At 43.9% G+C, this 121,896-nt stretch overlaps 5 protein-coding genes across 10 annotated transcripts in view; 3 read left to right on the plus strand and 2 right to left on the minus strand.

Moving 5' to 3' along the window:
• Positions 1–14,504, plus strand: part of mark1 (MAP/microtubule affinity-regulating kinase 1) — a 95,973-nt gene extending 81,469 nt beyond the window's left edge. For 2 of the 5 annotated variants that reach the window (XM_079512979.1, XM_079512982.1), the window contains exons 13-18: positions 1,091–1,284; positions 2,872–2,966; positions 3,191–3,331; positions 5,032–5,283; positions 9,631–9,675; positions 11,025–14,504. In XM_079512979.1, coding sequence (XP_079369105.1) covers positions 1,091–1,284; positions 2,872–2,966; positions 3,191–3,331; positions 5,032–5,283; positions 9,631–9,675; positions 11,025–11,373 — 1,076 coding nt within the window. In that variant the 3' untranslated portion in view covers positions 11,374–14,504. The remainder of the gene's footprint in view (positions 1–1,090; positions 1,285–2,871; positions 2,967–3,190; positions 3,332–5,031; positions 5,284–9,630; positions 9,676–11,024) is intronic. The other 3 variants (XM_079512980.1, XM_079512983.1, XM_079512981.1) reach the window with 2 other exon arrangements.
• A 3,550-nt stretch (positions 14,505–18,054) lies between these two features.
• On the minus strand, positions 18,055–36,354 carry LOC306930773 (leucine-rich glioma-inactivated protein 1-like; the record flags this gene model as incomplete). The annotated part of the gene is made up of 11 exons (XM_079511869.1): positions 18,055–18,228; positions 19,231–19,484; positions 20,882–21,050; positions 21,416–21,636; positions 22,082–22,246; positions 26,010–26,179; positions 31,997–32,068; positions 34,293–34,364; positions 34,932–35,003; positions 35,781–35,852; positions 36,152–36,354. 11 exons carry the CDS (start codon positions 36,352–36,354, stop codon positions 18,055–18,057), a joined length of 1,644 nt encoding a protein of 547 aa, XP_079367995.1.
• A 5,792-nt stretch (positions 36,355–42,146) lies between these two features.
• On the minus strand, positions 42,147–46,943 carry cox20 (cytochrome c oxidase assembly factor COX20). Of its 2 annotated transcripts, none has more exons than XM_079512193.1 (4): positions 46,784–46,943; positions 44,737–44,920; positions 43,546–43,609; positions 42,147–42,641 (listed from the first exon to the last, which is right to left on the minus strand). In XM_079512193.1, exons 1-4 carry the CDS (start codon positions 46,799–46,801, stop codon positions 42,497–42,499), a joined length of 411 nt encoding a protein of 136 aa, XP_079368319.1. In that variant the 5' UTR covers positions 46,802–46,943; the 3' UTR covers positions 42,147–42,496. The 2 variants fall into 2 exon arrangements, with proteins under 2 accessions (XP_079368319.1, XP_079368320.1); XM_079512194.1 differs by having other exon boundaries at positions 44,803–44,920; positions 46,784–46,942.
• A 2,600-nt stretch (positions 46,944–49,543) lies between these two features.
• LOC306930774 (myoferlin-like) lies at positions 49,544–109,967 on the plus strand. Its single transcript, XM_079511870.1, has 54 exons — positions 49,544–49,679; positions 50,121–50,176; positions 50,581–50,672; positions 56,291–56,399; positions 59,199–59,298; positions 59,501–59,676; positions 60,327–60,455; positions 60,961–61,023; positions 62,549–62,599; positions 62,739–62,769; positions 63,824–63,939; positions 64,104–64,239; positions 64,329–64,432; positions 64,548–64,616; positions 64,802–64,845; positions 64,947–65,029; positions 65,755–65,793; positions 66,990–67,114; positions 68,066–68,179; positions 69,401–69,578; positions 71,684–71,808; positions 71,901–72,010; positions 72,600–72,792; positions 73,600–73,755; positions 73,873–74,004; positions 74,149–74,312; positions 75,220–75,334; positions 76,892–76,994; positions 78,009–78,148; positions 78,758–78,922; positions 80,583–80,670; positions 81,778–81,855; positions 82,480–82,661; positions 83,158–83,316; positions 83,740–83,841; positions 84,760–84,921; positions 85,609–85,777; positions 86,550–86,620; positions 87,210–87,224; positions 87,319–87,420; positions 88,112–88,240; positions 89,584–89,739; positions 90,308–90,399; positions 91,405–91,575; positions 99,478–99,626; positions 100,094–100,233; positions 100,824–100,912; positions 101,010–101,105; positions 101,543–101,684; positions 106,184–106,283; positions 106,690–106,877; positions 107,475–107,584; positions 107,717–107,864; positions 108,810–109,967. The coding sequence occupies exons 1-54, from the start codon at positions 49,592–49,594 to the stop codon at positions 108,846–108,848; spliced, it is 6,183 nt and encodes a 2,060-aa protein (XP_079367996.1). The 5' UTR covers positions 49,544–49,591; the 3' UTR covers positions 108,849–109,967.
• A 417-nt stretch (positions 109,968–110,384) lies between these two features.
• Positions 110,385–121,071, plus strand: LOC306930548 (uncharacterized protein). The gene is made up of 9 exons (XM_079511569.1): positions 110,385–110,540; positions 111,677–111,856; positions 112,235–112,420; positions 114,467–114,517; positions 114,834–114,981; positions 115,353–115,482; positions 116,787–117,489; positions 118,913–119,038; positions 119,131–121,071. Exons 2-9 carry the CDS (start codon positions 111,767–111,769, stop codon positions 119,347–119,349), a joined length of 1,653 nt encoding a protein of 550 aa, XP_079367695.1. The 5' UTR covers positions 110,385–110,540; positions 111,677–111,766; the 3' UTR covers positions 119,350–121,071.
• The last annotated feature ends 825 nt before the right edge of the window (positions 121,072–121,896 follow it).

Consider the following 121,896-nt stretch of genomic DNA (forward strand, 5'->3'; position numbering starts at 1 on the left):
AATTCCATGCTGTAGGCCTATTGATGTGGTACCATAGGAGACACAACAGGCAAACACTGATGAAAAATAACAAATCTAATACATTCTCTAATCGTGAAGACTTCTTTTAAATTAAGTAATGCAGTAAACATCTGCATTACTTAATTTAAAATAAGTAATGTGGAACCCCCTCAAGGACCACTGGTTGAGAACCACTGCTCTACCCCTTTAGGAGTGTTTGTCAAACTCCTGCTGCAGTGTCTCTAACGTTCAGTTTAGAGTTTAGACATAATATATAGTGACTTGTGAAATCTGTCTTGGACTGGAGTGGCTTGGCATGATGCATTTGTTTTATCAGGCTTACCAGGGACACTGTTAATGGTGCTGTAGTGTAAGGGATACATCTTTTTAGGTTACAATGAGTGTGACACAGCTCTATCGTCTGATAGTAATCATTGCTATATAGTGGTTGTTCCGTAACGGGGATCTCTCCATGTCTCCCCAGAGCTTTTTAAATAAACAGGGGTTCTCTCTCCTGATTAGTTGAAACTGGTGGGTTGCTGTGTAATAAAGAGCTGGAGAGACAGAGAGATCCCTGTTACTGAACAAAATGGCAAATGGTGCATTTATATTATATAGCGCCTTTATCCAAGGTGCTTTACAGAGATTGTGCATTACATTCAACCCATTCACACACACACATTCATACACTGATGACAGAGGAAACCATGCAAGGCACCAACCTGCACATCGGGAGCAATTAGGGGTTCAGTGTCTTGCCCAAGGACCTTGTGGTTCCCATCCGGGCCACGCTACCCCTGAGCCCACCGCCGCCCTGAACAAACAGTAGAGACACAGGGAGACCCCTGTTACTGAACAAACACTTGAGAGACAAAACAAACACAAGTAACGTTTTAACAAAACACATTGTTTTAACCAAAAGAGAATATCCCATACACCTTAGCACCTTTAATTCCTCTGCAGTTTGTGTTCTTATCTCTCTCTCTCTCTCTACTGGGAACCCTGTAGTGTTATTGTTGACATGAACGGTTACAGCATGTTATTCAGTTTTGTAACGCCCCATAACGTCTTGTGTTCGTTCCCCTGCCAGTGGGTCCGTCCGTGCCGGCGGCGCCCACGACAGCATCCTACTCCAAGCGCGGCCAGGCCCTGAGCGTGGAGAGCGACCACCGCGAGGAGTGGGAAGGAGCGCGCAGGCTGGAGCTCAACACCTCCAAGGGAGACGTCCCCGCCTCGCCAATAGGGGGCGTGCAGGAGAGGAAGAAGACCGCCAGCACTGTGGGGGTGAGGAGGAGGAGGAGGTGCACTCGGTTGCACGTTTTGATTTCTGGTTTTAGTGGTAGTCTATTGAATAGAATTCAATTTGGTAGGTACTAAGTAGGCCACTCAAAGTGACTACTGGGTTTGGCTGCTGATTGCAAAGCTGGCAGACATAGTTGAGGGGTGATATACTGTATGTCCCCCGTGCTTAAAAAGCAGGCTGGCATTTCATTAACTTAATGGCAAGATGGCCGGCGTGTGAACATAGTCTTATTGCCAGCTGTGTAGGGGCAGAGTCATTAGCATCATGCCACTCTGCTTCCTGGAGGTATACAAGCCTCCTAATCCACTCCTAGCTCATAAGAGACCTGGCATGACCGTCAAAATGGCTGGCCCGGTCCGACTTTAACGGTTCAAGCGAGGACAGAGGACTGAGGGGATATCAGAGCCAGAGATCTGGGAGGCAGGCAGGCAGGCAGCGGAAACCATGCCTACGAGGAGGAGAGAGGAAACGAGGCGATCTGTGTCGTCCTTTTCCTCTGAAGTGACATGTGATTGAAGAGATCATGTCTGTTTCTCATTATGGACGTACAGCCGGACATGTTGCTGCTGCCTCGTATTCACAAGGACACAAATCTTAAAGGAGAATTCCATACTAGAAGGCTTACTTACCTTTATTTGTAGTTGTTACGTCCCCACCAAAGAGGTCCAGGTGTTATTTTGTGCAAAAGTGCATTATTGGCTAATTCCCTCAATGGGGGTTGGGTTTTTGTGCTAATTCGCTTATTTCCATCCCACTTGGGATACTATTTACATTATGAAGAGAGGATATATACAAAAAAAAGAGATTTTTGAGCGATGGAAATAAGCGAATTAGCATTCCCCATTCAATTCAATGCAATTCATTGAGGGCGTATGGTAGGGGAAATAGCCAATAATGCGCTTTTGCACAAAATAACACCTGGACCTCTTTGGTGGGGACATAACAACTACAAATAAATGTAAGAAAGCCTTCTAGTATGGAATTCTCCTTTAACGCCCCCCTTTTTTCATAAAACCTCACATGTCGTAAACGGGAACTTAACCTTTCGGGATTTTTTTTTTTTTTTAACGGCCAAAGTAGCAGATCCACAAGCTTGTGGATCTGCTACTTTTGCTGCTTTTGTTTGACGTTGGAGCTTTAGTGATCAACTAACGGCGTTAATTTACGAATAAACATACAACGTTAGAATATGGAGATGAGATGTTTCTGCCCGTCGGGCAACGATGTCAAAAAGCATGAAATAATCAGTGGTGTAAAGTAACTAAGTACATTTACTTGTTTCAAGTTTCAAGTTTATTTGAAAAACATCATTGCATAACAATATGAATTATGATGTTTCTTACACTTTGAGACAAGAGGATGGCTCTATTAAAAAAATAAAAAATAAAATAAAATCAACTATCAAACAACGCTAAAAAAAAGTTTATATTACTTCTGGTAAAGCTTGTATGCTCTCGGGAGGAAGGACATCTGGTGGCTTTTTGTGTGACTCAGGTTGTGTGAGTCACACAACTTGTGTACTTGAGTACTGTACTTAATGTGTGCTCTCTCCATCTCCATCTCTCAAGCAGACGAATGGATCGATGACTCGTCGGAACACGTATGTGTGTGAGCGAACCTCCACCGAACGCTACTCTGCTATTCCCAATGGCAAGGACAGCAGGTATACATGCACACGTCCTTCACACATCTACCGGTGCACTTTAATCTCATAGATAGGTAGGTAGTTAAAGGTGGGGTGGGTGATTTTTCTTTGGTTAAAATATGTGTTAAATAGCTAGTCTATATCCTGATTGTACTATATTGATTGGGATTGTGTGAGGGCTATCTATTCATGTTCACCTGCTTTGTCCTTCCCTGTGTGTGTGTGCGTGCGCGTCTGCCCAGTTTAACGGAGGTGTCTGGTAGTACTCCAGCCACTACGCTGACGGCTGCACGCCCTCGCCACACCAAGTCCATGTCGGCGTCGGGGCATCCCTCCAAGAGCACCCTGCCCCCCATAGAGGACAACACGGAACTCAAGGCCAGGTAACACCACCCACCCACCACCTAGCGGTAGAGGTTTTCAACCAGCCGGCTGCGGCTCAGGAGGTAGAGCAGATCGTCCAATGATCCCTGGGTCCCCGCGATTCGAACCTGGGCGGTTCGAATCGCGGCTCCTCCTGTCCACATGTCGGAAGTGTCCTTGGGCAAGACACTGAACCCTACGTTGCCTCCAATGAGTCGGTCGGTGTGAGCTCGCCCACCATTGGTGTGTGAATGTGGGAAGTGAGGACGCTGGCGTCGACTGTTTGACGCTTCACCTCCCGAATGTATGAATGAATGAACCATTGTAAAGCGCTTTGAGCACTTGGAAAAGCGCTATAAAAATGCAATTCATTAACCCTTTTCACATCAAGCAACGGAAAACACGGTTTGTTGGTCGTGTCTGTAAACGGTCAAATTGTCACCAAATGGAAGCATAGGATTAGGAGACACACACTCTCTCCGCTCTAATTCCGCTGAGTTCTCGTCTGAAAAGCAGGGCTGGACTGGGTCAAAGGGCTAACATTTGGCCCAAAAACATATTAAAGCCCATTCCTTGGGCGGCCCATTGCCCACTGGACATAACGTCAGTCCAGGCCTGATAATCACAGACGAGTTTGCAAAGCAGTGCTTCGAACGCTGATGTCATGTTGTCCTGTTTAACTTCCAATGTGATATATCCATGCCGATCGTGTTTACGTTTACAACTCAATGTGCCGGCGGAAGTGTTGTCCTCTTTCAAGAGCGGTCGAGCAGAGGAGGAAAGGCCTTCTTGCTCTCTGCTGCCTCCAGGTGGGCAGGGTGTCCTCGACGCAAGGTACGCAACGCAACGCAAGCAATATGGTTGCGTAGGCTCGGGATCAGATCTCAACCCGACGGAACGAGACGGATCACGTAACTGACGCAACGCAAAGGAGAAATTTCTCTCACCCTCCGTTGCGTATGTACTCTTGCGTCGATTACGTTCGACTCTGCAAGGCACTTAAGGCTATCCAACGTTGAAGATGCCACTACCTACTGGCAAAATGTGGAATTGCAGCACTTTCATGGAGGTGGACGGACGTTTATGACCTCACGTGCGTAAGCCCGGACCTCACAATTGAGGTCCGGGGCTAGGCTAGGCTAAACTTCTGCTCGCTCGAGCCATTGAGTTATAATTATACTTCCGGAATGAATAGCGGGGGGGCGGGGCTAACGCTCCGGTTCGGTCTCTATCCTTTATAGCTCTATGAGTTGCCCACCCCTGGTATATGTTACCTTGAAAAGGGCTCTGAAGCAACAAATAGCCGGGCAAGGTCTATTTACTGGTTCCAACTGACACTGGGCAATGGTAGTGTTAATGTTACTATCCCCTAGGGTAGGTACCCTCACAAAAAACATGCAGTAATCCTGGTCTCTAAACTACCTCCCCCTGGCCAGCCGGGGCGCCTGATGGAGGGGAAAGGAACTGGTCAGAATAAAGTGTTCTTTCCACGTGCTACGTTCGGCCGGGGAAACTCGCCCCAGTCAGGTGAAAAGACGCAGCTTGGACTCCTCATACATAGAAAGAAGCATGAGGTGTCCCCCCCCCCCAGGTTGGCAGAGGAAGTGTAGCGCCCAGGATTACATTAGATAATTGACACTGGGTGAAAAATGGGTTGCAAAATCGTGGGATAAAAATTATATATATTAAAAAGAAACCACTGCCCCCTGTCGTCTCTCAGCTCGTCTCCGCGGGGTCCGTCGGCGTCCCCGTCGGCCCACAGCATCAGCACGCCGGAGAAGAACCGCTTCCCCCGCGGGACCACCAGCCGGAGCACCTTCCACGGGGCGCAGCTCCGAGACCGCCGCAGTGCCACGTACAACGGCCCCCCGGCCTCGCCCACGCTGTCCCACGACACGGGGGCTCTGGCCCAGCAGCGCAGGGGCACCTCCACCGGCATCATCAGCAAGATCACCTCCAAGTTCGTACGCAGGTGGGTGGAGCTCATGGATGGATGGATGGATGGATGGATGGATTTTATTTTGTCATTGATTGAACACAAGTGGCTGTGCACAATGAAATTAATCTGTTCATCAATCCAATGCAATACAAAAAAAAACAATCATAATTGTTTTTTTTGTTTCTTTTAGCGTAGGTCCTGTCCTGACCCACTGTACTTTCTGTACTTAGTATTTCCAATTTCCAGTACTTTTACTTCTACTCCACTACATCTCAGAGGCGAATATTGTACTTTTACTCCACTACATTTTTTCGAAAACTTTAGTTACTTTGTAGAGTTTGATTATTATTATAAAAGCTACATTATCCACATCAGCCCTACGTATATACATTTTGGACATTTGTAAATAGCAGGTCTATAAGCTCACAATGCGATGTGACGCATTGTCCCTATACACACCTGGTCTATTCTAGTGTTTCCCGTGCACTCTGCGCGCACACACACACACACACACACACACACACACACACACACACACACACACACACACACACACACACACACACACACACACTAATGTTCTCTACAATAGTGTCAATGTGACAAAGCCATGGCCTACAGTAGACCCATGGACTACACTACAGCCTCTGCCACCAGAAGGCCACCAGGGGGCAACGGCCTCCAGAACTGCTGAGAACTAAGCTATTGCAGTGAATTCTGGGTATTGTAGGTCAGTCAGTCAAGCACCATAATTCAGCAATGGGGGGGGGGGGGGGGGGGAAGAAAGTGTGCGTTTAAGGAATGAACTAGTGATGTTAGAGCCAACGGTATTGTTATTGTTTAGATTAGGAGAGCTGCTCAACAGACGCACACTGTAAATTATTCAATCACCTGCTTTGTGGATGATGATGAGTCACTTATTGTTCTGGGACTGTTCAGGTGATGGATTCAGCCATTTTTATGGTGCCATTTCTTGTATCGAACTAAGCCAGTAGTTCTCAACGTGGGGTGGGGTCCGTGAACCCCCAGGGGTCCTTGAGGGAGTTCCAGTTAAATGAGACTTTGGTACTGGCTCTGTAACTCAGAGAGTGTCCGGGTCCATTTGGTTCCATTTGTACACTCTGAGTTTAATTAACATCCCAGAGATAGAAATGCCATTAAATGGGGGTCCGGTCCGTAGCCTAATGCATGCCAAACTGGGGGTCCTTGAAATGAAAATGGTTGAGAATCACTGCTGGAGGCCATAAACATCTTTTCTCATCTGGGTCCATGGCATATCTTTTCAAATGGGGGTCCGCGGGCTAATAATAAGTGTCAATTTGGTGGTCCTTGACATGAAAAAAGATTGAGAACCACTGAACTAAGCAATGTAAAGTCATTGTGAGGGCAACATTACTGTCCCTCCCACTCTGTCTCTGTCTGTCTGTCTGCAGAACATTCTGCACTGGCTCTGTTGTTTCCACTGACTCACATTAAACCCATTTAGACCCGAGGACGATTCTACAAATGTCAGTTTTCTGAAAAACTGTCAGAAGCAAAGATCGAGTTAAAAACGTTCGCTGTAATTTTCACAATTAAAAGAAAATAGCAGATCTACTAGCTCGTAGCGCAGCACTCGGTGACACGCTATGAGCTTGTAGATCTGCTATTTTTCAAGAGCTAAAGTATAGAAAAAAGAATCCCTCACACTGTCTTCACTTGAGTTAAATTTATTGAGCAACGTTCCGGTCGTCAACATCAGTCATCAACATCTACTTCTCAGTTCCAGTTATCTGACACACCTGTCCTTTGTAGGTGTGCAGAAGGACTTTTTTTCTTAATAGCTAAAGTATAACACAGTGCTTACAACACCAAAAGGGGTTCCCGTCCTGAATGGGTTAGCGCTTCAAGCTCGCTTCAAGCTCTTCCCAGCAGCAGTGGATAAAGACTTCTTTGTGTCACACTGATCATGCCCTCCGGTTGTAGGACAGACACTTGGGTTCTCTCAAGTATTTTCATGTCGAGGAGGACCCTGGACCCCCGAATCCAATCCATCATGTATTTTGCCGCGGACCCCCATCTGAAAATCGTTGCTGTCGGGCCAACTTTTTGTGGGGTACACGATTCTGCATTGATGCAGCAACGTGACATAATCAATAATAAATATAATTCTATATCTACGGTATCTAACTATAAATGCAGTGCGTGCGTGCGTACTGTTGTAATCCACGTAACTCGAGAACCGACTTCAAATTCGACACGCGCGTTCCACCCCACCACAGGAAGTGCAGCGCCCGGTGTTGAGTCGGTCGGACCGACGGTTGTCCAGAACCGCCCCCAAAAAGGCCTCTGGACAGGGCCCCTGCCCAGGGTCCATAGATGGAGCTGGCCTGTTCTGACATCATTCTGACGTCTGCCATATTTGGGCATGCCTGACAAAGAACTCCGGGCATAAAAGGGACACAGACATAATGTCTGGGTTGGGCATGCATTTCCAACTTGCATCGTTCCAAGTAGGCCAGCGCCCAACGGGCTCCAAAGGGCACCGTTCTAGTAATATCAAATTATTATACTGTATATCTATCTATATCTATAAATGCACCAAGTCTCTGTGTCTACCATACGTGTGTACATCTGTGATCCTCGTAACTTGAAAACCGTTCGCCCCACCGACTTCAAATTCGACACACGCGTTCCACACCCCCACAGGGAGTGCGGTGGCCGGTGTCGTGTCCGTCGGATAGCCGGTTGGGGCATGGATCTCCAACTTCCATCACTAGCGACTAATCCTGTGGAGTAATATAGAAAAGTGTGATGATGTCGTAGAATCGAATCGTCACCTGGTGAATCGTAATCGAACTGAATCGTGAAGGCAGTGCCAATGCACACCTCTGGCGTTAAAGGGTAAGACCACTTTTGTAGAGGATTGGTTTGTGTGGTAACCTTGCCATGATGTAACTCCTAATGTGGACAGAGAAATAAACTAAAAATGATCCAGTCCACAATGAGGGGGCGTAGAACAGAGTGTTCAAGCTGACCACTCTGTCCTGATGAACCACTGCGATTAGAAGCTGACCGCTCTCTGCCTCTGCTTCTCTCCCTCCCTGCATAGAGCTGTGTCTTTCAGGTCTACTCAGAGGTAGGACATCACAACGCTTGCTGCACCTGACTGACCCCGTCCGTCCCGTCCTGTCCCCCATGTCCCAGAACTCTCACCAGTGACTGACCCCGTCCGTCCCGTCCTGTCCCCCATGTCCCAGAACTCTCACCAGTGACTGACCCCGTCCGTCCCGTCCTGTCCCCCATGTCCCAGAACTCTCACCAGTGACTGACCCCGTCCGTCCCGTCCTGTCCCCCATGTCCCAGAACTCTCACCAGTGACTGACCCCGTCCGTCCCGTCCTGTCCCCCATGTCCCAGAACTCTCACCAGTGTCCTGTCCTGTCCCCCATGTCCCAGAACTCTCACCAGTGTCCTGTCCTGTCCCCCATGTCCCAGAACTCTCACCAGTGCCCACCGTGATGTGGCCCCAAGTCTTGGCCCTTAACCCCCCTTATGTACTCGCCCCATTTTACCCCCCCCCCCCCCCCCCCCCTGTCTACTGACACCCTGGGATGTGCAGTCTGCCCCCCCCCCCCCCCCCCCCCTCAAGCCATACCAGAGTACAATTTAGGCATTTAGCAGATGCTCTTAATTCAGAGGCGACTTACAGTAAGCAAGAACAACACATGGTAATACATAGAAATTAGTCATCAAGAATCATACAGAAGCTATAAGAACCTAGCATCCATCTGTCTAACAGTAGAATATCTGTACAGTGAATAATATACGTGAGTGAGTACAACTCACTGTACATAGTGCTATGTCTACATAAAATGCTATCTAATTTACAATTAACAAGTTTAGCCTTTGCAGCCATACGTAAGTAGTCGAGGCTAGTGCAAGTGCTACGGGCACTTGTAGAGTAGGAACCCCCACCACCACCACCACCAAACTGCTCTCACCAATCTTGTCCTGTTCTCGCCACTAAGCCAGGTTGTTGTCCTTCCTCTCCTTCCTCCCCTCTTCCTCCTCCTCCTCTCTCACCCTCAGTGCGTCTGAAGGGATCGAGCAAAGTTCGGGGAGCTCTTGTGTAACATTTGATATATAACACACACACACACCCCCCATCCTTCCGTTCCTCTTCAGACCAGTGGGGGATTAAGGAAAGGGGGGGATTCCCTCCCTTGACACCCCAAGGAGTGTGGCTTCTTCCCTGGCATGATGCCTGTTTGACCAAACCCCCTCCCTCGTTGTGTCCGGTCATGATGATGAAGGGGGGGTGGCGTTGGCGGGGGGTTGGGGGCGGTGGAGATCATATTTTGGTTTTGTGTGTGTAACGGTGTTCCTGCTTTTATTGCAGGGTGCCTAGTGAGGGAGAAGCCAGTGCCAGGACAGACACTCCAAGGTGAGAACTTTTCAACCTGGATGAGCAGAAATGGTTATCTTGATTGTGCAACATTGTTTTCTCCCTCAACAGTAAACAAACCAACATACAACATGAGTGTATGCACTATGCAGGGTATCTCCACATACAACATGAGTGTATTGTATGCACTATGCAGGGTATCTCCACCATACAACATGAGTGTATGCACTATGCAGGGTATCTCCACATACAACATGAGTGTATTGTATGCACTATGCAGGGTATCTCCACCATACAACATGAGTGTATTGTATGCGCTATGCAGGGTATCTCCACCATACAACATGAGTGTATTGTATGCACTATGCAGGGTATCTCCACCATACAACATGAGTGTATTGTATGCACTATGCAGGGTATCTCCACCATACAACATGAGTGTATTGTATGCACTATGCAGGGTATCTCCACCATACAACATGAGTGTATTGTATGCACTATGCAGGGTATCTCCACCATACAACATGAGTGTATGCACTATGCAGGGTATCTCCACCATACAACATGAGTGTATGCACTATGCAGGGTATCTCCACATTTCTAAAGTGACAATTTAACTACTTTTAAGACCTTTTTTAAAATTGGCCAAATTGTAAAATAATACTACGTAAGAAAAGGGCAAGCATTGTGAAACACAACGCCTCGCAGTGCGAAGCTTGTAGATCTGCTATTTTCACAATGTTTACCTGTGGAACCCGTGTCAAACTAAATGTAATGCCTATAGTACCCAGGTGCTTGTCAGTTATTATTATTTTGGGGGATCGCAGCCTGAAAAGTTTGGGAACCCTTGCTGTAACCCAGGGGTTCTCAACCCGTGGGTCGCTAACCCTCGGGGGGTCGCCAAATTATTTTGGAGGGTCCCCAAATTATTTTGTTTTTGCAACTGAATGGCTGGGAAATGGAAATGAAGAGTTTACATACACATAGTGCATGCATACACCTTCCCTAATGATTATATCTGGTTTCAGTATTTATTTATGGTGTATTGTCTCTATTATTACGGTTATTGTAGCAGTCAATTTATATTGGGGGTCGGGAGGGGGCGGGGCGGGGGTCCCGAGACATTGCCAAAGCGACCAAAAACGTTGAGAACCCCTGCTGTAACCAACTGCTCTCCACATCTGTCTTTCCCCTCTTTCTCTCCACCTATCCTCTCTCTCTGTGTCTCTATCTATCTTTTTCCTCTCTCTCTCTTTCTTCCTCCCTTTACCCCTGGCCTCTCCCCCCCCCCCCCCCTTCTCTCTCTCTCTCTCTCTCCCCCCTCTATCTCTCTCCTCTTTCTCTCTACCCCCCTCCCCTCGCCCTCTCTCTCTCTCCAACCATTCCAGGAGCGCGTCGGGCGACGCCAAGGACGACGGCAGTGGGCGCGACTCCAAGCCGCGCTCGCTGCGCTTCACGTGGAGCATGAAGACCACGTCGTCCATGGAGCCGTCGGAGATGATGCGCGAGATCCGCAAGGTGCTGGACGCCAACAGCTGCGACTACGAGCAGCGCGAGCGCTTCCTGCTGTTCTGCGTGCACGGCGACGCGCGCCAGGACAACCTGGTGCAGTGGGAGATGGAGGTGTGCAAGCTGCCACGCCTCTCGCTCAACGGCGTGCGCTTCAAGAGGATATCGGGCACGTCCATCGCCTTTAAGAATATTGCCTGCAAAATTGCCAATGAGCTCAAACTGTGACGGACGGACGGACGGACGGACGGACGAGCTCTGGTCTCGGGGTTTGGGCCATGGACCGGGTTTTAGGCAGGGAGATTCAGCGCCGGAAGGACCTTCACCGAGCAGAGTCGAGGCCTATTCGTACTCGTACGTTTCAGGTGAGGAGTTGACAACCGAAACGGTGGTCCACCTCATCACCTGAAACTGGAGTAGGACTAGGCCTTCAGGGTTGGAACTGTGGCTGGTATAGCGTGCAATACTGGCCATGAATGTACTGTACTGTACTGTACTGTACCGGGACAGGGTTAGTGTAGACCGCCCGACCGCCCGGAGGGATAGTTACTTTACTGCTAGGTTTAAAACCTCAAAAACGGCGGAGAGAGATAGCAAAAACAACTTGACCCCATCTTCTCTTTATCTTCCGTCCAAACCCTCTTCTCTCTCTCTCTCTTTCTCTCTCTCTCTCTCTCTCTCTCTCTCTCTCTCTCTAACTCTAGCCCTGTTTATGCGTCTTTGTGTGGTGGCGTCGCGGACTGAATATAGCGCCGATGTATGAGCTTACAACGCGTCACGGATGCGGCGCGATGTGAGCTCGTAGATCGTCTTATCTTAGGTCAGGCGCTGTCGCACATCGGAGCATAAATCTCTCTCTCTCTCTATTGCCCCGTCGATCCCCCCTAGTGTTGATTTTGTCAACTAGTGTTGATTGTCAACTATTATGAAAAATGTTCGTCGACAACCTTTTTTTCACTGACTGAAACTAAATAAAAACTAAGCTATGATGACTAAAACTAAAACTAAATATATTGACAATTTTGTCAACAAATAAAAACTAGTATGCTGGGTTCCAGCCGGAATCGCTGTGTTCCGTGAATCTGTTGTCACTCGCTGACAAAACAGATTCACGGAACGCAATGATCCCAATGAACCCAGGCTAAAAAACTAGACTAAAATGTTAGGGAGGGACTAGTGGAAGAGATCCAGTAGAACTAAAATAATTAATTTCATGTTGGGCTGAGCTCGGGAGTTGCGCTCTGAACATAGCAGATGTACAAGCTTGCAACAAGCTTGTAGATTGGCTATTGTCGCCGTGCAACCAAGTGTAAAATCAGCCTTTATGACACCATCAAGGCCCGCCCAAATACACTTTAGTCTAACTAAAACAAACATTTCCGGTGACTAAAATGTGACTAAAACTAAATGGAAATGTATTCAAAAGACTATGACTAAACACTAAACTAAAATCTACATTTGCTGTCAAAATCAACCCCCCCCCCCCCCTCTCTCTCTTTCTCTCTCTCTCATTAAGCGCTGCATCGTCAGCATAGACTCATTCATGTAACACAACGCAGTATGCAAACTGGAAAGACCATCAAAAATCCCGGCAATAATAATAATGTTTTTGCATCTCTTTTTAATACCAGACCTACTCTCTCCTCCTCGCTGAATTATCTCATTAAAGAAATAACTGAAAGCTAAACTAAAAAAAAATAATAATAGAGCCCGCTTTTCCACCTGTTGTTAAGTCCATATATAGATCAGGCTGGATCTCATAACTAGAGCTATGTAAAAAAGAAAAGATGAAAAAAGAAATCCAACAAAAAAAAGAAAGAATTGTACTGTACGCATTAACACCCGCAGGTACTGTATTGTATATTGGTTTTGAGTTGTGTACAGAATTTTATTGTCAATACTGTGTCTTTATTTTTTCTTCAGATTCAAGTTTTTTTTTTTTTTTTTTTTCCTAATATAATTGATGTCTCTTAGAACATTATCCATTTGCTCTGTGAGTTTTCTTTCTTTTTTTTATTCCTTTTTTTTTAAGAGTCACCGTTATGAAAATAGTGTTTTACATTTTTATTTAAGGAGCACTAAATTATTTCGTGGAACATCGAGGGATGCGTTCAAACGTCCCTTTTTTTTTGCCTTTTTTTCTTTCTCGTCATATTGCTCTCGTTTAATTATTATTTTTTTGCCTAAAGAAAAGAAAGAAGATTTTCAAAAAAGAAAAAACCCACACTAAGTTGCACCGTGTAGACTTGAGTAGTACGTTCAGTTAAAACTGAAAAATATGTTCACTTTATTTTTTATTATTTTCTTTCCTTACAGCAGCGAGGGGAGGGGGGGGGGGGGGGGGGCGATATGGAGACCCTGGGGGGGCGATATGGAGACCCTGCTGCCGTTGCACAAAGTTTCCAGGGCGATGTGTATGAACATGAGAGCGTGCGCACACACACACACACACTCTTTCTTGTTAGTTACAAAGGTTCGAATTGACATTAAAAGCAGGGTTTGAAGATATCTGACTTGTAGGTCGGCTAACTGCTGAGTGCACGACACCCCTCGTATACGCAGAAGTTAGGCTTAAAGGACCACTTTGCCCATTATAGGATGGCACCATTTCCGCCCACACTCACTCACACACTCGGTTCAGGTTCCCTTCTGAGTTCAGGAACCTTCCTACCAGTGACATCATCGGCAGGCGGTGTTTGGTTAATTTCAAGCTAGATAAAAAAAAAAAACATCACACGTGTGAAGTGAGGGGCGCTCTTATCATCACACATCATCATACATCACATTCCGTGCTCATACCGACAGAGATACACACAGACCTACGCACAGCTTTGTGTGTGTGTGTGTGTGTGTGTGTCAGTCCGTATGAGCACGGAATTGATGACTTTGATTGGCTGGATGACGATAAGAGTGCCGCTCACTTCACACAAGTGTGATTTTTGTATTGATGCAAGAGAAATCTCTTCTGTTTCTTTGCTCTTGCATTTATTTAAAAAAAGAAAGTAAACTGTTGAAATCGCGTTTGAAATAAATGACTAAACCCTGCCTACCGATGATTCTGACCCTCCGCTGAGACACAGTCTGTAAACAGAACTGGTGTCATCTTCTAATGAGCAATTATTGAGGGGGGGACGCAGCTTGTGCTTCTACAGAAAGATGGTGTGAGTGTGTGCAGGTACTTGTATATCTCCTCGCTTGTTTGTGTTCCTATTTCTTTTTCTGATTTTGTTTTTCTTTGTTTTTTTTTTCTTTTTAGCTGATTTTATTGTATTTATTCCATTACATTGTAATGTGCTGCTTTGTAGAATTGAGGCGTGCACTTTGTTGGAGAAAAATAAAAAGGATTTTATTTGTTTGTATTCATTAGATTTTCTTTCTTTTTCTTTTTCTTTTTTTTTCCTATAATGTCTGAATGCATTGTTTACCCAGTTTAAAGTTGAAAGCTGCAATCCGTGCCTTGCATGTCCTCAAAAAACCGGGGTCCCCTGCGGCTACTGTTTAGCTACTACAGAAAGCTTGTTTGGGCAGATAGTCTGGCAGCCTGGGGACGTGGAGTGGGAAATTTGGTATAGGTTTTTTTTATCGGCCTAAAATATTGTCTATATACCGTATACATACATTCATGAATCCACCTGCTGACCGGCTGTCTCCATTGAGCAATTTGTTTTATAGGGGGTTATATGTGACCTAGCTCTGGTCCATAGCTCTAATGCCATTGCATTTTGAGCTATGTTACCGATGACTTCCGGGGCTCGCATAAATGCAGACCAGCCTCTCGTCTTTAGCGTAAATAAAAAATAACGTTTTTGCGTCTCACCAATACATAGGTGGGTTGTGTCATTAGAAAGCCTACTTTCCTTAGTGGAAGCACTCTGAGCCCTCCACCACACGTATAAACGGTACTTTTTGGCCAAAAAGTGATTTGTTTTACAATGGAAAAAATATACTTTTAGTTACTCCACTGCGCCCTCTACCGATATTGCCCAGAGAAAACCCACATAGAGAATATAAATCCCTTTCTGGCCAAAAAGTACCTTTTTTATGCGTGTGGTGGGGGGCTGAGAGTACACACAACCGTACACGCACGCAGACAGAGACGTGGCGCATTTATAGTAGTATTGTTTTCTGAATCCTAGTTTTCTGTGTCAGTGGTGCTGGTGCTCAACCTTTTTCATGTCAAGACCCCCCAGAATTATCTGTATTTGGCCGCAGACCCCCATCTGAAAATATGTTGATATATGACCCCCCAGAAGCAAGGATTTGAGTTAAAAATGTTCGTTCTGAAAGAATATATATTCAAAGATTTGCACCACATTTTCAACGATTTTTCTAAAATAGCAGATCTACAAGCTCGTAGCACGGCACTTGGTGCCGCGCTATGAGCTTGTAGATCTGCTATTTTGCAATAGCTAAAGTGTAACATAATGCTTAAAACACCAAAAGGGGTTCCCGTCCAGAATGGCTTATTTGAGTATGTCTATTTGAGGCAAGATGAGAGCCATCCTAACACGATGCAATGGTGTAAGCCTTTATTCAGTCTAAATAGCATGGAATTAGTAAATCACTTTTCCCCCAAAGATGACACAATCACATTTTGCATACACATGTTAGTCAAAGTCAACGGTTGTCCTCGGTTAGTATTCCCGTTTCACTTAATTCTCTTAAGTTGTGTGAAAATATTTCCAAACATGTCCCCAAAAGTTTGTATTTTCCTTACGTTATGAAAAACAGTGTTAATTTGTAACTTTATTCAATACTTTTAAATGTTGTAAAAACCACTGACAATAGAAATGCAAGTTGCAAAGACCCTCACATTTCTGTTGGTAATTTTTTTTCCAAACTTACAAACATAATTTTAAAACCATAGCAATCGCCTTAACATATATCGAACTGGTCTGGTCCCTCTTAGACTTACAAAATCTTCATTTACAAATCATTTATTATAGCTTACAAGTGGAAAGACAGAAAAATGTAAACATTTCATTTTGGCAGATTTCCTCATCTAAACATGTTAAATAGATTAAAAAGTACCTTTTTATTTATTATCTTTCCTTGAGAAATATAATGAGACTGCAAATGTATGTAAACGGTGTTAAATCACACAAAGAAATAAACTACTGGCCAATGCTATAAATAGATTAATTAATTCAGCGGTTCTCAACCTTTTTCTGGACCAGGGCCCACTTAGAATCTTGGAAGGTACTCGCGACCCACCCATCCATCTGACCGCTTAACACGGCCGCATGTTTATTTTTAAATGATCAGTGGATTGCGTTTCTCTATGCACAGCAGCCATTTTGGAGAACCCGTGCCCCTTCCCTACTTCCTTCACAGGTCTTATCAGTTCCACTTATTGAGGCATTTATTGCAGCACAGTGGTTCTCAAATGTTTTAATTTCAATGACCCCCACGAACTCTGAGAGTACAAATTGGAAACTTTGAGACCCACTGGTGTAGCAGAGGGGGTGCATGTACAGTACGTTGGTTAGACATACGAACAGTCCGACAACAGCGTCGCTCCCGACATGCATGGCCGGTTAGAACTAACCCGTGGACCGTTAAAACTCACCCGTGGCTCCCGACATGCGTTGCAGGTTAAAAACCCGTGGCTTCCTGTGACTCATGACTGTAGGACTGTTAGTACGTCATAGCAGAGTGTTTCCAGTGAGTCGCCAGAGTCATTATTCCGTTGGTCCAACTCGCGCCATCACTAACCCTAACCCTAACCGCACGCAAAGCCACGCTGTCGACTTGTCGGACTAATGCGCCCTCGGAATTATGAGCGGATCCCTCAGTAAGCCAACATGCACAATAGCATGAACAGAGTCTTAATTAGTATCGGTAACACCTGTGAAGGATGTAGAGAAGAGGCCCGGAAGAGCTCTTTCCAATATGGCTGCTGACTGCATAGAGCCTATTATTTTGGGGGGGGGGCCCACTTGCAATATCCTCACGGGACCAGTGGCCCTCCCCCCACCCAGCCCACAGGTTGAGAGTCGCTGAACTAATGAAGGTGGACGTGTCATGTGTTGCATTCCATCAGGATGGGACGGCCTTGCCTGGAGGCCTGTATTGGTCATGCAAGTCCAACATCTGAGCGCAGAAACAGCCGGGGTCTGATCGTAACGTGAGACCCACACGTTTTGACCTGGGTTTTCACATCAATCATGCATGGATACCACTTGGGAGATGTTAGAGGAACGTATGAGAGGTCATTAATGCCTGTGGTTCTCAGGTTAGGATTCAACCCAAGTCTCTTTCAGTCCCTTTGCACAAACGGCAGCTTCTTACCGTTACGCTTTGACATCCGATTTAAAAGGAGCACCTTCACCCATTTCAAAACTCTATCTTCAGATTGGTCCTCACTATTCTCTTTATAATAACGGCACCGTTTCTGTCTACTCGCCGTGCCTCCGCGGATTTTGTGGACAGTTCCGAAATCCGCCCGCTAATGACATCATCGGAAGGCAGGGTTGGTAAATTGCAAACATTTCCAATGGCTTCTATTTCAGCACGCTATAACTTTCCAGGAATGGAAAGGTTGTCGTTTCCAATGGCTTGGAAGAATCCCCATTGATGATTATCATTGGTAGGCAGGTTCACCAATAAGACGCAGAGTGAGTGAGTAGGCTCGCAATTGTGGCGTTTCATAGCGAGCATTAGTGAGGACCAATCATATGAGGGTACGGTTGCTCCTTCAATGGGTATAACTAGTCGTGTCAAGAGGCAGCGAGAAAACGCGTAGCCCAGGCGTCTCTTCCGGGGTTTTTAAACGCCTGGGCTACGGGTTTTCTTTTGCTGCCTCTTGATGCCACTGTCTGGTTATACCCAATATTCAACAATCAATCAAAGTCTCATCAGCCACCCCGAATCTCCCCCACCGACCTATATAATCAATCAATCAACCGATCAATTGCTCAGATCGATGATGAGGTGCTCGTAGATCTGCGTCTTGCCCTTGAAGCTGGAGGCCAGCAGGAACTGCCGGTTGTCGATGGAGACGGGGGCGAAGGCGCGCGGCGCCTGGATGTTGACCTCCTGGAAGTGGACGAACAGTCCCTTCTTGGTGTCCCAGCGGTACACCTGTATGGGGCATTGGTGGGAAAAGTACTACTCACATTTTGTACTTAAGTATAAAAGTATCACTACTGCACGTGTAGAACTACTATGTCACGAGTAAAAGTCCCGGAATTCAAAAAGTACAAAAGTGTAACGAAAGAAAAACAGGTGCGCTTCCTCTGCAAACTGCCCTTGGTTGAGGCAGAAGGCTGTTTGCCGAAACGCGCCAGCGTTCTCAAACATGGGAAATTGCATCTGAGCTAGTTTTGCATCTTTTATTTTGCCGCTTTTTCCACTTAGTTGGTTATTAGTTAAAAGTACAAAAGTATTGGTATCAAACTGTACTTAAAGTGTATATGTACTAATGTACTCAAATGTATATATACAAATCTTTTTAAATCTTTTTCAAAAGATGCCTCGCAATGCATTGTGAGCTTTGTAGATCGGCTATTTTCAAATGGCCGAAATGTATATAGAGCTGAAGTGGTTACTGTATGTTTTGTTGTAATAATCAATATCTACAACAACGTAACTAGTAACTAAATTTTTCAAATAAATCTAGTGGAGTAAAAGTACAATATTTGCCTTCGAGAGTAGCAGTAAAAGTACTTGGTAATTGGAAATACTCAACTAAAGTACAAATAACCTCAATTGTACAGTAAATGTACTTAGCCCATTTTGGACGGGAACCCCTTTTGGTGTTTTTAGCATTATGCTATACTTTATCTACAAGTGCCGCTCTACGAGCTTGTAGGTCTGCTATTTTTGAAAAATCGTGAAAATGTGCCTCAAATAATTGAATATATATTATTTCAGAGTGAACGTTTTTAACTCAAATCTTTGCTTCTGGGGGGGTCCCAGAATATTTTCTGATGGGCGTCGGCGGCCAATTACATATAATTCTTGGGGTCCTTGACATGGAAAGGTTGAGGACCACTGACACAGAAACATAGGTTTTTCAGAAAACTGTCATGATTTAGAAGACATCTTTTAAATTTCCACATCTATACTTTCCAACCACTGCACCTGTGTGAAGGAGTAGTCACTCCCCAGGATGGCGTACTGCCAGCTGCCCACGGTGAACGGCTGGAAGACCATGGAGCCACGCGACGGCATGGTCTGCAGCTCGCGGAACAGCGCGCCGTCCCAGCGCATCACCTTGGAGTCGCCGATGAAGCGCGTCAGGCAGATGTACAGCTCGCCCTTGGCCTGGAAGTGCTTGACGGCGTACACGTCCTCCATCTCGGGGATGTCGGTGCGCCGGTCGAACAGCTTGGTGCCTGTTAATAATAGAGCGCCAAAGTCTGACATCAATATTGCTAGAGGGACGCTATAGCACGGGTTTGTGTATTTTTTTTAGTTATTTTTTAATTATGATGATCCCCATAGGCTAGGGGGATCTTAGATCTTAGATCGCCTCATATAAGAACTGTGTTTGAAAAATAAACAAATCATCCCAGCGGTTTCACTCATGGATATGAAGAATCAACTGACTGTGAGAAAACGCTAATGTTACTGCTGCCGAATTAGTTACATTTCCGCTAGAAACAAACTATCAAAAATTAGTAAACGATACAGAGACACCTCCCTGACAATATCACCGAGACCACAATTCTGGAATATACAATTGTTATTATGAGACGATTTTAAGATGACTCAATGTTATTCTCCATAGAGACATTACTTCCACAAACAAAACAAATAATTTTAAACAAAACGTGCTACTTGATAGAGGAATCAAAAAGGTAACCGGTAGAAAATTGACTAAAAAGTTAGTAAAAAGAAAGAAAAAAAAGAATAACGGCTAAGAACTCCCTCCTCACTGGCCTACCGGCATGTGCACTTAAGCCTCTCCAACTGATCCAAAATGCCGCAGCTCGCTTGGTCTTCAACCAGCCAAAATTCTCACACGTCTCCCCCCTTCTCCACTCCCTCCATTGGCTCCCGGTCGCTGCCCGCACAGAATACAAAACTCTGATGCTGGCATCCAAAGCAACCAAAGGTATGGCTCCCCCATATCTTGCAAGTATGATCGAACTCTACAAACCCTCCCGCACACTCAGATCAGCCAACGCAGGGAAGCTGGAAGTACCTTCACTAAAAACGCCGGGACAACGCTCCACACGTCCCAAACTCTTCTCTCTTCTGGCTCCAAAACTATGGAATGCACTTCCCATTACAATCAGAACTGCAGCCTCACTCCCAATCTTCCGTCGTAGTCTGAAAACCCACCTTTTCAGACTCCATCATGGCCCATAGCACTTACCCTAGCCCCTTATATAGAACTTTATGTAGACTTAGATAGCATTTTACACAGACTTATAGCATGTTACGTAGACAGCTCTAGAATTGCATTTTAGTCATAGCACTTTATAGTACTGTATAAGTATAGTATGTATAGTTTATATGTATAGTTTCACTAAATAGATATTCCACTGTTACGTTCTTAGCTTACGCATTTTTCATGATAACTACTTTTATGTATGTGATATATTGCCATGCTTTTTTGTTCTTGCTTATTGTAAATCGCTCTGGATTAAGAGCGTCTGCCAAATGCCTAAATTGTAAATTGTAAGAAAAGACTGGAACAGACTGGAAAAGACTGCCAGTCACTGGCAGCTGGCCAGTGACATCCATAGGTACCTTTCTGGAAGGAACGAAATGTACTGTACTGTACCTTTGTTCCACTGGTAGATGACGGGCCGCTGCGAGCTGCTGGACAGTATGAGGTGTGGTTTGGAGGAGATCTCCATGTACTCCACGTCTGTGTCGCGGTACCACGGGTGCAGCGACTGGTGCGAGTAGAACCCGTTACCGTTCCACTTGTAGATGGTGGACGAACCGGCCTTTTGGAGGTAAGCAGGGATTTAGAATGGGAATCAGTATTAATGTCACATCACAGGTTTACAGTATGTTTGTAAAGAGGTGGTTGAAGAGTATTTTATAAGGGGAGGTGAAACATGTCAAAAAGAATAAAATCGAAGATACCGTATACTGTATACACATACTGTAATATAGCATAAAAGAAAATCTTCCATAACATAAAAATGCAAACCTAGAAGGAACGATTATTTTTGATGGTACAATTATAGTGAGAGAAATAACCAGTTTGACAATTATAACGACTGATTTGTTTACTGTTGAGTGATAAAACAATGTTGCACATTGAGCTGACAGACAGACAGACAGACAGACAGAGTAGATACTGTACCTTGGAGCTGTCGGCGATGACGAAGAATGTCTCTCCGTCGATGCGGAACGTCTCCACGTCGTTGGGCTTGCGTATCTTCAGGACGTCGATGTCCTGGATCTTGATGAACTTGTTGGCGGAGATGTCGCGCTTGTAGATGTGCGAGCCGCCGAACAGCTGCGCCACGATGATGAACAGCTGGTTGTCGATGACCAGCGGCTTGCACACCACTGTCGACGTGCCTGGACAGAGACGGAGACAGTTACTACTACTCCTCGTCCCTCATTGTGTGTGTGGGTGAGAATGTGAAAACACACACACACACACACACACACACGCACACACACACACACACACGCGCGCGCACACGGTCCATAAACTGTCAAACGTGTGGTGCAATAACATTACATTGAATGATGGTGCATGGTCGCTTTTTCTGAGTGGGTATTTTCTAGTTACACCTTTTTTTTCATATGGTGAAGTCTCTGTCTGTCTGTCTGTCTGTCTGTCTGTCTGTCTGTCTGTCTGTCTGTCTGTCTGTCTGTCTGTCTGTCTGTCCCATAGTTTGTTCATGTGCGCATAACACCTTATTTTGACATGGATTATCTTAAATCCCACTCCGTCCTAACTTCCATATAACACCCTTTGCAACCTGTTGCGAATGCTGTGGAGACGACGTGTGCTTACTGTCGATATCATCGTAGTTCCGGAACACCATCTCCACGTGATCCCACTCCAGAAAACTGCACTTCCCGATGAAGGGCTGAGCGAACACCACGTACTGGTCACTGCCGAAGGTAAAGGCCTCCACCGAGATGGACTTGAAGATCAGAGACTGGTAGGAGGCAAACTCTGGTGGACAGAAAATACCAAGAGTTTGAGAGTTACTTTGGGAAAACAAAGATTAAGTCACAAAAAATAATAATGTCTTCATCGTCGAAAATAGCTAATCTACAAGCATGCAACGTGACACAACTTAACGCGGTGTGAGCTTGTAGATCGGCTTTTTTTGCATAATCTTTGGCCCACAGAATAGGGTAGGTATACCCTCACAAAAACATGCAGTAATCCTGGTCTCTAAAACTCCTCCTGGCCAGCTTGATGGAGGGGAAAGGAACTGGTTGGAATAACGTGTTCCTCCCACGTGCTACGTCCAACCGGGGAAACTTCCCCGTCAGGTGAAAATTAAGAAGCGGCTTGGACTCCTCATGCAGTGAAGGAACCATGAGGTCAGTCCGTTGCTCTCCCCAGGTGGCAGAGGGAGTGTAGCACCCAGGATTACATTAGATAATTAACACTGGGTTAATGGTGATAAAATGTATATATAAAATAAAGTGGATTAAAAAACAATATATGTGTGCATGCAGGTTTATAATTAAAGTAAGCCCTTGCCACAATGTGCCATGTTAAGTCCTTTACCCCAAATGTATCTTTTGGCTCTTGAGCTGAACAGTTTGGAAACTGTACAGTAGACTACTGTACAGTAGAGTAGCTAGGTCAATTCCTCTAGACAGGGGTTCCCAAACTGTGGTGCGCGACCCCCTTCTAGGGGGTGCGTGACATGAAAAGGCTATGGTGGTGGTAAATATATGAACATATGCCAATATATGACAAGTATAAATGCAGAATATATGCCATATTCAGGTTCATATGTGTGCTGTGCATATATGTGGATATATGCACATATGTGGATATAGGTGATATATGTCTCTATATAGCTTACTGTATGCAACATATGCAGGTTGCCAATTTCAAATAATATGTCACATATATGTTGCACACAAAAATTTATGTGTTCATATATTTCATTTCCTTGTGGGGGGTGCGTCAGCTACTGTAGGTTGGGAGGCAACGGGGGGTGCACGGCCAAAATGGTTTTGGAACCGCTGCTCTAGCACAACCACAGCAGGTGTTGCCCATTTGCAGACCGCGCACATGTTTCCATCAGAGTTTGGAAGCACTCGTTTTCAGTAAAGCAATGTCCTGCTGCCTCTTACATTATGTGCTAATTCAAAACAGGTGGCAGTTGAGTGATATCTAACGAGCACTTCCAAACTCCAGCACTTAGAAAAAGAATCACCTGCAAGGACACAAAGTAGCTCATAACATGTCTGCAGTGGATTTTCATGAAACAAACACTTTGAGGATAGAAAGAGAATAATTCAAGCTTTCCGTACAGCTGCAATGCTGAGTTTGATGTTGTTTATTATTCCTGTCGTTGTTTATTATTCCTGTTCCTGTCCACTACTCATCTGATCTTAAAACACCTTGAGGATCCCTCAGCGTATGCTAGATTAATGTTCATGGATTTTAGCTCGGCATTCAATACTATTCTTACACAGGCTGAAACAGATGGATGTCAACCCTTATATAATTAAATGGTACTGTGATTTTCTTATAGAGGCAACAGCAGGTCAAGGTCAACTCCACTCTCTCTGACCTACAGGCCATAAGTACGGGAGCCCCCCAAGGCCGTGTAAGTTCGCCATTTCTGTTCATAGTATACACAAACCAACTGAGGAATCGGCATCCAAATGATTATATCATAAAGTTTTCGGACGACACAGTAATCCTTAGCTTATTGAAAAAATCAACAACATCGACTTATATAAACAAGAGATAGCAGGGGCTGTAAGGTGGTGTGAGGAGCAAAACCTTATTTTAAATGTTACAAAAACAAAGGAGATCATCTTCGATCCAAGGTCTGTGGGGGATCATAGCCCAATCCTCATCCACGAGGAGAGTGTGGAACAGGTGACCTCATATAAGTACTTGGGTATTTATTTTGATTCTCAGTTAAACTGGGCCAACCAAGTTGACTCTGTCTGTTCCCGAATTAACCAGCGGATGCACTTTCTGAGAAGGCTCAGGGTCCATGGCGTGGCAACAAACATCATGTTACTGTTCTACAGGGCAAACATCATGTTACTGTTCTACAGGGCAATCCGTCATCCGTTATGGCATCACCACATGGTTTGGTAACCTGTCCGTCAAACTCAAATCCCAACGTCAAAACCTAGTCAAGAGGGCTGGGAAAATCATAGGTATGCAGCCCCCATGTTCTCTTCAAGAGATATTTGAGAGTACAGTGAGGAAGCAGGGCCTAAAAATCACCCGAGACCCGAACCACATCCTCCATAAGGAATATGAGTTGATGCCGTCTGGCAGACGGTACAGATTAACATACTGTAAACTCAACAGATATACATTCTCTTTTGTTCCACTGTCAATCAAAGCACTCAATAACAGATAACTAACTACTGGGGGGAACGGGGAAGACCTTATGATGGGAGAGTGCAATACTGCAATACTTGAACCTTGATATATTTGCACAGTGTGGGTAGGATAATTTCTTTTTTGTACTATGAACTGTATTTGTTGTACTATGAACGGTGTGTGTATGTACTGTATGTAATGTATAACGCTGTCTCTTGGTGCACAAGACAAATTTCTCCTCGGAGACAATAAAGGCTAATTGAATTGAATTGAATTATATTGAAACTTATATGGTAAGATGGCCGCTGTATGCATATGGAGAATAGTGCTCGATATTCTTGGTTTTGTGGTTTCATAACCTACACCACATCATCACATCTCCTACTGTAGCCTATTTATAGTCAGGGGATATTAATAAAATCTGGGAATACATTTCTTACCAAGAATGTTCTTCACCAATGTGTTTGGAAAGGTGTCTACTAACATATCCCACATTGGTTTATATTCAACCACCCTAGGGGAATTTTTGACAGCTGCTGAAAGTTGGGGTACCATACAACCATTATAAGGCAAAATGTTAACTAAATTTCATTATGCTTTAAGTAGCATGTGACGTGTCAAACTAGGGGGTTTTCATCATTCTGAATCCATTCCAATTTCCAAGCATTAGTTTTGCACGAAAAACACTCCCTGGGCTTAAAAACGCCATAGCCGTCATCACAAATGTGATGAGGTCAGCACATTTGGGCACATTGGGCACATTTGGGCAAGTGTCTATGGCCGTTTGTAGCCCAAGGAGTGTGTTTTGTGCAAAACTAATGCTTGAAATGAAATGGATTCAGAATGATGAAAACCCCCTAGTTTGACACGTCACATGCTATTTAAAGCATAATGAAATTTAGAACATTTTGCCATATATTGGCTGTTGATGGTACCCAACTTTCTGCAGCTGTAAAAAATTCCCCTAGGGTGGTTGAATATAAACCAATGTGGGATATGTTAGTAGACACCTTTACAAACACATTGGTGAAGACATTTATTCCAAGATTTGACATTATACTGATAATATTCCCTGACTATTAGGGTAGACAAGCTGTTGTTACCACCAGGCAGATGGTACTATAGGGCCTCTTTTCCACCGGGGGTTGAACTGCTTCAGTTCTTTTTTTCCAGTTTAATATTGAACGGAGCGTTTCCACTGAACATGAATTGGTTCGGAACTGGAACCAAAAGAATGGCCGCCGGTACTGTGAAAAGCACCACAGTTCTGAGAATATAGTCCAGAACCAGTCCAGTTCTAGAACCAAAGTTATTTAGGTGGAAAAGGGGCCTACAGTATATGAGTTGTCCCGAGCTCAATGCACAGTGGGGATTAGGCAGTATACATTGCGGCGGTCACCTGTGGTGATGCAGTCAAAGGACAAGGGCACCAGGTCGTTGATCTTCTTGTCCAGGTGGGAGGCCGGCCCCTTGCAGAAGATCTGGTCCACGGTGGCGTTGGTCAGGTACATCCACTCCACCAGCCACTTCAGCTTACAGTCACACATGAACTGATTGCCCCGCAGGTCGCTGACAAGACAACACAAGCTTTATTCAAAACCCACTAAGACCTGAGGACTATTCTAAAAATAAAATGTCTTCTAAATCCTAAAAGGTTTTCTGAGAAAAATGTAGACCTATGATGCTACTGTATATCAGCAGTTCTCAAACCATTTCATGACAAGCACTGCCTAAGGCTTTTATGTATACTGTATTTGGCCACTAAACATGTTTTGTTCCAGGGACCCCAGAAGCAAAAATCGCAGATCTACAAGCTCATAATGCGGCACAAAGTACACTATTAGCTTGTTTAACTGCCATTTCTGAATAGCTGAAGTGTAAAATAATGGTTAAAGTGAATTAAAATGATTGCTATATTAACTAATTTTGCTGGGGTCCCCTCCCCATACTTGAGACATACATACTGAGAACATCCCCACGTTGACTGGGTTACATGGGAATACATCACATATATAAAATGCATTTATCAAGAAACATGCGTAAGCTAAGAACGTAACTAGAACATATCTATATAATGCCACTATACATATATGCTATACTATGCTGTACATATATCCTATGAAGTGCTATGACTACATACAATGCAATTATTGTGCTGTCTACATGACATGCTATAAGTCTGTTTCAAATGCTATCTAAGTCTAAAAAGTGCTGTCTAAGGGGGTAGGGTAAGTGCTATGGGCCATGATGGAGTCTGAAAAGGTGGGTTTTCAGACTACGGCGGAAGATTGGGAGTGATGCTGCAGTTCTGATTGCAACGGAAAGTGCATTCCACAGTTTTGGGGCCAGAAGGGAGAAGAGTTTGGGACGTGTGGAGCGTCGTCCCGGCGTTTTTAGTGAGGGTACTTCCAGGTTCAAATGTATCGACGCAGGATAAAACTCCATATTGACTTTACTACAGTGAGTCAGGGGAATTTGAAAGTCTAATAAACCTAACAAAGTAAAAAAATAAATACAAAAAATAAAACGGGAACAGCTTCTAGCGAGAACTTCCGCCGTAATCTTTTTAAGAAGTCCATAGTGAAATTAAAGAAGGCTTTTTGAGTCTGGTCTGAAGGTAATTCCAAGCCCAGGGGGCCAAAATAAAATGGAGTAATACAAATAAAAGTAAATAATCTGAGCAGGCGGATCACAGTCGCGCATGTCGTGTGTAAATCCTGGCTATCCTGCACTGTATACTGTGGCTCAGTAGGTTCTCAAAGTAGTGGAGTCCGGGGGGTAGTTTAATATATGAAGTTGTCTGTTGGCCTACTTTTAAACAATAGACCTCGCCGAACAGGCCTCAGTGTCTACTGTTGTCTTGTCTCTCATCATAATATGTTGGTGTTGTGTTCCATCGTATGGTATGTGCTGTTTTCTTCATAATGTACAGTACAGTGCTGTCCAGAGTATGTGCTGTTTTCTTCATAATGTACAGTACAGTGCAGTGCTGTCCAGAGTATGTGCTGTTTTCTTCATAATGTACAGTACAGTGCAGTGCAGTGCTGTCCAGAGTATGTGCTGTTTTCTTCATAATGTACAGTACAGTGCAGTGCTGTCCAGAGTATGTGCTGTTTTCTTCATAATGTACAGTGCAGTGCTGTCCAGAGTATGTGCTGTTTTCTTCATAATGTACAGTACAGTGCAGTGCTGTCCAGAGTATGTGCTGTTTTCTTCATAATGTACAGTACAGTGCAGTGCTGTCCAGAGTATGTGCTGTTTTCCTCATAATGTACAGTACAGTGCAGTGCTGTCCAGAGGAATTTCCCCTGCCTGGGGGGAAAGTAAGGGTCTGTGTGACGTCTGTCAGGCCTCCGTGTGGTTACTATAGCATCCAGATCTGCATTCATTCATTCATTCATTCAGCCAGATTGCTTCCATTGATTTATGCCTCTCTCTCATTTATAGCAGCGTGAATAGAATTATACCTTAGTGCTCTCCATACATTTAACAAGTTGTTGCTGCCGTACGGAAACCTTGTAGGATATCTCCACATTTCAACGTTTTATGCTTTTCCTTTCTTTCCCCCTTTTTTGTAAGCATTTTTAAGCATATTTATTTAACGCCCTTTTCTCCCAATTTAGTCATTATTCCCATGAATTCCTCTCACTGCTGACGTCCCCCGTATACTCGCAGTACAACACTTGACCGTGTAGATCAGCTTCTTTTTTCCCCCCGCTATTTTTCAAACTTTAATAACTACATTGGATCCATTCCAATTCCTGAAAACGTAGCTGTTTTGGATACACAACGAGGTTTCTACAACATACAGATTTTTGACCGCAGAAATGGAGGCTTTTATTAATGGCGAGCTTGTGCTGTAGCTTGTCCAGCGTGTGTGTGGGCTGGGTTACATGTAGTGGTGTCAAAAATAATCGATTCAGCGATGCCATGCAGCAAAGCAATGCAGCGATTTGACATAATCGAAGCCTTAATATAATTATTGTTACGGACCACGGTCCGAGTATTTATTTAATGTTTGTTATGGTTAATTATTATGGTGGTAATTGGTTAAGATGGGAATAATTGTAATAGTGTGGAAATGTTGGTTTTATGTTGATGGCATGTATTATAATTTGTTTCCTTCTGTGTTTCATGTGAGGTATTGAATGGAGGTGAATGGAGTATGTTGGAGAGTGAGAGAGGCTGATGGCTGGCAGTGATAAGTGAATGATTGAATGCAGACTTTGCTGTGAGATTGACAGGTCCCTGCTCGGACCTGCCCCTCCTTCCTGATTGGGTGTCCTCGCACACACCCTAATCCCAGTTGGCTGGGCCCAGAGTGTAGAGTAGGAGAGTCGTGACACGCTTTGATCTCGCAGCAAAGCGGGTGCCTATGGGCTATAGTTCCAAACATTGCTCCTATACTATGGCTGCAGCAGAGACTTGGTTCCTCTTGTCCTCCACCCTTTGCATGTCTTTTTGTTTGCCTTTGTTTGTTTGTGCCTTTGAATTCGATTCCCTTCTGTTTCTAGTAAATTGTGCCTTAGTTGTATATTGCCTTTCGTTACTTCCCAGCCATTTTGGTTAGTTAAACTTTAGTATATCAGTTTGTTCTGCTTTAAGAATAAACCCTCAGTTTGTTATTATTCCTATATACTATTTGTACTTTTACCTAATGCGTCCTCCCTGCCACTGCCATCCTGTACGGGTGTTAGGCCCTTTTTGTTATTCCTTCACTTTATTGTAATTTTGTTAGTTAGGTTAGTTAGGGTTTAGTATTGTATTTTTGTTTCTCCTAGGTTAGGGATTGAGTTAGGGGTAGGGATGTGCCGATGAGACATTTTGGCCGATATCGATATCCGATATAATTGTCTCCACCAGGCCGAAGGCATGGGGAGAGAGTATGTTTTGCACTCCGTCCGTCCGTCCGTGTGTCCGTCCGTCCGTCCGTGTGTGTGTGTGTCCGTCCGTCTGTGAACAGCTAATCTCCGGCACCGTTAACCCGGTCGATGTCAAATTTTGCACACACACACTCCCTGGATGCCAATGTCAGTTTCAAACAAAATGCTGCAAATCATGGACACATCGTGTGATTACCTTTGCCTGGAATTTTTCACATCTGCTCTTTATAGCGCCACCAGGAGGCCGACATATGTAAAACACATTTTCTAATATTACTCCTTCAGATTTTATCCAAATTTCACGCAAATCGGTACACATGCTCTCCATAGTCATGTGATCAAGACGCGTTTGTTTGATTTCTCATAATCCATCTTCATTGACTACGATTGGCTTCTAAACCTTTCAGGAGTAGCCCACTTTGTACCCGTTTTGTACAAATTGACACAATTACTCAACGCAGCATCCTATTGCGGTGAAACTGTGCATGCATATTCCCACTAGGCTGAGGAAGAAATGCCACTTGACAGTTTTCAAATCAGCCTCATGGTGGCGCTACAACAGGCCAAGCCGCATCACACACACACACACACACACACACACACACACACACACACACACACACACACACACACACACACACACAAAACATCCTCCTGGTGGAGACCTGTGCACTTATTCTAGTTAATTGCTGTTATGGCCGATAACCGATATTACCGATGTCGATATGATCTCATTCTGTATTGAAAAATTATATTAATGTTGTCCATTCTGAAAAATACATGTAACAGGGTGTCTGCACTGCAGGCTTAGGCAAGTCGGATTTAACTTAAATACCTTTGTTTACGTCTGTAATGCACGTAACTCGAGAACCGTTCGCCCCACCGACTTCAAATTCGACACACACGTTCCACACCCCCACAGGGAGTGCAGTGCCCGGTTGTCCAGAACCGCCACAAAAGGCCTCTGCCCGGCTCTGTACAGGGCCCCTGCCCAGGGTCCATATATGGAGCTGGCCTGTTCTGACATCTCAACACTCCAAATTTGGGCATGCCTGACACAGAACTCCAAATATAGGAATAAAGGGACACGGAGAGACAGATACAGAAATCTCCATATATGGGCATAAAAGGGACACAGACAGATGAGTGGAACGGGTACTCTGACACGGGTACAACTGGTATTGCATAGCCGGGTGGGGCATGGATCTCCAACTTCCATCGTTACCGACTCGGTGCTCTACAGCCGGGCACCGGTCTAGTTATTAAAAATAAATAAACACGGGCACCTCACATGGGACACTATGAATCACCAGAAAAAAGGACGGGTGTTTTCAATGAATCAAACATGGTTAAAATGGAGTTTGAAGTTACAATGGCTTTGTATAGGAAGGGGGTGGGGCAGCTACAGTGAATATCAAATATCTAAATACTGAATCGAGCAACGTAAAAACTGTCTGAGGTGTTCGCATAAGCCCGAGTAGACGATGAAATGACCAAAAGTTTTTTGGAAAGTGAAATATCCCTTTTAACCGTGTGAGCAGCCCACCCACACATTATTCACCGTGGATGGCTGCTAGTCCATATATAGCTACACTGCTCTGCCCTATGCATACATTATGCAACACCATGGTGCACTCCATCACCATCCCACCACCGTCGCCACTGGAACATGGCCGTTAGTGCAGTGGTTCTCAGACCATTTTCATAACAAAGACCCCAAATTGATACGCATTTTGGCCCACAAATTCAGTACAAAATCAATTTGTGCAAAAGTCTAACAGCACATTTGGCTGTTTGCTGCATGTGCTGTTAAAAATGTTAATGCTCGGATGGCGTGCAGGTGTAAAGTGCCTATAGTGCCGACCACAACAAGTCTAGGTAGGGGTTCGCATCTATATGAACACAAGTGGCCCATGCTAGCCCGGGGGGAGGGAAGCCAGGACCGGAACTTCCAACGGCCGGAAGTTCCGGTTGCCGTACACCTCTTATTATTATAATAAATTATTGCCCTAGTTTAAAATGTGTTTAGTTTGGCATAATCGTTTTGTTTCTTTTGTTATAATAGTCGTTTTGGTATGTCCATCTTGTGACTAGCATGACTAGCGAGACTAAACTAATTGATTCGCAATTACATGATGATTATTTTTTCCTTTTGTCTAAACCGGATCACACGGGCCAGTTTGGAACGAGTACCTGGCTTTCCTCGGCGGTGGAAAGGCTGGCACCTCAAGGTTACTGTGGCAGTGGTAGACTAGAGGATACAACCAGAGCCGGACTTACCGTTGGGCTAGGGTGGGCTACAGCCCAGGGGCCCCCGATTAGGGGGCCTGCCTGCCTGCCTGCCTGCCTCTCTTTTTAGGGGCCTGGGTACCCCAAAATGAAAACAAAATAGGGACACGCGGCTCCGCCACGAGCCCCAAGGGGGGCCCTCAAATTTGCTCCAGCCCGGGGGCCCTCGGCAATGTAAATCCGGCTCTGGATACAACATTCATATAGTACTCACACTTTGGTCAAAGCCTCAAGACCCTTGAACACATCTTTGGGCAGAGTATCCAGATTGTTGTAGGCCAGACTCCTGCCAATGACAAGGAAACAAACATGATAATGATATACTGTATTGTAAAAACTCATAACACAAGCAGGATCGAGCGTTTACTGAGACTAGGCATCCTATTTTCGCCAGTGCCTTACCCCTTATCGCTATAAATCCCTATCCCTTTTTTTTTTACTATTTTGAAAAACATTTTTGAATAGTTCACCCGTGTTTAGTAATAAGGATTTTTTTTCCACTGGACCATTATCACATGGAATGGGTGGACCAAATGAGAAGTTCCTAGCTCCATTATTGTTTTTTTTAGGAATATTTTTTAAATAATAACCGTTTTTCACCGATTTTTCCCCCTTATGATGTTTGTGAAACGTCATGATGAAATAGAAGAAGGGTACCTCAAGTTGTCATGTACTGCTGTACTTCAATATATTTTGATGAGATGTATTTTCTATGGAATATTTTACATTGGGTAAAATATACCAGAGTTCAGTGCCCGTCACCGATAACGTTTGCATGTCTGCTAATTAGTGCTGTCACTAATTAAGTTTTCACACTCATGATGAGACTCAACATGACGAAACCATTCACAAAGTCAGTCTAATGTTTAACGACGGTGTGATCTAGTCTCAGGCGAGACGGATGAGTGTGCACACTGTAGCTCCCTTCTATTACAGTGTGGCATCCAAACAAAGTGACGTTTCCATCACACAGCTCTGCGGTGTGCCTGACATGTTATTTTGTTTGGTTGCCACCAGAAGGGAGCCTCAGTGTGCAAACTCATCTTTGATCTGTGTTCTTTTCTAATTCAGCACCTGCCTTTTTAAATGGTGTACTGTATATGTGGATTCGTATCTGTATTCGTTATTTTGCATTTTCTACTGTTTTTTTCTTTTGCATCAGTGATGTATTCTGTTGTTATTGATGTCTGACTGTTCAAAGCACTTTGTAACTTTGTTTAAAAAAGTGCTATATAAATAAAGTTGTATTATTATTATTATGTGCATGGGCTACTTTTGAATGATCCACGTGATCAGTTGTACATGTAGTAGAATAATGTACTGTCTGGAGACGTAAACAACATGCCACCATGTGTACAGTACCTAACCTTTTAAAATGAGCTACCACTTAACTGGAGTGCACGTTGTACGCACATGTCTCAAGCATCTTGGGCGCGCTCCAATACTCGGACACAAATTGTGACCATGTCACCCACACCCAGTAATACACTGCATCACCTTCATTGCTGTAGGAATACCGCTGTTCACAGAGTACACTCGTACTAATTGTACAGTTTGTCATTTAAACATCAAACATATCGGCTATTAAACATACAAAACCAGAGGAATTAAATGTGAGTGACATTTTAAACCTTTGCGCGGTTTGAAACGTGGAATGCGAGCATGGGAGTGTTTCCTTGTACGGTAAATAACAGCAGTGCCGTTCTTCTGGAGCTCGGAGCTCGTATTGTATTATTACCCTGGAGATTGGAGGCTGGAAAATTGCTTATTGCGAGTTTGAGGGAAACGGCATGGTTATTCTTAGCTCTGTGTCTACCTCAGCCATGATAACGGCTTTCTCTGCCACAGTACAGGGAAGGAACTGCAGAGTGTATGCCTGAAAAGAAAGCCATGACGCATGCATTGGCACAAGAGAAAATACGAACAATCCTCAGTGTTAATTAAACTGTGAGAGTAAAGGCATGTGTAAAAGTAGGCCTTCTCATGCATTGTGTAATTTTTTGAACATGAAATGTTATGTATGTTCCCTTCAAATATTCATACCATAAAGTTCCTAGCGGACACGGCATTTGCTCTGACAGATCGTAATGTAACTTTTACATAACACGTCGAGAACTTTTCAGTGGAATTTTTGCCTCAAGGTTTGCCTGCACAGTAAACTCGTCGGTATATCATTCAACTCTTGATGAGAGTGAACAATTGTTCCATTTGTATCCTCTCCCGAGTTAAATTAACATTCAGGATTTCACACTGCGGAGGTCCCATTTGTAAACAAAGAAAGACCAATTGCCCAGATGTCACAACTAATAACATGAAGTAAAGTTTACTGTAAGATCAATTTCAGTACTGCATGCTGGAACGTACAGTACAGAGCTCATGCATAAAAAATAAAATAACAGCATGTATACCTGACAGATACAGGTATTACCTGTATATCTATTACCATGTTTCTGCTGTTCACAAGTACAGTATCAGGCCTGTCATTTTCTAGTTAATAGACGAGTACTTACAGGTGTACTAATGTTTTCAGACCCCGGAAAGCATGTGGTGATATCGACTTGATTTGGTTGTTTTCAATGAAGCTGAAAATGACACACAATAGAAAGACAACATGGTATAATGTTATCCTTTTGCCATTATTCACTGGAACGGTAAAATTCAGGATAATCGTACAGTGGAGCAATAAGGAATAGTCATAATATGACTTCAAATCAGTATCACCATTATTTCAAACTTTCGCCTCAATTATGATTAATGAACAATTCTTAAAAATCACACCCGTGTGAAGTGAGGGGCGCTCGATCTTATCATCGTACATCATCATGACGTAAAATTGTCCATTCATTGTCAAAGGGAATTTAATGTTTGTGTAGGACAAAGTTTGGGCACACACACCAAAAGCTGGACATCGGAGCGCCCCTCAAAAAATATATTACACAACGCGGTATAATGCATGGCTTAACTGGTTAATCAGACTAACCGATTGAGTGTATTATAAAATATCAATTACAATTTTTCCACGTTGATTCGTTGATATATATATATCACAAGAAAAACATGCTTCGATCGACTAGTCGATTAACCTTCATGAGCTAAATGTATCCGTGTAAATATCAGTTTTGATAACGATATACAGTCATTTTACTCACAGATATTCCAGGTGCGGCAGACCCAGGAATGCATCCTCACTGATGGACTCAAAGGTGTTGGCTGTAAAAAGACTAAGAGAGGAACAGTGCTGGTCAGAGATTCATAAGAATTAAGAACGTGCGTAAGTGCATTATTCTAATGTATTTATAATATTGGCCATGACATCTTATGTCGTCATTTACTGTCCTATTTGCTCTAAACAAACATTACAAAACTCATAGACTTGGCCTGCCATATGATGTAAAAGCTTCAAAAGTCATGTATTGGAGGCGCTATATTATATTAGCGATTCTCAGATCAGCTGTGATTTTAATATAAATGTAGATTGGACACTGGACTCATCACATCAGTATATGAGTGAGTGTGCATGGTGTGTTTTGCTTTGAACTGAACTGAGGGAGGGACACATGCAGTGACTCAGTCCAGATGAGATAGATGTTCATGGGGGGAATTCCCTGCATGTGTGCTATGGAGGGATTCCCCCACAACAACATTGTATTAACCCGTACATGTCATAGAAACTGCCTTTTAACAGCATTATAGGCACACTGATCCTGGGGTATAGAACATTATATCAATCCTGCAAAAGAAACTGTCTTATTTTTTATTTATATATATTATATATAAGCTATTTTAAGTAGGCCTTAACTATACCCAAACATAATTCGCCAATTTTAGATTGTATCATATCATGCATGTTAGGCTATAGACATGATCAAGGTGATCTTTTCCAGCATCAATGGGAGCAGATCTTTGTCTATAACTAAACATGGCGTTGATGATGATGATGATCACCTCACACAGAACCACAGGGTCTGACACACAATGAGAGAGAGAATATTGCTCACAGAAGATGCAGAGCTGGCGTGTGGATGAAACTCTCTTTAGGGATTTCACTGAATCCAGACTTCACGAATGATCTGTGGGGGAAACACACACGTATTTACGGAAGGCAGTTATACCTAGAGAACTGTCCTGATACAAACAAACAATCATTCCATTATAGCCGATTATGTATTGTTAATATCACCAGCAAGAATTTAGAAACGCATGCAGAGTGCTGCCATACAGGCTATTCTGATCATGCTGATGCTGCCGTATCAAGGCTACGGTGTACGTTTGTAATTCCAAAACAACACAGCCCTAACTAACATGCCGTGATAATAAGACCACCACGACATAATTAAAAGCTTATTTATCATCGTCATTGTGGACTTACAGTGATATGACATCGGGAGGGAAGCTGCGGGGAATGAGCACTGCGCTCTCGCACAGCGCGTTATCTTTGGTGCACGAACACGACGAGGGACAGCGCGGCGGCCGCGGTCTCTTCCCTCCGTCCACGGTGCCATGGTGGAGCAGGACCAGCGACAACACGCATAGTATGCCGCCGGAGGACAGCAAGCCTCCGCTGGGATGCATCTTGTCGATCCGCGGGGACGTCAATCCGTGGATGAATGGATGGATGGATGGATGGAACCGCAGTGGTCACTCACGACCGCTGCGCTTCGAATGCGCCCTGCTGTGTGTGTGTGTGCGTGGTGGTCCTCCGAACCATGGACCACCAAAACCAGGGTCCCTGGTCTGCTGTGGCCGGTCCCGCGCTGTCCTGTAATGTCCTCCTGTCCTGTCCTCTCCTGGACTGGACAGTCCTGTAATGTCCTGTCCTGGACTGGAGGCCAGCAGATCTTCGTTATTATGATTCACAATGCTTGTTTATTGCCGTGCGGGTGACTAGGCTACCACTGCCTGCATGAATGCATGCATGGGGGATGATTTCATCCACTCGACTGATCACCACCAGCCCCGAGTCGACTCGACGGACGGTCCGTAGGCTATTATGTTGTTGTTATATTAGCCTGTTGCAAAGACGCTGCTAAAAGAAAAAAAAAAGCTCGGGAAAAAAAGGGAAAAATTCAAATGAAAATGTGCGCTGTAATGAAACGTCAGGAGGAAAATGCGGTCATTGCGGTGACAGACAGACAGACAGACAGACAGACAGACAGAGCAGAGAGGAGAGGAGAACGGTGTGACTGTGTTGTGAAGGCAGGTGGGGAGGTTCCCAGCGGGGGGGCAGGAGGAGAGAGGAGCTATACCGCCACCTCCATCCAAAACCACGCCTATCTATCTATGAGTCCTGAAGGATTCCTCAGTGTTCTGAATCAGCTGTAATATGTTGTTGTTGTGATGCTAGAATGGAGTCATGGATGGATGGAAGGCAGCTCATATGAGCTGCCTTCCATCCATCCAGGCAGACATTGGTATATTGGTATATTGGTAGATATTGGGGACTATAATTTTGCACAGAAGCATAAATGTCCTTTTATGCGGGTGTAGTTGGAGGGAAATCAAGTCAAATGAATTAATAATAGATAAATGAACGTCATTCGTATAAGGAAAGTATTCTGTCCTGTCTGTGTATATGGGCCCATAGGCTATATTTAAGCTATTTAGGTGCCTATTCTATGACCACATTATGTATAGCATTAATAATTATTAGCCTATAGCCTAATTATGTATTGTTGTGTGCTTATGTATTATTATATGTTAACAATAATGATGATAATACTATACTACTAATGTAATACAGATCTTTCTAATACTTTATTGCAGGTGCATTCACAATCATAATACATGTTTTCTTAAATCAAAGAAATACGGAATTGAGGTGTGCATGTGTTATATTAGATATGAGGTTTGTTTTAGTGTCTACTGTCTAGTTGCTATGGCGACGACAGAAGGATGTAAATGTGATCTTTCCAGGTCTATGATGGAGTGGGGGGAGGGTGTAGGTCATTATAACTGACAGCTGATGCTCTCTCTAAAATGAAATGGTTTCTCTCAGCCAGGACAAAGGACCTTTCAGGCCATGAATCAGAGGAGAGCATCTTTGGCACCTTTCCTCCACAATCCGACACACACACACACACACACACACACACACACACACACGCACACGCACGCACGCACGCACGCACGCACGCATGCATGCACGCACGCACGCAAGCACGCACACTATCACTACTGGTGGTGATTTCACAACATAGCCCACAAGCCTACAATATTGCCATGGTAACAACAAAAATACAGGCTGGTCCTCTCGGGCTGTTTGGGGTTTTTATGGGAATGTTGTCGGTCGCTTGCTGTGCTATGCATCTGCAGCTGAGCTCACCCCAAATCCCCTGGGAGCAAGGCAGCGGTGCAAAGTAACTGAGTACATTTACTCTATTTTAACAGTAGTGTAGTGTGTAAATTTTTCAATACTTTATACTTGTACATCTCAGAGGAAAATATCTTGCTTTTTACACCACTGCGATAATTCGTAAACTTTTTTTAGATTTAGATTATTATTACAAAACATAGACTACATTAACTACTTACTGTATAAGCCATGTTTTATGGTCTATACTTTGTCTATTCGAAAATAGCCATCAAATTATTATTTTTTAATAGATAGCTCAACGCAACGCTTTGTGATCGGCTGTTTTTTTTCTCTTTTGACAAATGAGAGTACTTTGACTTCGGTGGCATGGTAGGCTACACTTTCGAATTCAGGCCTTTTTTCCTTGTAACAGAGTATTTTTTTTAAAAATTATTATTGCCAAGTAAATAATCTGAGTATACTTCCTCCATCCCTGGCTGTGCTGTGCATTTCCAGCTGAGCTCTATAGAACAGCCCAGCCAGATTCCTCAGGGAGCACTAAAGGTCTCTCGCCCATCTCATTTGTGGAGCCTCATGGGCCCCGAGATTAATATGTTTTCTGGCAGAGCTTGGCAGGCCCGCAGTGCTTCCGACCATTCTGGGAAGAGAGAGGGACGCAAAACAAGACAAGAGCCTTTTTTAAAAGCCTTCCGGGTATACAGAAAACAGTCCACCCCCCACCCACACCGGCCCTAATGTGATTATACACTTGATATCCAGTATCTGCTCGCTGTACATGATGCAATTTAGCTTATGAAATGGATAAAACCCACAATGTCCTGCAGGTTTTTGCGAGATGGTCCCATCCCATCCATGCCTATAGATATATATTTTGGGACATGCTCTTAACGTCGAGTTCCTCAGGGCTCTATAGTATACTAGTACCTTTTCTGTTATTTTGGGCGAAAGCTTTTGCTGAAAGTATCAGATCGACAAACGTGCGTTGTGAGCTTGTTGATCTGCTATTTTGGCTTTCCCCACAATACACCGCTAGCTCTCCCACCCCCCACTTCCCCCTAATGTGATTACCGGTGCATATATACACTTGGATATCCCTGCAGTGTCTGCAATTTAGCTTATGAAATGGATAAAACCCACACTGTCCAGGTGTTTTGTGAGATATCCTATCCAGTCATGCTGTTGGTTCTATAGATGGAAGTGAGGAATGGGGAGGATGGCTGAAGTTATTATTGGTTAAAGGGACATTTCAGAGCTGGAAGAAATTGCAGTCACTGTTAATATTGTCTGTACTAGATAACAGCAGCACAATTTGAAATTTGCACTATAATGAAGTCTGTGTGTTTGACTGGATAACTGAATTTCTACAATGACTATAATACTTTGGTACACTGCCCCAAAGCAGGCTGCGTGGAGGTGTGACTTTGTAGTCCAGGAAGGAAGTGAGACCACATTTTCATGACAAATTGTGGTTATGAACATGGTGTCATGACTAAAATATCTAAAAACAACACATTACACAAATAAAAACACCATTAAATTAAGATCTGGTTGCAAAAGGGGTGAAGTGGCCCTTTAATACCAAAGGCTTTCAACCCGGCTGGCCATGCCATAAAAAGAAGAAAATAATTTCTTCCCCACAGGTGCACCCTTATATCGGCTACCAAAAATGGCTGATCTACAAGCTCAAAATGTGTCGCATTACTTGGAGACTTAAATGAATGCAAATCTTCCTTCCTTCCTTCCTTCCTTCATCTTTTCAGCTACAGGCCTGTGACCATATTCATCAATCTGGGGGTCCTAGACATGAAAATGTTGGACCACTTTTCTAGTGTCCATTTTTTAGGTGTTGTTCCTGGGTTAGTGTCAGAGGTGTTGTCCCTGGGTTAGTGTCAAAGGGCCAGATTCACAACACCGTTAACACTCACATCGTGAGTGTACGGACATTTACGAGCATTCCCACGTTACGTGTGGAATTCATCATTTTAACTTGGCGGACGTTGGTCGTAAAATCCGCTCGGAGGGTGCCATATAGTGATCAAGCCATGCGTATATGTATTTAGAATGCTTTAGTCTTCAAGCTGAATCAATTAATAGTCCCCAAACAAATATGTCCAGTTGTCCACAAGATCACAACATTGGTCAGCACATAAAACAATGATAGCCTATAGTCGAAATAGATCATGTATTGCACAGCTTGCGCTTGTATGCCTATATGCGTGCAATCTATGGTTCACAAACATGACAGTCTGACAGACAGACAGCAGACTGACAGTCACTAGAGCTAATTATATAAAAACATATTAAAACATTATTGAATGGCATCAGCATGTTTGCACTTTGCAAGTCGGCCAGTCAAAGTTTGAAGCCAGCTCACCTCTCCAGCGCTCTCCTCCAAAAATAAGATTATGCATGCTTTAATGTCGCTGCGCTGCCGGCTGCCTCGCTGAGCATGCACAGAATTGTTTCGTGGTATGGTAACTATTAATTAATTATAATGTAGCTGTAGGCATTGATCTAATCATGAACGACATCATGTCGACATGCCTCCATCGATCAGCACCAAACTTCCATTATGCCAAGTGCCAACTAACGCCAAATGTCCCGAGAATTATTTTAATATTATTGACATCATTAAATGAATTATTAACCATTCATACTATAGCCAACTTTAATATACCTCTGACGATTAAGGTTGAAATAGCTACGTTACCAGAACAAATTAATTCCCTATGATTCAGATATATATAGTAATCCAAAGGACAGTCTTCCCCCCCATTAATCAATGCAGCTCTGATAATTATGTTTTACCTCTGCAAAGGCGAGTGTGCAATTGTTCAATAGAAAGGGCTTTCATAATATAATTGCCAAGTAGCCTTGGTCCTGAGCTTGAACTTACTTAAATCAATACATTAACTAGAGTTGCGTTATGAGAGTACTTTATAACGTTCAGTCAGGTGACACTGCGAGAGACTTGCCTGACAAAATAAGCTGATCTACCAGTTCATGCAGTGCGGCGCATCCATCGCGGACCACCACGTTCACCGTTGTAAGCTCGGAGATCTGTGCATTTTGCAGGAATGTGATGACGTTTTTTACCCAAGGAAAGCTATTTCCTGTTGCCTTATATGGCGTGAAATGGGTGTGGATGTTTCAATTATACCAGGCGAATCGCTTGGGAAAGAGGCGAAATGAGCTCCAGCAGCGATCCGCACAAATGAAGCCATTACGCAACCTTTGGTGAATGACACGCGAGATTGATCGGACGGATTAATACGCTCTCATTACACACTTCATTTACACCTGGTTGTAAATTTCCTTTTTTGTGAATCTGGCCCAAGTGCCTTGAGCAACCCTTAACTTCTGCTGATGAGCAAGTTGGTGACGTGCATGTTTTCCTCTGGCATTGGTGAGTGAAATGTGTTGTGAATGGGTAAATGTAAACTACATAAAGCGCTTTGGATAAAGGTCCTATCTAAATGCACTATTTATCATTATGACCTTACTGGAAGGACAACTTCACCCATAACTCAGAATGTAAAACTGGGGGGTTTGAGGATAAGGGCTGGGGTGGAAACGGGAAGACTGGAGCTGTGCAGGGGGGGGTTGGCTTGAAACTATATAGGCTTGGACCGGAGAAGGCTATCTAGACTGCTGGGGACGGGGAGACCTTTGGGGCGGCACTGCACTTGCCCAACATTCAGGAATGGATTTTAGACCCTCCAGAAAAACGCAGGAAAAATCCTTGATTATGAGGGCTAAAATCCTTGATTATGAGGGCTAAAATCTGTGTGATGTGCAAATCATTATGCAAAGTGCGAAATATGCGGAAAAATTGCAAACTATCGACATATGCGGAAAGTTGTGAAATATGGAAAAGGTTTCAAAATATGCAGGGTTTTATGTGATTTTATGTGGTGAAATATGCGGGATGTTTGCGTGATTATGCGCCCTTTTTGAATTTTTACCCCTGCATAATCTGCGCCAAAATCTAAAATGACGATGCTTTAACAACCTGCAGAGATTCACAACAATAAAGACTGGGACGTTAATGTAATAGGTTAATACCGGTACGTCATTTATTTATTCATTTATTCAAGGCAACATCAACATAAATAAAGTTACTGTACACATTTCAAGCCATTTTATAGCGTGTCCAAAACAGTTACTTTTGAGTTGTCAAATTCAAAAACAGCAAAAGTAGCAGATATGCAAGCTTGAAACAGATCTGCTGCTTTTGTGTGACCCTGTATGGTCAAGTGGGGCGTTAAGTTTACGAAAGGAAAAAAAAACACAATTTGGAAATATGGAGATAAGAGGTTTCTGCTCCGACAGCAACGATATATTTCATGTACAAACGCTCATGAAGGAGGCGGCTGCTCTGTGGGTTTGGGGATCCTGTGCTCATGAAGGAGGCGGCTGCTCTGTGGGTTTGGGGATCCTGTGTGGGTCCAGACTGGTTCCTTCATAGATGGCCTTATTTCTCATGCCTTCCTTGACCACCCTATTTCGAAAACGCAGCTGAGCGTTGTTGTATCTGCAGTAAGACCTGGCCAGGAAACAAGAGACAACGGTGTTAAAAGCCACTTCCATTTGGACACTCTCTGCATGCGCTACACTCCAGGCCCATACGGACAGTGGTGGGAAAAGTACTCCCATGTTTTTGGAAATACTCTGTTAGTCCAGAATTCAGAATTTACTTAAAGTACCAAAAGTAGAAAGTACTCAATATGCAGAATGTCCCATTTCACAACTTTTCAGAAGTATACGCATCTTTTGAAAATATCAATATCTACAAGCTCACAATATGCGAAGCGACTCATTGTGAGCTTGTAGATCGGCTATTTTCCAATGGCCAAAATTGTCATAGGGCTGATGTGGTTAATCTGTTTTGTATTAATATTCAAAACCTACAAAGTAATTAGTAGTAACTAACGTTTTCAAATAATTGTAGTGGAGTAAAAGTACATTTGCCTCTTAGATGTAGTGGAGTAGAAGTACTGTAAAAAATGGAAATACTCCAGTAAAATAATGTTTTTTTACTTTAAATGTAATTTACATCACTGCATAAGGGTTCATCAATTTGGCCCCCTGAGTGTCCACGGTCCAACCGTTGAGAAGCAGTGGTTCAGACCATGTTAGAAAATGTACCAGGGTAGATACCCTCACAACTAAACACGCACTAATCCTGGTCTCTATACTGCCTCCCCCTAGTCAGCTGGGGCGCCATGATGGAGGGGAAAGTAACGGGTTCCACTTCCTTCCACGCTCTACGTCCAACCGGGGAAACTCCCCCGTCAGGTGGAAAGACGCGGCTTGGACTCCTCATGCATAGAAGGAAGCATGAGGTCAGTCGATTGCTCTCCCCGGGTTGGCAGAGGGAGTGTAGCACCCAGGTTTACATTAAGGGTGAAACAAATGGTGGGATATCATAAAAAAACAAAAACACGTACCATGATCCCAGACTGGTCAACAGGAAGCCGGCCATGCCCACGTCAAACGAACGCCTCACTCTGCCTGGAAGACGAAACGTCATGAAATACTATTACTTATAATGAAAACATGAACACACTGACATTGGACAATACTTCGAAAATTAATTTCACTACAGGAATGGTAATTGATCTTTTGATTTTCTTTCTTTGGTTAAAACAAAATAGGGGTCCCCAGTACATCAAAAAGTACTATTCCGTAAAATATGTTCAAAGTTCATACATTATTTTGTATGATTATGGTAAAACAATAAACATAGCTGTCAGGCAGAAACGGCTACCGGTAACTCCAATATTCAACGTTTTATTGATGTATTATAAATCAGTGTCTATTGAAAACCCTTTATGTCTGTGTGTGGGTTTTGCAAATAAACCAATGAAAAGTGTTTAAGAAGCGCATCTGACTAAACCTTCCAGAGTCCCAACTTGAATCCTCAAACTGTCTAACTGAAACTTGTGGAATTAAGTGGTTTGTCCCCTTGATTGAATAACTAAGTCGGACAACAAAAAAACTGGTCAAAAACCTCCTAAATCCACTTGAGCTGTATTTGGGTAAAGTGAAAATAATATAAGTACTGTACAGTATAAAGGACATATTCAAGTATATGACAATGTATAAAGTCACCATACATTTGATGAGATATATATATATATATATATATATATAAAAAAAAAAATCTATCTGCGAGATAGAGATAACTAGTGTTGTTGGAGGTGGTCTCCCTGCATTTCTACACCAGTAGGTGTCCTGGGTCAGGTAGGACACCTACTGGTTGACAACAGGTACTGCATCAAAGTCAAAAGGCAATTTAGCCTCTGCTCAAAACATCTGTCTGTTACAGTAGTGGTTCTCAAATGTTTTCCGTGGCCACGCACATTGGCATTGACATTATTTTTTGTTTACTGTTACTAGATTAAAACATTTTACTTGTCTTTTAATTTACTTTAAAAGACAAGAGGTTTCTGCCTGACAGCGACGATATATAAATGATATGAATATTCATGTTGTATCTCACTGGTAGCCCGGAAATGCAGCAGCACAGTAACCATGTGTATAAATGATATGAATATCCATGTATCTCGTACTGGTAGCCAGGAAGTGCAGCAGCCCAGTGACCATATAAGGTTTATGAATATTAATGTATCTCGTACTGGTAAACAGGAAGTGCAGCAGCCCAGTGACCATATAAGGTTTATGAATATTAATGTATCTCGTACTGGTAAACAGGAAGTGCAGCAGCCCAGTGACCATGTATCCTGCAGATCCATAGAGCAGAGACTCTCTGGCACACGGAGTGTTCTCAATGTCCAGGAGCCCCAGAAGCTTAAAGCCCTCCTGCAACACACGCAGAGAGAGAGAGAGAGAGAGAGAGAGAGGGGGAGGGAGAATGACACAAGAAAATGATTAGAGGTGCTCCGATCAGGTTGTTTGGGACCGATCACTGATTGTTTTTCGGCCGATACAGATACCGATATTGTGCATAAGGGGAAAAGTTTTATATTTCCAAGATTATTATGTCAAAACGCACGTCAAAACTGTTCCTGTGTGTGGGGAGGAAGGGGAGAATGTTTAGGCCTGTCACAAAGATGCAAAACGATATACTACTATACTGTATATCTGATTGACTTTTATACCACGTATAAAAGATTGGTTTCTCCAGATCGGGTAAATTGTCGATCACCAATCGAGTCATTTGGAGTGAATATATATCGGTGGGCGATCCTAGTAGGAATCTGCACCTGGTCTGACTCAGCGCCATTGATTAGAGAGTTGCGTCACCATTTGCTTCATTGGAAATAACAAAAAAGATGGTGCTTGCACAAAAAAGTATTTCACCATCTGTTTAACCTGTGATGTGACAATAAAGTTGACTCTATGAATGGATATACTGTATATGTATATGTACTGAGCAGCTGCATAAACCCTGAATATAAATTACACTAATATATGCAAGTTATCAGCAATTGCACGCTTACAGCAGACATAGGCCTATAGGGGTACTTGAGAAGTGTGCAGGCTACGTCGTGTGGATAAGATTTGGCATTTATTACAATTTATTTCCAAAATGATAACATCAATACAATAATATTGTCTCATGTGCTAAATGTGTGCGTGTGCATTTCTCCTTAACTAGCCAGCAGGTTCCACTATGAGCACCATCACTCGGCTTCTTGGTTAGAGTGGGTGACACATTATCACACGAAAAGATGGAATTACCTACCTAGGTTCCATCCTGGAGGCAAATCTTTCTGGTGATAAAATGGCCACCAACGTAATCAAAAAGGTCAACCAAAGAACAAGATTCCTATACAGGCTCTCCTCACTGGTCGACAAAAACACCTTGAAGACCCTAACAGGAGCCCTCGTACAAGGTTTCTTCGACTTTGCATGCACCTCTTGTTAGCACAGCACCTCAAAGGACCTTAAAACAAGGCTCCAGACTTACCAAAACAAACTGGTCAGGCTACTATACTGGGCTTCACCCCCCGAACCCACCTCACTCCTGCCCACTTTGACAGGCTGGAATGGCTTAGGGTTGACGACAGAGTGCAGCATCTTGCACTCTGTCCACAAGATTCCATACACCACATACATGTGAATCCCTTGACTCCTTCAAAACCGCTCTCAAAGGGCACCTATACGATTCGAAACTGGCCCCCGTAAAATCTGAATCCCCCACCCTCCCCTTCCCCCTCACTGTATATGTTTTTCCCCTTTTTTACCTCCTTTATGATGATTTCCTGTTTTTGGCTATATAGAAGTGTATATGTGTACGTCTCTAAATGTTATGATGAATTGAAAACGGTGGACCCTCTTGTAAACAAGTGTAATACTTAGTTTATGGTGTCGTCCACTCGGTTAACAGTTTTTGTATTGAGTTGTGCTTGAAATGTACTGTAATTCTGCAAACTGTTAAATACTTCAGTCAAAACCAATACATTCATAGTCAAATCTGCACTCAAACCAACCAGAAGACGTCTGGTTGGTTTTAGTTTTAACCAAACAAATCACTTACCCTACCCAGCTGAGACTGAGAGTGTACAAATCAAAGGTCATTCTCAGCATGACATATTATGGTAAACGCAACGTCACTCAACAACAGAACTGGATAAATAACGTCAAAACAACAGAACTGGATAAATAACGTCAAAGCTTTAAAAGGTTAATTTATAACCATTAAATAAAACGTAAACAAACCTTCTTCTCTTCTGACATCTCTCACATCTGGGGTTACGCGCATGCGTAGTGTGTGCAAATGTGTTCCGTTCGGTAATAACGTCCGACCTGAAACGCTGACTGCTTGGTAAGTTGGTAGGCTCAGCGCGGAAAGTTCTTATAACGGCAGTCACCATCGAAAGCCAGTTATACCCCGGCATTGATACATATCTTAATTACGTCACCATTAACAACCTCCAAACTAGGGGGTTTTCATGATTCTGAATCCATTCCAAGCATTAGTTTTGCACAAAAAACACTCCTTGGGCTAAAAACGGCCATAGCCGTCATCACAAATGTGATGAGGTCAGCACATTTGAGAACATTTGGGCAAGTGGCTATTTGAGCACATTTGGGCAAGTGGCTGTGGGCGGCCGTGTGCAAAACTAATGCTTGGAATGGATTCAGAATCATGAAAACCCCCTAGTTTGACATGTCACATGCTACCTAAAGCAGAATGTATTTTATGTCATTTTGCCTTTATTGTGCCTTAACAGGTTTTTGATGGTGGCCATATGGATTTGGGGCTCTCATGAATTTCCCCCGCATTTTTGCGAGGTACATGGGTGCTCAATTTGTTTAATAACCCTCCTAGATGACAAATCCATTGAGAATTGCACTTTTACTCAAGTAAATATTGAATTCCGGACTTTTACTTGTAACTGAATATTTCTATTGTAGCCTAGTTTTTCCACCACTGTACGACACTAGCACACATGTAATCCTCAGGTCAGGACGCAGCTGTGACCTCTGAGTGACCCCACAGCTGTGACCTCTGAGTGACCCCACAGCCGTGACCTCTGAGTGACCCCACAGCGGTGACCTCTCAGTGATCCCGAGATGACCCTGGCGTACGGTTACCATGGCAACAGACCAAATACACTATACAGAAGGTAAAAACGTCCGTAGCCACTTGTCCAAATGTGCCCAAAATATGTGCTGTCCTCATCACATGTGTGACGACGGCTATGGCTGTTTTTAGCCCAAGGAGTGTTTTTTGTGCAAAACTAATGCTTGGAATGGATTCAGAATCATGAAAGACACCAGTTTGACACGTCACATGCTGCTATGATGATTTGTTTTTCCTTATAGCCTATACTATAGTATAATATGTGACCATACAACCTATAGGCCCTATAGGTTGTATGGTCACATATTATGCTAATTATGAACATTGCCCAACATATGCAAGTTAGCATCCGGCAGTTTCTACATGATGGGGACCCGTACTTGACATTACTAACATAAAACTTTAGGGCAGTGATTCCCAAACGTTTTCATGCCAAGGACCCCCAAATTTACACTTTGACACGGAGCCCTATTTAAAAAAATACGCCAGGGATAAGAGAAGATGTTTATGGCTCTAGCAGTGATTCTCAACCCGTTTAATTTCAAGGACCCCCAGTGACATGCCCATTTAATCTCTGGGACCCCCAATTTATATTGTAAAATCAATGTTCATTTAACTGTGTACAAATGGAACCAAATGGACCCGCCATGTGTACACTCTCAGAGTTATAGACCCATAAGGGTCCATTTGGTTACAAACTATCATTTAGCTGGGGACCCCCTGGAACTCCCTCCAGGACCCCTGGGGGTCCCTGGAACCCACTTTGGGAACCACTGCTAGGGTACTCAAAATGCCCGAGTTCACATTGGGCTCTATGGGCTGGCAAGTAGCCTATACATACTAATGCATTTTCATATTTTCAAATAAATACTGTATGGCCCCGTTTGAAAATGGTTCTGACACCACTGCTGCTGTGATCACTTGAACACATTTTTCATTTTTCATTGTGATAAATAATTAACATAAAGTAGGCTATAGCCTACATTGTGGGTCAGGGCATTCCACGCTTGGGAAGGAGAATTTACCCATGTTTGTTTTAAAAGTGGGTATAAATTGTTCTTTTAATTTAATGCATACGTAATTATACACATTTAATGTACTTAGAGTCAGTGGGTTGAATGATGATGATGATAAAGGAATGAACTTCCCACTGCAGACTCACTCCCGTCTGAAAACCCACCTCTTCAGACTCCTTAGACCACTTGCGCAGGGCAATATAGGAGGCCTTTGCTATGTTTCATCAGTTTCAATTGATTGATTGATTGCTCTGAGGAAACAGTACAATGATCATCATTCATCACAAGTAATCAACTTTCTCAAACAAACAATGTATGAATAGCCTCTTTATTGCCTGAACAGGTCAGCTGAGCTACAGCATTGTCTTAAAAGCGCATCAACATTATTCACATAGCCAACTAATTAGGCTACGTACTCTTCTCTAGCCTATCTCTAGCCCTCAGCTCAAAGCTTGTATACAGAATAATTATGTATGTTTGGAGGCCTCATATTTGGTCTTGAAACGGCCCTCCAGATCGTCTCATGCATGCCTACCTTCGTAAGTGCTACAACAGCTATAATGTCCATCACCACTGGGTGGCGCCGTAATAAAGGAAAATAAATTAAACGAAGCGGTCTGACTGCCAGCCAGGTTGGTAAATTATCAGAATTTTGTCACTAGTAAGGCAACTCAGTCGCCTTTATATAGTATAATTATGCTCACTGATATGTTCATAAAACTAAACATCTTTTGACTAATCACTATTTACGGTGCCTTGTAGCCTATAAATAACAAACTCGGGCCACAGCTGCAGTGGTAGGCTATGATTTTCTGTGACTCACGGATTTGTCGGTCTGCCCCCCGTCTCTCTCTCTCTCTCTCTCTCTCTGGTGAATGAACATGCATGGTGCGATTGTGAGAATATGACAGAACTTTAGTGACGATGCTGCGTGTGGTGGTGGAGTCGGCCAGTGGCATCCCCAAAAAGAGACTGGGAAACCCTGATCCAATTGCTGCAGTTGTGTTTAAAGGTGAGATATATGTTTGAATACCTTAGTGTGTCTGTGTGTCTATACTAAGGCTAAAACACATAGGCTACTAAGCTTTACTTTTTGTTGTGATTGTAAGCTAAGTTACATTATGTCTGGTTTTGTAGACAAACCTCAGCTACTCAGCTTAAACTTCACACACCAAAAACGCATCCTTATAAGGCTTTGAATATCCCTTTTCCTTTCCTCATGCCAGAGTCTTTTCCACTGCTATCTTTCTGGCTACAGTGGCTATGTCAGATTGATTATAAATGCATAATTTATAGTCTTCTCCAATCTTGTGTCTTGGGAGACAATTTTGTTCATTTCACTGTTGAACTAGTCAGAGCCTACAGTATATAAATTATAGCCACTGTCTGAATTCTAACAATTTAAGGATTCCTAGTGAGGGCAACATTAATGCAAATTCCATTTTGCTTACAGGTGAAAAGAAGAAAACGAAGGCTATCGACAATGAATTAAATCCTGTGTGGAATGATGTAAGTGGGGGAATAGGCCTAGTTAATGGTCATGATATACTGTGCAGGTATTTACTTTAAAATGATTAACTGGGTTAACCCATTAAGACCTGAGGCCAATTCTATTCTAAATGACTTCCCAGTCAGTGGTTCTCAAGCTTTTTTGTGCCCCCATCTGAACATGTTTTGTTCCATAAGAGAAGATTTGTGTTAAATAATTCAAAATCATTCAACATTTTTCAAATATTCCCTAAAAGATGTTCAAAAAGAACAGATGTACAAGCTAGATCTGCTATTTTTGAACGCTAAAATCTAAAATGACACAGATTCTTTCCCGTTCAATGGGTTCAATTAGCAGTTATTAGAGAAGATGCTATATTATTCATACATCAACAACGTTTGTCTTTCTTTTCTTGTGAATGTAGGTTCTGGAATTTGACTTGAAAGGTCTTCCATTGGATCCTTCCTCACTCATAGATGTGATTGTGAAAGATTATGAAACCATTGGAAAAGACAAGTAAGTGTGACAAAAATAAATGATGTCCTTCCCCTCACACACACACACACACACACACACACACACACACACACACACACACACACACACACACACACACACACACACACACACACACACACACCTCACACACCCTCACACACCCTCACACACACCCTCACACAACACGCACCCATGCACGCGCGCACACACACACACACACATGCACACACACACACACACACACACATGCTAACAAGCAAAATTAGGGCTTTCTGTGAGGTATGTGAGATCAATTATGCACATGACAATTACTATTATTGTAACATCTACTCCATTACTGACAGTGATGACAGTGTAGGTGGGTACAGTAGGTGTTAAGTCATGATAATACAGATAATAACAGAGAGAAAGTTGAATCACTGAGGGTTAATTCCCCCGCTTGAGAACATTGGGATTAGATCATACTTTTAAATGGACTTGTTTGTCTTCAGACTTTGGACAAATTCGATTGTGGTTGTGAATGCAGTAGAAAACCTCAGTGTCGCTACTGAGATGTATAGTTTGCTATTGGTACATACAGACTACAGAGTATATCACATTATAATGACTACAGGCAGAAACCAAACCACAGAACCTCTCTGCCACCATGTCCAGGCATGCTGTGTTAGAGGAGGAGCTTTATCTCCCCTCAGTGAAAGTTTTGCCTTTTGTCTAAACTTCCCTTCAGGGATATCTTTGACTAGATCACCACCATCGCCAAGGCATAGAATTATATATAAAAAAAAAAAAACATGAACACCAGAAGAACCTCCAAATCTATAAATGCACTTAAATGCAGAAACATAATAGTTTTTTAGTTTCTTAGCCGAGAATGTCTTGTATGGCTTCCTCGAGTCTGAGTCACCTCAGTGATTGCATGTAATGCAGGCGGAGGGCTGCCAGCGCTGGGCTAACTTTACTCGAGTCATTTTTCCATGGTCACTGCCTAGCGTAACCTAGCAACATGTGGGGGAGAGGAAGGGAGAGCAGAGCCAGAAAGCTTGCGCTGGCTTGTCATTGGCATATGGTGATGACTAGTTGGCAGCCTAACGGTTTATTTGGTTGAAAAAGAGAGCTACATACGTATACATCGTCTTGTATATACCGGTATGCATTGTATGCACTTTCAGATTTCAGTTCAGAGAATGATTCAGTAGAGGGAGTACTGCAAACACTACACACTTGGTTGACTTAACCGAGGGTCCCCCAGGGCTCTGTTACTTGGTCCCCTCCTTTCTCCCTGTGTGTACACCAAATAATGACATGCCCAGAATAGCGACACTCGGATTCAATGTGGTTAGGTTGTGATTTCTCGTCTGTATGGTACAAATCAACAAGCTGAACTGCTCTCTATGTCAAGCCCAGTTTGAAACAAGAGGAGGAAAACCCGAACTCTAGTCTGTGATGCCAGTAAGCATGACAGTCTGTCTGAAGTGTTTCAGCTGTCTTTTCTTTATGAGAGGATATGGCTTTGTGGGCTCTGATTTGGTTTGTTTTAGGATTTACATGTGAATGCACTTATTCTCCTATTATTGTAAACTGTTTGAACTAGTCCTGCCTCACAGGTCTAAACATGTGCCCATGCATGGGACACCATGTGTTTGTTATGATCACCACTGTGTTTAAAAGGCTGGTCTGTTGTTCAGACATGAAGGAGAAAAACATGTTGTTCGACTACCGTAATTATATCACAAGATTCACAAATATTCAGATATGCTTTAATAGGGTTAGGGTTGAATCTAGACATCTTTATTATTATTATAATGTAATATGATATGAACGACCTTTTTCTTTTATTAAATGCAGACAATGCTATTAAGATAATTAATAGGGTCTGTGCATTAGTCCCACCTTTCCAGAAGGAAGTTCAGTTTCCCACAACTTAATTTGATTGGTTCAGCAGCAGATTTGAACCAGAAACACATAATGAAACTTTCACATAAACCCGGGACTACAGCTGTGCACAGAGCCTATTTCATGTGTGTGTGTGTGTGTGTGTGTGTGTGTGTGTGTGTGTGTGTGTGTGTGTGTGTGTGTGTGTGTGTGTGTGTGTGTGTGTGTGTGTGTGTGTGTGTCTGTGTGCACGCACGGGGGGGGGGGGTGTGTTGGTGGGTGGTTGTGCCTCATCAGGAATGTGACCGCTCACACTTGAGACACTGCTGTAAACACACGTCAACCCCTTTTATCAGTGGCTTCTTTCATGTGTTTTGTGTGTACACTACGGTATAAATATGTGTATATATTATATATATAATGTGTGAGCGTTATTTATTTTTAATATACTGTACGAGTATACATGTTGTGTTTCTATATGCACAGCAGTGATTCTGGTGTCTGACTGTACTGTATGTGTCCACCTCTCATGAGGGCACGTAGCGCTTAGCACATGCCTGTGGCTCACACTCATTGCTTCCATCCTTCTGCTTTTTTTTCATTCAGTCCCTTTATTACAGGCTTGCCAGTGGAACTCACTATGGTTCTAATTATCAAAGCAATGTTGACATTTATTCATTTTTACTGCTCCTGCCAAATAGCTCTACAATACATTCTACAATAATAATACCACAGTACAGTAGAGTCTGCCTCTATTGCCAAACTAAACGATGCAAAGCTATATTTGTGACAGCTTATTTTGGATAATGTACTGTACCTCTCTTGTGGGAGTTGGAGAGAATTCCTCATGCAGCTCTCCAATATGATACTAAACTCTTACTGGAATCAGTAGACCCAAAATAAACTGAAATTGTTTTGTCCTCCTCATCATTAATTATAATGCTTTGGAATCTTTGGAGTTCTTATGGAGTGGCGCCGAAGGGGGCAGCTGTCTAGAACAGGGTTTTTCTGTAGCAGTTTGTCTCCCTGTAGTCTATCTCTGTTTGTCTCCCTGTATCACTGTTGGCTTCCCTGTATCTCTGGGGGGGCATATGTTAGTCTGTTAATCACCGGTGCTTGGTTCACAAAGGTACTGTTTGCTATCTATACTGTAGCTATAGATTGCAGGTTATTTTAGATTAGATGTCTCTATATTTTGGGGAGTTGGAGAGAATTCATCATACTCACCAGTGCCACTATCATACCAAACCAACCTGAAATTGGTATGGTCCCATTGTTAATTAGTAATATGAAGATAATACTTATATTACTACTTATACTAAATATTTTGAATCCTTCGTTCCTGCTGCCGTGTGTGTGTGTACGTCTGTCATCCACTTAACTCGAGAACCGTTTGACCCACCGACTTCAAATTTGACACATGCGTTCCACATCGCACCACAGGGAGTGCAGTGCCCGGCCTTGAGTAGGTGGGATACACCGTTGCCCTGAACCTGCACTAAAGCCTCTGCCCAGGCTCTGGACAGGGCCCCTGCCCAGGTTCTGGAGTAGGGTTGGGATTCGGAACCGGGTACGTTTCAAACCCGATTCCGACATTGTGGATCCGGAACCGGTTCCATCGTTTTTTTATTAAACGGTTCTCATCAGTCGTCATTTAGCTCCGCTAAAATCCTAACGAAAATCCTAACGAATCCCAACCGTATTCTGGACAGGGCCTAAATTAGCCAATTGATCACACCTGATCACCCCTAGATCTCCACATATGGAGCTGGTCTGTTCTGACATCACAATGATGTGCTGACAGCCGCATAGACTCCATATTTGGGCATGCCTGACAAATTACTCCATATATGGGCATAAAAGGGACACAGATATATTAACTGGGTGAGGCATGCATTTCCCCCTTGCATCGTTCCAAGTAGGCCAGCGCCCAACGGGCACCGCTCTAGTATTGACAAATAAGCCGGTGCTTAACAAAATGACTAGCCTAGGATGGAAGGGGGCTACACATGGTTTCTACCCTATAGCAACGATATGTGTTGACCCAATAATAATATGTAACGTGAAGAAGTGAAACTGGGAAGTGTAAACTGTCAGAGGCCAGAAATACAATCTACACCCAATTAAGCAAACACATTTCAAAACAAAGGGGAACTACGCTAGTCTTACCACAGGAAAAGGAAAGGGTAACCACAACAACTTTACTCTACTTCAACATTTATCCAGTGGTGGAAAGTAACTAAGTACTTTAAGTACAATTTTGAGGTATTTGTACTTTACTTGAGTATTTCCAATTTCCAGTACTTTTGCTTACCACTACATCTCAGAGCCAAAATTTTTACTTTTACTCCACTACAATTATTTGAAAACTTTAGTTACTAGTTACTTTGGCGATTTACATTTTGATTAGAAAACATACATTAACCACTTTTGTACATTTACTCAAGTACATTCAATTCCGTACTTTTACTTCTAAATTGCAGTATTGGTACTTTTACTTAAGTAAAACAATTGAGTACTTTTTCCAATTGCCACCATTCAGAACATTCATCTCACTTAAGGGCAACAGTGCATTGACTAAAGGCTACGGTCACACAACTGCGTCAGAAGCGGTGTTGTGTAGCCAACGCATGCCAATGTGTCAGACTTGTCAATTTTGCACGTTGTCTGGCGGTTGTGTGCAATTTTCTAGAATGTAGTTTGTTTGACTTGCGGCATTGTGTTTGGCTCAACCAAGTCAAATGCCTGCCAAGTTGCGTCAAAGTCCAAGAAGACGATATGCATACAGTACAGTACCCTACCTAAAATAAGTAATTAAAATAGAATAACTCATAACTCACTCATAACTTCCAATGCAATATTTATTAGGACATAAAGAGATAAAAATGACAATATTTCAGGCAACAAGTCGGTTTAGATTAAAAGTGTTTGACACTGTAGTGTGGCATTGGTTCGACCTCGCGTTAGTCCGACCATTACTAACACTATATCCCAAACCCTAACTTAACCTTAACCTCACAGGAAGCCACCAGTGATTTGTAACCCGCAGCACGGGTGATTTGAAATCCGTAGCACAGGTCAGACTAACAGGAGGTCTGACTTAAGGGCAGTCCCTCTGTATGATACAGGTTAAGAAAAGGCTACCCCCAGGAATAAAGGATCACCATTCACCAATCACAGTCACACCTGGCCTGAGTCCAAACTAATTGGGCTCTGAACTGGGTGTGACTGCAGTGCACCTGTTAAGTTCAGTCATCCCAATACTAACGCAACCTAGCTAGTTTGCGTCATGGACAACAATGTGCTCTGGCTTGTACCATCTTGGCACTCTCTACAAATAAATGCATTTGACACATCTACTGTACTTGACTGTGTCCCTGTGTTGGAGGTACAGTACCAAGCACTGCAGGGCCATTATCCGCATTATCTGGACAGCGAGAACCTACTGTCAAGTAGGCTATAGTACTACATTAGAAGTCGATCAGGATGACGCGATAAACAATACAATACATTCATATACAATTGTGACAAAATCAAAGAACACCACAGTTTAAAAAAAGCACACATAAGAAGAACAGATCAGAAAAAAACAATGTCACTAGCTCGCAGCCAAGAATAAATCTGTCAGGGTAAGGTAAGGTTGTGCATCTAATCAGGAAGTAGAACTTGTGTGGAGAGTAAAGTATGTGTGATCGTCCCCGAACTGATAATAATCAGTACAATGACACTTTAATAATGATTATTATTATGTGATTGATTTTCAGGTTCATTGGCTCAGCTAAAGTTTCTCTGAGGGACTTGGCCAGTGGTCAAACCAAGTCTCTCCCATCCAGGAATGTGTCCTTGGTCAATGAGAAACAGCAGGCCTTTGGGGTAATTACTTACTTACAGTGTATAAAAAATCCACCCATGCCATCTCCCCCCCCCCCCCTCCCCCCTTTTGTCTCTGCTTAGTTTTTGGCCTCTTCTCTTAATAAAGTTGTTTTGTTGTAAAGCAACTTTGGGTTTCCGAGAAAAGCTCTATATAAATTACTATTATTGTTGTTGTTACATTTACACATTACATCTTCAATTCAAACATTTAGATGCAATGTTATGTTACAAAGTGTTTTGTTTTTTTGTTTTAAGTGGTGCAACCACTTCCTTAAGTGACTATGGTCCTCATTCACAACGGCGTTTACGCTCATAACGTTACGTAACGTGAGCGGAGCGTGAGCGGACAGGCATTTACGTGGATTCCCACATTACGTGGGAATTCATGAAGTTGAACGTGAACTTGACGGTGACGTTGTTTGTTCGGAAACTCCGCTATAAGCTGCGCCAGCTCAGAGGGTCGTGTACTGCTTGCGTAGATTTATTCAGAAGGCTTTAGTCTTCATGCTGACTCAATTAAAAGTCCCCAAACCTCAGATAAAATATGTAGGCATGTGTCAACATTGGTCAGCACATAAAAAAAATGATAGCTTATATAAAAGCCAAGTATCACTTGTATGCCTAAATGCAAGCATTCTAGAGGCAGGTTAGCCTAGAGTCCCATACAGAAACTGCCCCTGCAAGCCCGACACCTTTTTATTTATTTATTAGGATATTTCTAGCATGCGCGATTGCGCTGCTCACTTGACAGCTTTCTACTCGCAGTGCAACGCGTTGTGAGCTTGTAGATCGGCTCTCGCGGACTCGCGCTGCATGTTAAAAAACAAACTCACAATTATTATAAGAACATACACTTATCTGCATTCTGCACTGTACGAATCCAACGTTGTTTAGTGTAGTAATGCCTGCAGTAGGCCTATTGAAATTGTTTTGTTACGGAGCTCCTTTGAGTCACACTGTCGGTGTGTGTGTGTGGACAGTCCAATCTGGGTGAAATTCACATTGGAAAATGAATATAACGGCGAGCCTGGCCCGGACAGAACAGATTATTTCTATGGTTCACAGACATGCCGGTCTGACAGACAGACAGCAGTCACGAGGGCTAATTAGCCCTATACAAATATAGAAGTCCACATTATTGCATCAGCCCGTGCAATTCGGCCAGTCATAGTTTTAAGCCAGTGCACCTTAATTAATTATAATATGGGGAACGTATAGCTAGGCTGTAGGCTACTACATTGATCTCATCATGAGATCAATCAAGTTTGGTGCCAAATGTCCCGTGAATCATTTTAATATGACGACATCATGAAATGAACCTGCACTTAGATCTGACAAAGAGGAGGCTACCCGCCGTATATGGTTGAAAATTTAAATAGCTATAGGCCTATACTACGTGTCCATGATCAGAACAAATCCATTCTCCATGCACATGGCATTCAGACAGATGACAGTGAGATGATATTAATCTATTCCCCGCATGAATCAATGCAGCTCTGATAAAAAATATCGGATATATGTTTTACCTCTGCAAAGGTGTGAGTGAGCAATTGTTCAATAGAAAAGAAAAGGCTTTATAATATAATTGCCAAGTATAGGCTAGCTTGCTGCCTTGGTCCCGAACTTAAATAAATAAATGGCCAAGCTGCATTTTATACGGTAAGTCAGCTTGCCATTGCTGTAGCGGTGCAGAGCAGCGTTCACCGTTTTGTAAGCTTGGGAAAATGATTTATATAGTTTAATGGTAGGCTATAGACAATATAAAGAATCACGCACAAATGTAATGGTATATGGATGTAAAAAAAGAGACTGCAGGTGGTGGTCGTCGCTCCGGCGCTTGACATGGTCAGATCATTTTCTTTTAATTTCCTGTCCTTTGATGGATTGAGTGTCAGTTTGTACAGTTTGTATGGTAGGCCTATAGTGGTATACTTTATACAATGGTGCAAAAACTTGTTTGTGGTCCTGTGGAATTATGAAATTAATAGAGGGCTATATTCATGATATATCTGCACAGCACTGACTGACCGCGGCAGTATAGCCTAATTTCTTTCCAGCAATCATTTTAATTTTAATTTGTGAAGCCACTATACTGGAAAATATCATTATTTTGTTGCATTCCGTCAGGAGGACCTCTATTTCGTTTGAGCTGTAAGGCCTATAGTTCTTTTTTGTTTTTTTACTGCTGTCTGCTGAGTCATGCTTGACGCCTTTTATGGTGTGAAATGGGGCGTGGATCAATGCAAATGAAGTTATCCGGTGATTTTCCGATCATTTGGCACCCGCTCGCATTCACCTGCGTACCTCACAACATACACCTGCGTACCTGTGGTACACACCGCTCTTTGAATTGCACGGCAAAACAACGTTGCGTGATCGGACTAATTTCCCGCATCTGTTTACGCTTCCGTTACGCTTCCGTTACACTCTGGTGTATTTCTCCTTTGTGAATGAGGACCTATGTGTGTGGGTGTGTGGGTGGGCGGCTGGGTGGCTGGCTGGGTGCGTCTGAGCACGAAAACAGCATGGTTGTTTTTCACCACCTACACACACACAAACACACACGCACATATTAACTGTATATATGGTGATTTTGGGTGTGCCAGACTGCCAGTATAGTACAGTGACAGTACAGTACAGTACAGTAGAGGGACCCCCACACGGTAACTCTGTCATTTCTCAACCGTTTTGGACGCGGGGCGGTCTGGAACTCCCCCCCCCCCCGGGGACCCCCACACGGAGTTGCACCACTTACTTCACACGGGTGTGATTTTTTTCTTCTTCTTCTCCTTTCTACAGGCAACCATTAATTTGCTGATTGCCTATGAACCACCTGTCAACAGCAGTCCCAACTTAAATGACCAAGCTGATGGATATATTATGTCACAAGGGGATGTCGGTGAGTCATTCAGGAATAGGACACATTAGTATCATGCTAATGATAGTTCCAATTTTCCGTACTGTCACTTCAACTCCACTACATCTCAGAGGCAAATGTAATGTGTGATCCATGAGTGATCTGTTGTATCTGGTTGTATGTTCCTGGTTGTTTAAGTAGTAAGGTGTTCATTACAGTATGTGTGTGTGGTTTTGCATCTCAGGTGGGGGTGAGGAGGGAGCAGAGGGGGACGAGGATACGGGAGGGGGGGCTCAGGTGCTGGGCATTTCGGGAGCTGCTCAGCCACCAGGACAGGCTCCAGGGAACTCCAGCCAAAAAGCCATCCGTCTCAGCCGTAAAAGTCACAGAGCCCTGGTCAACAAACCTCAGGATTTCCAGGTACACATGGTTGGTTTTTGATAAGCGGAAAAATGCAAAAAACCTCAAGTGTAGATAAGAGGACCAATGGTGTGTGTAGTGTTTTCTGGAGAACTGGGCGCACGCATGCACGCACTCGCGCACACACGCACGCACGCACGCACGCACGCACCCACACACCCACACCCACACACCCACCCACACACCCACACACACAGATATGTGGATCAGAACCATGCCTGTCATAGGTAGTCATAGTAATAACAAGACTGATCTATTCATAGTCCAGTTTTTGGTGAAGAGTTGACCACCGAACACTACAACATGACGTCATGCCGCGGTGCTCACCACTCACACACAACACATCTTTCTGTTTTTACTAACCAGTGGTCATGCTGCTCATAAAACTGTACACTAATATGCCTACTTCAAAAGTCTAGTTTTGCATTTCAATAGACTGCGTTGTTACAATGGTCACAACATTTCTTCAATCAGATTGATCATCATTCCGAGGAAGCAGAGATTCCAACTTAGCTATTTTTTACGTGAGGCATTTTTCTTCTGATTCATTCAGAATAATGTCCGGGTAAACACAGGTAAATTAGGCTATGATGTTTGCTGCTGACCAAGAGGAACTCTAACAGGACGACTGTGTCACTGACTTTGTCCAGATCCGTGTTCGAGTTATTGAGAGTCGACAGCTGCCCGGCAACAACATCAAGCCGGTGGTCAAGGTGAACGTATGTGGGCAGACCCACAGGACCAGAGTTAGAAGAGGGAATAATCCATTCTTTGATGAGGTAATAAGTCGGTTACCGTACTTTAACACCACGCTCAGAAATTGCACTACTCTCAAAGAGAGGCTTTTGTTAAAGTGAAACTCCTCCGATTCTTCATCAGAATACTATCTTTGTGTTGTATGTGGAAATCTGACATAAACTTCCCGATGCATTCTGTGTGTTGAGAGCTGGGAAATCTCCATAATCTATGCAGATTGGCGGAGATTTTCATCAGGAGGTGTTACATCAGATTTTCCCTTATTACAGCTTGTTACAGATTTTACTTCCTTTCACGTTCTGTCTTTACTACTGCAGCTGAGCTCCCTTCGTTCGCTTGTATCTAATCCCTCTCGTCTGCATCTTCTATCGCAGTCCATATCACCTTAATATGGTGTAAGTCCTATGATGTTTGGTGACATAATGACAACTACAGCATTTTTACTCTCTCTCACATAAAAGAACGTGTTATAGAGAAATACCCAGAAACGCATGAATTATTTCTTATGTATACATATTGGTTCCTCAGATATTCTTCTACAATGTGAACATGCTCCCCTCAGAGCTGTTTGAGGAGTACATCACTTTTCGGGTGAGTACAGATGATTCTTGGTAATTGTTTTGGCACTCCATCTCAATCTGAGTAAGTCCTGAAATGTCATGTCTTTAAAGATTTATGTCTCTGGCATTTACCTTTTAAGATAATATAGGTTATGGTAAAGGTTATCATTTACTGGGAAGTCGGACAAGAACTTCCACAGAAAAGGGAGTTAGAATGAAGAAGGGAAACTGTACTGGATTGCCTGGTTGAGTCACCATTATTGTCTCCACCAGGCCGAAGGCATGGGGAGAGAGTATGTTTTGCACTCCGTCCGTGTGTGTGTGTGTGTGTGTGTATGTCCGTCCTTCCGTCCGTCCGTTACCAGCTAATCTCCGGCACCGTTGGCCCGATCCATGCCAAACTTTGCACACACACTCCCTGGATGCCAACGATGAACCTCTGCCCCACATTTTCCAGAACGGCCTGTTATAGCGCCACCAGGAGGCCGACTTTTGTAAAACACATTTCTTTATATTACTCCTCCATATTTTGTCCAAAAATCCCACAAATCGTTACACAGTATCTCTATAGTCATGTGATCAAGTCAGATCTGTCCGATATTACATATTCCATCCTGATTGGCTAACAGTGACTTTCAAAATGTGCAGGATTGGCCCAATTTGAACAAAAAGCCTCAAATCATGAACGCAGCGTGCAGTTTACGTGAAATCTTTCACAGACGTTCCTACTAGGCTGAGGAATATATCCCACCTTTTCACATTGGCCTGTTATAGCGCCACCAACAGGTGGATTTTTGCAAAACACATTTTTGGAACAAAATGCCTCAAATCATCCAATGCCATCCAAGTCGTAAGAAGAAATTGTACCCTTTTCACATTGGCCTATTATAGCGCCACCAGGAGGCTATAACCTGACCTGCCCTGGTGGAGACCTGTGCCCCGAGGGGCACTTTTTCTAGTTAGGAAATGTGTCCATAATCAATCGCATGTGTCTGCTCTCTCATACATACATTAAGTTGCAATGAACAGCAACATAATAATAATAATAATAATAATAAAACTTTATTTGTATAGCATTTGTATAGGCACAGCATTAGGCACAGCGAGCAGACCAGCAGTGGAAGACCTGAGGGGTCTTAAGTACTGTACTTAAATACAATTTTGAGGTATTTGTACTTTACTCGAGTATTTCCAATTTCCAATAACTGTACATCTCGGATCCAAATATTGTACTTTTACTCGACTACATTTATTTGAAAACTTTAGTTACTAGTTAATTCGATTTAGATTTTTCTACAAGCTCACAATGTGTCACATCTGCTATTTTCGAATGATTTTTATACATTTGAAAACTTGTGAAAGGGACGTTCTGCATAATGAGTACTTTTTACCTTAAGTACATTGTGTACATTTGTACTTTTGCTCAAGTACATGCTGAATTCCGGAGTAGTTCCTCATTGCAGTATTGATGCTTTTACCGAAGCAACACATGCAAGTACTTTTTCCACCACTGTGTGATGTATTGTTGACAGCAAATGTGGTTTCTCTTAACACAGGTCTATGACTCCTACTCGCTCAGAGCAGACAGTCTAATGGGGGAGTTCAAGGTCGAGTATGAGAAAAGCTTTCACATGCTTATTTATGATCTAGCTGCAGTGCTCTCTCTAGCATTGGAGCTTTTCAGCTCTACAGAATGAAGATTTGTTCCACTAACCTTACCGTGACATTCTCTCTTTGTTTTTCCAGGTGGATGTTGGCTTCATCTACGATGAGCCTGGTTAGTAGTCTTTGCTCATAGAACGCTCCGTATTACTATTGCATGAGTTTTTCCCCTGATCAGAATTCCTTGTTTGCAGTTTGCACTGTGACGGTGCTGTGCCATTTGCAGTGGTGGAGTGATTTACTATTACTTAACCCATTTTAGACCTGAGGTCGATTCTACAAATTCTACAAATGCCTTCTAAATCCTGACAGTTTTCTGAAAAACCCATGTTTCTATGTCGTTCTCATACATTTTTGGGGGTGAAAATGTATGTATTTGGCCGCCGACCCCCATTTGAAAATATGTTGTTCCAGGGACCTTCCAGAAGCAAAGATACGATTTAAAAACGTTCGCTCTGATATATATTCAAAGATTTGCACTGCATTTTCACGATTTTTCAATAGCTAAAGTATAACATAATACTTAAAACACCAAGAGGGGTTCCCGCCCAAAATGGGTTAAGTACTGTATTGAGTTATATGTACTTTGCTTGAGTATTTCCAATTTAGAGTACTTCTACTCCACTATATCTCCAATCCAAATATTGTACTTTTATTTCACTACATTTATTTGAAAACTAGTTACTAGTTACTTTGTAGATTGAATTATTATTACAAAACATACATTAACCACTTCAGCCTTACGGCCAAGCTACACCAGGCTTTTCTCGCGCGTTTACCCTAAACAGTTACAGGAGTTTTCACTACATGGTGTTTGTGATATGAAATGTAAGCTTACCCTAATCACAGTAAACATCATGTCTTCATTTTCAAGTTACTGTAGTATAGTCACTTCAGTTGGCTGGAGTAGATTGTGATGAAATCCTATGTATTGAATCGAGAATCTGGAGTAGATTGTGATGAAATCCTATGTATTGAATCGAGAATCATTTTGAATAGAGAATCGTTTTGAATCTGGAAAAAAAATGCTTTTGAATTTTAAAAAATCGTTTTTGGATTGAGTTGAATCGAAAAAATTGATTTTGAATCGAATCATGACCCCAAGAATCGGAATCGAATCGTGGGACACCCAAAGATTCACAGCCCTAATGTGTGTGTCCATTGGTCAGCTCACGCTGTGATGAGGAGGTGGCTTCTCCTGAGCGACGCGGACGACTCCAGCTCGGCAGCCAGAGGTTACCTGAAGGTCAGCGTGATGATCGTTGGAACTGGAGACGAACTGCCGGTATGTACGAATGTCACCTCTTACTCACTCACGGTCGCCTTATCTCTGTTGAGGACAGACATGCAAAGCCTGCTGGAGTACTGTGTAAATGGTGCATTTACATAGCCCCATTTATCCAAAGCATTTTAAACCTTGTGTCATTGTGTCTCTTATTGTCCATTCAGTCTGAGAGGACTCAGAGGAGGGACGGTACGGATGAACAGGATGACATAGAGAGCAACCTGCTGGTACCGGCTGGCGTCACCTTACGATGGGTCACACTGAACCTCAAAGTCTACCGCGCTGAAGATATGCCCCAAAGTAAACCATATCTGATTTGACCACACACCTGGAAAATCACCTTCAGGAAAATATCAAGCTTCTCAATAAAAAATGATCTTGTATTGCAGTGGATGATGCCTTTATCCAGACGGTCAAAAATGTTTTTGGAGGCGAAGGAGACAAGAAAAACTTGGTGGATCCATTTCTGGAAATCAGCTTTGCTGGCAAAAAGGTATTTTTCAGCATGTTCAAGTACCGTACAGACAGACACTGTTTATATGTTAACCTGTTCTCTCACGCCAGAGAATGAATGTTGGATTCAAAATGTTGGTTTGAATCTGTTTTAGCTGCGCACCAAGATTATAGAGAAAAACGCAAATCCGGAGTGGAACCAATTGATCAACCTCGAGGTCAAGGTATGGAAGATGAATATTATGATGTACTGTACAACTTTGTTTGGCTTTGAGCAATACTCCAACTTTAAACAACATTTAAAGCAGTGTTGCTTGCTGAACATCAGTTACTTTAGGCAAGAACTTTAGGCAACTGTCATATGATGGAGTAAAAATGAACCTCAACTCTCCTCCTGTGTGTTGTACAGTTCCCCTCCATGTGTGAGCGTATCAAACTGACCGTTTATGACTGGTAAGCTCCAGAAACCTTCATACAGTGAGTGGATAAGGATGGCATCACAGCTAACAAACGGGTGACAAACCCAGTTTACCATAATTGTTCGCTACTTTCAGGGATCGTCTGAACAAGAATGATACCATCGGTACCGCCTTTTTGAATCTGAACCAAATAGCATCGTCTGGGGGTGAGGTTGAAGGTAATGGCAGAATGTTTGTCTGTTTATCGTCACTAGATGCTTGCTTAATGATTTATGTGAAGTGCTGTACATTGAATTATTTGCCTTGTTGAAATGTGCTATAGAGATACACTTGCCTTGTCTTACCTAGATGGCCAACCTAGAAAGGACAGCTTAATTCATTACATTTGGTAAAGTTAGGATAGAAGTCCCACATTAAGTTTAGACAGTGAGTATACTCATGATGATGATGATGATGATGATGCATGTTGCAACTCCTTGCAACATGCAACTACTTGTACCCCACAACCTAGGTGCCCGGGTGGCAAAGGCCAGGGCTTGGTGTGGTTAAGCTAAGCTTAGGGTAAGGATTCATGGAAGGGCTTGGTGTGGTTAAGCTAAGCTTAGGGTAAGGATTCGGGGAAGGGTTTGGTGTGGTTAAGCTTAGCTTAAGGTAAGGATTCAGGGAAGGGTTTGGTGTGGTTAAGCTAAGCTTAGAGTAAGGATTCGGGGAAGGGTTTGGTGTGGTTAAGTTAAGCTTAGGGTAAGGAATCAGGGAAGGGCATTCCGGTGGGTCTTCCGTCCAGTTTCTTGGGTGGCCATCAAGTGAGAACCCCCTTCTGCTGCATTATTATCAAATCACCGTTATTTAAGTTGCAATTCTTGATGTTGCATGATCACATCTTGTATCATGTAATTAACCTTTCAAACTAATTTTGTATGTGCCTTCTTTATGTTTGAAACAGACGCGCCTGCTGAAAGTGAAAGCGCATTGTCCACTGAACGTAAGAGATGATTTGCATGTTTGCATGCAGCCATTGTTTTAGAGACATGTTTGAAAAAGGCATGCATTCAGCTACTAACTATTCACAGCTAAAGAGCAGCTATAACTGTCTCTCGTCATGTCTGCCACGTCCCCGTAGTCTGTCCCGTAAGTGTAAAAATGGACTCTGAATTGTACTGTTTTGATTACTTATTACATTGGCCACAATTGGCTTAAACATGGGCCAACAGATGCCCAAATTGTAAGCAGACCCTTTGCACGTGTAACACCTGGGATTCTAACTCTGGTCTCCCGCGTGAAAGTCCAATATCTTAACCACTGGTTAAGATATTGGACTTTCACGTGGGAGACCCGAGTTCAAATCCCGGGCATTAGTTACATTGGTGTCGTGACCCGGCTCAGGTTTCCCCGTAGGAGGAGGTCGAAAGGGGGGTGAGTGTAGCAGAGTGGCTCAGAGCCTCTGCCTGATGGCCTCAAAAGTCAAATATCTCCCCTGGCTCATTTGGTCTAGTGGTTAAGATGTTGGACCTTCACGCAGGAGACCCGAGTTCGAATCCCGGGTGTTACACACGCAATCTTTGGAAATTAGCAGATCTACAAGCTCACAATAGCTATGCATTGTGTGTACATTGAGTGAAAATAGCAGATCTACAAGCTTGTAGATCACAATGCACAAAGTACAAAATTACTGTACATATTTTGGAATATGTACTGAAAAATGGAAATTCTACAAGTACGGTGTGGAGTTTGCATTTTCTCCCCGTGTCCCCTAGGGTAGGTACCCTCACAAAAACATGCAGTAATCCTGGTCTCTAAAACTACCTCCCCCTGGCCAGCTGGGGCACCTGATGGAGGGGAAAGGAACTGGTCGGAATAACGTGTTCCTTCCACGCGCTACGTCCGGCCAGGGAAATTCCCCCCTGTCAGGTGAAAAGAAGCAGCTTGGACTCCTCATGCATAGAAGGAGGCATGAGGTCAGTCCGCTGCCCCCCCCAGGTTGACAGAGGAAGTGTAGCGCCCAGAATTACATTAGATAATTGGCACTGGGTGAAAAAACGGGGTTGCAAAATCGTGGGATAAAAATGTATATAAAAACAAAAAAAAAGAGTACAGTACTTGAGAGTACTTGACAGTACTTGTTATAAAATGCATGATGCATCTTATAATAATATAAGTGTAACTTGCATTGTGTTCCAGTCAGCACGTCAGAGTCTGAAGTTGGCTTCCTGCCAGCCTTTGGGCCTTGCTATGTGAACTTCTATGGGAGTACCAGAGAGTTCACTGGCCTTCCTGACCCATACGACGACCTCAACATGGGCAAGGTGAGTCCACAGTACACATTGTCAGCATGGATTCAAGTTCTCAGTCGCCACGACTGATTTCAGTCATTTGGATCCCATATAGAATTCAGCATGTCTTGACCTCTGCTATGGAAGCGTGTCGTGTCATGTCATGTCATGCATAGGCCATCTAACAAGCTTACAACACGTTGCAGCTTGTACGGTAAATAGCCAATTTTTGGTTATTTGTTGTTTTAAGATTAAAGAGTATATTGAAGTGGCTAAATTAGCAATAGAATGCATGTTCAATCGGCCAGAATAAAAGAAAAGGTTAACTCTCTGGCGCCTGGCGTTTTGTTTTAAAAATACGAAATGACTAACCTTTTTTATCAGAGAGCTGGTAAGGCTTTTGTATCAATCTGCAATTTCTTCAACTGGCATCGCATTTTAGGACTTGGCCTTTTCAGTCGTAAGATTTTATTTTGCTTTAATGTGCCAGATTAATATTGTCACAGACACGTCTGATCGCTCTCCACTCTACACATTATGTAGATGCATACAAGCTCGCGTCACATTTAGGATTTAATTACAAATTGGACACACACGTTTGAACCAATGTCAGTCTACCTGACGCACTGACATACCATCTGCTGCTATGCTCACACACTTTATATCTCATAGCAGATTATCAGGTAGCATGTGTAAATATGTAGATAATTAGTTTTTGTTTTACTTTGATTGATCTCCCCAACTTTCCTCTTCCCTTTCTTTTTTTTCCTATGGAAATAACAATACGATGGGAACTATATATTTTTTACTTCTGTAAACCTGTGATGTGACAATAAAGCTGATTCAGAACATAAACCCTGCTAGGCTAACGGCAAACAGGTCTCCAAATGGCTTCTCAATGTTGGCGTCACCACTATAATCGGTGTGTCATTACTGGCTTTTCTCTCAAACGAAGCCGTGTTTGTTTGTGCTTTTTTATTCCAGGGTGAAGGGGTGGCCTATAGGGGCAGGGTGCTCATTGAACTATCCACTCAGCTGGAAGGAAAACCTGAGAAGAATGTGGATGATATCTCCAGTGACGACATCCTGGTGGCTCAGGTACTGACATTAGTCCAACTACACCTTATCATGATAATGGCCCGGTTTCCCAAACGCATATGGTGTAAGGCTTGTAGTGCTGCACATGCTCAGATGCTCCTCTAGGCCGCACACAGAAGCCTGTGAACATAGACATTCCGTGCATAGATGTGCGACGCAATGGTAGGCCAGGATGGTAGGCCTTAGGTCTACCATTCTAAAATTTAATTTAATAATATTTGGACTGCTGGACAGCTGTAGGCTATATATATATATATATATATATATATATATATATATATATATTTCTATATTTCTATATTTCTTTTTAGAGTAAAGAGAGCCTACTGTCAGCTGTCCAGCAGTCCAAATATTATTACATTACATTTCAGAATGGTGCCCTGCCGCCAACAGATTTATATAGATATTTACAAATTAGAAACTATATTACAAGAAATAAAGATTGGGACGCAATTAAAAGAATACTGAACAATATGTTGCAACATTTTATTGACATCTCTGAACACCCAACACCAACAAAAAAACAAGTATCACTTATATATAAAAAAAATCACACCCGTGTGAACTGAGTGGTGTAATATAGCCTGTCTGACGTAATTAAATCATGTCTGACGTAATGAAATCACACCCGGGTGAACAGGGTGAACATAGCAACCATGCTCATTTTTTCTGCACAAACAAAGCCAGTTGTAGGAGTGGTTTACACCACTCAAAAATAAGGTTAGATATGTCAGATAATACTCAGATAATACTTCATATCAAGGGACAGTGGGAAATGGAGTTGAACATTGTGATAGAGGATGATATATGGGAAGATGTATGTTCTGGCTGTCATGGAGGACTACAGAGCCAAATATGGAAAGAATTTGACTGGAAAGCTAAAATGAGGCTCTTTAGGACCCCTCTGACAGCCAGTCCATATAAGCCCAACTCTACTGATAAATGTTGGAGAAACTGTGATATGATTGGTGACCATACCCATATCTTTTGGGACTGCCCAGAAATACAGACTTATTGGAAAAAGGTAAAAATAGAATTAGATAAAATCTTTAAAAAAGATATTCCACTGAACTCAAGATCATCTTTATTAGATATATATGAACAAGTGTTTTAACCTTGCTCTGTGCAGCACTTTGGACCATTGTTTTGTAAGGTGCTATATAAATAAAAATCATTCATCGTTATCATTACTGACACCATGACCCTCTTCCCGGAGAGCAGAAATTCCAGCGGAGGAGGAAGTTCTCCCTCTCCGCCGTGTTCCACAGTGCCTGCATGCTTCAGGAGCCAGGTGAACCAATCCAGTTTGAGGTCAGCATCGGTAACTATGGCAACAAATTGGACTCCACCTGCAAGCCCCTGGCATCCACCACCCAGTACAGCTTTGCTGTGTTTGACGGTAAGAACTTGAGCATCATTTAAAGAAAAACTAAAACATCAATTTGGTTGGTTTCCTCCTGTCACCTACTGTACAGTATAATGGAACTATCAGATGGTTACTGTACAGTATAATGGAACTATCAGATGGTTACTGTACAGTATAATGGAACTATCAGATGGTTACTGTACAGTATAATGGAACTATCAGATGGTTACTGTACAGTATAAAGGAACCATCAGATGGTTACTGTACAGTATAATGGAACCATCAGATGGTTACTGTACAGTATAATGGAACCATCAGATGGTTACTGTACAGTATAATGGAACTATCAGATGGTTACTGTACAGCATAATGGAACCATCAGATTCTCCTCCTGTCACCTACTGTACAGTATAATGGAACCATCAGATTCTAAAATAAATGTCTGCACAAACCTTAATACCATAAAAGTATGTATATAATCAAAAATAATTGGCACTGATTATGAAACGAAAGCTGAGCCAGAAGGCAAAGCTACTGTAACTTGGTGGATGAAAGCGGCCAAATGATGGGTGGCATCTTCGTTAGGGAGAGAGCCGCTGCTCCTCCTTTTATGTGGAAAGCAGCCAGTGGAGCTGGCATCTAGGGCTTTTATGTGGAAAGCAGCCAGTGGAGCTGGCATCTAGGGCTTTTATGTGGAAAGCAGCCAGTGGAGCTGGCATCTAGGGCTTTTATGTGGAAAGCAGCCAGTGGAGCTGGCATCTAGGGCTTTTATGTGGAAAGCAGCCAGTGGAGGTGGCATCTAGGGCTTTTATGTGGAAAGCAGCCAGTGGAGCTGGCATCTAGGGCTTTTATGTGGAAAGGAGCCAGTGCAGCTGGCATCTAGGGCTTTTATGTGGAAAGCAGCCAGTGGAGCTGGCATCTAGGGCTTTTATGTGGAAAGCAGCCAGTGGAGGTGGCATCTAGGGCTTTTATGTGGAAAGCAGCCAGTGGAGCTGGCATCTAGGGCTTTTATGTGGAAAGCAGCCAGTGGAACTGGCATCTAGGGCTTTTATGTGGAAAGCAGCCAGTGGAGCTGGCATCTAGGGCTTTTATGTGGAAAGCAGCCAGTGGAGCTGGCATCTAGGGCTTTTATGTGGAAAGCAGCCAGTGCAGCTGGCATCTATAGGGCTTTTATGTGGAAAGCAGCCAGTGGAGCTGGCATCTAGGGCTTTTATGTGGAAAGCAGCCAGTGGACGTAGCATCTAGGGCTTTTATGTGGAAAGCAGCCAGTGGAGCTGGCATCTAGGGCTTTTATGTGGAAAGCAGCCAGTGGAGCTGGCATCTAGGGCTTTTATGTGGAAAGCAGCCAGTGGAGCTGGCATCTAGGGCTTTTATGTGGAAAGCAGCCAGTGGAGCTGGCATCTAGGGCTTTTATGTGGAAAGCAGCCAGTGGAACTGGCATCTAGGGCTTTTATGTGGAAAGCAGCCAGTGGAACTGGCATCTAGGGCTTTTATGTGGAAAGCAGCCAGTGGAGCTGGCATCTAGGGCTTTTATGTGGAAAGCAGCCAGTGGAGCTGGCATCTAGGGCTTTTATGTGGAAAGCAGCCAGTGGAGCTGGCATCTAGGGCTTTTATGTGGAAAGCAGCCAGTGGAACTGGCATCTAGGGCTTTTATGTGGAAAGCAGCCAGTGGAGCTGGCATCTAGGGCTTTTATGTGGAAAGCAGCCAGTGGAGCTGGCATCTAGGGCTTTTATGTGGAAAGCAGCCAGTGGAGCTGGCATCTAGGGCTTTTATGTGGAAAGGAGCCAGTGGAGCTGGCATCTAGGGCTTTTATGTGGAAAGGAGCCAGTGGAGCTGGCATCTAGGGCTTTTATGTGGAAAGCAGCCAGTGGAGCTGGCATCTAGGGCTTTTATGTGGAAAGCAGCCAGTGGAGCTGGCATCTAGGGCTTTTATGTGGAAAGGAGCCAGTGGAGGTGGCATCTAGGGCGCTTCCCGTGGGAGGTTTTCAAGTTGTCGGTTGTAGCCGTCTGAACATACTGCAGAATGAAAGCTGGACAGTAGTACAGTGACAGACAGTATTTCTACTGCTGGTATTTGGTGTGACTGGGTGTATTCATGGCCAACAGGTAATCAGTACTACTACCTTCCCTCCAACAGGTAATCAGTACTACTATCTTCCCTGGGCTGACACTAAGCCTGTGGTGATCCTCACCTCCTTCTGGGAAGACATCAGCCACCGTCTGGATTCAGTCAACGTCCTCCTCTTCATCGCAGAGAGACTGGTGAGAACTAGCCGTCACCCTGGTAGAGTGAGTGTTCAGATTCTGTGGCTGTTACTTGTTCTATACATGTGCATTTGTACATTTTCCTCCAGGAGTCCCACCTCACCTCTTTAAAAACAGCCATCTTGGCTAAGATGCCCGAGAACCGTCTGGCAGAGATTTGGCTGAAACTCATCAACCACTTGATCGAGGATCTTAGCAGGTAAGACTGACGTCAGACCATATATCAGGTCTGTGTCACATGTAGGCTACTGTATCTGTATGTACAGTATTTTTACAGTATTACATTTGTTAAAATGTCATTTTTATGTGATCCACCTGAACTGAAGCCACACCCACAGCTGTTGTTGTGTGATAAAGGGGGTGATGTCACTATATAACAGTTTTTTTCATTGGCACATTTGACTGTCAGTGGCAAGGTTTCAGCCTCCAGGAAGAAACCCTAAATACAGTACAAAGGGAAAACATCATTTCACATAACAACCACACCAAGGTGTCTAATGAAGTTACCTCATAAACACATGAAAAACTGGAAAAAATACAAAGATCACAGCACTCCATCTTTAATAAAGTATTCGATCAATCAATCAATCAATCAATCAATCAATCAATCAATCAATCAATCAATCAAAAACCAAAAATAAAACACTGGACATCAAATTTGTCAGCTGAAATCACAGTGAACTTTCTAGGGCTACAACGTGTGTAACTAACTGTCTTTGATGCAAATTGTGCTTTGTTTCCAAGTGAGTTATTCCGAATTAGCTTTGATTAACCAACGCCTCTGATAGTTTCCAGCTTCCGGAGCTGGAAGGCTGCCAGAACCTAACTGCACTGGACCTGCAGATAAAGAAGTTGCGTGACTGTGCGGCGGCCAGCATGAGGCAGATGGCCGGACGCATAAGAGAGGAGGCTGTTGACGTTAAAGCCACCGTCGGCGACATCGAAGACTGGCTGGACAAACTGAAGCAGCTGGCAGAGGAGGTCAGGATTGTAACCATCCATGATGATGACTCTATACTGTATGAAGCCAAGCTACAGTAGCAAGCTATAGGCCTATCTCACAGCCCCCTTTCCACGCCCCCTTCCGGTAGCTAGTGGTGTCATTTAACATTAGCATTTACACGTTTTTTTCTCTGGAGAATCTAAGTACATTTCCTAATGTAAAAATGTGACAGACCAATATTATTATGAAGCAAACAAGATGGTAAATCAGCTCGAACAGATAGAACAAACCTTACCTTGAGAAAACAAAAGTTGTAGACTTCTTAAATGACCTCTGTTAACATGTAGTGTCTATGGAGTGACGTCACGCTATCACCACTAGCTCCGAAAGGGGGCGGGGAAATTCTGTGAGATAGGCCTATTGGGAAACAATTAGGATGCTGAGATGAGATGCTAGTAACAAACAAAATATCACAATAGAGGGTATGCGCATGCATAAAGTCAAAGGCAAATTGAGTGGCAAAGTGAGTTTAACGTAACATGTAACATTGTTTTATGCAATTATATAGGACTTTGATGTATGGGCTGTCAAGGCCTGGAAGTCATTTTTTTGCCACTCAGTAGGCGTTCCCGCATAACTTCCGGGTATGATGATGATGCGCATACGCTCTATTGTAAAATGTAAATGTTTGAAAAATATCGAACATTTGAAAGAATAATGTGTGTCGAGGAGATACTTCCTTAGCCCTTGACAGACAAAAGGACACAAACACACAAAGACCATCTTGCCTCCTCCCTAACATTAATATGTGTATCCCTCTCTCTCTCTCTCTCTCTCTCCTTCAGCCTCAGAACAGCATGCCAGATATTATCATATGGATGTTGAGAGGAGAGAGACGGGTGGCGTATGCCCGTGTCCCGGCCCACCGCATCCTCTACTCCACCTTCAACGAGCAGGCCTGTGGGAAGTACTGTGGAAAGACCCAGACCATCTTCATGCAGGTGCCAGTCCAATCTACTGAAACAAGCGGCTCTCTTCAAACCTTACAGTGGGTTTTACTGTTAAATAAAAAATATATAATAATAATAATAATAATACAACATTTTGTTGTTTGTTAGTACCCCATGGACAAGAACAAAGGTTTGAAGATCCCCGTCCAGCTTCGTGTCAACATGTGGCTGGGCCTCTCTGCCTACGAGAAGAAGTTCAACAGCTTCTCCGAAGGAGCCTTCAGTGTTTTCGCTGAAATGGTATCTACAGTATAATGTACAACACTGTTGTTTTTGAGTTTCAAAGTCATACAGTAGATTGTGTAACTATCCATTTTATTGAAAGCAATCCACAAGCATCCTTCTTCTCTCTCTCCCTCTCTCTCTCTCTCTCTTTCTCTCTAGTATGAGAACCAGGCAAGTGTGCTTGGGAAGTGGGGAACCACAGGTCTGGTGAACCGCCATAAGTTCTCAGACGTGAAAGGGAAGGTGAAACTGAAACGGGAGCGCTTCATGCCTCCGCGAGAATGGGAATGGGAGGGAGACTGGTTCGTTGACCCTGAGAGATGGTAAGCGCACGCACGCACACACACACACACACACACACACACACACACACACACACACACACACACACACACACACACACACACACACACACACACACACACACACACACACACACACACACACACACACACACAGCTGTACGTGCTTCAGGGCTTCTAGAGCTTGAAGTCCACGCATCCTGTTATCGGCGTGTCGTTCAGCGTAGAATGCTGGGTCACGGTGTTCACATTCACAGACGTGCTCAATCGGTCATCAATCATTGTGTTTTTCCATGCAGCAGCCACAGCCAGCCAGTCATATTAGAAGCACAATCAGAGGAAATGAATAAGTATTTTGGCATTCCCCAAGTACAGTGGGTGAACGAGCCCTGGTTCCCTAGCTGGCCTTCTTCAGCCTCCCTTTTGGGACATGTTTACATTCTTTCGTGGCGGCCCCATGTGTAAATACTCTTAGCACGGTATAAAAGCCTCATCTTCCTGAGCTGTTCCTCTCAGCACATAGCTGCCCTGTGAGTCACACGCACGCACGCACGTACGCACACACACACACACACACACACACACACACACACACACACACACACACACACACACACACACACACACACACACACACACACACATTTATTTATGTCCACACAAAGGAGACAAATAATTATAGATGCATTGGAGTTACACTTACAAATTCATGGCATGTGCTTTCAAGGTACAATAGGCATGTCACTCAGTACTCTATGGCAGGGGTTCTCTCAACGTTTTTGGCTCGGGACCCCCGGAAATCGTTGTTGGAACCCTCTAACAACCAGTCTGTGCGTATTATGCCCTATAGGCTGACAAATATAAAGACAAATAGTCTGCACGCTTCCCAACAACCTGTGCTGTGTACTGTATGTGTCTCTCCATCCAGGCTGCTCACAGAGGCGTGCGCAGGACACACCGAGTTCACTGACGAGGTTTTCCAGAACGAGACGCGTTTCCCTGGCGGGGACTGGAAGCCTGCAGCAGAGCCCTACACTGATGTGGTGAGACACCAGTGGTGGAAAAAGTACTCAATTGTTTTACTTAAGTAAAAGTACCAATACTGCAATTTAGAACTACTTCGTTACAAGTAAAAGTACGGAATTGAAAATGTACTTGAGTAAAAGTACAAAAGTATCGGCATCAAAATGTACTTAAAGTACTACAAGTACTCATATTGCAGAATGTCCCATTTCACAAGTTCAAAATGTGTACAAAATCTAGTGAAAATAGCAGATCTACAAGCCCACATTGCGACGCATTGTGAGCTTGTAGATCTGTTATTTTCAAATGGCCGAAATGTATAGGGTTGAAGTGGTTAATGTATGTTTTCTAATCAAAATTAAAATCACCAAAAGTAACTAGTAACTGAAGTTTTCAAATGATTGTAGTGAAGTAAAAGTACAAATTTTGTCTCTGAGATGTAATGGAGTAGAAGTAAAAGCACTGGAAGTTGGAAATACTCAAGTAAAGTACAAATACCTCAAAATTGTACTTAAGTACAGTACTTAAGTAAAAGTACTTTACACCACTGTGAGACACGCACACACGCACGCGGCACGCACTCGTTTCTCTGCCAGGTAGTGGAAGCCTGCAGCAGAGCCCTACACTGATGTGATGAGATGTTTGATCTGTGCTGTATAAACACACGCACGCACAACCGCCACCACCTCCATGATGCTTCTGTAAAGAAATAGACAAAAGCTAACCTTTTTTTCCCCATGTCATCTGATCCCTCCCTTATTACGTTATTTACTCAAAGCAGGTGTTTTCTTTCATTATTCTTGTTGTGTCAATGCATAAAATGTGTTTCATTTAATTAACTCGGACAGAGCAGAGGTTATGTGTGCAGGAGTTTGGTAGATTTTGGGGATTTTTTTATAACTAGTCCCCATATATCAGGGGATCCCAAACTTTTTTTGGAGATTTCATCCTCGCAACACCGATAAGCATATACTTCCATTGGAACTATTTGTATTAAAACTTTTCAATCAAAGTCACAATGCGCTACCACATATTCACAACTTTTATTTCAGATGCTATCTTAGAATAGATGTAGACCTATTTGACAGTGCCTTCCTTAATGCATAAACAACCATCACTTGCTCACAGTCACAGACACTCAGGAACACAGGAACCGTGGCCATATATCATGAACACAAAATGAATCATTATGTTGAGGGGCCGCTGTAGAGCACACTTCCAAAAGCGCTTTCACTTCTGACCACAGAGGGGTGCCACGAATGTGAAAAGATCAACCGTACTACAGGTATGTGTTATCCCCCCTGCTTCCTCTGGCGCTGACAGCTGCCACAGACGACTTCCACTTCCCTGCAGGGTAGGCCACCTGGCCTGGCAGAGATATGCACTCCACTGAGTGCAACCTTTGTGCTTATGTTGGGCTTTAGGCATGTCCCGCCTGCCCACATGTGACGTGACAGACAACTCAAACTTTATATAGTAGATTAGTAGATCACGTTAGTGCTTATTGTAATGTGTCCAAAAGTGCAAAATGCCCATGTATTTTAATAACAATTCATTACATTTTTTATTTTGCGCAGAACGGAGAAAAGGCCCGGAGCCCAACAGAGTTTGAATGTCCCTCAGGATGGAGTTGGGAGGACGAGTGGAACTTTGACAGCAACAGGGCTGTAGATGAGAGAGGTACGATAGGACACATGTGAATATGATAATATATATTCATATTATAATTCTGTACAATGTATTCCTATGTGTGTACCACACATTAACCCATTGTGGAAGGCTTCTAAATCCTAAAACTTTTCTGAAAAACCCATGTTTCTATGTCAGTGGTGCTCAACCTTTTTCATGTCAAGGACCCCCAGAATTATCTCTATTGGACCATGGACCCCCATCTCAAAATAAGTAGTTCCAGGGACCCCCCAGAAGCCAATATTTTAGTTAAAAATTTTCGCTCTGAAATATATATTCAAAGATTTGCGCCACATTTTAACGATTTTTCAAAAATAGCAGACCTACAAGCTCGGAGCTTGTAGATCTGCTATTTTTCAATAGCCAAAGTATGACATAATGCTTAAAACACCAAAAGGGGTTCCCGCTCAGAATGGGTTAAGACACATATATTATTCTTATGTTTTGCATTATGTGCAGTATATGTGCATGCAAACATAAGATTAGGATTAGTTTTTAGGATTGATTTTAAAATTCTTTTACTTGTTTATAAAGCTCTCAATGGTCTCGCACCTTCCTACCTACATGACTGCCTGCCGAAATATGTCCCAAACCGCCCCCTAAGGTCTTCCACTGCTGGCCTGCTCGCTTTGCCTAAAAAAATGGCAACTAAAAAATACGGGGAAGCAGCTTTTTGCTTCTACGGGCCGACGGCATGGAACAAACTCCCACTGTACCTTCGACAGGCAGCCTCTGTAGACATTTTTAAAGCTCAGCTCAAGACCCACTTTTACACCCTTGCTTTTAATTGATTTATTTGTCTTTTTAAAAAAATGTTATTCATGTCCTCACTGTATTGTTTATGCCCTGCCTTTCTTTTCTTTTTTGTGTAAAGCACTTTGAGCTGCATTTCATGTCATGAAAGGTGCTATACAAATAAAGTTTTATTATTATTATTATTAAGATGAACCTAAGATATTGCTAAAAGTTGATTGATCCCCCATCATGTGTATTTCCCGCCACCAGGCTGGGAGTACGGAGTCACCATTCCCCCGGACGATAAACCCAAATCCTGGGTGGCAGCGGAGAAGATGTACCACGTCCACCGCAGGAAGAGACTCGTAAGACCGAGGAGGAAGACGTCTGACTCCACGGCTGTTATCGAGGTGACGAGGAGGAAGATGAGAAGTGGAATGGATATGATAATAATAGGCAGAGCGCCGTAGACTTTGAGTCAGTGTTGTTTTTGGCAGCAAAGCTTTGTTTTAGTCATAGTCTTTTTTTTAGTTTTAGTCACATTGTAGACAGTCAGCTGGAATGTTTTAGTGTTAGTCTAGTTTTCGTGGACTAAATCTACAGTTGATTTAGTGGACTAAAATGTATTTTGGCGGGCCTTGATGCCGTCGTAATGACTGTTTTTACACTTGCTGAAAATAGCCGATCTACAAGCTCACAACGCGTTGCATTGCGACGTGTTGTGAGCTTGTAGATCTGCTATTTTCAGCATGTGACCAATTGAAAAATGACTGGATCTCTTGTCCACTAGTCCCTTCCTAACATTTTAGTCTAGTTTGTATTTGTTGACGAAATTGTCAGTATATTTAGTCTTAGTTTTAGTCATCATAGCTTAGTTTTTATTTAGTTTCCATTTAGTTTTCGTCAGTGGAAAAAGGTAGTCAACGAACATTTTTCGTCTTCGTTTTAGTCGACGAAAACAACACTGCATTGAGTACAGCCTTGTCATTCTCCTATTTGTTTTTCCTCTCCTTCTCCAGAGGCGGGATCCAGGCGAAGGCTGGGAGTACGCTTCTCTGATTGGCTGGAAGTTCCACAGGACTGAGCGCTCGTCGGACACGTTCCGCCGCCGGCGCTGGCGCAGAAAGATGGAGCCGTCAGACTGTATGGGAGCGTCTGCCATCTTCAGGCTGGAGGGGGCGCTGGTGGGTATTTGCTGCTGGTGTCTGTGGTACGCAAATTTGTGTATGCAAATGTGACCAAATTTGACTGAATTTTCGTTTTTTTAATGGCATATGAAAGCAGGGAATCATAACTTCAAATTGACATATTGGTTGTTCAGTTTGACCCACCATTTTTGGAGATATGGCTTATTAGAGTAATGTCTCGAGTTGAGAAAACAGGCTTGAAAGGTTCACTTCTGTGGTCTCTAACATTACACCTAGCTACATGTTTAAGCATTTTGTTCATATTCCAGACATGCTCTAGTATGTGAGTCTGCCTGTGCTATTAACTCATTTTGAAAAAAAGAAAAGAAAAAAGTTGTTCTGGTGAAAAGCTGGAATTTGCGCGATGGCAGGCTCTCAGTCAAATCTGGTCACAAATATTGATTCCATAGGACGGGCCGTCATGTGGGTAGGGAGCGCTAAGTACTGAGTCGGTCGGCTCAAGCGAACTTCGCAACTATCGGCACGGCGACTCGCTCGCTTTAGCTCGCTCAGCGGTGCCTCTTGGGACGGCACGCCTCCGTCGCCTCTCGCCTCCTATGGAAACAATATTAGCGTACGGTACTGCACACCACAGTACGGTCCCCAGTGCATTCTGAAATGTTCGATTGAGATTGAGGTCTGAACCATATCGTGTCATTATACTTTTACGCCTGCCTGTTCCTGTGGTGCTGAATGCCATACAGACTCAGCGAGGTCGTTTATACAGTATGTCATAATAGGTGAACATTTGGTGAGGTCACTTCTTGTGGTCCCAAAAGCAAGGCTGAAGACCCGCTGTAGCATTCAAACTGTGCAACGACCTTCCACCCCCATGTTAGAGCGTGTCAAACGTTGCCTGTGTTTAAATCACGTTTGAAAAAATCACTCGTACGCCTTGGCTTTGTGTTTTACACACATTTTTATTGTTTTACCGAGATAACAGCACTTTAGTTCAACGCTGTTGTTTAAAAAGTACTCTATTTATATAGAAAATAGGCAAACACGATGCAAATAACCGTTGTAACCTGAAAGTAAGGAAGGCACTTGCATGGAGGGCCCTAAACGGCATGGCGGTAGAGTCATGTTCTCCTATACGGCAGTGAGTGCTGGACCCTGAAGCCAACCCTGCAGAAGGCTCTAGACGGGTCACGGGTGCTACACCAGAATGCTGCGTGCGGCACTCAACATCAGTAAGAGTACACATGTTACCAAGTACCAACACAACTCTGTATGATGGAATGCCAAGGGTGAGCCAGAAAATAGCAGCCAGGAGAATGAGACTATAGCAGGACACTGCCAAAGACACCAAGAGCTGCCAGCCAGCAAAGTAGTGCTGTGGGAACCAACACATGGTCACGAGGACGTCCCACACTAACATATGTGGATGTACTCAAGAGCGACGCAGGAGCGCAAAGCACCAACGAGCTGGCCAGATGTATGGAGATTAAGGTCGGGTGTCGAGGGGAAAAAGGAGGTTATCAAGCATATACGTACCTCTTAGTCTTATACCAGGAAGGGCCCTTCTGTTGTGCTCACACACATTGCATTAGGAGACGGAGCCATGTCCTGTCCTGAGTGATTGTCTACTTTGTGTGATTTTGATCATGGCTGATGGAAAGTGCTTCATTAAAGTGTCGCTCTGTTTTTGTGCTCGAAGGGGGTTGACGTTGACGAGAAGACCAGTAAAAAAGATGCAGCCAAGCTGTTCGGTGCCAACACACCCACGGTTTCCTGCCACTTTGACCGTAAGTATTCTCGCCAGTTCCATTTGGCTGGCACTGATTAAACAAGACCGCGGCCTCGCTCCACTTCCTTCCAGGAAGGCTGACCCTAAATTAAGATACAATAAATTTTTGCAGACCTTGCTAATTATCCCCTGTATCAAGTCTTCTTTTTTTATTATGTATTTTATATCAAACACAAATATAATACCCGAGACATGACATATACACAATTACACATGATGCACAAAACAGAAGGAAGATGTAAGGCAACAACATGATTTTGGGAGGCAGAGAACAACGATCTGGTACCACCCACTTTCAAAACAAACATGGGTAAATTGGGTAAAGTGTGTGTGCTTGTGTCCGGCCGTCTGTTACCAGCTAATCTCCGGCACTGTTAGCCGAAGGCATGAAGGCACACACACACCGTGTGTGTGTGTGTGTGTGTGTGTGTGTGTGTGCTTGTGTCTGTCCGTCTGTTACCAGCTAATCTCCAGCACCATTAACCCGGTCGATGCCAAATTTGCACACACACTCCCTGGATGCCAACGATGAACCTCTGCCCCAAATTTTCCAGAACGGCCTGTTATAGCGCCACCAGGAGACCGACTTTTGAGAACACATTTTTGGATATTAGGGACCAGTCGAAATTTAGAAAAGGGGGCCCTGGAGGAAAATAGGGGAGGGCCATGTCTTTTTAATTTTAGTCAGAGGGAGGGTGAGCTAATTTTATTTCGAGTCCAAGGGAGGGTGATCCAATTTTGATAATAAAATAGTCCGGGTTTTATATATATATCTAATACTACAGCTTTTCTGAATTAAAGTACAACTTTGGTCAACGATACCCCTCTGTTGCTTTCACTTGGTTCTTCCCGACAGGACCGGTTTTCATTGTTCCCCCTTTCAATCATTGTGCTTGGCCTATCCAAGTGTGTAAGTACACAGAACAACCCCCACTTTTCAATAGCTTCCATAGCTTGCTGTGTTAGGTGTGCCTTTTCACATTGGCCTATTATAGCGCCACCAGGAGGCCATAACCTGACCTGCCCTGGTGGAGACCTGTGCCCCGAGGGGCACTTTTTCTAGTTCTGTTTTAATATGCTGATATACACATCATCTCCCTTTCAGGATCCTATATGTATCATCTGAGGGTGTACGTGTACCAGGGCAGGAACCTCTGTGCCATGGACAAGGACAGTTTCTCAGGTAAAAAAAATAAAGCAACATAAACGATCAGTTTGTTGAAGCAATATGAAGCAAGGCTTTTTCTCACACACATCCTGTAGGTCACACGTATCAGTGGTGATTTCGTCGACTAAAACTAAGACACAAAATGTTCGTCGACTACCTTTTTCCACTGACGAAAACTAAATGGAAACTAAATGAAAACTAAGCTATGATGACTAAAACTGAGACTAAATATATTGGCAATTTAGTCAACAAATAAAAACTAGACTAAAATGTTAGGAAGGGACTAGTACACTTGGTTGCATGCCAAAAATAGCAGATCTACAAGCTCACAACACGTGCGACGTGTTGTGAGCTTGTAAATCAGCTATTTTCAGTAAGTGTAATATCAGCCATTACGACGGCATCAAGGCTCTTCAAAATACATTTTAGTCGACTAAATCAACTGTAGATCGAGTAAAATGGTATGCCATTTAGTCGACTAAAACTAGACTAACACTAAAACATTCCAGGTGACTAAAATGTGACTAAAACTAAATGAACACTATTCCACAGTCTTTGACTAAAACTAAAATCAAAATGTGCTGTCTAAAAACACGTATGATAACCATATAACGCTGGTCTGTCTGTTCCCCTATGCAGATCCCTACGCCCATGTGTCATTCCTGCACGTCAGTAAGACCACCGAGATCACCAAAGCTACCCTGAACCCCACCTGGGACCAGACGCTGATCTTCGAGGACGTTGAGATCTACGGAGACCCACAGGCCATCGCCCACAACCCTCCCAACGTGGTGCTGGAGTTGTTCGACCAAGATCAAGTGGTAATGTGCCACCTCAAACACTTTAATGCTTCCAGTTTTATCAGCGAACTACTGCAGTATAGTATACTACTGTAGTATGACATTTTGTTTCCTGTTACTGTCAGCAATGATATTCCACTTTGTGTGAATTCCTCTTTCGCAAAGTGAATTATTCTTTGTGAATTACTGTCTACTGTTGGAGACAGTCCCGATCCAGGGACTGTTCAAGATGTTTTCAAATGGAAAGCTGCTAAAGGGTAAAGGCCTTTGTCCACTCGACATACAGACACATGCACATTGCACAAGCTTGCCAGAGAAAAATCAGCTTTGGAAATAGCTACCACCCCTACATTTGTGTTAGTTTTGTTTTTATTGTTGTTCTTATTACTATTATTACTAAAGCTGCTAATGTCTGAGGAGCCGACTAAAATAAATGTAACTCTCAAGGACCTGTAAACAAGATAACTTGAAACTTGAGCTCCATGGGTTTTATTTTGTCTCATCTTTTCTTGTCTAGGGTAAAGATGAGCCCATGGGTTGCTGCACCTGCCCTCCTGTTGTGAAGCTGAACCCCAGTGTGGCCGTCAAACCCAAGCTGCTGTGGTTCCCCGTCACCAGGAAAGGCCGCGGTGCTGGGGAGTTGCTCGTGGCCGCTGAGCTCCTGCTAAAGGACAAGGTACCTCATCCCCTAGCCTAGCGCACTTCACTTCACTCCCCTTGTATTCCTTCTTGATGCTACTTTGCAAATATACCTGTATGTTGGTTACTTGTTCTCTTGTTTAGTTTTCTGTCACAAATGTTAATAATGTGATTTAGATGTGCGTTTGCTTACGTTGCATCCAAGCTCCTTAGGAGCTTCTATGTTGTTCTCTCGACACTCTACATAATTATGTGACTATTATACCTTGTTAATTAACTAGAGATCATGCTTACGATGCTGATTCTGATTTTGCACTTGTAAGTCACTCTGGATTTTTCAATTGTACAGTATGAAACCGTAACTGAGCTGAAGCTTCCGTCTCAGTCTGAAAATGTAGAGAATTGTGAATCTTAATACTTGGGGGAGATGCGCTAACTTCCTGCTGCTTTGCACCTGCAGGTGACAGAAGGAGACCTGCCCCTGGTGCCTCCCAGGCGGGGAGAGAATCTGTTCATGGTTCCTCAGGGCATCAGACCCGTGGTGCAGCTTACTGCTATCGAGGTATGGTATACGCTACAGCAACCAAGCCCCCGAGACCCAGGAGGGCTGGCCGAGTGGCCAACTCTGCATCTATTCTAGGCCCTATAAGAAATGTCGTGGGCACGTGGCTCATACTCTGATGGGCTCGCTCCATGCATGGCAATTTGTGACGTTGGGCCTTAAACAGAGCATGCATGGACATTATTGAGCTTTATGTGACCTTATTGGGCTCCATTTTCGTCACCGCTAAACCCCTTATCCCTAAACTTTTTTTTGTTTTACTATTTTGCAAAATATTTTTGAATAGTTACAAGCTCACAAAGTGTCAATGTAGATTGGCTAGTTGAACTATTCAAAAACTTTTTTCAAAATAGGGATAAGTGGTTTAGCGGTGACGGAAATGGAGTCCCTTATGTGAACACCTGGAAGTGTATGTGCTGTGTGAGAAAGTTCCATTGAAATTAATGACCATGTCATGTTTCAACGCTGCCTCCATTTCTTTTATATCTCCCTCTGACACTTATCTGCCAACCCCTGGATTGCCTGATAACTTGTTTTTGCACCACACTTGCATGACCAGACAAGTCCAGCGGCCCAACCCTAAGCTATCAGACAGCTACAGCTATAAATAAGAAATGGAAAAAAGAAAAAAAGAGATTCAAATCACTGCTCTGTCTGTCTCTCATTGATCTAACCCCCATGGCCCTGTTTTATTACATTCCTCTAACCTGCCTCTGTGTTCATACTTGAACTGTGTGTGCGTGTGCGTGTGTGTGCGTGTGCGTGTGTGTGCGTGTGCGTGTGTGTGCGTGTGCGTGTGTGTGCGTGTGCGTGTGTGTGCGTGTGCGTGCGTGTGCGTGTGTGTGTGTGTGTGTGTGTGTGTGTGTGTGTGTGTGTGTGTGTGTGTGTGTGTGTGTGTGTGTGTGTGTGTGCGTCCAGATCTTGACCTGGGGTTTGAGGAACATGAAGACCTACCAACTGGCCACGGTTTCTTCCCCCAGCCTCATAGTGGAATGTGGCGGTGAGATCGTTCAGACCGCCGTCATCAGGAACTTCAGGAAGAACCCCAACTTCCCTGGATCTGTGCTGCTCCTCAAAGTGGTACGTACTATACTGTCCTGTGTTGTTTTTGGCAGCAAATTTCTATTTTTGTTTAGTCATAGTCTTTGGACTGAAACTTCATTTAGTTTTAGTCATATTTTAGTCGCCTGGAATGTCTTAGTGTGTGTCTAGTTTTAGTCGACTAAATATCATAAGAAGAATTTTAGTCGACTGAATCTACAGGTGATTTAGTCGACTAAAATGTGTTTTGGTGGGCCTTGATGCCGTCGTAATGACTGTTTTTACACTTGCTGAAAATAGCCGATCTACAAGCTTACAACGTGTCGCGCTGCGGCGCGTTGTGAGCTTGTAGATCGGCTATTTTCAGCATGCAACCAAGTGTAACATGACTTATACTGGATCTCTTGTCCACTAGTCCCTTCCTAACATTTTAGTCTAGTTTTTATTTGTTGACGAAATTGTCAGTATATTTAGTCATAGTTTTAGTCATCATGGCTTAGTTTTAGTTTTTGTCAGTGAAAAAAGGTAGTCGACGAACATTTTTTGTCATAGTATTAGTCGACGAAAACAACACTTCTACTGTCCCTGAGCGCGTGTCCAACAGTTGCATGTATCGTTTTGTGGGCAACATAAACGGGCTGCAAAAAGCACGCGTCAAAACTGCCGGTGCTTACAGTATGTTGGTGCGCAGCTCACAGTCTTTCCTCTGCACACACACACACGTAGCTTCTGCCCAAAGAGGAGATGTACACCCCTCCCATCGTGCTGAAGGTCGTGGACCACCGACCGTTCGGCAGGAAGCCCACGGTGGGTCAGTGCACCATCGACTCGCTGGAGGCGTACCGCTGCGACCCGTATCGCATCAACAGCGATGTCGTCATGTCCGCTAGTAGAGGTAATGTCCCATTCAAACTCTTGTCCCACAGATGTCCCATTTTCCAACGCACTTTCCTGACCTTTTCCTGGAGGTTTTCTGAAAGTGCATGTTTTTCCCTGTAGGTTTTGTTTGTGATGGGGGAGGGACGCCTCGTTAGGCAATAGACTTTCAATCCATAACTCCTGGGTTGAGTGGTGATTTCACCCGTGTACCCATAGAATTAACATAACACCTTGGAAAATGCCCTCTTTCTCACTGACAATGCACTGATAATCTACTGAATTGCCAATGGCAGGATATATGTGAAGTTCTCAAACAGCACATTTGTATACCTGCTCTCTGACTGATACATATTGACTGTTTGCCAGACACACACCGCGATACACAAAGCATGTACTGTTTTTGCAGTAGTGTTAATTTTGACAGCAGATTTTGATTTGGTTTTGGTCGTTCGGTGTAGTTTTAGTTTTAACCACACACAACATGACTTTTTAGTTCGACTAAATCTCTTCTCCACCCTAACATTCTTATGCTGTTTTTTTTTGTTGGACGAAATTGTCAACATATTTAGTCTTACTTTTAGTCATCATAGCTTGGTTTTTATTTAGCTTTCATTTGGTTTTCGTCAGTGAAAAAAGGTAGTCGACGAACATTTTTCTCCATAGTTTTAGTCAACGAATTACACTGACTGATGGATGCCAGACACACCGTGATACACAAAGCATGTACTGTTCACACGTACTGTAGAAACGCACCGGATATTCATCATTTAATTTCCACTCATCATTAGTGGCCATGATGTCAGCTCCCCAGGGAGACGTCGTCATCGACATCGAGGACCGAGCCGTTCTAAAACTTCAGGTAAATATTGCACCTGTCACATGGAGGCAGATCTTAACACCCTGAGCGCACAGGACGAAGTGCTCCGCCTTTTCAATTAGTAACGCCCAGCGCCCAGATCGAAGATTGATCAAAAGGACAGATATTATTGATATCAAAACCAATCGCATCGCTCCACAGGCTGGGAGCGTCTGTTGCGCAACATTCGATGTGGCGCAACAGTGGGACATCATCTAAAAGGTTTTGCTGAAGAGAATCTTAAAACGTTAATAACTCTTGATCTAAATCATTCCGTCCAATTCTAAGCAAAGATTATGTGTTAGACGGCCCACCGCGGTCCCATCGCTAGTCGCGGTATATAATTAATCATACCTCCCGTTGTTGTCGATCGCCTCTAGAGTGTTTTGACTAAATCTAGCTGCTTCAGCCACATCCGGGATAACATCCGGTCCGTCTGTAAAAGTGCTCCGCTGCTATAAATCGCTGGGTGCTATGATTTAATGGATTAAATAACCCTGGCGTTCGGGGTGTTAACCAAAGGTTGATATTTTCCACAATCCCTTATTCATAAGTAATAGTTTCCCATCCATGTTTTCTCTCCTCTGTGCAGGTGCAGGAAGAAAAGGTAAGACATATACAGTACATAGAAACTTAGAAGCAAACTAAACTAAACTAAACTAAAACAAAACTAAGTGTGCTCTAACTTTCCCATCTTCTAGGATGAGGAGGAGGCAGTGGACTGGTGGAGTAAATTCTACGCCTCCATCGGAGAGCGGGAGAAGTGTGGACCTTACCTCAGGAAAGGATACGACACCTTACAGGTGAAGACAAGACACATCACACTTCTACCAAAATGTATAGTCTGAAAACAAGGCGCTCATAAGACCGACCGTGCTGCGTTCATAAGAAACCACATCTTCTTTTCGCCAGGTGCTTGAAAAGCGCCTGGACTACATTCACTACTGCCTCTAGTTGCGACCAGGGTTGTTTTTGGCAGCAAAGTTTATCTTGAATAGTTTTCATTTAGTTTTAGTCACATTTTAGTCACCTGGAATGTCTTAGTGTTAGTATAGTTTTAGTCGACTAAATATCATAGGATTTTAGTCGACTAAATCTACAGTTGATTTATTCGTAATGACTGTTTTTACACTTGCTGAAAATAGCCGATCTACAAGCTCAGCATTGTGAGCTTGTAGATCGGCTATTTTCAGCATGCAACCAAGTGTAAAATGACTTATACTGGATCTTTTGTCCACTAGTCTCTTCCTAACATTTTAGTCTAGTATTTATTTGTTGACGAAATTGTCAGTATATTTAGTCATAGTTTTAGTCATCATGGCTTAGTTTTTATTTAGTTTTTGTCAGGCCTTGATGCCGTCATAATGGCTGATTTTACACTTTCTGAAAATAGCCTATCTACAAGCTCAACACAAGTGTGTGTGTGTGTGTGTGTGTGTGTGTGTGTGTGCGCGCGCTGGTGTGTGTGTGTGTGTGCGTTGGTGTGTTTCTCAGGTGTATGACTGTGAGTTGGAGGAGGTGTCAGACTACCAGGGTCTGACTGATTTCTGCAGCACCTTTAAACTCCAGCGAGGGAAGACTGAGGAAGACGAGGATGACCCCTCAGTGGTGGGAGAGTTCAAGGTGATGAAGACGGACACATTTTGTAGGAAATCTGACACATGTCTTGTGCACGTCGTTGTATCTCGGTTAAATCCATGGACTGGAAGTCCTGACTCTGTCCTGTTCATCTCCTGGGTTGCGGAAGTAACTTAAGAACAATTTACAATTTACAATTTACAATTTAGGCATTTAGCAGACGCTCTTAATCCAGAGCGACTTACATTAGGCAAGAACAAAAGTATGGGAATACATCACATATATAAAATGCATTTATCAAGAAACATGCGTAAGCTAAGAACGTAACTAGAACATATCTATATAATGACACTATACCTATTAAATATACATATATACTATACTATGCTATACATATGTACTATGATGTGCTATGACTACATACAATGCAATTATTGTGCTGTCTACATGACATGCTATAAGTCTGTTTCAAATGCTATCTAAGTCTAAAAAGTGCTATCTAAGGGGGTAGGATAAGTGCTATGGGCCATGATGGAGTCTGAAAAGGTGGGTCTTCAGACTACGGCGGAAGATTGGGAGTGATGCTGCAGTTCTGATTGCAACGGGGAGTGCATTCCACAGTTTTGGGGCCAGAAGGGAGAAGAGTTTGGGACGTGTGGAGCGTTGTCCCGGCGTTTTTAGTGAGGGTACTTCCAGCTTTCCTGCGTTGGCTGATCTGAGTGCGCGGGAGGGTTTGTAGGGTTCAATCATGCTTGCAAGATATGGGGGAGCCATACCTTTGGTTGCTTTGAATGCCAGCATCAGAGTTTTGTATTCTGTGCGGGCAGCGACTGGGAGCCAGTGCAGGGAGCGGAGCAGGGGGGAGACATGTGAGAATTATGGCTGGTTGAAGACCAGACGAGCTGACGAGTTCTTATTTGATGCTATATATATATTTTTTTTTAAAGTCTGGATGGGGAATACAAAAACCTGGTGGTCGTTAAAAGTTTATTTCTCCCTCTGTCATTTCCTCGTATTTCTAGTTTATTTAAATAATGTCATGCCCATTTCTCCAGTGCATAGCCTACTGCAAGCCTGGTTAGAAGACATTTAGAAGGTTTTGCTACCGAAATGATCCATTATTTAATTTATTTATATGGAGAAATCCCGTCATTTAACATGCATCTCTATGGGGGAGAAGGACAGCTTGTCCTGTCAACTCGCTGCCTATTGGACAAGGACACGTTGGGGAGGGACTTAGCGAAGGGCTAATTGCCTGTTTAAAGCTACTGTTTCTGGCATCGGTCTGCCCTCTGGTGGTGCTTCTTATGAACTTCAACCTGCTGGTGTTTTTATTACTTTTGTTGCTGACCAGTCACTCTTTTCTGTTTTTTATTTATTTATTCCAGGGCTCGTTCAGGATCTACCCCCTGTCGGACGACCCGGGCGTGCCGGCTCCTCCCCGTCAGTTCAGAGAGCTGCCTGAGAGCGCACCTCAGGAGTGTGTGGTGAGGATCTATGTGGTGCGCTGCGTCGACCTGCAGCCCAAAGACAACAACGGAATGGTGAGACAGACCGCTTGTGTCTAAAGTTGTTGTTGTTGAAATATCAAAATGAACATCTAAACCCCTCTCCCCGATCCAGACTGTCCTGCATCAGGTGTTCTCAAGTAAGGATGCTTCCGTATAGCCGTAGGAATAGTTTCTGACCATCACACATATACAATTACTAGAGGTTCCTTTATCCAGACTCTTATCACCATGTCTCCATTAGATGTTCTGTGTTTTCAAATAGGGATCATTGACATTATTATTGTGACTGTCCATAGAAAACCAATATATTGTTTTTTGTTTTGTTTTTCTACACCTCACGGTTTGTTTTCCAGTAAAGAAATTCTAATCTTTCCTTTCTGTTTAGTCCAGTTCCATTAAACATTCCAAAGTACAGATTATGTGATTATATGTAACTTGACTTTCAAGTTAGCATGTAGTTATTTTCGATAATATTCCTCCAAACAAACGTGCATGTCTGACTGAGATGGGCTCAGAGGACTAGCTGTATCATAAATAGACAAAACACAGGTTGACGCTATGAAAATATTTCAGCATGTCCTTTGCTTTGTCCGGATTCCAGTGCGACCCCTACATTAAGATCACTTTGGGAAGGAAGACAGTGGACGACAGAGATAACTACAAACCAAACACCCTCAATCCAGAGGTTGGCAGGTGAGACAGTGATGTTTATTTATTTATTATCCCACAATTTTGCAACCCATTTTTCACCCAGTGTCAATTATCTAATGTAATCCTGGGCGCTTCACTTCCTCTGCTAACCTGGGGGGGCTGCGGACTGGCCTCATGCTTCCCTCTATGCATGAGGAGTCCAAGCTGCTTCTTTTCACCTGACAGGGGAGAGTTTCCCCGGCCGGACGTAGCGCGTGGAAGGAACACCAGTTCCTTTCCCCTCCATCAGGCGGCCCGGATTACTGCATGTTTTTTTTTTTTTATAACTTTATTTATAGGATTTTCAATTTTGATAGACAAACAACCCCACATATACCCCACCCTCCCCGGTTACTGCATGTTTTTTGTGAGGGTATGCAAACTCGACGCGGAGGAGAGAACACTCCCACAGCGTCCCCAGCGGGAATCGAACCCAGGACATTCTAGCTGTGAGGCGACAGCACTACCGACTGTGCCACCGTGCCCCCTTTGACAGTGATGTTTTAGTGATGTGACAAATCGTTTTCTTTTTTAAATTATTGTTACCGTACGTATACCGTATCGTCTCTGTCGCGTGGAAACCTCATAATGTCCAAAAACTGTTAATTTCCAGGATTCAAATCCAAAGCTTGTGGATCTGCTACTTTTGATGCTTTTGTGTGACGCTGACACGCTGTAGGATGATGATCACGTTGGGCACCAATTTACGAGAGAAAAAAACCCCCACAAAAAGTTTGAATATGGAGATAAGAGGTTTCTGCCCGACAACACAGGTTTAGAAAAGAAAGTATAGGTATCGGTATCAGCTGGTAACACGCGGGAGTCTGTCATCTCTCAGTACCCAAGCTGTGCTAGTCACATGCTGAATTGGCGGTGCCTGGGATCGAACCCATGAGTATGTGCTCCTATAAGGCGAGAGCTCTACTGACTGAGCTACCCGGAGACTTTAGACATTAGAAACGAGTACACATTGCGTCTTATTATATATGTCTTTCCTCTTTTGTCCAGGATGTTTGAGCTGTCCTGCTTCATGCCCCAGGACAAGGACCTGAAGGTGGCCGTGTACGACTACGACTTACTGAGCCGCGACGACAAGATCGGCGAAACGGTCATCGACCTGGAGAACAGACTTCTGTCTCGCTTCAACTCCTACTGCGGCCTGCCAAAGTCCTACTGCATGTGAGTAGAGAGAGTGGGTTCAACTCCTACTGCGGCCTACCAAAGTCCTACTGCATGTGAATAGATGTAGTGCGGTTCATAAGCTCCTACTGCGGCCTGCCACAGTCCTACTGCATGTGAGTAGATAGAGAGGGTTCATAACTCCTATACTGCAACCTGCCACAGTCCTACTTCCACAGGGTCGGTGATGTATCGCGACCGCCGAGCACGGGCGTAGGCGGCGCGTCCGCAAGCTCAGCATGCGTCACGGTCTATGTGACTTGCACAACTGAACTGTGCACGAAGTCAGCGCGCACAACTTGTTACCGGCTCAGTTGTGTATATACTAGATGTGGACATGTGTAGTTAGTACCACAAACACATTAATTCAATGCAGATGAACTTGGATATATAGGGTCTGGGATTTAAATTTGGGCTGAAGGAAACACACATTTGGATATGACCAAATAGCACAACGTCTGGCTTCGGACAAGAGACAGGCATTGCATGATTTCATCTAGACCTCATCTCTAGTCCAAATCACACCAAAGGGTCGGGTCGGGACAAAACGTCAACCACACCAATGCAACTCAATGAGTTGCATTGGTGTCGCTTCACCAGCCGACTCTGTCACGATATGCCTCCATATGTGCCATGGTGTCGCGTTACTTGTCCTCCGTCTTCTTATTCAGATGTGTACGCGTCTGTATAAAAGTGTCCTAATTCAGATGTACGTGTCTGTAGTCTCCTAAAGGCGCTCTAACAAAATAGTGCTTCACTAAACAAACACAACTGGGGCACTTCTCCGTCTGTGTGTGTCTACTCTAAAAAGTCCACTCTGCTCGCAAACGTCCAAACTGGCAGCCCAACGCACACTGAGACACGCAGGTAATAATGCCGTCAGAGATGAACTACTAGACCCCTTCATTGTCCAGCCAATCATATAACCTATATAGGAAATATATTCGAAATAATTCATACCATAGCCACCATAAACACTCGTTAATTTAAACTAAACTGCACGAGGAAGCTCGCTATGAAGATTGCGTCTTCTGACGTGATCACAGAAGCATTCTAATACACTCACAGGCAATCCATTGGCTGGGTCTGAGACTAAGGTGCACCTTGACCACCCCCCCAGGTAAAGGTGATAAAGGTGCCAATAAACCAATTAGTCTCCACTTCTGTGTAACTTCTCATGAAGATCACATGCATTGCTACAAAGTCTTGATTTCAGTGTGTTTGAGTTTACTAGGACAGGAGCGAATTCTGGTTCCACAAACTGCACCACTGGTGAGTTCCTGACTTTGGGGTTAAGAATTTCCTTGCACTATAAAATTCTATTGTTAATCGGACGGCCAGCAAACGGCCCTGATTATAAATCTAGCAGCTACAGCTACACTATATTCTAGTGACAGCTAAGCTAGCTACTAGCTACAGCTACGCTGGCTACTAGTTGGACGGCCAGCACACGGCCCTGACTAGCCACAAGCCTGCTAAAGCTAAGCTAATAACAACTTAGCGTGGTTCCTGCAAAAGGACGCCCGGTGTTAGCTATTGTTAGCATCCCGCTAAGCTACCCTCCCCTCGTACTACTCCTGCTAACGGCCTGCAAAACGCCAAAGCAGTGATGTCGGGGAAGAGCAGAAACCAACGTCGCAAGGCTAACGATAAGCCCGCGGTGCTGCAGAAGCACTGTGAGACATGCTCCAACTGGATGGCCGGCGAGGACAAACACGAGGACTGTGTCCGTTGTTTGGGCCTGCAGCACGCCTTCGACGCCGTTCATAACCCGGGTGCCTGCTAACCCGCAGGCTAGTGCGTGCTAAGCAGTTCTTCGACGGAACCATCCGACAACCAGAGCCGGCAGACGACCGAGAGGTGGACGATCAATTGGCGGAGGAGAGACGGGACGCATTGGACCCCGCTCGTTACTCTGAGGGTGATTATGCCGACCTACCGTCTACTTCCCGCGCGAAGCGGGCGGTTAAGAAAGCCAAACAAGCAGCTAGGAAAGCTCCGGCTGACGAGGTTACGGCTCCAGCGGCTGCCGACATCCCGCACTCCCCGCCTCGCCAACGTACGAGGCGCACAGATCGTCCTTCCCCCGTCAAGCAACACGCCGGCGATGAAGAACAGTCCTCGGAGGGAGACCAGAGCCAGAGCTCCAGCGGTAGCTCCTCTTCTTCCTACTCTGAGGGCTCTTCTGAGAGTGAGTCAGAATCGGAGTCTGAGGGACGCCTCAGAGCCACTCTCATCGCAGGAATGCAGCCTGAGACGGCGGCCCGGACTGAGCCCAAGCCCCGGGATGGAACCGAGGCTCTGGCTACAACAGCTCCGGATGAAGCCGAGCCACAGGGCACGGCGGCGCCCGACACGGCACCCCATTCCGATGTTCAGAACCGAGCCCCTGCTCGGTCTCAAGTCTTCCTAGAGATGGACAAGTCAGAGCTGATTGATGTCTTCAAGAGGGCTACCGAACGCAGCGGTCTAACATGGCCAGCTGAAGCTACTCCTGCGGCGGCTGCGACGGACACGGCCTGGGATGATTTCGGCAAGGATCCGGACGCTCCCCGAGCTAAACAAATCCTACCCTTGGCTAAGGGTTTCACGGGGGCGCTCGGTGAATCCTGGGAGCACCCCTACACCCACTCCTTCCTACCCACACATAAGAAAGAGCTTGATTGTGTCGCTATGAAGAAGGTGGGTCTGGAATCTCTGCCCGAGATGGACAGATTCCTGGCTTCTCATCTCCTACATGTCCCCGAAGTCGCCCCACCAAAAGAGCCAAAATTCGCTCTGACACAGGAAAACGATATGTCCACAATGGTGAAGAAGGCATACGCGACGCTGACGGGCTCCGTGAAAGCCATCAACGCCATCACACTGCTCCAGGGCTCTGTCTCCCACATCTTCAAAACATCGGGTGAGGCATTGAATCTGGAGCAGCTCTACGAGCTACGGAGACTTCATAAAGAGGCGCTCGCGCTGACGAGGTACAACACGGAGATGACGGGAAAAGCAATGGCTACTCTAGTAGTACTAGAACGAGCTAGATGGCTAAACCACTCCGAAACCAAAGAGAGAGCAACTCTCCTGGACCAACCCATCCTGCAAGATAATCTTTTCTCTGGCACGGTGGCCGATCTCACGGCCAGGCACGAAGATAGAGAGAAAAAGAAGCAGGCGGCGCAGGCTTTCATGCCGACGGAGAAAAAGCCTCCGCCAGGTAACAAAAGAAATAGATCCTCGTACGGCCGCTCTATGAACCGGAGGGACAACGAGAGAGAGCGCGGCTCCAGGCCTCCTTTCAAAGCTCCAGCGGCTGCCAGAGCCCCCTCTGCTTCGGGAGGCCAGTACCAACACCGACAGCAGTCACAGCAGGATCGCAAGAAGGACACCGGGCCTCACGGTCAGCCTCCTTCCGCGGCGGCGGGACGGAAGCGTCAACGCCACGCGCACAACAACAACAAGCAGCAGCGTAAATGACATTGCGCCGAGCCTCGGGGAGACGTTGATGGAATCCGTCTCCCTCCGCCCCCACGTTCTGGGAAGAGCTTACGCTGGCGGCGTAGTAGCCTCGGGCTTTACGCCACTAGCGCAGAGAGCACCGGACAGAATGAGCGTTGTTGCACCGATTTTTGCGAAAAAAATGTCGTTGCATACTGTACCTCCCCTGTCCCCCTCCCTGATTCAAATAAAAATGTTGTGTGGAACAAAATGTTTGAATCCTTGCCAGAACACACGGGGTATGAGCCCACTGCCACGCAGGTCAATGAAAAGACCCGCGGCAGTCGGACGAAACGCAGATATTTTGACAGCTCATCAGCGCGCTGCAAAAAGGCACAAGCACCATGCCAGTTTGATGGCCCCGTCGCTAGGGGGCGCCGTTTTACCACGGCAGAACATGGTGCCAGTGTTAACCAAGGTAACACAATGCCTGCCGCGGGAGGCACCCACTCTAACTCAAAAAAGAGTAGGGCTGACAATAAATCCTCTGACGCGGTGCGTTTCAAAATGGATAGAGTGCGGCGCACACACCTGGGTGGTGGACACCGTGAGAAAAGGCTACAAGCTGCAATTCTCCGCAGAACCACCCACATTCGAGAAGATAATATTCTCTCAGGCAAGCGGACAGGCAGCCGTCATTTTGCGAGACGAAATATTTTCCCTGCTGGCCAAGAATGCCATTCAGGAAGTACCTCCAGATCAGAGCCTGAACGGTCGGTATTTTCTGGTAAAGAAAAAAGGGGGGGGAATGCGTCCTATTCTGGACCTCCGAGCCCTCAACCGATATCTGAAGGATTTTCGTTTCAAGATGCTGACAAATGCGGCACTGTTACGCATGATACGCAAAGGGGATTGGTTCACGTCAGTGGACCTCAAGGACGCCTACTTTCATGTCCCGATTTACCCGCCGCACAGGAAGTTCCTGCGGTTCGGTTTCGGAGGACGGGTTTACGAATACCTAGTTCTCCCTTTCGGGATGTCCTTGAGCCCCCGAGTGTTTGTAAAGTGTACTCAAGCGGCCATAGCCCCTTTGAGACAACGGGGAGTTCGCATAGCGAGCTATATCGACGACTGGCTCCTGCTTGCGCAGTCGGAAAGCGAGGCACGACTCCACACCAGCTGGGTAGTGAGTCACCTGCAGTCTCTGGGTTTCAGTCTGAACTACGAAAAGAGCGTGCTCATACCAGCGAGGTCAACAGACTTCATAGGTTTGACACTGAACTCTGTCACCCTCACGGCTCGGCTGTCACAGGACAGAATGACTTCCGTTCTGAAGTGCGCGAGCTCGTTCCAGGTGGGACGCAGGGTCCCTTTTCGTACGTGCCAAAAAATGGCGGGACTCATGGCTTCTGCTATAACCGTGTTACGGTTAGGCAGACTGTACATGAGACCTTTTCAGAGGTGGATGCTCTCACTCAGGGTGCCCAACGATCGTCGTCATCGCCTGGTTACAGTCCAAACGGAGTGTATATCGGCGCTACATCCATGGAGAGACAGGTCATTTCTTTCCGAAGGAGTGTCCATGGGTCTGGTCGTGTCGAGGAAGATCATCACTACGGATGCCAGTATGACTGGGTGGGGCGCCACCCACGAGGGCAGGACCGCCAGAGGTGTGTGGGGCGACGAACTGAGGACCGCCCACATCAACTACCTAGAGCTGATGGCAGTATGGTTAGCATTACGACACTTCGAACCCCTCATCAAGGATTGTCACGTCCTGGTCAGGACGGACAATACGACGACCATGTGCTACGTCAACAAGCAAGGGGGTCTACGATCCCGTCTGCTGCATGCGCTAGCACAAGACCTGACTCTGTGGTGCGACACACATTTGAGGTCAATCAGAGCCTCCCACGTCCCGGGGATACTGAACAGGGGAGCGGATCTTCTGTCCAGAGGGAGGTGCCACTATGCGGACTGGTCCCTACACGACGCGGTGGCAGCTCAGCTCTGGGACAGGTTCGGCCGACCACAAGTGGACCTGTTCGCCTCGGGGGAGAACGCGAAATGCCCGGAGTTCTTCTCCATAGCGGGACAGGAGTCTCTGGGCCTAGACGCGCTAGCGCACGTCTGGCCCAGAAGTCTGCTGTACGCGTTCCCTCCCATTTCCCTGATATCTCCAGTCCTGGAGAGAGTGAGAACCCAGGGCCTGGCGGTAATACTGATAGCTCCAGGGTGGGGCTCTTGGAGGTCGGAGATATCACCTCTCCTCTACGACCATCCGTGGCAGATCCCGCTGCGCAGGGATCTGCTGACGCAAGCGAAAGGGGAAATCTTCCATCCACGGCCGGAAGACCTGGATCTATGGGCTTGGCCCGTGAGAGGATGAACCTGGACGCGGAGGGCCTGCCGCAGGGTGTCATCGACACTATACAGAGTGCGAGGGCTCGGTCGACCAGGGAGGCCTACGACGGGAGGTGGCGTGCGTTTGAGAAATGGTGTCTACAGACGCAGGCAGTGCCTTTTCAGGCTTCTGTGAAAGTGATTCTGTCTTTCCTTCAGAGTCTGATGGACAAGGGCCTGTCTTACAACTCCCTGAAGGTCTACCTGGCGGCTATTTCAGCCTGCCATGTTGGATTTGGGAATGGCACTGTCTGGGTGCACCCTCTAGTGCGTCGGTATATGGCCGGTGCCATGCGCCTTCTCCAGGTACCGAAGTCTATGGTTCCTTCGTGGGACCTCGCACTGGTTTTGGACTCCTTGTCTCGGCCGCCATTCGAGCCGTTGGAGTCAGTGGAGCTGCAGTTTTTGTCGTTGAAAACGGCGCTGCTGCTGGCGTTGGTAACTGCTAAGCGGGTCGGTGACATTCACGCTTTTTCAGTGAGCGAGGAGTGCACACGTTTTTCCGTGGACAGGACGAGGGTGGTCATTACGACCAACCCGGCTTTTGTGCCTAAGAACCAGTTGACCACCTGTATACCGGTGGACCTGGTGGAATTCTGTCCTCCTCCATTTTCCTCGGCAGAGGATGAGAGGAGGCATACTCTGTGCCCTGTACGGGTTTTACGGACTTACGTGGACAGGACGGCGGCACACAGGAAGACAACTCAGTTGTTTGTGTCCTGGGGCCCCAAGACCTTGGGCAAGGCAGTATCCAAGGTGAGGATCTCACAATGGATAGTGGAAGCCATAGAACGATCTTACTCGGCCAGGGGTTTGCAGCCTCCCATAAGGGTGAAGGCGCACTCCACGAGGGGTATGGCGACGTCCTGGGCTCTCTCCAGGGGAGTGTCTATCCAGGAGGTGTGTACGGCTGCAAGCTGGGCATCCTCCTCGACGTTTGCCAATTTTTACAGATTGGATGTGACGGCTGCGCCAGTGGCGCATGCTGTCCTCAGCGTGGCTTCAAAGTAAGGTTTGGATCTGTCGGGCCTCTGATTGGAGTGGCCCTGGGTCCGAGGTTCCTTCCTTTTTTTCCGCCGGCCCCTTGAGCCGGGTGGTTTTTCGCTCCCGTCACCCTACAGGCAGAGGTCGGGACCCGTGAGTCTAGACTTTGTGGTGGCAAGAAGGGAGTGTATCGGGTCTTCATAGCGAGCTTCCTCGTGCAGTTTAGTTTAAATTAACTATAGGTTACGAAGGTAACCCTGGTTAATTAAATAAACAAGCGAGGAAGCTCGCCAAAACGCCCTTCTTGTAGGCAATGCCTCATGAGAAGGTTCCACATGTTTGAAGTGGAGACTAATTGGTTTATTGGCACCTTTATCACCTTTACCTGGGGGGGTGGTCAAGGTGCACCTTAGTCTCAGACCCAGCCAATGGATTGCCTGTGAGTGTATTAGAATGCTTCTGTGATCACGTCAGAAGACGCAATCTTCATAGCGAGCTTCCTCGCTTGTTTATTTAATTAACCAGGGTTACCTTCGTAACCTATAGTTTCCATTGGCTGACAGGTGTCCCTTAACCCATTCTGGTCGGGAACCCCTGTTGGTGTTTTAAGCATTATTATGTTATACTTTAGCTATTGAAAAATAGCAGATCTACAAGCTCATAGCGTGGCACCGAGTGCCGCGCTATGAGCTTGTAGGTCTGCTATTTTTGAAAAATCGTGAAAATGTGGTCCAAATGTTATTATTTGAATATATTCTTTCAGAGCAAACATTTTTAACTCAAATCTTTGCTTCTGTGGGGGGGGCACTCGAACAACATATGTTCAGATGGGGGTCGGCGGAAAATGTTTGAGAACGACTGACATAGAAACATGGGTTTTTCAGGATTTAGAAGGCATTTGTAGAATCGTCCTCAGGTCAAAATGTGTTAAAATTGGATATTATTGCGATACCTCAAACACGCAGCTATATGCTACTACTGCTATGGATAACAGTCATATAGATCAAAGGTTATAGGTGATGGAGTAAAAAGTATATTTCCTATAATCACGTCAGACATTTTTCAAACTCATGGATTTGTTTTCAGCTCTGGGAGCAACCGATGGAGAGACCAGATGAAGCCCTCTCAGATCCTCCAGAACCTGTCCAGGCTGCGAGGAATCCCAGCTCCACGCTCGGAGGCAGACGGCAGCGCACTGTCCTTTGCAGGGAAACAATACAGCCTGCAGGACTTTGGTACTATCATTTTAATACATTATCCTTGATCTTAGATTTTTCTCCACTTTTCGAAACATGCATGGATATATAATCATATAAATCTTGTTAGGTGTTCTGTTGCAATGAATCTCAATCTACATATCGTTGCTGTCGGGAGGATACCACCTAACCACCTACCTTTTATTTAAATACATCTGTGCTATTGAACACCCTTTATGTCTGTGTGTTGGTTAAACAAATATTGAATCAATGAAAAGTATTGAAAAGAGCTTTGTACAAATCCTCTGAACTCCATTGGACCATTGGATAACACTAACCCTAACCTGAATACAATAAAAACCAACGAGGTACATTGATAATTGGAAGGAAACTGGAAACTGACAGAGGCAGAGAGACACTTGACTTGTAGCGCGTTGTTTTTGTGTCTGACCGTGTGCGTGTGCGTGTGTGTGTGCGTGCGTGCGTGTGTGCGTGTGTGTGTGTAGAAGCTACCACAGAGATCCACCAGCATTTAGGCCCGGCCAGAGAGAGGCTGGCCCTCCATGTTCTCAGAACTCAGGGCTTGGTACCAGAACACGTGGAAACCAGGACCCTGACCAGCTCCTACCAGCCCACACTGTCCCAGGTGTGTGTGTGTGTGTGTGTGTGTGTGTGTGTGTGTGTGTGTGTGTGTGTGTGTGTGTGTGTGTGTGTGTGTGTGTGTGTGTGTGTGTGTGTGTGGTCTTTGCTAACAGCCCAAATACCCCTATTTTTTTTGTTGACACCAGTCACAAGGAGGTCCTGATTCTGGAGGTGGGTGTCTCTTTGATTTGTACATGGACCAGGCATTTCAAGATAAACATTCTAAGTACCAATACTGATATTTGGAAGCCTGGGCCATGTACATAAACCGAGTCGCCTAACAATAGCTGGCATGACAAAGAGAAAAGCCAAAAAACGTTCCAAATACTGCTCTGTTTCGGCTATTGTAGGCAGTTTGTCTGTGTGGAGAAGAAGGTGTATATCCTTAGGTGTCTCTTAACCCCATTATATAAGTTTCCCTGTAAAATAAATTGTAATTTGCGGAATCAAATAAAGAACTAAAATCATGTGTGTTTGTCAGTGTGCGTGTGTGCATAGACAGACGGATACTTTATTGATCCTGATTAGGATCCTGAATTCCAGATGATGATCAATCATGTTGATACAATAGCCTGTGTCACATGCTGTACGTAGGGCCGAATCCAGATGTGGGTGGACATATTCCCCAAGAGCATGGGCTCGCCTGGACCTGCTGTCGTCGTCACCCCACGCAAGGCCAAGAAGTAGGATTCCAATAATGACGCGGTCAAAGTTAACAGCAGAAATAAGGTTTCTGTGATGTTGTCGAGGATTAAACACAAAGTGCATGTTTTGAAACAGGTACAGCTTGCGAGCCATCGTTTGGAACACCACCGACGTCATACTCGATGAAAAAAGCATCACTGGAGAGGACATGAGCGACATCTACGTCAAAGGGTATACGCGACTTGTATGACATTTTAACGCATATGTACTGTACTAGGGCATTAAGCAACTAGTCGACTATTCAACTAGTCGACTAGTAAATCCACTAGTCGACCTTGTTGGTACTAGTTGACTAGTTGATAAGAAAAAATAAAAAATAAAACGTTTTTGGGGGGGGGGGGGGGGGGGTCCGATTTTGCAGGCCTCAAGATCAGGTAGATTATAGTTATAGTCACCACCAATGTATGTATGTATGTATGTTTTTTTTTTTTTTTTTTACACAATAGGTAAACAAACAGGTAATAAACAACTAGTCGACTAGTAAACTAGGCAACTAGTCAACTAGTAAAAATGACTAGAAGTGAATGCCCTATCATGTACATTTTTCTTCAATTTCATACACGTGGTCGGTCACACTGAATCAAAGATGGCTGTGCTGTGTTTACCAGGTGGATGGACGGCAAGGAGGACGACAAGCAGAAGACGGATGTCCACTACAGGTCCCTGGACGGCGACGGAAACTTCAACTGGAGATTCATCTTCGAGTTTGACTACCTGCCCACTGAGCAGCTCTGTCTGTTCTCACAGAAAGTAAGCATGTAATCATAGAACAGTGTTTTCCAACCCTTTTCATTTCAAGGCCCACTATTTATTCGGCTTTTGAGCCACGGAACCACCATTTGATGAGATTTAGCCTCTCAGACCCAAAACTAAAGAATATTTTGTTGTCGTTGGATAGGATTTTGTCCACAATGGCAAACATTTATCAAAATATATTTTTTCTACATTCTCTGATTGTGTAGACTGTGTAAACTAGAAAGGTCGCAATTTAAGTGTGGTTGCCGCAGTCGCTTACATAGGCCCCTCCCACAAACGTTGCTAGCCAATTAAAATTTCAAGTCACACCTGTGATCATGTGTAAGTAATTTGGAGGGTATTTATGCCCCCAAAAAACAATTTCTGCAACAAACTGTTAATTGTTTTGCATTTGCGGCGCCCCCTATGGATGAAAATGGAATTGCTTTTGACTTTTGGTTGATTAAACCACCCGCGATATCTGATTCAAATTTGGGGTGGTTTGTGATTTGTGGCGTTTTTTGTAAAATAGGCCCTTCCCACTAACTTCGGAAGCCGATTACGGCCGAACGATACGCACAATCAAAATTCCACCTGTGGTGTTTTCAACGGAAAGGTCCAGAGATCATTTGTACCGATTTTTGTGAGATTTGGACAAAGTTTGTAGGAGGAGGAGCAAAAAGTGTGTTTTGGAGAAAATTCAAAATGGCGGAAAATCTATCATGACGCAAATGGGCGTGGCCTATATGGGGAGATGCGTCATGACCCAAGGAATCCAGGGACAAAATAATTTTGAGGCCGTAATTATTATGAACCTCCCTGCCAAGTCTTGTAACTATAGCTATTATGGTGTCAGAGAAAAAAATACTTGAGTTGGACTTTTAGATCTTCCCATGTTAAGTGAATGGGGAAAATGAATTCACTAATTAATTAATATCAATTAAACTATACAACATTTATCTATAGCAAGCACACCATTCCCGATGAAGTCGTCGATTTGACATATGGCTCAAGTGCGTACAGTCAAAACTGTGGGAGGAGTAGCGTTTCAAAAAAAGTCTTACTCTTTTGTAATTGTTACAATTACAATAGTCTGGCAACCACACTAATAATAAATACAGTGTTACAATTACAATAGTCTGGTTGCCCACACTAATGAATGAAAAGAAAAGGTAAGGGGAACAATAGTATGGTTGCCCATAGGCAACCACACTAATAAAGTGTTACAATTACAATAGTCTGGTTGCAACCACACTAACTAGCTTTGGTCAGAGCTGGATTCCTGAATGGGAAATTCTGGGCACAAGCCCTGCAGGGCCCAAAGAGCAGGGTGGCACTGTAGAAAATTAGGCCAATTAAGTCAGAGGCATTCACCCTGGAAATCTTAATTATAGCGGATCTCATATAATGTTATGTATTGTTGCATATACAAATAATAAAGTGGTGAAAGAACATAACCAGCTGATCAGTCAGTCTATCATATGATTCTAAAGTAAAGGGCCCCAGCACGAAAAGCTACTATAGTGTACCTGCATACGGCCTGTTTTGAAACCGAATATAGCTAAAGTATAATATAACATAATTCTTAAAACACCAAAAGGGGTTCCCGCCCGCCACTACACCATTGGTTCTCAAAGTTGGGGTCTCAGCTGGTCCTTAGAAGGGTAGAAACTAAAATCAGCCAGAGAATGTATCATTCATATACTGTACAGTACTATGCTGCGTGAATAAACATACAATTTGATAGCATACAGTAGATCACCCAGGTTTTATGGTTTTTCAATCCCCACACGTGTATGTATAAGTGTTGCAACACTTAAAATGTAGAATATGAAATTTTAACGGTAATATCGTATATCCTACTTGTAATCCAGAGCCCATAGAGTATACAGAGTTACGACAACTCCGTTCACTTCATGGGGCCAGTCCTCTTCTACATAGACTTCTATTGGCGAATAGGGACACCGGAAATCTATTGTAGTCGATAGGGCTCGAGCGAGTACATGAACCACGTGACTGGGCTGTTTTCTGCCCCCTCAATGTCGCAACTCTGTCTATACTCTATGGCTCTGTTGTAATCCAAACGTACACGCGTGTGGGTATAGGGATATGGTGGCCTGGCTGGGTGTATGACTTGACTACCGCGGCCTGAATGATTCAGCCCTGCAGCCCTGGTGTGAGATATGATCTGGACAACAGATGTCAATATGAAGTTGAGGATAACATTGACCACTTCTGTGTCTTAGTCATACTTCTCTCTCCTTTCTTTCGTAATCTTTTTTGTCATCAGACGGACAGCTTGGTCATATACTTCTCTCTTTGTTGACGTTTTGTTAACTCATCCTCCTGCCGTTAACCCAGTGGTGGAAAGTAACTAAGTACATTTACTCAAATAATGTACCTAAGTACAATTTTGAGGTATTTGTACTTTACTTGACTGTATTCCAATTTCCAATACATTTACATCTACTCCACTACATCTCAGAGCCAACATTTGTACTTTTACTCCACTACAATTATTTGAAAACTTTAGTTACTAGTTACTTTGGAGATTTACATTTTGATTAGAAAAACATACATTACTGTAACCACTTCAACCCTATATACATTTCGACCATTTGAAAATAGCTGATCTACAAGCTCACAATGCGTCGCGATGCGATGCATTGTGTGCAACCTCTCTTTTCTATTCAAATATGAATATAAACTGGAAAGGTTGCAATTTTGAAAAAGTGCAAAGTGTGGTTGCCGCAGTCGCTTACATAGGCCCCTCCCACTAATGTTGCTAGCCAATTACAATGTTGTGTCAACCTTGTGATCATGCGTAAGTAATTCGGAGGGGATTTATCCCCCCAAAATCATGTTTTTGCAACAATCGGTTAAATTTTTCGCATTTGCGGTGCCCCTTATGGATGAAAATGGAATTGCTTTTGGAACTTGGTTGATTGAACCACCCGGGACATGTGATTCAAATTTGGGATGGTTTGGACATTACGTTCGTGATTTGTGGCATTTCTTGTAAAATAGGCCCCTCCTACTAACTTCGGACGACGATTACGGCCGAAGTATACGCACTACCAAAATTCAGTTGGTCTTTTAATCGGATAGGTCCGGAGATCATGTGTGCCGATTTTTGTGAGATTTGGACAAAATCTGTAGGAGGAGGAGCCAAAAGTGTGTTTTGGAGAAAATTCAAATTTGCAGGATTTTTTTCCCTGATGAAAATGGGCGTGGCCTATATGTGGAAATGCATCATGACCCAAGGAATCCATGGAAAAATAAATTTAGATTTGACGACTTACGGTTCAAGTCGTAAATATGGCGCTTACGGTCTCCAAGGGAAAAAAATGGAGAACTAATTAATTAATATCAATTAAACTATACAACGGATCTCTTAGCAAAATACAAGCACACGATTCCCGATGAAGCCGGTCAAAAACTGTGGGAGGAGTAGTGCGGGAAAGTATCCAAATTAGTGTGGTTGCCCTGTTAGGGCAACCACACTAATAAAGTAAGGCAGGTGTTTAACAATAATGAAACTCTTGAGAGCGTAAAATGAAACCAAATGGGTCCATTTGGTTTCATTTTACGCTCTTTGGTTTCCATTTTACGCTCTTCATTTAACGCTTTTCATTTTACGATCTATAAGGGTCCATTTGGTTACCAACTCTCCATCGTTTAGCCGGGGACCCCCTGGAACCCCCTCAAGGACCACTGGTGGTCCCCAGACCACTGGTTGAAAACCACTGTCACAGAACATGGAGCTCAGACACTGCTAAGTGAATCTTCTGCAAGACTTTAGTCTAAAGTACCATGCCAGCCGTGTGTACTGTACTGTACTGTACTGTACTGTACTGTACTGTACTGTACTGTACTGTACAATGTTGATGTATTTGTACTTTACTTGAGTATTTCCAATTTCCAATACTTTTACTTCGACTCCAGTCACTCCACTACATCTCGGATCCAAACATTGTACTTTTACTACACTACTTGAGTACTTTTTCCACCACTGCATGCCAGTCTTATCTTAGTAAAACATATAAGTAAAGGGTCCTTGGCCCGGTGTGAAACAAAGTTGACGTGTTAACTGTTAATCAGTTAATACATTACAAGTAAGACGCGTAAACGCGGGAAGCGAACGAAGCTGTTGTGACAGTCTGACACACACACACACACACACACACACACACACACACACACACACACACACACACACACACACACGCACGCACACACAGACCTCTGTATCGTTCCAATTTCAGTTGCCCTCTGGTGGCGTGCGGGTGGTGTTACAGCGTGACACACAGACAGACAGACAGACAGTTTTGGCCAGCTTCTATAGTTAGTGCTCACTTCGTTCGCAATCACTTCGTTCGCAAATAGCCTACAATATGTCTGAAGCTGTGATATACAACTACTGAGCATGCACGGACAGTAGAATGGTCCTTTACGACTTGTTATGGTGTGGTGACAAAATAAGAAAGTAGAAACTGTGAACTTTCTTCTTTCAGGACCATTTTTGGAATCTGGATAAAACGGAATCCAGGAGACCTCCTAAGTTGATCGTCCAGATATGGGACAATGACAAATTCTCCCTGGATGACTACTTAGGTAAGGTCCCATCATAAAACTATACAGTGGAAAAAGGTTGGTGTATACCATAACTATTGTGTCCGAGTACATCTGTTTCACTTTAGCGTTTAACCACATTAACTACTATTTTATACTTTAGCTATTGAAAAATAGCAGATATACATGCTCATAGCGTGGCACACAAGGATATTTTAGAAAAATCGTGATAATGTGTACAAATCTTTAAATAAATAATCTTCCACAGCGAACGTTTTTAACTCAATTATTTGCTTCTGGCGAGGTCCCTGGAACAACATATTTTCTGATGGGCGTCGGCGGCCAATTACATATAATTTTTGGGGGTCCTTGACATGATGATTTAGAAGACATTTTGTAGAATATGATCTCAGGTCTAAATGGGTTTTAATCCACATCTCTGACACAGGAGCAGTCGAGCTGGATCTTCTCCATCTCATTCCTCCTGCCAAAAGCCCAGAAAAGTGCAGCCTGAAGATGTTAAACCCAGGATGTGTCGGTGGCAAAGAACCACCGTCCAACTCTCTGTTCTCCCAGAAGTCTGTACGAGGCTGGTGGCCGTGCGTGATCCAGCAGGACGGCAAAGCTGTGCTTGGCGTGAGTTAACCCATTCTGGGCAGGAACCCCTTTTGGTGTTTTAAGCGTTGTGTTATACTTTAGCTATTGAAAAATAGCAGACCTGACGGAAACATAGGTTTTTCAGAAAACTGTCAGGATTTAGAAGTCTTTATTTATTTTAGGTCTAAATGGGTTAAGAGGGTGAAAAAAAGAAAAAGTCTCTGAAAGGGTTCTATGCTGTCAGTTTAATCAGCGCTCGGGATTTTACTATGAGTATTGCAGGTCACTTTCTACTTGCCCAAAGGTCATGCCCACTTGCAAGTAAATTGTCCATTATAAAATGTTATAAAATGTCGTTAAAACGTTTCTTTAATTGACAAGTTTGATGTCCATTCCTGCGTTCGTCCTACCGGGCAGCCTCAGTGAAAGGCTGTGGTTATTATAGTTAACGAAAAGTAACAAAATAACGAAAATTCAAAAACAAAACATACGATATCTAACTGAAACTGTATTGTGTGTTTACATGACGGACTAAAACGAACTGAAATTATAGACAAAATGCCCTTACTTGTACTGTAGTTGTTCCTCGTCGTTACCAACAGTAACTGAATATCACACTGTTTGTGTGTTTCACAGGGGAAAGTGGAGATGACCTTGGAAATAGTGGAGGAGAAGGAGATGGAAGAAAGGCCTGCTGGGAAAGGCAGAGATGAGCCCAACATGAACCCAAAACTGGACGATCCCAAGTAAGGCACACTCGGCGCATTAAACCAATTACAATTAAAGTGTAAAATGTGCAAACAGTTTATTAGTAATCGTTTACAACAGTATACCGAGTCTGAATAATTTCCCCTCCACTTTGTGTTTCTGTTCACCAGCCGTCCAGACACGTCCTTCTTCTGGTTCACGAGTCCCTGCAAGACCATGAGGTTCATCGTCTGGAGAAGATTCAAGTGCATCTTCATCGTTGGGATTATCCTCCTGCTGGTCCTCTTGTTCCTGGGGATCATGTTCTACTCTCTGCCCGTAAGATCAAATATTATTATCCCATTCTGGACGGGAACCCCTTTTGGTGTTTCTAGCATTATGTTATATACTTTAGCTATTGAAAAATAGCAGATCTACAAGCTCGTAGCGTGGCACTCGGTGCCGCGCTATGAGCTTGTAGATCTGCTATTTTTTCTAAGTCTTTGAATATATATTCTTTCAGGGTGAATATTTGCTTCTGGGGAGTCCCTGGAACAAACATATTTTCAGATGCGGGTCCACGGCCAAATACAGATAATTCTGGGGGTCTTTGACCTGAAAAAAGTTGAGCACCACTGACATAGAAACATAGGTTATTCAGAAAACTTTTAGGATTTAGAAGCATTTGTTTTTTTTAGAATCGGCCTCATCTAAATGGGTTATATACAGTACACTTAATATTCTATAACACATATTAGATTTATTTGTAATGTTATTTAACCAGATTTAGCATCAGTAAAGGTGGTTGCACAAATTATGTGTTTTTTCGCTGTGTTTTATTTGCGGACCCGGAAGTTAGTAGGCTATCAGTAGCTGTCAGTCTGTCACAAACACCACTAGACCCCACTAGACACAGACGGTAGAAATTAGTAGGCTATCACTATAGCTGTCAGCCTGTCACCAACACCCCACTAGACAGCTGCGGAAAACGGACAAAATCGACCCCGGTCCGGAAAAAAAACTTTATACGGACGAAACATACGGTGGCATTGTGCAAACGTGATTGACATACAGTAAAGTAAAGTAAAGTGAGGTGGATTTTTTTTTATGTCCTCCAAATTCGCTCCGATATTCGCCCGAAAAACACCAGTGTGCAAACACCATAAACCGTGTTTCCAGTCCATTCGCTGAGCTTGTTCGAGTAGTGCTCTCAAATGAATTCAGGCAAACAATAGTTGTAATTAATTATGTAACTAACTATTAAATTGATTATTTGATCCCCAGAACTACATCTCAATGAAGATTGTGAAACCGTTCTCATGAGGAGCACTGCACTACAGAGAAGCCTTTTTTTTCTTCTGTGGGATAATGGGTCTTCATTATAGACTCCAACTGTCCGCCATGGGAAATATGCAACAATGTTTTCTCAGCCTCCAGTGTTCATTGGCTGGCATTTTCTCTGATAAAACCATTGCTGTCTTTTCTTTGCACGCATTGTATTATTGTACATGATGCATTTCACTATCTTGCTGCTTTGTTTTGATAACATTTCACAACAGTGTCATTAATTATGTTAGGGGTCCAAGCACTGAAGGTACTGTTGGGTTTGTAAAGATTACTCTTCTGTTCTGTCCGTAATTATTTCTTTACTAGATGTCAGCAATTGTAAGACCAAACATGACCAAACTTGGTCAGATGGGGCCAAAGTTTCAGCCCAAATGCACGTGTATTGGCCTCATGGTGACGCTATAAGCAACTTCATGTATTGGCCTGTATTCTGATCTGTAGGTTATAAAATCTAAATGTATTTCCCATTGAATTCCAATTCGGACTTGCCAACCATTTGCCAATGTAATGTATGTGTGTTGAATGTCTTCAAATTACGGTAGTCAAAAGGTTATTTTATACTTGAACACACTTTATCATCATACAACATAACACTGTAGAGCAGGGGCTTGCAATCTTTTTGAAATGAAGTGCCATTTTGTTATTTTCTAGATTTAGGGGTCCCGAGTTGGTGTTGTAGACCACACTCTCGCACCGCATCGTCATACATTACCGTTGTTTACCGGCATTTAAAAGGATTTTGTGAAACGTTGTACAGTATGTGTTTGTGTGATCTTTTTTAACAGTTGTGTTGACCTATAATTGAGTGTAGGTGTGATTTGAGATATCTCGTTTAATCACATTAAGCCTTAACTTAAGCCATTTTTTACTATTTTGAAAAACATTTTAAAAATGTGAAAATAGCCGGCCTAGATCGAGAGCTTGTAGATCGGCTATTTTAAGTTCATGCATGTAGGGTTTTTAAATTCAAATCTGTCCCTCCCCCCCATTTCTTCATCTTCTGAAAGTTATGAACTACATTTTTATTCTGTACTTGAACCTTGTTATTGCCTCTATTTATAATGACAATCATTTTAATAAACATTTTAATTTGTATTTGCTTCTTTTGTTGTCGTATTTTTTCACATGGCGTGGATGATTTATTATACAAAATGGGATTGCAGATTGCAGAGATACCTATGATCTGATTAGTATTACTACTATCTGAAACAATCAGATATAAGCTACAATCTTGTAGATCTGCTATTTTCAAAGGATTTTTACACATTCGGTATAATGAGTACTTTTACTTTAAGGTACTTCAAGAATAGTTTGATGCCAATTACTTTGTACTTTTACTTGATTACATTTCGAATTACTTGTAAGTTATAACAGAGTATTTCTATACTGCAGTATTGATACTTTTACTTGTGTCAGTACTAAAAAGTCCTTTTTCCACCACCAAATCTAAATATGAAAATAATGCTTACCAAACTGCAAGTTTGAGAACCACTACTAAACACCAACAGTAGGGGGCAGGAATACGCCGACGGCCATCCCGTCTAGTCAGTCTGCCGAAAACTCAACGTGAGAAGGAAACAACATTTTTACTTCAGCAGCTTGGATTTGCCAAAAAAAACAGTGCCAGCAGCTTGAAGAATATGTGAACAAAACATCCAGGTTCTTAAGGTACTGTGACGATGAATACACTAATATTTACATAATATACACCGGCAAAAAACAATTGCTAAATATACCCAAAAGAATAGTAAATTGTGCCTCTGGTTGTCGGACAAACATGGACAAAAAACAAACACTCGGAACTCAGACAGTTGCTCGTTGCATCGTTCCCTCAAAGCAGCCACAGGTGCTTTTCATGAGCTAGTTCAGTCTTCAACCCTTTTCATAACAATGAAGTATAAAGGTCCATATTTATTCGGCATTTGAGCCACGGACCACCATTTGATGACATGTTGTCGTTGGATTTTTGTCCACATGCAATTCCATGCAGTATTTACTATTAGGAAAGATAACAAGAAATAACAATTCTTCTGCATTCTCTAATATGTAGACTTGTAAATTGAGTAATACAGATGTTAACAATAATTTAACTCTTGAGAGCGTAAAATGAAAATATCACAGCTGAAATCGACTAAATATGAAATATGCTTAAACATGTAGTCCACAGAAGTGAACCTTTCTAGCCTGTTTTCTCAACTCGCTGTTTACTGCAAGACATTATACAACTGGTGGGTCAAACTGAACAACCAATATGTCGATTTGAAGCTATGATTCCCTGCTTTCAAATTACATGAAAAAACAAATAAAAAAAAATCCAATGGCCACAAATGTGAATCTCGATTTTCTTCCACAAGAATTGAGATCACGTTTCAATTTTCTTTACATGAACATATTTTTTGTCTTTAGTCTGTAGTTGCTGAACAGCACTACATTCCAAATGTGGCACCTGGAGCCAAATACTGTGGCTTTAAACAAAGTGCTTGACTTAAACCTCTCCTAAAGTCTCTTTTAGCAAAAACACAAGACCCTAACTAAAATGAATTGGACAGCCAACTAGTGCTGCACGATTCTTGCTCAAATGTAGAAATTAGATCTCATAGAATCTTTTTTCGATTAATAATGCTAATTGCCACTACATGTTACTGTTGTCACTTTGATGTCTGCCAGCCACATAATGGGGTTGAAGTTTCAGTATCATACAAAGAACAACAATCAACCCTTAATGAAAGAATATAAATAAAGATGCTGACACACTTGTCTGGTTCGGTATGTACTATCACGGTATGTGTTGTTTTTGGAAATAGGTACTGTTGGATAACATCTTCTAAAAAATACTACGGACAACCTTCATCACAGCCTGCTCTGTTGCCCCGAGACAAACATCTCAGTGTGAGATGGACATCAACAGACCCAGGAGACGGGATGGGAAGTGTGTTCATGTTGGCCAACTGTCAACACATTCTGAGAGTGAATACCTCCACCAGGTAATTGCTGTCAAAGAAATAGTCAAGTAAGTCCTTTTGCACGCCTACTTCATGGTAAATGGTGCATTTTAGGGTTGATCCGATCACGTGATTGGAAATCGGGGCCTTCATCCAATTGTGCATTACATCCACCCAGTCACACACCAATGGCGGAAGAAACCATGCAAGACACAAACCTGCTCATCTTGAGCAATTAGGGGTTCAGGGGATCGAACTAAGAAGCTTCCAGTTCCTAACCACTGCCGCCATTGTAGCCCACTGCACTGTAGCTCAAAAAAGGTTTATTAGAGATGGAACGTTTTGAAAGCACTGTTGTTCAGCTCCTCATTTTGTCCATACATACATACATACTGTATGGGCACGACATTTTCTTGGCAGAACGTGCACTCTCACAAGACCATCAGACAAGCCTCGGAAGTGCTGGTGGCCCAGGACGTGGAGATCAGTGCTCTGAGGGACCAGCTGAGGGCCATCCAGTCACTGGAGGCCGAGACCGAGGAGATCCTGAAGGACCTGGAGACGGTCTGCAAGAGGTCCCAAGATCTGGAGGGAAGAACGCAGCAGGTGACACACGCTCGCACTCTCCCTCTTTTTTAAACCGCCTCCTCGCCACACACACTTGCCCTCGATATGCGCGTTCACGCAAGGCTGTGCCATATTAAGTGTCGTCCGAAACCAAGCAGCCTTGATAATGAGTTAAATGTCGATTAATGAAATCCACATGTCACAAAACACGATGCAATGCAATATAACTGTACAACCAAAATAACAGGTAACACAATGGCATGATGGTAACCATGGTAACGAATGGTGTCTGTCCTGTTTCTGCACAAGGAGGGTGAGTGCATTTCCAAACTGTGTTTTATACCCAGCACCCTAATCAAGGGAACTTGATTCAGCTGGAGGGGCACTTCCTGACGAGGGAACCTCCCGAGAGCACTTCCAAGTCAAGGGACTGGTTTAAAAAAGGGCCACACACACACACTATGTGTTTCAGTGTAATTTGGGGCGGCTACAACTGTCGATTATTTTCTTAGCGAGGATTCTATCGATAACGTTTTAGATTACTCGAATAATCGGGACTAATTTGTTTTTGTCTGATTAGATTCACTTTATTGTCACTTAGATGCACTGGTTAGTGTGAAAAATGTACGCTCCAATCCAAGAAAAACGTGATGAAACGACCTGAAACACTCAATAAACTATAAGTCAATTAAAGTGCATAGTACAAAATACAGAGGCTTAAGGCCTATTCATAGTCCAGTTTTCGGTGAAGAGGTGACCACCGAAAACTACAACATTACATGATGTCACGCCGCGGTGGTCACCACTCACACAACGCATCTCTCACAACGCATCTCTCTGTTTTCACTAACCACCGTTTTGGTGGTCACCTCTTCACCTAAAACTGGAGTATGAATACCGTAGGCCTTTATTGCACCGTCATCCGGTGGGTGGGCCCCGTTTCTTTTTTTCTTTTTTCAAATTTTATCTCATGATTTTGTAACCCATTTTTCACCCCTGTGTCAATTATCTAATGTGATCCTGGGCTCTACACACCCTCCGCCAACCTAGTCCCCATATATGGGGGACATGGGGAGAGCAACGGACTTGAACTCATGCTTCCTTCATGCCTGAGTGTCCAATTTGCCCCTTTACACCTGACAGGGGGGAGTTTTCCTGGTTGTACGTAGCGCATGGAAGGAACACGTTATTCCAACCAGTTCCTTTCCCCTCCATCAAGTTTAGAGACCAGGATTGGGTGGGCACTGGGCCCTGTTTCATACTTTAAATGTGAAAATAGCCATGTTTACCCATGTATCGCAACGCATTGTGAGCTGCAGCCTGTAGAACTTGTAGATTCTGCTAGATCCTATAATTTCTTTCTTTCTTTCTTTCTTTCTTTCTTTCTTTCTTTCTTTCTTTCTTTCTTTCTTTCTTTCTTTCTTTCTGGCAAACGGCTTCAGCGTTAACACCACTAGATGGCAGTATAGGGTTTGAAGTGGCACACAGTCGGTTGAACTGGTCAGAAGCCTTCTAGATAGAAGGACATGTCAGCAAACATTGTTTCTCATACAGAAGGCAGAGCCATGACTGAGCCCTGTGGTCACTGACTGTCTAGGATTTACAGTATCTACAGCAGCTTCTGATCTGCTTAGTCTCACAAAACTCTGTTCAATTTAATTCAATTCTCAATTCAATTTAATTGTGTCAAAGTGTCAAATCACAACAAGTTATCTCAAGACACTTTACATTTTCATCACACAAAAGCATACAAGCACAAACACGTCGCCTTTGGGCTTGTAGATCTACTATTTCTGAATAGGAATACTGACCACTTTGGTGAGAGGTTTCCATCCGACAGCAAAGATATGCTAACCCAGTGTTCACTTAGACTTCATTTGGACAGGACATGACCATAATAGATTAGGAAAATAAATTCCATGCCAGCTCTATCTGGGAGTTTAATTTGGACAGGTCCACTCACTGGACATAACAGATTTGGAGAATAAATTCCAATGCTAGCCCTACGGGAGTTTGAACAAAATGTGTGTTGCACTTTTAAGATTGTATTAATTTTGTTATGTTCATAATAATATTGTGTCGTAGCACCAGGACCAGTCGAGGGCTGAAGCGTCGCTCTACCATCAGCTCAGAGATGTAAGTATTTATGACAACTGGAGTTCTGAGATGCTCCGATCGATCGGACGGCCACAGATTTAAACCTGCCAATTTTCACTCCAAATGACTGCAATTTATCCTGTGTGTGTGTGTGTGTGTGTGTGTGTGTGTGTGTGTGTGTGTGTGTGTGTGTGTGTGTGTGTGTGTGTGTGTGTGTGTGTGTGTGTGTGTGTGTGTGTGTGTGTGTGTGTGTGTGTGTGTGTGTGTGTGTGTGTGTGTGTGTGTGTGTGTGTGTGTGTGTGTGTGTGTGTGTGTGTGTGTGTGTGTGTGTGTGTGTGTGTGTGTGTGTGTCGAGGCCTTGGAGAGGAACCAGCAGTGGCAGGCGTACGAGCGGCAGAGAGAGGGCTGTGTGAAAGGGCTGCTGGCCAGAGTGTCGTGGCTGGAGGAGAAGCTGAACCGGGCCAACGAGGGCCTCTCGCGGCACAAAGAGGCCCATTCAGAAGGTGAGCCATGCTGAACCGGGCCAATGAGGGCCTGTCACAGCACACGGCCCATTCAGAAGTTGAGCCGTGCACGTCGTGTATATATTTAGACCTATGTTTCTATGTCAGTCGTTCTCAAACTATTTCATGTCAAGGACCCCTAGAATTATATGTATTTGGCCGCTGACCCCCATCTGAAAGAATATTCAAAGATTTGCGCCACATTTTCACGACTTTTCAAAAATAGCAGACCTACAAGTTCATAGCTTGTAGATCTGCTATTTTTCAATAGCTAAAGCATAACATGCTTAAAACCCCAAAAGGGGTTCCCACCCAAAAATAGTTGCGAGTGTGTTTTTGTTGTTGTTGTTGTTGCCATCCTGTCACTGCAGAGATAAGGAGGAGAGTGCAGGAGATGCAGGAGCACTATGACAAGCTCCTGCACAGCGCCAACGTCCAGCGAGACCAGCTCAGGGAGCAAGTCGGCTCGGCACAGCAACACATGACTGACGTGCAGTGGAGGTGAGTCAACACGAAGACCCAAGCCAAATAATTATTACACCTGTTTCAAATTCAGTTCTCAGCTTCACCCAACAGAGTGCTTCTATCACTCTGGGAGAGTATAGGGGAGGGTGGAGGGCAGTTGGGGGTTAAGTGTCTTGCTCAGGGACCTCTCCTCAACACATCGCCTGCATGGCCCTGAATCGAACCTGGGAACCTTTTGCTTCCCAGGTCGGGCCACGTAGTAAGTTTTACATCACCATTACATCACCTAATCAACATGAGTTAGACTTTAATATATTAGCGCCCCGCACTTCACACGGGTGTGATTCTTTTTTTTTACCAATGTTTGTAATGCCCTTGGCTGTTTTTGAGTGGTGTAAACCACTCCTACAACTGGCTTTTGTGTGCAGAAAAAAATGAGCATGGTTGCTATGTTCAAAATAATTTCTGACGTAATTAAATCACACCCGGGTGAACTGGATGACCGTAGCAACCATGGTCATTTTTTCTGCACAAAAAAAGCCAGTTGTGAAATCACATCCGGGTGTGATTTCATTACGTCAGATCAGAGCTGATCAGGCTATATAATACCTTACCTTATATAATACCTCACATCGGACGTCAGACATTACGTCAGACCACAGCTGATCATGCTATATAAAACCTTACACCACTCAGTTCACACGGGTGTGATTTTTAATATGCCTTTTGTTGAGTTGCAGAGAACGGTATTTTGCTCCCGTGTAGCTTGTGCCGAATGTGTATTATGAAAGTGACAAAACTGATTCTGATATTTGATATCATAGCGCTTAAAGGAGTAGTTCACTCCCAAAATGGCTTTTTCTATCGATTACTCACCCCATAGAGACCTACCTATGGAGACACAAAGAGTCTCCTTTGTGTCTCCGTCTCCATAGGGAACCACTGCTGGTCATCAAATTATTGGCTTAGGAATGCGACAAAAGTAAGAGTAATCGATAGAAAAAAAGTCATTCAAGACATGCTTCTTATATAGCCAGTACAGAATTCATTCCATGTTGATCTGACCCCCCCCCATGCCAAAGCGCCATTGCTCGTCCAGCAATCTGCCGACCTCGCCCTAAAGGGCAAGGTCGCTTCTCGCCCCAAAGGGCGAGGTCGCTTCTCGCCCTCAGGCGTCTTACTGGTATATTTTTGTACGTTTAGGACCCAAGAGTCAGAGTAATTTCCTACAATATTTCTATTTTGAAATGTAGAGGAGTGAAAGTCTATAATATGCTTGCAAAATATATAAGTCAAGTAAATATACTCAGTTATCACATCCACCCCTGGGTGTACTGTAGGTGTGAGGCAGCGCAGAGGCAAGTGGAGGAGCTGGAGCAGCGTGCGGAGGCCGAGAGGCTGCAGCACAGGAAGAGTGTCCAGGAGGAGAGACGTCGCTGGGGCCTGAAGGAGGAGCAGCTGAGGGAAGAGGCTCAGGAGCTGAAGTCCGAGGCCCAGGAGGAGAGGGCCCAGGCCCAGGAGCTGAAGGCCGAGGCCCAGGAGGAGATATGTCGCTGGGGCCTGAAGGAGGAGCAGCTGAGGGAAGAGGCCCAGGAGGAGAGACGTCGCTGGGGCCTGAGAGAGAAGCAGCTGAGGGAAGAGGCCCAGGAGGAGAGGGCCCAGGCCCAGGAGCTGAAGGCCGAGGCCCAGGACGAGAGATGTCGCTGGGTCCTGAAGGAGGAGCAGCTGAGGGAAGAGGCCCAGGAGCTGAGGGCTGAGGCCCAGGAGCTGCAGTGCAGCCTGCAGCTGGAAGCACGCAGGGCAGCCCAGCTCGGAGCCGAGGCCCAGGACCTGCACAGCAGCCTGCAGCTGGAGGCGCGCAGGGCTGCCCAGCTCAGGGCCGAGGCCCAGGAGGAGAAACGTCGCTGGGGCCTCAAAGAGGAGCAGCTGAGGGCCCAGGCCCAGGAGCTGAGGGCCCAGGCCCAGGAGCTGAGGGTCGAGTCGCAGGAGCTGCACAGCAGCCTGGAGCTGGAGGCACGTAGGGCTGCCCAGCTCGCACAGCAGGTACTGAACGAAATGCAGTGGTGGGAAGAAGTACTCAACGTTTTTTTGACTCATTTCTCTAACTAGTCTATATGCAAACTAGTGACATGTATTGTAAACTTATTTATATAACTAGTCGATATGCAAACTAATGAAACTTGTCTCTCTAAACTAGTGACATGTACAGTGGTTTCTCTAAACTAGTGACTAGCGACGTTTCTCCTGTCTTTCTCCTGTCTGACGTGTCTCTAAACTAGTGACATGTACAGTGGAGTCTCTAAACTAGTGACATGTTAACGTATGTCTCTAAACTAGTGACATGTACAGTGGTGTCTCTAAACTAGTGATAAGATCTAAGGGTTTGAGGTCAGATGTAGAGTTGCTGGCCGGCTCCATATATGCAGATCTAGGTGATGATCCAGTCTTCTCCATGTATGGTTATCCAGGGTTAGATGAGGTCATTGTCGTGATCTTCATATTATGGAGATGGCCATATATGGTGGTGTGACATGTCACGAGGTGTGATGTCACGAGGCGTGACCACATATGGAGCCGTGATGACACGAGGCGTGACCATAGCGTGTGCACTGTCAGTCAGCGTTCAATGAAATGAAACGGTAATGGAATAAACGGGCGGTAATAAAGAGGAGCCCAGGTTTCCTGCTGTTAATCCACTTGAACCTTTAAACGATACCACAGCCATTAATTCCTCTTTAATGAGGATCATCCAGCCGTGTCAGTGACCGTGACACCGTCCATTAGCGTCGCTGAGCTCTGCTCATTCACAGGAACATGGGCCTTGCTTTCTTCATTCAGACTAATACATCTGAAATTGTAGCGTGATATATAAATCAACGGCACGGCCAGGACTGGAGACAGTCTTGCACACGTTTCGCCATGACCAATATTAATCAAGCTTAATTCTTTCTTTCCCATGTCCGTATATATATGGACTCTGCCGCTAGGGGACGTCATATCCCAGGTCCGTATATATATGGACTCTGCCGCTAGGGGACGTCATATCCCATGTCCGTATATATATGAACTATGCCGCTAGGGGACGTCATATCCCAGGTCCGAATATATACGGACCCCAATGTATACTCTGTCTATATAATGGTTGAGTCCCACGGCAGCTTTTAACATTTGTCCGGTTGCTATGGCAACCCCCCACCACTCCAGCTATGGTATTGAAATACCGTGTAAAGCAATTTTCAAATTGCTTTACAAAAAATCCAGGAAAGCTGTCCTTGGTGGATCTTCTGCCATCCGTGTGTGTAGTAAGTGTGTGTGGGGGGGGGGGGGGGGGGCGGGCAAACTCCGACTCTTAAAGCGAACTTGTATGGTGGCACCTGGAACTGAGAGCTAGCCGCAATAAAAGAGTTAATAAAAGAGTTAATTAATAATCAACAACTTCAAAATGTCTGCAACATTTCTGAAACAGCTGGAGATATCTTCCAAAACCATCGAGGACGAGCGACGAGAGTGCCAGTGTCTGCAGAAGCAGCTGCACAAGGTTCTGAGGAACCTGCAGCAGAGAAGCAAGCAGCATGTGACACAACGCTCACAGGTGGGTCTCATCAGTCATCACACAGGAGCCAACAGTGTGACCGTGTCACTTAGTTTTATTTCACGCCCGTCGTCTTCTGTGGTGCTTTTCAGAAGGAACGACAGGGTGCCACCGCCGCCGCTGGGTCAGACGAGGCCAGGCTTCACGTCAACAGGCCCAAACCCTCCATGCGGAGCGCATCCTCCTCTCTCAGTCCTCGCGCCCCCGACCTGCTGGACGAGACCCTCCTGGAGTGTCCCGGGTGCCTGGCCCTGTACCCTGCCAGCCAGCACGCAGAGCTCCTGGCTCACCTGGAGCGCTGTGTGGACTGAGAGGAGCCTGCCGGACGAACCGCTCACACAGCGGTTCTCAAGCTTTTCAGGCCGTTTCAGTGCTCTCTGTGCCCATCGTTTTTTTTTTTGCTGAAGCGTCCTGGACACTTCAAGCAGACAATACTTCAACTTTAGGAGAGGAGTGCCACTCTTTTATTCCTCCCGACGTTGAATCATTACCGCGACAGTTTTACAGTTGTTTCCGTTATGCTATTTGAGCTAATAATAACGCACAGACGACAGAATGTTCAAGCTCAACAAGCAGTTGATAGATGCTAATGTTGCGGGCGTCAATGCACACTATGTGCCAGCGATCTGGGCATATGGCGGCCTATTTTCGCCGGAGTCTTACCCCTTATCCCTAAAGTTCTTTGCCTCTTTTTACTATACTTAAAAATAGTTCAAATGCCGATCTACAAACTCACAACTTGTCGATGTAGATCGGCTATTTGAAGTATTTCAAAATGTTTTTAAAAATTGTTAAACAAAAGACGTATAGGGATATTTTATAGGGTAAGGCACCAGCGAAAATAGAGCCCGATATCCAAAAGGCTTTACATGGATAACGGCCCCTTATGGATCTCTCCTTGTAGCTTTCTGTTCATTGTCTCCACCAGGCCGAAGGCATGGGGAGAGAGTATGTTTTGCACTCCGTCCGTGTGTCCGTCCGTCCGTCCGTGTGTCCGTCCGTCCGTGTGTCCGTCCGTCTGTGAACAGCTAATCTCCGGCACTGTTAATCTGGTCGATGCCAAATTTTGCACACACACTCCCTGGATGCCAACGATGAACCTCTGCCCCAACATTTCCAGAACGGCCTGTTATAGCGCCACCAGGAGGCCGCTTTGTGCAAAACAAGTTTTTGGACAGTACACCTACATATTTTGTCCAAACATCACGCAAATTGGTACACAGTCTCTCTAGAGCCATTCAACGAAACGGTTCTTTCAGATTTCTCAGACTCCATCCTGATTGGCTAAGATTGGCTTCCAAAGTTTGCAGGAGTGCTCAGTTTCAAACAAAATGCTGCAAATCATGAACACACGTGTGATTTCCGTGAAATTGTGCACGCACATTCCCACTAGGCAGAGGAAGAAATGCCACATGAACATTTTCAACTCAGCCTCATGGTGGCGCTATAATTGGCCGAAAAGTGTTTTTACCTCTAACTGCACGGATCTGTGAATAACTTTGTATGCCAACTCCCTAGAAGCCAAGGAAAAACCCTTGTCTGGACTTTTTCACATCTGCTCTTTATAGCGCCACCAGGAGGCCGACATATGTAAAACACATTTTCTAATATTACTCCTTCAGATTTTATCCAAATTTCACGCAAATCGGTACACATGCTCTCCATAGTCATGTGATCAAGACGGGTTTGTTTGATTTCTCATAATCCACCCTCATTGGCTACGATTGGCTTCTAACCTTTCAGGAGTAGCCCGCTTTGTACCCGTTTTGTACAAATCGCCACAACTACTCAACGCAGCGTCCGATTGTGGTGAAACTGTGCATGCATATTCCCACTAGGCTTTGGAAGAAATGCCACTTGACCGTTTTCAAATCAGCCTCATGGTGGCGCTACAACAGGCCAAGCCGCGACACACACACGCACACACACGTTTATATTGCTCCTAAACATTTTGCCAAACATCACACACACACTCCTATCCTCCTGGTGGAGACCTGTGCCCAGAAGGGCACTTTTTCTAGTTACCATTGGTTTTAAATGCGTACACTTGTTTTACGTTTTGTTATTATTGAGTAAACCAGAAAACTGGTTAACTGGTTTAAACTTATTTTGTTAAGTTCAGTGAGCAATACCTTCTTAAAGGAGTATTGTTATAATAGGGTTATTAAGTTGCTGAGCCTGTGTTTGTTCAGTATTGCACATACCTGTAGAACGTATTCGGCCACAAAGCGTTGCTTTGTAAAGATATAGATTACTTAAAAGGAATTAATATTGAACTAACCCTTTTGTTATGTTTATTTATTTTTCTTACATTTCACAATAACTATTAAAATGCTCTGCGTGGAGTTATTTGTGAAATAAAAGTTCATACTTTTGGTGTGCCACTGTTGGATCATCTTATTCTAATGCCAAGTGCTTGTTTCGACACGGTTCAAACCCCATCAAATGAGCTCAAAACAGATTGTGTTTAATCCCCTTCCCATACTATTTAAGGCAGGGGATTAGTATTGCTGCTGCTGGCCGAGAATATGCAGCAGACGGTATAGGGAGACGTGACGTGGAACCAGGCTTCCAACACAGTTAGACACACCTCGGCCCTCCTGAGCTGTGAAGGAAGATACATCTTCATGGAAAGTTATAATATCAGCTTAGCACGTCTGAGAAGAAAGTAAAGCCTTACCGAGCCATGAGGCCCATAGGGCGTTTCTGTAGCGTGACGCAGCATAATGTACAAGTACGTACACCCCCTGGACATGACACTACTATGACGCAGGGATTTAGCCCCAATCCAACCCTTGATGCTGAGCACCAAGCAAGGAGGCACTGGGTCCCATTTTTCTGAGTCTTTGGTATGACCC

Source organism: Electrona antarctica (assembly GCF_951216825.1).
Source record: "Electrona antarctica genome assembly, chromosome: 10".
Taxonomy (NCBI): domain Eukaryota; kingdom Metazoa; phylum Chordata; class Actinopteri; order Myctophiformes; family Myctophidae; genus Electrona; species Electrona antarctica.

Bases quoted from the DNA above. Each gene is read 5' to 3' on its own strand.
- LOC306930548 (XM_079511569.1), top strand. From the start codon at position 111,767: ATGGACATCAACAGACCCAGGAGACGGGATGGGAAGTGTGTTCATGTT. The intron at 111,857-112,234 runs GTAATTGCTGTC...TTTTCTTGGCAG, and splicing joins AGAGTGAATACCTCCACCAG to AACGTGCACTCTCACAAGAC. The intron at 114,982-115,352 runs GTGAGCCATGCT...CTGTCACTGCAG, and splicing joins CAAAGAGGCCCATTCAGAAG to AGATAAGGAGGAGAGTGCAG.
- cox20 (XM_079512193.1), bottom strand. The intron at 43,610-44,736 runs GTACGAGATACA...TTCGTCTTCCAG, and splicing joins GCTGCACTTCCTGTTTACCA to GCAGAGTGAGGCGTTCGTTT. The intron at 42,642-43,545 runs GTACGTGTTTTT...TTTCCTGGCCAG, and splicing joins TTGACCAGTCTGGGATCATG to GTCTTACTGCAGATACAACA.
- LOC306930774 (XM_079511870.1), top strand. From the start codon at position 49,592: ATGCTGCGTGTGGTGGTGGAGTCGGCCAGTGGCATCCCCAAAAAGAGA. The intron at 62,600-62,738 runs GTCGAGTATGAG...TTGTTTTTCCAG, and splicing joins GTCTAATGGGGGAGTTCAAG to GTGGATGTTGGCTTCATCTA. The intron at 99,627-100,093 runs GTACTATCATTT...GTGTGTGTGTAG, and splicing joins ATACAGCCTGCAGGACTTTG to AAGCTACCACAGAGATCCAC.